This window comes from Hemitrygon akajei, chromosome 21, assembly GCF_048418815.1.
Source record: "Hemitrygon akajei chromosome 21, sHemAka1.3, whole genome shotgun sequence".
In the NCBI taxonomy this organism is placed as follows: domain Eukaryota; kingdom Metazoa; phylum Chordata; class Chondrichthyes; order Myliobatiformes; family Dasyatidae; genus Hemitrygon; species Hemitrygon akajei.
The window spans coordinates 37,779,699-37,901,594 of NC_133144.1; the positions used below are offsets into that span (position 1 = coordinate 37,779,699).

General features: G+C 42.1%; 1 protein-coding gene across 2 annotated transcripts; it reads left to right on the forward strand.

Annotated features, from left to right (window-relative positions):
• Nucleotides 1-37,768: 37,768 nt before the first annotated feature.
• LOC140714233 (transmembrane protein 150A-like) lies at nt 37,769-117,530 on the forward strand. Of its 2 annotated transcripts, XM_073025259.1 has the most exons (8): nt 37,769-37,880; nt 38,156-38,276; nt 54,034-54,081; nt 76,439-76,522; nt 82,528-82,595; nt 86,673-86,800; nt 114,242-114,419; nt 116,592-117,530. In XM_073025259.1, exons 2-8 carry the CDS (start codon nt 38,212-38,214, stop codon nt 116,834-116,836), a joined length of 816 nt encoding a protein of 271 aa, XP_072881360.1. In that variant the 5' UTR covers nt 37,769-37,880; nt 38,156-38,211; the 3' UTR covers nt 116,837-117,530. The 2 variants fall into 2 exon arrangements, with proteins under 2 accessions (XP_072881360.1, XP_072881359.1); XM_073025258.1 differs by having other exon boundaries at nt 37,809-38,276.
• Nucleotides 117,531-121,896: the final 4,366 nt, after the last annotated feature.

The window sequence follows — 121,896 nt, forward strand, 5'->3', positions numbered from 1 at the left end:
GAACATTAAGATAAATGCCTGGATGTTTGGTTGGGCAGAACGTGTGCCCTTGTACTTTTAGTTAATGATCTTAATATTCTAGTTTATGAGGCCGAGTAATGCGGTGTTTATGCCAGTGCAAGTGACATTGCAGGCAGAGATAAAACAAGACTGTGAGAATAGAATGGTAGAGTCATACAACACAGAAACAGGTTGTTCAGTCCAGCAAGCCGTACTCGCCAAGGTGCCTCCCTGAGCTATAAACACATGCTTTCAACTTTTAGTCTCCTCTACTGTGGGGAAAGGACTGTGACCATTCACCTTATCCATCGCCCTCCTGGTGATTTTACATCTATAATATCACTCCTGGAGTGATACGTCTCTACCAAAGAAGGTGTAAGATGCTCCATCCATCTGCTAGCCTGCAGGTCACCCTTGGGCAAAGTGTAGCACCTGCTTAGCCCTCCGAACAGGGTAACATGAAGGCATGGGGGCAGGTGGTGGATGGTTGTATGAGCACCTGGTGCATATCACAAGTCCTGGTTATGCGACCACTGACACCAGGCAGACAATCTCTTAAGATAATCGCCCGTCTTGTTAAGACTTTGCCCAGAAGATGCAATAGCAAACTACTTCTGTAGAAAAATTTGCCAAGAGCATTCATAGTAATGGCTAGAGTAAAGAATAAGCAGATTAAAGACAGATGGAAGACCACAATTGCTCATGTCATACACAAGGCACATAATGATGATGATGAAGATCACCCCTAAACCTCCCGGACTGAAGGGTAACAAGCCCTGACCTATGCAGTCTCTCTTCATTGCTCAAGCCCTCCAGTCCCAGGAACATCCTTGTGAATCTGTGGCAAAAGTAAGATGTTCCAGCACAAAGAAGAGAAGTGCTGTATTTACTGTGGTAAGGCTGGCCATTTTCGAGTTTCAGATCCTGTGTTGGCTGGAAACTCCCAGGGCCATCCAGTGAGGGGAAGAACTGTGACGGTTCCTAGTCTCTATCCCAGTTCAACAAATTCTGGAGTGGTGTTACTTTCCAGTTTGTATTGGGGGAACATCAGCATGTCTTTGGAGCCTTCATTGACCACAGTGCTGTGTGGAATTTCCTAGATCTTGGGGTGGCCAGATGACTTAAAGTGCCCTTTTACCATTTAGACCAGCCACTCTTTTCCATGACTCTGGATGGGAGACCATTTGTCCCAGGGCAAATCTGTACTCTTAAACTTACTGTTGGCTGGCACGTGGAATCTGTTCAATTTTATCTTATCTTCTCCCTTAAGATTTCACTAATTCTTGGTCATCCTTGGCTGGCTTTCCACAATGCTCTGATTAGTTGGTCTACTGGTGCCATCCAGGGTTGGTCAGTCTCATCTCTGGCCAATTTTTTACCTTTTGAGTTGTCCTCAGGACTTTGAGTTACTTCCTAGATCTCCCAAGTTGTCTACAGGATCTCCTGAGTTGTCTACAGGATCTTCTGAGTTGTCTACAGGATCTCCTGAGTTGCTGCCAGACTTCCCGAGCTGCCTACCTAAATGATCTCCCAAGTTGTTTCCGAGGTGCCAGCCTGTTTCCAAGATACCCATTGTGGATTATGCTGAGCTTTCGGTCATAAGTCCCGAGTTGCCTTCTGACTCATCGGAACAGGACTCCAAGTCAACTGAGTTGTTCTGAGTGCCTTCAGAATATTCAGACTTGCTGGAGGTACTTAGCAAAAGAGAGCCACGCTGCTTCCTCCACTTCCTCATATTATTGATGGACAACCGGTGTATATAGTTCGGTGACTGTTGGATTCCTGCATGGTACATGGCAAAGTGCAATATTTTGTGGACTTGGAAGTATATGATCTAGAGGAGAGGTGCTGCATTCCTTCTCGAGACATTCAAACCCAGAATTGATTTCACATCCACCATTCTGCTTGCCCTGGACTGTCAGGAGCCAGGCCATAGAGGGTGGTGGGGGGTTGTTCCATCATGAACCCTTTAGATCACCAGGAGACCCCCGCGAAATCCCAGACCTTGCACTCTACTTTGTTGTTAATTTACCTAATTGTGCCTTGTTTGCTTCCTGGATTTTTTTGTGCTGTTTATTGGCAACTACAGGTTGCTCATGTGACCTTGAACTATTTTAGTTACATGGGCTGAGCACTTGTCACTCAGTTTTGAACTAGCCTTTCCTTAGTGAGGTTTGTTCTGAGTGACCTGTGTAACTTTGTTGATTCTTCAGTGAATAAACCCTTGTTGGTGTTTTATACTTGACTGCCGCTAGCCTGAGTTCATCATTACACTCATGGGACATGCCTCCTGGGATATCCTCTCTAAGTACTGCTGTGATGTTTTCCCTGGTCTATAGTGCAAATCCCCCTCTTCTCTTACCTCCAGCTTGGTCACGCCAGAAGCATCGGTACTCCAGACGTTTGAGCTTCCGTCCTTGACCATAAATGTGCAATATCACAATCCCATGCAAAAATTCATCCCTCTTGTCCAGATCTCTTCTGCCTGAGAAAAGAACCCAATTTCCTAAGTGGCCAAAGCCCTTCCACCTGCCCCATTTCTTTAGCCACACGGTTGTCCTCCTGTTCATACCTTCACTATCATGCAGCTCAAGGAGTAATCCTGAGATTACAACTCCAGAGGTTCTGCTTTATGACTTTATGCCTAATTCCTTATATTTACTTTGCCGAATCTGATTACTCTTCCTTTCTATGTCATTGGTACAAATACAGACCACAACTGACTCTCCATGCTCAGAAATGTCATTCAGTCTGGCACCAGGGAGGCAACACATCATCCTGGAGCTCCCACTATCAGCCACAGAAATGGCAGCTTCTGCCCCTGACTATAGAGTCTCTATCACCACTGCTTGCCTACACTTTGACCCTCCCCATGCATAATGGAGCCAGTGGTGTCAGTGTCCTGGGTGCTAATGCATCCTTCTCCTGAAAAGCCATCCCTTCCACAGAATCCAGTGTCGCATTCTTCTTAGAGTTGGGAATAATTACTGGGGACTCCTGCAATACCTGCCTTCCTCTTCTGGTGGTCTCCTGTCTAAATGGCTGAGGTTGTTTTGTGCTCACTTCCCATCTCTAATATTTCCTGCCTCCTGTTTGACTCCGTGCCCAACTGTCTCTTCAACTGGTCTGAACAGAACTGCAGAACATGGATGTAAATGTCTGGCACCCACTGCAGTTACCCAGCCTTCCTCTGGAACTGCCCGTGAGCCTGTGAACATGTGGCGACATTTGTTTCCGGCACATAGAAACATAGAAAATAGGTGCAGGAGTAGGCCATTCAGCCCTTCGAGCCTGCACTGCCATTCAGTATGATCATGGCTGATCATCCAACTCAGAACCCTGTACCTGCTTTCTCTCCATACCCCCGATCCCTTTAGCCACAGGGGCCATATCTAACTTATGGCACACCCCCATCTGTGTGGTTGCTAATGCAAATGATGCGTTTCACTGATGTACATAATTTTTCCAAGTTCAAAGCTCAAAGTAAATTTATTACCAAGGTACACAAACATCACCAGATACAACGCTGAGATTTGTTTTCTTACAGTCATGCACAGTAAATCCAAGAATCACAATAGAATCGATGAAAAACTGCACACAACAAAGATGGACGGAAAACTAATGTGCAAAAGACAACAAATGGCGCAAATACAAAATAAAAAAGATAATAATAAATAAATAACCAATAAATATCGAGAACATGAGATGAGGAGTCCTTGAAAGTGAGTCCATAGGTTGTGGCCATAGTTCGGTGACTGAAGCTGAGTAAAGTTATCCCCTCTGGTTCGAGAGCCTGATGTTGAGGGGTAATAACTGTTCCTGATCCTGGTGGTGTGAGTCCTGAGGCTCTTGTGCCTTCTTCCTGATGGCAGCAGCAAGAAAAGAGAATGGGCTGGGCAGTGGGTGTTGTGTATCAATATTTCAGTAGTATTTGAGTAATATTATAAATCTATTGTTTGACTAAGCATTCTTGTTCATTTAATTAATTATGGATTACAGTACAGTATATGTAAAAATAAGTGAATTGCATATATCATGACCCTACCACGTCATACATGTGTGCCTCGTTTAAAGAAAAAACAGAAGTTATCTTGTGGGCTCCCATCTTTGTCTTGAAATTAGATTTATGTTTTGGAGGTACAAGACATAACAGGGGTGACAAAGTACTTTTAAAATGTACCTAAGGCACCTACCTAGCTGTTGAAGTGCAGCAAGATATTAGAGTTAAATAAAAAATCAGTGCAGTGCTCGTCTCTTTGGAAGGGGGAGAGACATTGTCAAGCTAAAAAAAAAAAGGTGAAAATGGACTAATTTATGGGTTCATAAATAGTGAGTACTGGGTGATAATAATCATAAAAAAGAGTAGAAATAGGTGGCTACCTTGGAAAGATTGACATGTTTGATTACATAAAAGAGAACTGGAATATGTATACTGAGTGGATTGTACAGTAAAGCCAATGAGAAACAAGTGCCAGTTTTGCTGAGTGCATGGGATTTAAAGGCAGACAGTTGGCTTAGAAATTTATCTGCTCTAACCAAAATAAGCTTGCTGATTTGTGAACATTTAGAACCTAAACCAAAGTTGACTGCAGAGCACTTTAGTTTTCACAAATGGAATCAAAAAGGAAGATGAGTCTATTTCAATGTCTGTAGCTAAATTGAATTGTTGTGAGTTGTCAGTTTGGTAATGGACTTAATGATCTTTTAACAAGGGAGCATTTGAAAATAGCGCCTAACAGAAGCACCTTACATTTAAAAGAGCAGTTGAAATATCTGTATCAATAGAAAAAGTAGCGGTCTGGCGGGCAGAGCTTAGTTAAAATGGCGCTAAACAGCAACTCCTTTGCTTGCATCTTCAGAAATAGCTCTATTTCCATCTTTAATATCTCTATTTTTCTCTTTCAGGGTTCTTTTGAAGACCCTGACCTGGAGTTACATTCTGACTTTGGTTCTTTGCGGGAATGGGACCGGCTCTCGGGGTTTCACAACCGGCGTTATCCGACACGCCAAGGGCGTGGTCTAAGAGCTTGGTTCGCCTTTGGAGGCCTAGGATCTTGAGGCTCTGGAGAGAGGTGGATCGAAGGTCGGTGTCCCAACAGGCTGGTGTCGTGGGAGTCGGAAGAGCGTTGGCTGTGTGCCCAGAGACCTGAGATCTTTGGGCACAGACCTCAGAAAAAGCGACGCAACGGACTTTTAACATCGTAAATCAGCGAGTTGTTTGTTATGTCTCCCCTCTCGCTGTGAAATGGATCCCAGAGAGAACCTGCGGTACGTCGAATACCAGGTGAACGAGTAGTCTTTGGGGTAACTGCAAGTCTGTGTCATTGCTGTTGCTTTGCTCACACTTGAGTGCTCGGTGGTGGGTGCTGATGCTTTTTTTTTGCTGGTGGCGGGAGGGGGGATTGTTGCTTGCTGCCTCTTACGCATGGGAGGGAGGGGTGCTGGGGGGGGACTTAACTGTCATTCATTCTTTGGGGCACTCCTCTGTTTTCATAGATGGTTGCAAAGAAAAAGCATTTCAGGGTGTACATTGTATACATTCCTCTGACATTAAATGTGCATTTGAAACCTTTGAAACGCATTTGAGTTGCAGTCAGGAATGAAAATGAGCATGACCAAATTTGCAGCGTCTAGACCGAGGCCAGCCTGGCCAAACAGATTGCATTACCGTTGTGGCGGGGGCTCACATACACCAGGCAAATGCAGATTTAAAGGCGAAACTTGCAGCAAATGCAACAAAGTAGGATATGTACAAAGAGCGTGTCAGGCAGACAAAATTAAATGGACTGCACAGGGTAGAGAAAATGATAGAAAGTCAAGTTGTAGCTTCCAAAAAAGTACAAAACTGCATGCTGTTGATGAAACATCTGATAATGATGAGAGTGACACTGGTCTGAGTAGCCTTGGGATTCATCTGTGAAAACTAACAACAAGCAAGCAATATGGCTTATACCAGAAGTGAACAACAAATTAATTAAAAATGGAATTGGACATTGGCTTGGCTGCTTCAGTCATTTCACAAAGTGAATTTGTGTGGTATTTCAAAGATACTGAACTGAAGCCACAGATATCCAACTAAGAATTTATACTGGAGTGAAGATAACTCCAGTGGGAATGACATTCACAACAGTGAAATACAACAAACAAGAAGCCATATTGGGCTGGGGGGGGGGGGTGCGGGCAGCATTGTGGGGCTGTGATTGGCTGAGACAAGTACAATTTGATGTAGATCCATCCATCATTTGCATACTACATGCCCTGCAAAAGAGCCACCTGAAAGTGAATTAAGAAAGGTACTGGATGATACCAGAGCATCATTCAGGGATGGCATTGGAAAACTCAACCATATCAAGGGTAAATTATGTTAAATGAAAACACTGCACCCAAGGATTACAAAATCTGTCCTGTTCCTTATACCATCCATGATAAAGTAGCCAGTGAGCTAGATCGCATGGAGGCTGAAGGAATTCTTTCCAGCGTTGAGTGGAGCCCATGGACAATGGCAGCGGTCCTAGTAGCCAAGATGAATGGGTCTGTCGGGATCTGTGGTGATTGTAAGGTCATCATCAACCCCGTACTGTAAGTAGATCAATACCTTCTGCCCTGATAGAGAATATGTGGCAAAGCTTTCTGGAGGGAAACACTTCAGCAAGGTGAACTTAGCTGAGGCCTACCTACAGACAGAGATGATGAAGAAGAGTCCAAAATGTTTCTCACCATACACACTCACAAAGGCCTTTGTTGCTATAATAGTCTTATTTTTGGAGAAGCATCTGCACCTGCACTCTGGCAGAGAGCTGCAAGGTTGCCCAGGCACACAGCGTTACCTGGATAACATCATTATTACTGGTAAGGATGACAAGGAACATAAGTGCGAATCCTTTAAGCCAAACATCACTTACTGTGGTCACACTATTGATGCACGCGGATTACACAAATATGGAGAAAATTCAAGCAGTGGTGGATATCCCAAGGACTACAGTTGCTGCCCATTTTAGGATTTGTCAATTACTACAACAAGTTCCTGCCAAACCTGACTAATGTGCTCCAACCCTTGAACTAATTTCTGCAGATTGGGAAGAGACTGCAATGGACAAAGCAGTGTGAGGTGGCCGTCCAAAAGGGAAAGGAAATGGTGATGTCAAACACAGCACTCACACATTATGATCCACATTGTCCAGTGAAGCTTGACATGCACTGTTCGGGATGCCAATTCATCCAGAAGAAAAGTGTCTAGAGCTGTCCAAACCACTTTGTGCAGACCCAGAGTCAACTCCTACAACCCGCACGGAGGAGGGCCCAGAACCTGCGATTGTTTCACAGCCTCAAGTCTCATCTGCCAAGCGAGTGACCCCTCCTCCTTTCCGGAAAGATGTTATGTATTTAATATTTCAGTAGTATTTGAGTAATATTGTGAATATATTGTTTGATTAAGCATTCTTGTTCATATAAAAATGTTTGATGGGTTACGGGTAAAAATAAGTGAATTGCATATGTCATGAAGCCACTGCATCTTACATGAGCGCCTCACTAAAAGTAAAATGAACATACATGAGTTATTTCCCGGGCTCTCGTCTTTTTCTTGCAATTAGATTTATGTTTTGGGGTTAGAAAGCATAGTAGTGGGGTCCTTGATGATGGAAGTTGCTTTCCTGTGACAGCACTTTGTGTAGATATGCTCAATGCTAGGGAGGGTTCTATCCATGATCGTCTGGGCTGTATCCGCTACTTTTTGCAGGATTTTCTGTTAAAGAACATTGGTGCTTCCATACCAGGCTGTGATGCAACCACCACACATCTACAGAAGTTTGCCAGAGTTTTAGATGTCATGCTGAATTTTCACAAATTTCTGATGAAGTAGAGGCGCTGCCATGCTTGCTTCATAATGAGTTATGTACCAGGTGCAGGACAGGTCCTCTGGACTGATAACACCAAGCAACATAAAGTTTCTGACCTTCTCCACCTTTGATCTCCCGATGAGGTCCTCTGGTTTCCTCCTCCTGAACTCAGTATCAGCTGCTTAGTCTTGCGGACATTGAGTGAGAGGTGGTTGTGGCACCGCTCACCCAGATTTTTCATCTCTTTCCTATATCAAAATCAGAATCAGGTTTAATATCACTGGAAAAGAGCTTTGAGCAGCAGCCAATCTGGCCATCGGAAGTTTCGAGAGGAGGGGACTTCAATCAGGTCCACCGCCTGAGTACAAAAGGGAAGCAGTGGGTCGCTGCGACGAAAAGGAGCTTTGACCAGTGACCAATTGGCATTTAGGATTGCTTAGCAAGAGTAAGTTAAAGGAAGTTAGGGGCAAGCACAGCGGTCATCGGTGCAGTGGCTGTCGTCTGAGTGGACAGAGTCAGAGTGGAGATCGTGAAGCTTTAGCTCTTCCAGGCTTCAGCAAAGAGGCATCAGTCAGAGAAAGCAAGAGAAAAGAAAAACTCAAGGTTAAGATTTTTTCCCTTTCCCTTCCTTATATCTGCTCAGCTGGGATAGAAGAGAGGCTGAGGGGGTGATAGATAGGACATATACAGAAGTAGTTACAACCAAGGTTCAGGACACAGAAAACTGGGTGACTGGAAGGGGAAAGGGGTTAAGTGTACCCCTGTGGCCATCCCCCTCAGCAACAGCTGTATCACTTTGGATACAGTAAGGGGGAAGGGGTGACCTAACAGAGGAGGGTCACAGTGGTCGGGTCTCTGGCACTGAGTTTGCCTCTGTGACTCAGAAGGGAAGGGCATGCTGTGGTGATAGGGGACTCATTAGGGGAACGGACAGAAGGTTCTGTGGGTGAGGATGAGATTCCCGGAGGGTGTGTTGCCTCCCAGGTGGCAGGGTCCGGGGCATCTTGGATTGTGTCCGGGATATCAGTATTCTTAAGTAGGAGGGTGAGCAGCCAGAAGTCGTGGTCCATGTAGGAACCAATGACATAGGTAGGATGAGTGACGAGGTTCTGCATAGGGAGTTCAGGAGTTAGGTGTTGAGTTTAAGGGCAGGACCTTCAGGGGTGTGATCTCAGGATTGTAACCTGTGCCACATGCTGGTGAGGCCAGAATTAGGAAGATTATACAGTTTAATATGTGGCTAAGGAGGGCGTAAGATTTTGGATTATTGGGCTCTCTTCCAGGAAAGGTGAGACCAGTACAGAAGGGACAGTTTGTACCTGAACTGGAGGGGGCTAATATCGTAGGAGGAAGGTTTGTTAGTGCTGCACAGTGGGGTTTAAACTAGAATTGCAGGGGGATTGGAACCAGAGTGCCAGAACAGTTAGTGGAGAGCTTGTGGAGGCAGATGTCGATAAGACCTCAGACAAAGTTAGGAATCAAACTGCACATGGTGTGACTCGTGTCCCAAGCTGCATATATTTCAATGCAAGAAGTATCATAGGAAAGGTGGATAATACTGCTGAAGATGAGGTAACTGGTTTACAAACAGAAACAACGTGTAGTGAGGAGAGGCTGTTGATAGGGCAAAATTGCAGTCAACAGGATGAGTTGCAAAGTAAAAACAAAAGACAATCGAAGAGGGTGAGTACAGGACTGAAGGTGCTGTATTGGAAAGCGGGCAGTATACGGAATAAGGTAAATGAACTTGTAGCACAGTTGCAGATTGGCAGCTATGATGTTGCAGCCATCACTGAGTCATGGCTGAAAGAAGATTATAGCTGAGAGCTTAATGTCCAAGGACACACATTGTATCAAAAGGACAGGCAGGAAGGCAGAGGGGGCGGCATTGCTCTGTTGGTAAAAAAAAGAAATCAAATCATTAGAAAGAGATGGCATGGAGTCGGATTGTGTTGAATCATTGTGATAGAGCTAAGGAACTGCAAAGATGCTGATGGGATTTGTATACAAACAGTAGTAAGTAGTGATGTGGCCTACAAATTACAATGGGAAATAGAAAATGCATGCCAAAAGGGCAATATTACAAGTCCCGGGAGACTTCAATATGCAGGTAGATTGGGAAAATCAGGTTGGTGCTGTATTCCAGGAGGGGGAATTTCTAGAGTGCCTACAAGGTAGCTTCCTAGAGCAGCTCGTGGGTGGAGGCCACTAGGGATCAGCTGTTCTGGATTGGGTGTTGTGCAATGAACCAGAATAGATTGGAGAGCTTAAGGTAAAAGAACCCTTGGAGGAAAGTGATCATAATATGAAGAAATTCACCCTGAAATTTGAAAAGGAGAAGCTAGAGTCAGATGTATCAGGATTACAGTGGAGTAAAGGAAATTACAGAGGCACGAGAGAGGAGTTGGCCAGAATTGATTGGGAAATGAACACTGGCAAGGATGTTGGCATAACAGCAATGGCTGGAATTTTTGGAAGCAATTTAAAAGGCACAGGACATATACATCCCAAAGAGGAAGAAATATTCCATAGAGAAGATGACACAACTGTGGTTAACAAGAGGAGTCAAAGCCAACATAAAAGCCAAAGAGAGGGCATATAATAGAGCTAATATTTGTGGGAAGTTGAAGGATTGGGAAGCTTTTAAAAAACAATCGAAGATAACTAAAGAAGTAATTAAGAAGGTATAGATGGAATACAAAAGTAAGCTAGCCAATAATATTAAAGAGGATACCAAAGGTTTCTTCAGATACATAAAATATAAAAGAGAGGCATTAGTGGATATCAGACCACTAGAAAATGATGCTGGAGGGGTAGTCATGGGGGACAATGAAATGGTGGATGAACTGATTAAGTATTTTGCATCAGCCTTCTCTGTGGAAGACACTAGCACTGTGGTGGATGTTCCAGGTGTCAGGGGTTATGAAGTGTGTGAAATTACCATAACTAGAAGGAAGGTTCTTGGGAAACTGAAAGGTCTGAAGATAGATAAGTCACCTGGACCAGATGAGTGTGCACCCCAGGGTTCTGAAGGCGGTGGCCATAGAGATTGCGTAGACATTAGTAATGATCTTTCAAAAATCACTAGATTCTGGAACGGTTTTGGAAGACTGGAAAATTGTAAATGTCCCTCCACTCTTCAAGAAGGGAGAGAGGCAGAAGAAAGGAAAATACAGGCTGGTTAGTTTGACCTCAGTGGTTGGAAAGATGTTGGAGTCAATTGTTAAGGATGAGGTCTCAGGACACTTGGAGACAGATGACAAAATAGGTCATAGTCGGCATGGTTTCCTCAAGAGAAAATCTTGCCTGATGAATCTGTTGGAATTCTTTGAAGAAATACTAGCAGGATAGGCAAAAGAGAATTGTTTGATGTTGTGTACTTGGATTTTTGGAAGGCTTTTGACAAGGTGCCACACATGAGGCTGCTTAACAAGCTACAAGCCCATGGTATTACAGGAAAGATTCTATCATGGATAAATAGTGGCTGATTGGCAGAAGGTAAAGAGTAGGAATAAAGGGACCATTTTCTGGTTGGCTTTTGGAGACTAGTGGTGTTCTACAGCTGTCTGTGTTGGGACTTTTTACATTATATGTCAGTGATTTGGATGATGGAATTGATGGCTTTGTTGCAAAGTTTGCAGATGATATGAAGATAGTTGGAAGGGCAAGTAGTTTTGATCAATTAGAGAGACTACAGAAGGACTCAGACAGATTAAGAAAATGGACAAAGGAATGTCAGATGGAATACAGTGTCAGGACATGTATGGTTATGCACTTTGGTAGAAGAAATGAAAGGGTTGACTATTTTCAAAATGGAGAGAAAATGCAAAAAAAAACTGAGGTGCAAAGGGACCTGGGAGTCATTGTGCAGGATTCCCTAAAGGTTAATTTGCAGGTTGAGTCTGTGGTGAGGAGGACAAATGCAAAGTTAGCATTCATTTCAAGAGGACTAGAATATAAAAGCAAGTATGTAATGTTTTTTTGTAATTCAAATTTTTATCATTATTTATTCTTATTTTACAAAGCAGCACAGCATATCATAGAGCAGATACAGTACAGCATATTTACACAGCCATCCCATGACAGGAAAACAAATAGAACTAAGAAACAGAAAGAAGTTCTAATTTAAGCTTAAATTAACATACAACCAAAATTGAGCCCATGCGTCTTGCACTTCTCCCTCACTGTTAATTCTTCCCAACATGTGTTCTTATGATGAAATCTTTATCTTTTCCTCAGTCCATTCCTTCACAGTAGGACATCTGGGTTTTTTCCAGTTTTGCAATTAATTCTTGCAGCTGTGATGAGAAGCACTAGTGAGGCCTTATTTGGAGTATTCTGAGCAGTTTTAGGCCCCTTATCTTTGAAAGGATATGCTGAAACTGGAGACAGTTCAAAGAAGGTTCACGAAAATGATTCCAGGATTCTCATATGAAGAGCGCTTGATGACTCTGAGCCTGTATTCACTGGAATTCAGAAGAATAAGAGGTGACCTCGTTGAAACCTAATGAAAGGTGAAAGGCCTTGAAAGAGTGGATATGGAGACGATGTTTCCTATGGTGGAAGAGCCTAAGACCAGCCATGATGAAGTGCAGGAACAGACTCAATGGGCCAAATGGCCCAATTCTGTTCCTATAGCTTATGGTCTTAGAGTCTTATATGTTGTGAAATTTGTTGTTATGCGGCAGTAATATGTTGCAATACATGGCAATAAAGAAAACTGCAAATTATACACACACACATATATAGTATACACACATAAACGTTTACATATATATGCATATATGTAATGCAAAAACAGAAAAAAAGTGAGGTAGTGTTCATGGGTTCATTGTCCATGCAGAAATCTGATGGCAGAGAGGAAGAAGCTGTTCCTGAATTGTTGGTGTGCCTTCAGGCTCCTGTACCTCCTCCCTGATGGTAGCAACGAGAAGAGGACATGTCCTGGGTGATGGTGGGGGGGGGGGGGGTTCCTTAATGAGGAATGCCACCTTTTTGAAGCATTGCTCCTTGAAGATGTCCTAGTTGCTGGGGAGACTAGTGCCCATGATGGAGCTGGCTGAGTTCACCGCTCTCTGTAACTTATTTTGATCCTGTGCTGTGATCTCCCCCTTACCACATGGTGATGCAGTTTCATTGCTCTCCATGGAACATCTGTAGAAATTTGAGATAGTCTTTGATGACATACAACATCTCCTCAAACTTCTACTGGCATATAGCCTTCCTTGTAACTGCACCAAAATGTTGGGCCCAGGATAGATCCTCAGAGATGTTGACACCCAGGAACTTGAAATTGCTCACCCTTTCCACCTCTGATCCCTTGATAAGTGTGTGTTCTCTCATCTTAACTTTTTGAACTCCACAATCAGTTCTTTGGTTTTACTAATGTTGGGTGCAAGGTTGCTCAGAGACAGGGCTCAACCAGCTGACCTGTCTGTCTGCACGCCTTCTCTGCCTCATCTGAAATTCTGGCGTCAGTAGTTGTGTTGTCGTCAAGTTTATAGATGCCGTTTGAGCTGTGCCTAGCCACACAGTCATGGGTGTAGAGAGAGTGGAGCAGTGGCTGAGCACACAGGCCAGTGTTGATTGTCAACGAGGTGGAGATGTTACTTCCGATCGGCACAGACTGTGGTCTTCAGGTTGTAGAGGGAGGTACAAAGGCCCAGGCTTTGGAGCTTTTCGATCAGAACTGTAGGAATGATTTAAACTTAAATATGGCTTTGGAGCTGTGCTTAGCCTCACAGTCATAAGTATAAATCGAGTAGAGCAGGGGGTCTTGAATCGATGTTTTAGACCAGGGGTGTCAAACTCATTTTAGGTCACGGGCCGGATTGAGCAAAATGCAGCTTCATGCCGGCCGGATCAGTTGGACGCGTGCGAACGCAGCTTTCGTTGCCTCCGTTTTTTCAGCCTGCTCTCATGTGTCTCAGTCTCTGCTATAACTACAAAGTGTTTCACTTTACAAATTCCGTTTCTTATGAAGAAGACTGCCGAGCAAGACTGCCGAATAAACACTAAAAACCCTGAAAACCTGGTACCTGAATAAACTCAGCATTAGCCATATCATACGCCATAGGCGCTTCGATTACTGGGGCCAGCTTTAATAGTAATTAGATATTATCTCGCGGGCCAAAGATAATTCCATTGAGTTTGACATATATGTTTTAGACAATGAATGATTTTTCATCTGAATTCACGAATTGTTTTGACATGAAAGATTAAACCTGCTTTTATCTTGCAGCTGCAGACTGGCCTGTGGCGTGTTTCCAGCATTTTCTGTTCTTCCGTTACAGTACAGACAGCTCTCCACTCCGGGCCGGGAGCGCAGGGCAGCCGTACCAGATGTAATGCTACGTACGGGCAGGCAGGCGCTCGACGCTTTTCCTGCCAATTGTTTGCCGAGAGCTCCCTCTTGTGGACTCTGCCAGTGCTGCCAACGTAAAAACCCTGCTGTTCACTGTCTGCGCTGGTCGATGTTTTTTTTACCGACTTGAATTTAAATATATCAGATGCTGTTGGAAGGATTCAAACCTATGTCTCTAAATCCTCTTGTGGATACAGTCAGGCTGTTACAAAGGAATAAGAACAGAGTAAATTAATTGGCAGAATTTTGTCTGAAAGACAAATCAAAATATCTCCTTACAGGAAGCAAAATGTAGAACAGTTAGGAGATAAGGACATCTGGGAATGATAGAGATAGGGAATGCTGGAGGAACTCAGCAGGTTAGGCAGTATTGTGGTGAACTACATATACCTGTCTCGACACGCCCCCCCCCTGCTGACTGCTCCTGTGGCTCCTCCCACGGACCCCGGTATAAAGGCGATTGGAGCCTGAGCCCTGGTCTCAGTCTCCAGGATGTAGTGTGGCGGTCAATTGCTGCTTGTTCTTTCTTCCAGCCAATAAAAGCCTTTATCTCACCTCATGTCTCAGAGAGTTATTGATGGTGCATCAATTTTATTGGCTGGAAGTTTAAAACATGAAAAGGCGCAGCTTATCAAGGCCACCCGCCCCTTTGAGCGAATGAGTGTTGACTTTAAGGGCCCCCTTCCCTCCACCGACCGCAATGTCTACTTTCTCAACATTATCGATGAGTACTCGCAGTTCCCCTTTGCCATCCCCTGCCCCGACACCACTGCCACGTCCGTCATAAAAGCCCTGCGCCAGCTCTTCTCTCTGTTCGGATATCCCTGCTATACCCACAGTGATAAAGGGTCCTCCTTTATGAGTGATGAGCTGTGCTAGTACCTGCTGGTTAGGGGCATTGCTACTAGTAGGACCACGAGCTATAATCCCTGGGGAAATGGACAGGTGGAGAGGGAGAATGCCACAGTGTGGAAGGCCACACTTTTAGCCCTTAAGTCAAAAGGGTTGCCGGTCTCTCGATAGCAGGAGGTCCTCCCCGAGGCACTCCACTCTATCCGCTCCCTGTTATGTACGTCCACCAATGCCACCCCTCACGAGCGCCTATTCTCTTTTCCCAGGAAGTCTGCCACTGGGACCACCTTACCGGCTTGGCTGACGTCCCCAGGGCCAGTGCTGCTCCGGAAACATGTGAGGAGTAATAAATACTCCCCGCTGCTCGAGAGGGTTCACCTTCTACATGCGAACCCCCAGTATGCCTACGTGGTCTTACCTGATGGGCGGGAGGACACGGTCTCCGTCTGCGACCTGACGCCCACAGGAGCAGCAGACCACTACCCCGAACACTCCACGGTAACTATGAACCCTGTACCCGAGGTGACACCGCGCACACCGAGCCCTACACAGACTCCTCACGACACTCCTATACCGGGCGTCTCGTACGCGCATATACCAAGTGCCTCGCACACGCATGAGGGATCACTGACGCCTAGTGGGCTGACACCTCCAGTTAGGCCGGAACCAGCACAACCACCATCTCCGGTGCAATCACCACTGGCACCTGTGCAATCACAGCTGGTGCTACGTAGATCGCAGCGACAGATTCGACCACCTGATAGACTTAACCTGTAAATATACTTGTAAGAAACTTCGCCCCATGGGGACCCTCTTTTAAAACAAAGGGGGGGGGGGTGAATGTGGTGAACTACATATACCTGTCTGGACACGCCCCCCCCGCTGACTGCTCCTGTGGCTCCTCCCACAGACCCCGGTATAAAGGCAATTGAGGCCTGAGCCCGGCCCTCAGTCTCCAGGATGTAGTGTGGTGGTCAATTGCTGCTTGTTCTTTCTTCCAACCAATAAAAGCCTATATCTCGCTTCACATCTCGGAGAGTTATTGATGGTGCATCAAGTATCTATGGAAATGAATAAACAGTCAACATTTCAGGCTGAGACCCTTCTTCAGGAGTGAGAAGGAAGGGGGACGATGCCAGAGAAAAAAGTGGAGGGAGGGGCAAGAGGATAGCTGGAAGGTGATAGGTGAAGTCAACTGAGTGGGAAAGGTTGGAGAAGGCTGGCTGGAGAAGAAGGAATCTGATAGGAGAGGAGAGTGGACCATAGGAGAAAGGGAGGAGGAGGAGGGGATGGTGGGGGAGAGTGATAGGTAGGAGAGAAGAGGTTAAATGTCAGCTTTGGGAAAGGAAGAATGGAGTGGAGGGGGGATTTTTTTTAAACCAGAGGGAGAAATTGATATTCATACCATTAGATTGGAGGCTACCTAGATGGAATATAAGGTGTTGCTCCTCCACCCTGAGGGTGTCCTCATCGTGGCACGAGAGGAGGCCATGAACCAACATGTCAGAATAGGAATGGAAATCGGAATTAAAATGGTTGGCCATCGGGAAGTTCTGCTTGTGGTGGGTGGAGTGGAGGTGCTCAACAAGCAGTCCCCAGTTCCTGATGGGTCTCACCAATGTAGAGGAGGCCACACTGGGAGCACCAGACATAATAGATGACTCCTTATATACACAAATCTTAAACATTGTAAATACGTGGAAAAAAGTTAAAGAAAATGTTGTTTTTTTTGTAAGCGTACTTATTTATTGTATGAATCTATTTCTACAGATGTACGTGGGGAATCATTCTATCTGGCTGCATCATCGTCTGGCATGTGGGCAGGGGTGGGGAGAGGTCACAGCATAGGATTGAAAGAAGCTGCAGAGAGTTGTAAACTCAGCCAGCTCCACCATGGGCACTAGCCTCCCCACCATCCGGGACATCTTCAAGGAGCAATTCCTCAAAAATGTGGCATCCATCATTACGGACCCCTATCACCCAGGATATGCCCTCTTCTCATTGTTACTGTCAGGGAGGAGGCACAGGAGCCCAAAGTCACACACTCAACATTTCAGGAATTGCTTCTTCCCCTCTGCTATCAGATTATTGAGTGGACATTGAACCCACGAACACTACTTCATTACTTTTCCCCCCCCTTTTTGCATTACTTATTTAATTTAACTTTTAAAATATATTCTCATTTTGATGGGGGCATCGAGGGCTGTCCATTGTGATCGAATCCCAAATGGTGCAGGTTAGACCAAATGCTGGCAAATACCATTTGGAGTAGGGAATTCAGTTTTGGGCGCTTCAGCTTGGGAACGGTATATTGTCTTCAAAAAAGATAAAATGCAAACTTCCATGAAATTATTTCAGAAGGATTGTGTTTTGAGGACAGGTTTATTAAGCCATTTTGAGACGTGATGGAAGACGCCAATCATGTTTTATTTCTCTTCACCATTCTACTCAATAGATTTAATGTGGGGAAATATCCCAGTGCCTTCAAAGTGACGAGAAAAAGAGATGTGACATTAAGTATATGAACAAATATTAGAACAGATGAACCAGGGGCATGGTTCCTGGAAAGCGGTGTCACAGTTAGACTGCGAGGTGTTCTTTGTCAGTCAGGGCACTGAGTTTAGAAGTTGAGACATTATTTTGCAGTTGTGAGTTACTGAGGCTGCGTTTGGAATATTGTGTTTGGTCACCCTGCTGCAGAAAAAAATGCCATTAAGTTGGAAAGATTGCAGAGGAGATGTATGAGGGTTTTGCTGGGACTTGAGGGACTGAGTTATGGAGAGAGGTTTTTCATTGGAGTTGAGAAGAATAAGGGGTGATCTCATGGAGGTATATAAAATTACGAGGAGCATTGATATGGGGAATGGGCACAGATTTTGGGAATTTTGGGATATGGGGAATCAAGAAGCAGAGGGCATAGATTTAAGGTAAGTGGAGAAAACTTAGTAGACACCCGAGAGGCAAATTTTTCTCCTAGAGAGTGTCCAGTATATGTACAGTGCCTATAAAATGTATTCACTCCCCCCCCAGAAGTTTTCATGTTTCATTGTTGTACAGCATTGAATCTCAGTAGATTTAATTTGTTTGTTTTGACACTGATCAACAGAAATAGACTCTTTAGTGTCAAATTGAAAACAGATCGCTACAAAGTGATCTAAGTTAATTACAAATATAAAACATAAAATAATTAATTGCATAAGATTTCAACCTCTTTAGTATGACATGAATCATCACTATTGTAGACAATTGGTTTTAGAAGTCACATAATTAGTTAAATGGAGATCTGTTTTTGGAGACCTGTGTGCAGTCAAGGTGCTTCATTTGATTATAGTAAAAATACACCTGTATCTGGAAGATCCAACTGCTGGTGAGTCAGTATCCTGGCAAAAACTACACCATGAAGACAAAAGAACACTCCAAGCAACTCTACTAAAAGCTTATTGAAAAGCATAAGTCAGGAGATGAATACCAGAAAATTTCCAAGTCACTGAATATCCCTTGGGCTACAGTTAAGTCAATCATCAAGGAATGGAAAGAATATGGCAGAGTTGTAAATCTGCCTAGAGCAGGGTGTCCTCAAAAACTGAGTGAATCGTGCAAGGAGGGGACTAGTGAGGGAGGCTCCCCCAAAGACCTACATTAATTCTTGAGGAGTTACAAGCTTTAATGGCTGAGATGGAAGAGATTGCACATACAACAACAGTTGCCCGGGTGCTTAATCAGTCACAGCTTTATGGGAAAATGCAAAGAGAAAGATGCTGTTGAAAAATCTCACATGAAATCTCAGCTAGACTCTTCCAGAAGGCACGTGGGAGACTCTGAAGTCAGTTGAAAGAGATTCTATGATCTGATTAAACTAAACATGAGTTTTTTGGCCATCAGACTAAGTGCCACGCTTGGCTTATGCATATCATCAAAAACACATCATCACTACTGTGAAGCATGGTGGTGGCTGCATCATGTTGTGACGATGGAAGGCTTGTGAAGGTAGAGGCTAAAATGAATGCAGCAAAATACAGGGAGATCCTGGAAGAAAACACTGATGCAGTCTTCAAGAGAACTGTGACTTGGGAGAAGATTTATTTTCCAGCAAGACAATGACCCCAAGCATAAAGCTAAAGCTGTACAGAAAGGGCTTAAAAACAATAAAGTTAATGTTCTGGACTAGCCAAGTCAGAGCCCAGACCTCAATCCAATTGTGAATTTGTGGCTGGACTTGAAAAGGGCTGTTCACTCATGATCCCCATGCCATCTGACAGTGCTTGAGCAATTTTGTAAAGAAGAATGGGGAAATATTGCAGTGTCCAGATGTGCAAAGCTGGTAGAAACTTATCCACACAGACTCAAGGCTGTAATTGCTGCCAAAAGTGCATCTTCTAAATACTGACTTGAAGGGGGCAAATTCTTATGCAATCAATTATTTTGTGTTTTATATTTGTAATTAATTTAGATCACTTAGTAGAGATCTGTTTTCACTTTGGCATGAAAGAGTCTTTCTTTGTTGATCAGTGTCAAAAAAAGCCAAATTAAATCCACTGTGATTTAATTTTGTAGAATAATAAAACATGAAAACTTCCAAGTGGGGATGAATACTTTTTATAGGCACTCTAATTAGCAGCTAGAGAAAGTGGTTGAGACAGGTACACTTGCAACATTTAGTAGGTACTTGGGCAGGTACATGGATAAGAAAAGTTTAGAAGGATTTAGGTTAAACACAGGCAAATGGGACTACCTTGGTTGAGTTTTGGTCAGCATGGACCAGATGGGCTGAAGGGCCTGTTTTTGTGCTATTTGAGAGCTGACCAAAGTAGTCAAAGTTTTAAGGGGTGTCTTAAAAAAAGAGTGAAAGATGCATGAAGAGTTTAGAGAAGGTATTTCTTGAGCTGAGCACTTCAGATTTTAGTTCCCAAAGTCATTTCTGCAGCCTTCATTACTGCCATCTCATATCAGATGGATTTGCAGGGCTCTGAGCTTGCAGCAAACATCTGGCTTCCTTTCCTGTGGAAAGAAGTTTTGCCAGGCTCAGAGGGAGCTGTGCACCATTAGCTGACAGAATGGACCGGGATCTTGAGGTATTGAAAACTTTTTTCCAAATAAGCTCAACATAAGTGTTGACAATATGCTGGGCAGATGGTTGCTAACTTAATGAAGTGTTTTTCTTCAATGAGCAATTGAAAAGATCAACAGAGTGTTCATGTTTAAAGCTCTTTTATTTCTGTGCCATTTCTTCTGTCATGCTAGTAACTATTTTCTTTTTGAATTTCTCACTGGAGATGTAACTAATCTTTTCTCCTTTCTAGTTTATCTTAATAATTTGCAGACTTTATTCATTTTCAAATGTTCTGTTATTGCTTTTTCCTTAATCTACCTCACTGTATGGATATGATGAAGTGATTTGTGTGAATAGCTTGCAAAATGAAGTCTTTCACTGTATCTTGGTACATGTGACAATAATAAACCAATTTAGCAACTTTCCAGATTCTTACTTCCTCATTTTCCATTCACTTCTATCTCTTTCATTTTGATTTTAAAGTTCTTGGCCTGATTGACACATCTGTCTGCAGCCTTGGCCCCTACTGAGCAACAATTTTCAAAGAACTCAGCGTTCTCCCATCACTGCCTACTGTGGTCCATCCCTGTTTTACTATTTTCCTGCCAAACCCTAACCTCTGTAATTCTCTCCCTAAAACATCCTTCTTCTGTTTCAATAACACTGTTTATGTTAAGACATTTCTTGACTAAGCTTTCAGTCTGATGTATTTCTTTCTTTTGCTTGCATTCATATTATGCCTGACTGTAAAATTGAGAATAATTTGAGATGCTTACCATGTTACGATGCTATAGAAATGTAATTTGTCAGACTCTCTCATGAGTGGGCAACTGGGACCAACAGGGAGGAAGCTGTGATCAATGGACCAGTTACCATATTGCATTACTCTATCACTCTATGTACATTTCCTTAACTATTATATATTCTGGATGTCTTGTACACTTTTCTGATCAATTAGCTAGCTCTGCCATTATCCCTTTTTCTTTCTCAGAATTTTATTCTCACCAATTCTCCCTGTACTTTATTGTACAGGACCCAGGAAACAGGAGGCATACCTGGGGTATGATAGATCTGCTGGTTGAGTAGTTTCATAACAATAACCTTGCACTCAGTGTCAGAATCAGAATCAGGGTTATTATCACCGGCATATGTTGTGAAATTTGTTAACTTAGCAGCAGCAGTTCAATGCAATACATAATATAAAGAAGAAAACAATAATAATAAATAAATGAATTACAGTATACATACATTGAATAGATTACAAATTGTGCAAAAAGCAGAAATAATATACATTAAAAAAGTGAGGTAGTGTTCACGGGTTCAATGTCCATTTAGGAATTGGATGGCAGAGGGGAAGAGGCTGTTCCTGAATCGCTGAGTGTGTGTCTTCAAATCCAAGGAACTGATTGTGGACTTCAGGAAGGGGAAGTCGAGAAAATACACGCCAGTGCACATTGAAGGAGGGGGGAGTGGGGGGGGAGGGTCAGCAGTGGAAAAGGGTGAGCAGTTTCACATTCCTGGGAGTCAACATATCTGAAGGTTTATCCTGGGCTCAACATGTCGGTGCAATTACAGCGGAATATTTCAATAGGATTATGAGGAGATCAGGTCTGTCATGAAAAGTTCAAGCAAATTTCCACTGGTGCTTGTGGAGAGCAGTCTAACTGGTTACATCACTGTCTAGTATGGCTGAGTTACTGCACAGGATCAGAAAAAAGCTACAGAGTTTTGTAAACTCAGCCAGCTCCATCATGGGTACTAGCCTCCCCACCACTGAGGACATCTTCAAAGGGAGCTGCATCAAAAAGGCAGCATCCATCATTAAGGACCCCCTGCCACCAAGGACATGCTCCTATCGTTGCTCTTTGCTGTCATCAAAGAAGAGGAGCAGGAGGTTGAAGACACACACATCAATGTTTTAGGAACAGCTGGTTCCCCTCCGTCAGAACGGACAATGAACCTGTGAACACTACCGCTCGTATACTTCTGTTTTGCACTGTACTGTTGCATCAAAATAACAAATTTCACAATGTATGTGAGTGATAATAACCCTGATCTGATTCTTTTTATTTAAGCTTTACACTGTGCCTTTGAATCCCCTGTGAACAGTGAATTATTTGACCTCTTTAAATCATTCTCAACTTGCCTTCCTCTTCTCCATATGAACTTCGTCTTGTTCTCAACTTTCTTTCACTATCTTTAATATTCTGCAGATTACAAAGAACATGCAACATGGAACCAAGTGACCTCATTCTAGCATCCCTTGCTGTTCTATTCTCCCATGCTTTGTTGACTAATCCTTTATTTCCTTCTGTCTCACTATGGTCTACACCTTCCCCTCAGTAAACTGTATGTTCTTGTTTGGCCTTTATTCCCAGACCCTTGTTTTGTGTGTTTTATGTTTTAAAATAACTAATTGAGACAGCAACAAAAAATAAATCAGCATATTCTCCAAATCTCAAAAGCTGAGCTGCCATGCAGATGATGTTTGCATCTGTATGTACCTGGAGACTTTGAGAGGGTGGCCATACAATAAAATCTGGCTCAGCTACCCTCCAATAACGGGGGCGCACCATGAGATCCTGAAAAAGGTAGACCACCTCCCACATTCAGGAGCCACCTGCTGGTGAAGGTAGACATCAGAGATGAAATTCAGTGGCAGCACAGCCTTTGGTCAGTTGAGGAAAAAATCTCTGGCAAAACTATATGGTTTACTGGGCAGTAGTGAATACTGCCCTCCTGTGTACTTCTGAAACCCAGAATACTTGCAGCAGGCACCGAAAAAGTACAATTCAAAACTTCAAATTTCACAGTTCAAAGTACGTACACTATAGACAGCCTGGAGATTTGTCTCCTTCCGGGCAGCCACAAAATGAAGAAACTCAATAGAACTTGATAAACTCAAGGAGTAAACACAAAACACTCTGCAGATGTTGGGGTCAAGACGAAGGGTCTCGGCCCGAAACGTTGATTGTTCGTTTCCTCGGATGCTGCCCAATCTGCTGAGTTCCTCCGGCATGTTGTGCGTGTTCCACTAAAAAGGAGATTGTCAATGGGAAAAACAAAACTAATTGTGTAAACAATAAAAAGTAAGCAAATAACATGCAGGACTAAAGTTCGCAGAGGTGAGTTCGCAGCCATAAAGCCAGTTATTACTGCAACCAATCCAGGAGCCCGCTTGTTCGGCACAGAGGTGAGTAAATCTCACCGAGGTGAGAGTCGAACACCAGCCTGGCCCTCAGCTCCGGCCCTGACACCCTGACATTTTCAGTCTGGCTCATTCCTCGCTCCTGGACCCAAGCCCTGCTGCTTCAATACTCTCTCGGGCCCAGGCCCAGCACCTCCGTTCAACTTATGTCCTACCTTTCCAATCTTTCCTTGTGCTTAAATCAGTCAAGAACCAGTGTGTTGCTTGCTGTCTCCACAAAACCCTCCAAAATCACTGGGAAGATAAACTATCCCCTCCTCCACTCGTTCCATCCACCCATAATCTCTCTATGTCACCCTCCTTGCCTTTTAGATTACAGCATCTGCAGCCTCCTATGTCTCCACTTATTAGCTTCCAACCTCTGCCTCCTCCCTCCCTCACCTCCACTTGCCCAGAAACCCCCTCCTCACCCAGTTCCAGCAATCGTCAGTCAGCCCATATCTCTCCCCCTCCCTCTCAATTCTTTATACTGGCTTTCACCCTTCCACACTCTCAGTCCTCACGTCCTCATACTCTTGTCCCAAAACATTGACCGACCTCTGACTCCACAGATGCTGCCTGACCCACCGAGTTCCTCCAGCAGTTTGTTTTGGCTCTGATGAAGAGTCTCTGATTTGAACCATTCATTCCATTGGGCTTTCTACAGATGCTGCCTGACCTGCTGGGCATTTTCAAAATTTTCTGTTGTTTTTTTCAGATTTCCAGTATTGGCTATTTTTCAGATTTTCATTTTGTATTTTGTTGATAATTGGAGCAGAATCAAAATGTCAGCATAACATATGAGAAGTCTTAACACCATCTTTATTTTCTGGGTACAAAACAATGGCATTGTGCTTCTTAGAGAAAAAAATCTTAACTTCCACGTAACATGAACTAATCTGGAGATATTCTGAGTGAAATTTTCATATGGCCATGTCATATGGAGAAACGGCTGTTGTTTTTGGATAACAAACTAGCCTAATTACAACTGGACATTCCTTTATAATGTAGTATGTTAAGAATATCAAGTTTTTCTTTTCGAAGTGATTTGCAAACTAACTTGTTTTAATATTCCACCTGGGTAAAGAAAACATACCGGTAATTGTACACTAGATCTAAGAACCATTGCATGAGAAGAGACACAGTTTCAGTTTTACTGGTGTTGAAGGCAGCATGGGCAACAGAAGTTTGCCCTTGAACAGTTTGGAAATCGTTGTTCGAAGATATGAGATACCAAATAAAATTTGCTCTTGCAGTATTTATGTGTAAAAATAAACACAACATTCAAAAGGCGCAGACAATTTTCAATTTTTACTTTAAGGCAATAGGATATGGGTTATATGTCACCACACTGCTTGGGATGGCAGTGACAACTGAGTTCCTCTCCAGTACAAGGACAAGTGAACAGGCGTCAGAGAGTGCAATGCTGCCTTGTTCTTTCATCTGTGAAGTATTTTCTTTGGAATGCTGAATTTAATAGAGCCACAGATACCATTATCAGTCATACATTGGCTCCTTAAAGTAATCTCTTGGCCTTTATTCTGCTTCCAGTAAGTCACAGGACTTTAACCCATTACTTTTTCCCATGAACTTCCATCCTCAAATCCCATCCTTTCCCCCTGATATTCTCACAACCTAAACTTTTTCTTAATCCACTGGCATTGATCATCCCCCAAATCTAAAGCTGGCTTCAGTTGTTGAACAACACTGGTGGGTTACTTTGTCATCACTGGCAATACAGCTTAATGTTAGAGAAAATAAAACATCGAAGGACTACATCTCCATTTGTAACATGGCAATATCCATTTATCACATTGCAATATGGATGGTTTCCAGGAAATGCAACCCCCTCCTTAATGCTGGAATTGCCATAATGAGTTTTGTGTTCCCTCTTGAGTGATTGCAAAAATCTCACCATACATTGTAATTAAGGATAGAGAGGTCACGCAGTGTCCTGGCAAACACTTCTCCTTTAACAACACTAAATTAGATGTAATTTCTTTATATTGTGATCAAATTGTATCTTGTGGGATCTTGCTGTATATGTTATATTTTATAATGTAAGATTTCCCAGTCTGGCACATTTTCTGTTTCTATTTGGACTTTCAGCATCAGCAGTTTCTTAAATATTTCAATTACTTCCTATAGCCCCTTCAAAATATCCCTTTGTTCCATTTCTCTTCATATTCTGATCTACTTCCCATCTAGTTCTCTCAGTTACTTCTTGTAGTAGCAGGATTTATTCGCACTCTGCTTAAACCTTCCAATAATTCCCAAGGTTCTTGGAATCTCATGATGTTTATGATATGAGAGGAGCTAAATGACTTGGTTTCATGGTACCCTGTTGTATGTTGTATGATTGACATTGTTCAGCACGTCAGTTATCTCATCCTCATCATGCCTACTCCAGCATTCATGGCACTGAGGGCCAGCACTTAACTTTCAATCTGCGATTCTCCACATTAAGTCAACTAGGACACAAATGAACCATTGAGGGAATGTAATATGTGCATGTGAACGACAGGCAGGACAGGACCTTTAGATTATGCTTGTATTCCCACTTGGGTCAGGAAATGTAGGAACTGAACCCAATTCCAAAAAGAGCAGATCCAGGTCTGAATCCTGACCTGATATCAGCACGATTCTTTTGGGCAAATGAAACAGGGGAGGAGATTGCTACTCATCACATGGATTGTTGGAGCCTGTAATACCCGAACTTTAATACCCTGGCTTGCATGAAGATGGGTCTGTCAAGGTGATGTTCACATTAAGTTGGAATCCTTTGACCATCCCCATTGCTGATTCAGACACACTGCCAAAGCATCTTCAAGGCTGGGCCTGTAGTTAATTCGGTGTTGTGGACTAGTTCCAAAACCCAAAATGACAGATTTGCATTCCCAGTACAGAGCACTCTAGTGCCAGTTTCCTGTTCGGAAGCTGAGCTCAAGATTGCTGGACTCTAGTTTGGATCTTTATTGTTAATTTGGAGTCAAAGAGTCATAGAGGAGTACAGCACAGAAACAGGCCCTTCAGCCCATCTAATCTGTGCCAAATCATTTGAACTGCCTACTCCCATTGACTGGCACTAGGACCATAGCCCTCAATACCCCTGCCATCATTGCACCTATCCAAGCTTCTCCTAAATGCTGAAATCGAACTTGCATCTCATTCCACACTCTCATGGCTTCTGAGTGAAGAAGTTTCCTCTCATGTTTCCCCTAAACTTTTCACTTTTCACCTTTAACCCATGACCTCCAGTTGTAATCCCACCCAACCTCAGCCTGCTTGCATTTACCGTATATGTACCCCTCATAATATTGTATACCTCTATCGAATCTCCCCCAATCTTCTATGTTCCAGGGAATAAAACCCTAACCTATTCAATCTTCCCTTGTAATTCAGGTCCTCCAGTCCCGATAATATCCTTATGAATTTTCTCTGTACTCTTTCAAGTCAAGTCAAGTCACTTTTATTGTCATTTCGACCATAACTGCTGGTACAGTACACAGTAAAAATGAGACAATGTTTTTCAGGCCCATGGTGTTACATGACACAGTACAAAAAACTAGACTGAACTACATTAAAAAACAACACAGAGAAAGCTACACCAGACTACAGACCTACACAGGACTACATAAAGTGCACAAAAACAGTGCAGGCATTACAATAAATAATAAACAGGACAATAGGACAAGGTGTCAGTCCAGGCTTCGGGTATTGAGGAGTCTGATAGCTTGGGGGAAGAAACTGTTACATAGTCTGGCCATGAGAGCCCGAATGCTTTGGAACCTTTTCCCAGACGGCAGGAGAGAGAAGAGATTGTATGAGGGGTGCATGGGGTCCTTCATAATGCTGTTTCCTTTGCAGATGCAGCGTGTAGTGTAAATGTCCGTGATGGCGGGAAGAGAGACCCCGACAATCTTCTCAGCTGACCTCACTATCCGCTGCAGGGTCTTGCGATCTGAGACGGTGCAATTTCCGAACCAAGCAGTGATACAGCTGCTCAGGATGTTCTCAATACAACCCTTGTAGAATGTGATGAGGATGGGGGGGTGGAAGATGGGCTTTCCTCAGCCTTCACAGAAAGTAGAGACGCTGCTGGGCTTTCTTTGCTATGGAGCAGGTGTTGCGGGACCAGGTGAGATTCTCCATCAGGTGAACACCAAGAAATTTGGTGCTCTTTACGATCTCTACTGAGGAGCCGTCGATGTTCAGCGGGGAGTGTTCGCTCTGTGCCCTCCTGAAGTCAACAACCATCTCTTTTGTTTTGTTCACATTAAGACCAGTCCATTAGCCGCTGCACCTCCTCTCTGTAAGCTGACTCATTGTTCTTGCTGATGAGACCCACCACGGTCACGTCATCGGCGAACTTGATGATATGGTTCGAGCTCTGTGTTGCAGCACAGTCAAGGGTCAGCAGAGTGAACAGCAGTGGACTGAGCACACAGCCCTGGGGAGCCCCCGTGCTCAGTGTGATGGTGTTGGAGATGCTGCTCCCAATCCGGACTGACTGGGTCTCCCAGTCAGGAAGTCTAGGATCCAGTTGCAGAGGGAGTGTTTAGGCCCAGTAGGCTCAGCTTTCCAATTAGTTTCTGAGGGATGATTGTGTTGAATGCTGAACTGAAGTCTATGAACAGCATCCGAACGTACGTGTCTTTTTTGTCCAGGTGGGTTAGGGCCAGGTGGAGGGTGATGGCAATGGCGTCATCTGTTGAGCGGTTGGGACAGTACACAAACTGCAGGGGGTCCAGTGAGGGGGGCAGCAGGGTCTTGATATGCCTCATGACGAGCCTCTCGAAACACTTCATGATGATGGATGTAAGTGCAACGGGACGGTAGTCACTTAGGCAGGACACTGAAACTTCTTTGGCATGGGGATGATGGTGGCGGCCGTGAAGCACGTTGGAATGGTGGCGCTGCTCAGGGAGATGTTGAAGATGTCAGTGAGAACATCTTCAAACTTATTTACATCTTTCCTGTAGGTAGGTGACCAAAACTGCACACAATACTCCAAATTATGCCCTGCAAACATCTTATACAATTTCAACATAACATCCCAACTCCAGTACTCAATACTTTGATCTATGAAGGCCAATGTACCAAAAGCTTTCTTTCTGACCCTATCTACCAGTACCGCCACTTTCAATGAATTATGGACCTGCAATCCCAGATCCGTTTGTTCTACCACACTCCTCAGTGCCCTACCGTTCACTGTGTAAGACGTTCTCTGGTTGGTTCTCCTGAAGTGCGACACCTCACACTTGTCTGCATTACATTCTATCTGGCAGTTTTCAGCCTGTTTTTCCAGCTCATCTAGATCCCCTAGAATCTCTGATAGTCTTCCTCGCTGCCCACTACACCCCCAATCTTGGTGTCATTCACAGACCTGCTGATCCAGCTAACCACATTAACATCCAGATCATTGATAGAGACAACAATGGGCCCAGCACTGATCCCTGCATCACTCCACTAATCAGAGAAGCAGCCATTTACTACCACTCTCTGGCTTTTCCCACAAATCCAATGTCTAATCCAATTTGCTACTCCATCTTGAATGCCAAGCGACTGAACCTTTTTGATCAACCTCCCATGGGGGACCTTGTCAAACGCCTTGCTGAAGTTCATGTAGACAACATTCCATGTCTTGCCTTCATCAACTTTCCTGGTAACTTCCTCGAAAAACACTATAAGATTGGTTAGACATGACCTACCATGTACAAAGCCATGCTGTCTATCCCTAATCAGCCCCTGTCTATCCAAATACTCATATGTCTAGTTCTTTAGAATACCTTCCAATAACTTTCCCACTACTAACGTCAGGCTCATCAGCCTATAATTCCCTGGTTTATTCTAGAACCTTTCTTAAACAGCAGAGCAACATTAGCCATCCTCCAATCCTTCGGAACCTCACCTGTCATTAAGGTTCATTTAAATGTCTTTGCTGGCACCCCAGCAATTTCTGCATTTACCTCTCACAGGGTCCGAGGGAAGACATTGTCAGGCCTTGGGGATTTATCCAGCCTAATTTGATTTGCCTGAAAAGCAATGGGCCTGTACGTTGTTGGAGAAACTGCTGATAATTAGTGCTGTTAACTTTTAATGTATTATTTGTGGTGATTTCTTTAAATCTTTAGTCCTGGAGTTTTAGAAACTAGGTGGACAACCTGAGAGTTCAGAGTAGACCTCACTTACCCACCACCTCCCATATTATCAACCTGATGTCGCAGAAATCCATTCTCATGATATTCCATTCGTGATTACGTTCCTAGCAGGTAAACTGCTTGTTAGGGAGGGTAGCTGGGAAGCAGGGGTGCTGGAGTAAAAGAGAGTGGGATAGTGGCAAGGATGCTGTGGGGTGATGTAGACTCCAACACAAGCAGTAGAACAGTCTAAACACACTAATACAATTAACTTCCTATTTTCCCATTAGTTATCAGTTGCTGTCTTTTGTGGCAGATACATCTCTGAGTCATTTGAGCTCAAAATACTCACCAGGGATTTCAAAAGACCTCAAATGACATTCCAGTACAGTTCACACAGACTTATGGTTTAGATATTTGAGAAAAAAAATAAACTGGCTTTGGAGGCGGTATGTATTGAGGAAGAGGTTCACTAGGCTGATTCTAAAGATGAGGGGGTTAGCCTATGAGGAGAGATTGAGTCACCTGGGCTATACTCACTGGGATTCAGAAGGTGGTGAGGGGATCTTATAAAAATGTATGAAATAATGATAGGGATAGATAAGACAGAGGCAGGAAAGTTGTTGCCACTGATATGCAGGCCTAGAACTAGGGGACATGGTCTCAAGATTTGAGGGAATAGATTTAGGATGAAGATGAGGAGAAATTGTTTTTCTCAGAGAGTAGTGAATCTGTGGAATTCTCTGCCCTGGGAAGCAGTAGAGGCTGTCTATTTAAGACACTGTTAGGTAGATCTTATCTTAGCAAAGGAATTAAGGGTTATGGGTAGAAGCCAGGTAGCTGGAACTGACTCCACAGGCAGATATTGAATGGCGGAGCAGGCTTGACAGGCTAGATGGCCGACTCTTGCTGCTATATCTTACGTTCTTATGCTGCATCATTCATTGGAGGTGACTTTTAGGTTTAAATGAGGTTCTGCTTTCCCTCTCAGGTAATTTAAAAATAACTCTTTGTGTGCACTATGAGGAGAAGCAGAGATCCTGGCTAACACTTATTCCTCAACCAACACCTAAACTTATGGCTGCAATTGAATTGTAAGATATTGCTGTGTCTATGAATTCAAAGTTCAAAGTAAATTTATTATCAAGTTATGTATATGCCACCGTATACTACTTTGAGATTCATTTTCTTGCAGACATCCACAGTAGAAGAAAGAAATACCATAACACCAATGAAAAATTAAACCGAAAGACTGACGAACAACCAATGTGCAAGAGAAGACAAACTATGCAAGTACAACGAATAAATAAATAAATAATACCGAGCACATGAGTTGTGGTGTCATTGAAAGTGAGACCATGGGTTGTAGAATGAGTTATGAGTTGAGGTGAGTCAAGTTATCCACGCTGGTTCAGGTGCCTGATGGTTGAAGGGTAATAACTGTTCCTGAGCGTGGTGGTATGGGACCTAGGGCTCCTGTATCTCCTTCCCGTTGGCAGGACCAAGAAGAGCACATGGCCTGGATGTGAGGATCCTTGGTGATGGATGTGTCTTTCTTGTGGCAGTGCTCCTTGTAGATGTGCTCATTGGTGGGGAGGGTGTTTCCTGTTATAGACTGGGCTGTATCCACCACCTTTCATAGGCTTTTCCATTTTTGGTCACTGGTGTTTCCAAATCAGATGGTGCAGGTGAAATATGGTGACGTTTTGCAGGCAGCTCAGGAAACTAATAGATATACATTTGATTTTGAATGGCCCAGAACATCTCATTCTGATAAATGCCTCCAGGGAGAAACCCAGCCCTTAGCTATGGCTATGAGTGAGTGAGTGAGGGCCTCCGTCGGTCAGAGTTGACCATAGATGTTCTGTCCTTGCCATCTAGATACACAAGCCTGGGCAGTATGATGCAGAGAGCAAGCTGTTGCCCAGGTAGCAAGCTCCCCCTCTCCACGCACCTGATGAACCCAAAGGAATGGCAGAGACCGATAGAGTTCGGTCCCAGCAGCATCTCAGGAGTTGCCAGTTAGCATTGACTCAATGTAGGACTACCTAGGGAATCCAGCTCTGGATTTTTTCCCTCTGGGTTTACTCCCGAAGCCTTTGTCCTTTCTTCTGTCAGTAGAAACGGTTCTGCCGGGCTTAGTGGCTTAGCCACATGTACAGGCCAGGAGCTGGACTTGGTTGTCAGAGGCTATTTGAGGCACACACCATTGGGAGCATTTAATAGGGAGTGGGAGCTTGGCTTTAGCTTAGTTAATAAATAGAGGCTCACTGAACTCCCTCCTCCCCGTCATTTAAGAATATTTCAGTTTAAGGCTCTTTAGTATAATCTGGTTAATCTGATTCACAGATAGTGAAGGCCTCACTGTAGAGCAATTCCCAGTGTTTATCAACATACTATTCTCACTTGGTTATTCCTCTGATCTGCATTACCCAATAAATGCTAGTGTATTTTTTCAAGTGGGAATCACATTTCCCAAATACATCCAAGAAATTGGATCCTTTCAGTTTCCTATACCATTCAGGAATACAGGAATATATATATAGGCTCACTTTGGTTGAATTAGGTGATATACAGAATGTTTGGTGACTTTTAGTCCAGAAAATGAGGTACTTTGCTGGTGATGTTATATATACATCACTACTCCCTCTGATCTGCAGCCACACAGTAACTGAAATGCTCCCGCGCACATGGCCTTTGTTACTGTACAGCTGGAATTTTCTTTTATATAATAATATAACTTTGACATTATGCAAATATAAATTTGCAATCTGTGTTAATATCATTATGAAATACCCTGTAATTAATTATGTGTTAATGAAGATAATCCATAATTTTTCTGAATAATTAACATACCACTACATTTACGTTGAAACATTTTAGAGCTTCAGTGTACTTACATTGTCCATGTTTCAAGTTACTGTACAACACTGTTACAAATTGTAACAACAAGCACAGAATGGCAGTCGATATACTGCCGGCTGGCTGAACGTATTATAAATCAAAAATATTTAAGTGCTGTGCAGTTTTCAGGCCATGAAAAAGTTTCCTGCTCAGATCAAAGGTTGGTGCGCGCAGCTGGTTGAAATAAATAGAGGAAGTGTTGATATTCACCATAATGAGGATGGATTTCTGGGAGTAGTAATGAGACTGGGACAAGGGATTACTCCAGTTTAAGGCTCTGCTGGTGAAGCACAGTGACGACTTACTGGCAGCCAACAAAACTACTATATTAATAACACTTTCTTTTCAAAAATGATCACTGCAATTAATTATCTGTAACTTCCCTTTTGGAGATGAGCTTTTGAACCACGTGAACTATCAGGCATTTTTACGATGTGAACTGAAGTCTGAAAGCTGCAGGACGGTTGTAGCGTAGTGTGTACAGGCTGATTCGAGGCAGCGCGGCCCGGGCCAGAGAGTGGGAAAAGAGCCAACGTTTGGCCATTGCTGGAGTGGACCTGCCTGTGATTTAAAGCAGCCAAACTGAAGAGTCAAGGCAGCGGGCCCTGGGCCTGAGAGTGAGGAACAAGCCAATGTTTGTCAGATTTAAGTGCTGGGCCAGATTGGAAAGGTCGGGTATGGGCTGAGTTGAGGTGGTGAATCCCAGGCCCGAAAGCGTATCAAAGCAGCAGCACTCAGGTGCAAGGTTGAGAGTTGACCCCCCCTGCCTGGCCAATTTAAGCACTGGGCCAGCTTGAAAAGGTTAGTGTGTCGGGGCTGGAGGAGAGGGACAGGCTAGTGTTCAGCTCATTGCTTATGAGGTTCACTCATCTCTGTGCTGAACTGAGGTTGTGGCCTGCAACTAATGGGCTGTTGGATCGGCTTTGACTGACTTAGTGGCCGTGGACTCACTTGCCTGAACTTCAGTTCTGAATGTTATTTTCTCATGTCTATTGTTTGCACATTAGCTGTTCTCTTTTTTAATGGGGTCTAATGAACTTCTTTGCTTTGTGGCTGTCTCTAAGAAGATAAATCTCAAGGTTGTGTATAGTATACATAATTTGATAATAAATGTACTTTGTACAAGTATAAGCTGACCAAAAAATAGTGTGAAGCTTTTGTTACGAAGGTTGAGCAACTCTGAGGGGCCAAAGGGTACAAAGTCGCCCCCTCCTTTTTGAGAATCGCAAAATCGCTATTATTTCGGGTCTGAGACCCAGGAAATGAGAGAGATACACATCATGAGAGAGAGAGAGAGAGAGACGCAGAATACACAAGGTTTGGAATGTCTCCTGACATAAGTGGAACAGAACCACTGACTACTGCTATTGTCGCTTGGAGAAGGAATTGTGTATTGAGTAACTGTACTATTCATTGAAACCCCTCAGGGGACAACCAGAGTGGTCTGGTTGAGGGATTGCATCATCCCAACCTGACTGACATCTGAGACCCTGAGAGTGAGGATAAAAGAGGGGTCTGGGGAACACCCCTTGAGACGCACCAGGAGAAACGCTAGAAATCCCGTGACAGCATTTTATAGCGAAAGCCGGTGGGAGCTCGTGTGTGTCCTCCCTTGCCTGGGTGGTGGGCTCATCACGGAAGAACGGTTTAGCTAAAGGAGAGGTCACAATTGAACGGCCACGACAACGAGACACCTGACAGATCGAAATCATAAAGGAAGGTTGGCAAAACCCGTAGCGGTAAATGTTCCCATTCTCTTTCCCTCTCTCTCTCTCCAACAATTGCAACACAGTGACAACCAAACGACGGCAGCTGGTGTGAACTGCAGCGAACTTTATATTTCCATCGGACAATTCATTATCCCCTAGACAATGATAGAGCTTATTTCTTATTGATTATTATTATACCCGCACTTTTAGGTTTAGTATTGACGACGTATATTATCTGTATATTTGCATTGATATTATTTTTGTATATTTTTGCTAATAAATACTGTTAAAATAGTATCATCAGACTCCAACGGACATCTCTATCTTTGCTGATAAGTAACCCAGTTACGGGGTTCGTAACACTTTACATTAAGAAGTTCTTATGGTAGGTAGAAACTCTCAGTGAAGCATTGTCAAGAAAGCAATTCAAATAAATGGAAGTAACATAGAGGAAAATAAAGTCTCTTTTAATGACTAGACTAAATAGAAGATTTGTATTTACGTCAAAAAGTAAACATCTGCCTATACTGGATATCTGAAATAAAAACAGGTCTCCCTTCTGAGAAAATGATTACCAGGGTTCTGCTACACGGCCTCATCTCAGTGACTGAAGAGGTACTTCCCAACATGCAGCATGGGCTTGATTCATCTAGGGGCATATTGACTCGATCTTCACTGGGTAGACAGCTTCAAGGGAGAGTCAAGAAGCACCAATGATTACTAGCCTTTCTCAACCTCGTTAAAGCTCACAAAATTGGATTGTGCATTAAACTCAACAGCCCACAGAAATGTTACATTATTTTATGTTTGCTACATGATCACATGCAGTCACAATCCCTAACTAACAAGCCTACAATGTGATCATTCTCAGTAAAGACCTGTGTCAGTGGCCCTGATAGTTTTCTCAGTATTTCTCAGCACAGTGTTGTACTTCACCTCCAACAACACTCGGGAGTGAAGGGTGGGGGTGAAGAATAATCTGCAGGGATCAAGGGGTACCGCTCAACTTACAGTGAAAATAATTCGTAACATAAGTCCCCCGAACTTGAGGTGTTGAGTAGCAGTATGTAAATGGCATGAACTTGCTGTCATTCATTATGTGCTGTGTTGTATGACGTAGACAATCATGCTCTTTCCATGAGCATGATAGTTCTTGGCAAATTTTTCTACAGAAGCGGTTTGCCATTGCCTTCTTCTGGGCAGTGTCTTACAAGACGGGTGACCCCAGTCATTGTCAATACTCTTCAGAGATTGTCTGCCTGGCATCAGTGGTTGCATAACCAGGACTTGTGATGTTCACCAGCTGCTCACATGAGCTGCACCTTGCCCAAGGGTGACCTGCAGGCTTGTGGAGGAAAGGAGTGTCTTTACACCTCCTTTGGTAGAGATGTACTGTATCTCCACCCTACCACCTTGAACTTATGTACAGTTGAAAACAAACTCCAAGCCATAACCATTTCACTTGATCGAGCATTCAAAGGGATGGGTCTTATTCTGAACACATGCAAACCAAAGGACCTTTACTCACCTGCTCCCCACTGCACCACCCCACTCTCCAACAACAGAGGTTGATGATATAACCACTGGAAAATGTACACCACTTCCAATGTGTAAGAAGTGAAGGAAGACATTGATGATAAAATACCACAGCCTTCAGTGGATAAGCATAGCCTTTAATCACACCCAGTGCTGTTTGCACGGGCATATATAATTCCATATCATTATCCTTCAAACATCCATTTTGGACCGAGTGTCCTCTCTTGGTTTTTACTAGAACATTGACTTCTCCAAGTGCATTTTGACTGACTGCATTTCTTCCTCCTCCAACTATTAGCCAGTTTCCAAACCCTCTACTCTTTATTCCATTGTGCACTGGTCGTCAGCCACATGATCAGCTTCTGACTGGCTACTTAAACTGTGATCTCCTTACTCACAGGGCATCATTGACAGGGAAGTGTCAATCTTGATCAAGCCTTTGGAGTGGGGTTTGAACTCAAAAGCTTCCAACTTAAAAGATGAATGCCACCACTGAGCCAATGCTAAAACTCACTGAGTAATCATGTTAGAGTTGCCCACCTGAAATTCTGCATTCCAGTTACACACACCTGCCAAGTTGTTGCTGGATTTCTCTATCTCGAAGTGAAAGTTTGTAAAATGTTCTACTTCTGTCACCAAAATACTCCCAGGACGGTGGGGGTCAGGAGTGTTTTTTATATCTCGGGGAGGGAGTAGGTTTGGAAATGAACGGTTCGTTAGGGGTAGGTCCCAAGAGTGGAAGTGCGATGCTGTTCCCCACTCTTCCCTGTGTCATTGCCCTGAAGTAGAGCTGGACTCTGTCTCTCCACATCTCAGTTAAAGTCTTTTTGCAAAAGTTTGCAAAAGAAATAGAAAAGCTATTTGCCTTAGCATTTAGCTATTAGCATTGAGACTGCCAACAAAATACTCTATATATATCATAAGGTGGGTGTTGGGAACAGACCCAAATGCAAGACACAGACACTGAAGTACTAGGGAAAGTGGGACCTGGTGTGTCAGAAAGCGAGGGAAGTGGGAGAGAAAGAACACTGGACAAGACTAGGATACAGGGCCTGGGCTAGGACTTGGCCTTGGACATGCACTGGAACCTCCTCGGAGCCTTGGACATGGACTGGACTTGGACACAGAATGACAAACAACAACAGTCCATTTGAGTAGCAGCAAACGGCCTGCCTACTGAGCTTTGGACTTGAGCACAGGAACACTGAACAGAACTGGGACCCCTTTGGGGACAGGATGTAGGGCCAGGACTCATGAAGAGACACAAAGAGACTAAACATGGGGACACAAAGAGACAGTTCCAAGCTCAACAATAGATAGTTCCTTCTGTTGGCGCGGCAAGGCTCTGGTCTCACTCCAGCGGCTAAACTTGACGGCAATGCAGGCAACGACACAGGCAAGGCTTCAGGCATGGGTTGCTGAAAGAAGGGAAAGGGAAGGGAACAGTCCAGACTCAGGGTAATGGCAAAGATGGCCTGACTTACCCAAACGGCGGCAAGGACGGGAAGGGGCAGATCCCACCATAAGGTAATAGCAAGGACAGGATACTGACAAGGCAAACCAACACCTACACTCGAATCCAGGGCCACTTATACAGTATTCCTGGCCCTAAGACGAGAATCAGGTGCCTATGATTAAGCCCAAATGAAACAAGGGACAGCAGGAAGACCCGGAGTCTGGAGTCCACGGACCGGACCGTGAACCGGAACGCGGACATCACGGACCGGACCATGACTCGTGTGTGTGTGTGTGTGTGTGTGTGTGTGTGTGTGTGTGTGTGTGTGTGTGTGTGTGTGTGTGTGTGTGTGTGTGTGTGTGTGTGTGTGTGTGTGTGTGTGTGTGTGTAAATAGTTTCAATACGTGATCAAATAAATTGTGTTCTTTATAATCAAATGTCCTGTATACATACACCCTTGGAGGTCGATCGGGGGTGGGGGGGATATGGGATTGCGGGGGTGGTGCTACCTCCCTGAAATGAGTTTTTGCAGGGTGGGATGTCTGGATTTTCTAAAATGCGCAAGACAATACGCCAGTTTCTCACTTTATTAGTATCTCCCTTTCACTGTTCTCCCACTTTGTTAGATTCTGTCTCTCTATCTCCATGTGTCTCTCCCATAAAAACATTTCTCCCTCTTTTTTCCCACATCCGATCGGGCTGCTTCTCTCAGGGGCGCCCTCTAGATCTCCCCGCCCATTGGGTTGTGGTTTGTGCGGCGCGGCGGCGCGGAGTTGCTGGAGTCCTGGGCGGTCTGGTGCTGAGCAGCGAGGGATCTCGCGGTCTCGGGGAAAGAGAGGGATCAGTAAGTGGAGGCGTGGAATGGGCTGAAGATTGGCGGGGAGGGAAAGGGGCTATATCATCCCCGGGATGAACTTCGGACCTCGAGCCCCTCCGGCAGTTAAACGGAGTTGAAACATTCCGGCTCCAGAAACCAGGCATTTGCGTGGAATGTTTCAGCTGAAGGAAAATAAACAAGCAGTTATGTGGGACTGTGGAGAGTTTAGGTCGATCTTACTGCTCCTGGATTTGTCTGCACGGGTGATTACTCACTGATCCTTGCTCGGGGTTCTGTTACAGTGACTGGCGGAGCTCGTTCACATGTATAGAAAACTACATACCATCTGCCTCCTGGAATGACAGCCTGGGTCATCCTTCCCGTTAGCCTGTCCGTCTCCACCATCACAGCATTGTGGGTCGTGTGAGTATCCGGCACGAACATAACCGGCTTCTATTAGCATTTCCTCGTAGCCACAACTGGATTTCTGCGTCAAGTTGTACGCGTGTCTTCTCTCTGCACAGCACCAACCCAAGGCTTCTACCGCGGCTGCACAGATACCTCTTTTGCCTCTTCTCCGAAACTTTTGATGGCTTCTTGTTTATAAAGTTTGTGCCATCGCAGACTCAGTTTAGATCGCACCATAGCCTCCTGTCGCTGCAATCACACACCACTCTCTGTTCTGGATATTCTCTCCGCGCTCATCCATTCCGTCCACCGTCCCTACTTGTCACCTACAATCTGCCTGGCTTGAACTGTCAACTGCCTGCAATGCTATCCACACCCAGCACTGTATGCATCGCTAATTCTTGATCATTCCAGCACTCTCGGTACCGAGTGCGGTTGACATTATCCAGCTGCCATCCGTTCCCGTTACTGTCGGTGTATTCAATCCTGGCAGTTCTGTTCCCTGCTCTCGCCACTGTCTATACCGCCAGCAAATCATGATGCCGCTGGGGTCCTAACCCCTCAGCCCAACAGCTACGTGGTTTGCACTATCAACCACTTCTAGATTCAATCCGTACTGTTCCCGACTCTTCATACTGTCAGCTTTGTCACTGCAAACTATTCTTGTCCTTTGTCTGCAACCCACTCTCAACACTGTTTATATTGGTACTGTCACTGACTCCCTGCAGGTCTGCACTCCCATTCCACTCTCCCTGAGGTCCGTACTCTCATGGACTCCTGATGCTGGTACCTTTATCTACGCTCAGTATGGTCCATTTTAGTATTCACTCTCAGTACTGTCGTTACCTTCAATGCTGTCACTGCTTACTGTAATCGGCTCCTTAGTCTCACTATCTCTCTGAAGTGTCATCTACATTGCCATCCATTCCTGAGTCAATCGCACTCATAGACTACTGTTGTCTGTTCTCAGGGTGGTCAACATTGTCGCTAGATACTCTCGTTCTCACCGCGGGCAAGATTACAATCTATTATCAGTAATGTCACTTATACTCCACTTGGTTTATACTATATCCTTTTTTGAAAGGTTCAGTACTGTCCATTCGAAGTTGTCTTTACTGCTGTCTACACCCGATAAGGTTGACATGGTCATCTGCTTTCAGTTTGGCTCTTTATTCTCGTCATTGGAACTGACGCTCAGTATAAGACATTCATCAGTCAGGCTTACACTATTAGTCACTCCCAATACTGTTAGTACTGTCACTATGATGTCACAGTGTGAACTACACCTGCTATTTACTGTCACATCTGTATGCTCACATCTGTGTGGCCATCTCTTTATGATATTGTTAACTACACTTAGCACAGCCTCCTGTCACCTGCTGTCAGTATGGATTATATTGCTATCTTCTCTTGATGCTGTGACCTACCATCTACTCTTGTAAATACTGGGACTGTCTATCACCCTCAGCATGAACTGTCGTGGCCTTTACTCTCAGCAGTGTCAGTGCTCTCACCTGCCTATTTGTACTGCCACTTACTCTTCAGGCAAGGGAGGAGATTGTTGGGTCCCAACAGAAGATATTTAAATCTTCACTGGCTACAGGTGAGGGGATGGATGACCAGAAGACAGCTAATGTAGTACTTTTGTCCATCAGGGACAAAGCAGATAATTATAGGACAAATATTCTCATGTGAGTGATAGAGAACTTAATAGGAAAAATTCTAAGGGGCAGGATTAACCTACACTCTCAGAACTGGGATTTATCAGGGATAGTCAGCACAGATTTATTGGGGGTGATCCTCTCTGACTAATGTAATTGAGATTTTTGAAGAGATAAATAAAGATGCGGGTGATGTGGTGGAGATATGTCTCTACCACAGGGGGTGTACGTTGCTCCTTCCTTCTGTTAGCCTGCAGGTCACCTTTGGGCAAGGTGTAGCACCTGCTTAGCCCCCCAATTCATGTCCCTTGAAGCCACGGGAGCAGATGGTCGTATGAGGATCTGGTGTATTTCACAAGTCCTGGTTGCACAACCACTGACGCCAGGCAGACATTCTCTGAAAAGTATTGATCATGGTTGGGGTCACCTGTTTCGTAAAGACACTGCCCAAAAGAAGGCAATGGCAAACCACTTCTGTAGAAAAAATTTGCTAAGAACGATCATGGTCAAGGACCATGATTGCCTTCATCATATGATATGGCACATAATGAACAAACAAAATAAAGATATCAACGAGGGCTGTGTGGTTGATGTGATTTACATGAACTTCAGGAAGGTTTGTCCAACATGTAAAACATGGAAGATTGAGGGGCCAGTTTCTGTACAAGTCCAAGATTCCCTAAAAGTGGCAGTTAAGTAGGGCAATTTGGAAAGGAGACAGGATACTCACCTTCATCATCTGGGGCATGGAATATACAGTAAAGCTGGAAAGATATACTCTGGTTTTATAAAGTATTGACTAGGACACAGCTGGATAACTGCATGCAGTTCCAGTCTCAACACTACAGAAGAGACAGGATTACAATGGAGAGGCTGTAGATGGAATTCACCCAGGATATTCCCTGGGCTCATCCTGGTGAATTCAGAGATAAAGGGAGACTGGATAGAGCTGAATAGACCCGAGGGTTTAGCTGATTGAAATCTTATGAGCAACTCAGGCAGGATAGATAACAAAAAACACTTTTTCCTCTAATAGAAATGTTAAAAACTATTGACTATAGGTTTAGAATAAGGGGAAGGAGGCTTAGAGATTCCTTGAGGAATTATTTTCTAGAGTAGCTGGAAACTGCAGTGTCTAAGTAGGTGGTGGAAGTAAGCATTCTCACAAAGTTTAAAAAGTATCTGGAAATTCATTTGAATTGCCAGAATCCTGAAGGCTGCAGATAAATGAGATGAGTGCAACTGGGTATCTAATGGTCACTGTGGGTATGGTGAGGTGAAGAGCCTCCCTCTGTGCTGTCAGAATTTGTGAGAAGGAATGTCATTGATGAAACAGTTGATTTGTTTGGGCCTAGATCCCTGCTGTTTCTACACGTCATGTGGGGTGAATTGAATTGATTGAAGACTAGCTTTTCTGGTGATGGGACCTGGCTGAGATAAATATTTGGATGGCACTTGTGGCTGACCATGGTCACAAATGAAATAGGATCTAGGGCTTTCCCAGTGTATATGACAAATGAACTCTTCTTGGGCTTCCAGCCGGGTACAAATATCGATTTTAACTGACATTTTCATGACAAACTTTGGCATCTTCATCAGGGATGATGCCTGGGTCTGGTGGTATTTATGCCCCCATCGTCCATCCCTCGTGATTGGTTAGTCCTCATCCAATCAGGTTTCTGCTGTCTCACCTCACTTACAATCAAATTCCAGTTCTTACATCGATCAAGACCTTCGTCTTTGTTAAAATTCTTTCCTTCTTGTTTTATTTCAATGGCTTCCTTCACTAGGTGATCCCAAAAGCTGCGTACTTAGCTGGAAGCGCGAGAAGAATTCATTCAGGGTCACAAATGCTTCGCTCCTTGTCTTTAGCATTGACATGCTGAACCCCATCATTGTTGAGATTCAGGATGTTAAATTGGTAGTTTAATTGTCCTCTACCATTCAGGTATGCTCAACCATAAGATCATGAGGCATAGGAACCGAATTAGACATTTTAGTGAATGCAGTGATTTTAAATCATCTTTATGTATAATTTAATCATTGCTTGGAAGAGACCTACCATAAAAACTAAATGAAAGAAGCATCAGCAGACCAGGCAGCATTTAACAGAGTGTAGTATAAAGATGCTAGAAAAACCATGAGACCATAAGACATAGGAGCAGAATTAGATTATTTGCCTCATCAAGTCTGCTCCATGGTCTATTATGGCCTGCTTATTTTCATTCTCAACCCTATTCTCTGCCTTCTCTCCATAACCTTTAACAACTTTGCTGATCAAGAACCTCTCAACCTCTCTTTTAAATATACCCAATTATTTGGCCTCCACAGCTGTCTGTGACAATGAATTACACAGATTAACCACCCTTCAGCTAAGGAAATTTCCCCTGTCCTCTGTTCTAAAGGGTGGTCCTTCTATTCTGAGGCTGTGCTCTCTGATCCTAGATTCAGCCGCTGTAGGAAACATCCTCCACATCCACTCTATCTAGACCTTTCAATGTTTCAAAGTGACCCCATCCTCATTTTTTAAAACTCTGGTGTGTGATATGTTATGACTGCACTGCTGCTCCTAGTAGTCCTTCTTCATTCCTGTGTGAACCATTGGTAATCCCCTGACTTTAATGGTAGAGTGAGGATTACACTAGATATTGAGACTATAAATTGCAATGGTGTACATTTTTGCTGCAGGTGATATTTCTTCATGGATGCACAGTTTTGAGCTGTCAGATCTCTTCTGAGTCTATCCAGTTTAGCATGATCATAGTCTGATGTGATCTTAAAGGTCACAGTCTTGTTTGTAGTGTAATTTTGTAATTTCATTTGAAATTGCTCCAGTAAAGTTTTATGAGTCATTTTTACTTTGTAAAAGATGTTTTATAAACACTGTCTGGTCTTTGCTGTATGCTTACAGTCAATGTTTTCTGTCCAATCATCCAATCTTGAATTCCAAAGATTCTGTAAGCAATTATCTTTATGGTCTGTGCCCTCACATACAGGAAATATTGCCTTTACAGTCATCAATAGACAGAACATTTTGAAATGCTAAGTTTTGACAATAAAATGTATTGTCAAGTACACTGGATTTATTCTAAATTGCAACATGGGCCTCAGTACAGTCTGCAATGTTATCTACAGTAATTTAGTTTGTAGACTTGCCCTTTCATCTCCATTTGATATGATCTGTACTATTGATCATTGTATGTACAGTCACCTTAATCTCAATACAGTCTATACTATCTCAAATTCTCTGTGGCTGCGTAGCCGTGGTGAGTCTTTCATCCACTCTTGATTTGATCTGTATTGTCACCCTTTCTTGATATGGTCAGAACTGCCAGGTGCATCATGAGAACGTTTGCACTTTTTCACAATCTATATTACCACCTAATCTTGCTATGATCTGCACTGTGTCAGTTTTTCAATGCACACTGTTACCTCCTCTTGATAACACAAGATACTGTTAGTTACTGTATTCTCATAATGAACTGTGGTGTCACAAACTGTTGCAATTTGCCCTGTATTCAATGTGATATGGATTACAACCCACTGTCAATTATCACTTCTGTCAATTACTGTCAGTGTGTACATTCATCTGCGGACGTTCACAGTGGATACAAAGAAACACAATGGAATCAAAGAAAAGCTGTACTCAAACAAAGAGGGACAAACAACCAACGTGGAAAGGAAGACAAACTCTGCAAATACAAATCAAAACAAGTAATAATAAGAAGTATCATCTAATATTGAGAACATGAGTTGCAGAGTCAGTTGTGGAATCAGTTCAGTGTTGAGCTGAGTGAAGTTATCCACAATGGTTCAGGAGCCTGATGGTTGTAGGGTATTAACTGCTTATGAACATGGTGGTGTGGGTCCTAAGGCTCCTGTACATTGTTTCTGATGGCAGCAATGGGAAGATACTGTGGCCTGGATGGTGGGGGTCCTTGATGATGGATGCTTCTTTCTTGTGCTCATTGGTGGAGAGGGATTTTCCTCTGATGGACTGGACTATCTCCACTACTTTTTATAGTTTTTTCCTCCCATTCTTGTGCATTGGTGTTTCCATAACAGGCCATGATGAATCTAGTCAGGATATTCTCCACTCTGCATCTGTAGAAGTTTGTCATAGTTTTAGATGGCATGATGAATCTGTGCAAACCTTGAAGAAAGTAGAGGTACACCATGCCTTCTTTGTAATGGCACTTACTTGGTGGTCCCAGGACAAATAGTCTGAAATAATAACACCAAGGAATTTAAAGTTGCTGACCCTCTCCACCTCTGGTCCTCTGTTGAGGTCTGGCTTATGGACCTCTGGTTTCTTCCTCCTGTAGTCAATAATCAGCTCTTTGACTTTGCTGACATTGAGTGAAAGGTTGTTGTTGTATCAACCATTCTGTGCTGATGGTGATTGTGGAGGAGATGTTGTTGCCAATCCATACTGACTGGCGTCTGCAAGTGAAGATGTTGAGGAACACACACAAAATGCTGGAGGAACTCAGCAAGCCAGGCAGCATCTATGGAGAAGAGTACAATTAACGCTTTGGGCCAAAACCCTTCAGCAGGATTGGAGAAGAAAAGAAGGGGAGAGAGAAACACAAGGTGATGGGTGAAACCTGAAAGGGGAGGGATGAAGTACAGAGCTGGGAAGTTGATTGGTGAGAGAGATAAAAGGCCAGGAAGAAAGAAAGGGGGAGGTGTACCAGAGGGAGGCAAAGGGTGGGCAAAGGGATAAGGTGAGAGAGGGAAAAGGTGAAGGGGGGAGGGGTGGGGGTCATACTGGAAGTTTGAGAAATTGATATTCATGCCATCAGGTTGGAGGCTAACCAAATGGAATATAAGGTGTTGTTCTTCCAACCTAAGTGTGGCCTCATCATGACAGTGGAGGAGGCCATGGCTGGACATATCGGAATGGGAACGGGAAGTGGAATTAAAATGAGTGGCCTCTGGGAGATCCCGCTTTTTCTGGCAGAGGGAGCGTAGGTGCCCAGTGAAATGGTCTCCCAATCTACATTGTTTCTCATCGACATATAGGAGGCCACACCAGGACACCAGACACAGTAGATGACCCCAATGGACTCACAAGTGAAGTGTCGCCTCACCTGGGAGGACTGTTTGGGGTCCTGAATGGTAGTGAGGGAGGTGGTATAGGGGCAGGTGTAGCATTTGTTCCGCTTCCAAGGATAAGTGCCAGGAGGGACAAATGGAAAAGGGAGTTGTGTAGGGAGCAATCTCTACGGAAAGAATAAAGCGGGTTAGAGTGGAAGATGTGCTTGGTGGTGGGAGATGGTGGAAGTTTCAGAGAATTATGTGCTTGACGCGGAGGCTGGTAGGATGCGGTTGGGGGCAGCATTGATGATGGAGGAAGGGAAGCTCTTTTCTTTGTTAAAAGGAGAACATCTCCTTCGTTCTAGAATGAAAAGCCTCATTCTGAGAGCAGATGCGGTGGAGTCGAAGGAACTGAGAGAAGGGGATGGCATTTTTACAAGTAACAGGCTGGGAAGAGATATAGTCCAGGTAGTGGTGAGAGTCCACGGGTTTATAATAGACATCAGTAGATAAGCTGTCTCCAGAGATAAAGACAGTAAGATCAAGAAAGGGAAGGGAGGTGTTGAAAATGGACCTGGTAAATTTGAGAGCAGGGTGGAAGTTGGAGGCAAGTGGATGAAGTTGACGAATTCAGCATGGGTGCAGGAAGCAGCACCAATGCAGTCATCGACGTAGCATAGGAAAAGTGCGGGATGGTCACCAGTGTAGGCTTGGAATATAGACTGTTCCTTGCAAGTGCCCAAGGCTACCCCTTTTGTTTGAAGGAAGTGGGAGGAGCCAAAGGAGAAATTACTTAGAGTAAAGACAAGTTCCACTAGGTGGAGGAGAGTGGTGGTGGAGGGGAACTGGTTAGGTCTGGTGTCCAGAAAAAAACAGAGAGCTTTGAGGCCTTCCTGGTGGGGTATGGAGGTGTAGAGGGACTGGACATCCATAGTAAAAATAAGATGATGAGGGCCATGGAACTTGAAATCATTGAAAAGATCCAGAGCATGTGAGGTGTCATGGATGTAGGTAGGAAAGGACTGTACTAAGGGGTTTAACAAATTTTGAGGATCCAGTTGCACAAGGAGGTATTGAGGTCTAGGTCTTGGAGCGTTTTATTGAGTTTTCATGCATGATAGTATTGAATGCAGAGCTGTAATCATTGAAGAGTAACCTGATGTATGCATCTTCACTATCCAGCTGTTCCATGGCTGAGTGAAGAGCCAGCGAAATGACATCTGTTGTTGACCTGTTGTGACAGTAGGCAAATTGGAGCAGATCTAAGACACTCCTCAGACAGGATCAGACAGGCATGATTAACCTTTCAAAGCACTTTATCACAGTGGATGAATATATCAGGTCAAGCAACCTCCTTTCTGTGCCTACATTTCTTGATACAAACTATATTGTCATTTAATCATGATGTAGGTTATACTGGTACGTATGTATTTTAGCTACAGTACATTAATGCAATTTGATTCATACATGGCCTCTAGAGACACCTACTTAAGACCATAAGATATAGGAGCAGAATTAGGCCTTTTGGCCCATCAAGTCTGCTCCACCACTTCATCATGGCTGATGCAATCCAATTTTATTGATCCAAAACTGCTGTCCGTGCTGCCACTGTTCACGACAGTACTGTTATCAATTATTACTATGATTTCTACTAACAGCCACTTGTGATATCACCTCTACTGCTACGTGTACTCAGTATGGACCATACAGTCCTATACAGTCACCAACTCTTAATGAGGCCTCGGTTGGTCGGTGTTGACCACAGTTGTTGCGTCCTATCTGTCTATGTACAGTTGATACACAAGCCAAGTTGCAAGCCAGGGCAGTACGAGATGGAGAGCAAGCTGTTGCCCATGCAGCAGCTCCCCCTCTCCATGCAGTTGAGGAACAGCAAAGACTGATACAGTTTTGCACCAGTGGCATCACAGGAGTTGCCGGCCATGTTGAACTCATTGTTGGACTGCCTTAGGCACTCCAGCTATGGGGTTTTCCTCAGGGTCTACTCCCGAAGCCTTCCCCATGAGTAGGTATGGCCACAAGGCAGAGGAGGTTTGAGACCAGAGTCTTCCTTCTTCTAGATGAGCTGCCAGCCATGACTGACGAGCCTTATCTGCCTGAAGTGACTGGTTTTAAGGGGCCAGTAGCTCACCTTTGCCCCTTCTCCTGTCAGTAGAAGTGGTTCTGCCAGGTTTAGTAGCTAAGAGACATGTGAAGACCAGGAGCTGAACCTGGTTGTAAAAGGCTATTTGAGAGGCACACCATTGGGAGCATTTAATAGGTAGTTGGGGATGATCCCCACTATTGTGACCCACAGCTATGACAAACTGAAGGAACCCTTAATGCCGTCAATTATCCGTTAACGCCATCTACATGTCACCTAGACCGTGACCTACTTTAAATTTGCCTTCATGAACTTCTGATGTGATGCTTAATTGCACACATTCAATTGTTTAAAATGGTTGGAGTTTCATCTGCTCATGACAGAATGTGTTTTGTACCCAGTGTGGATGAGAGATCGCACCCTATAATTGGAATTGCACTCAATGATTCTAAATGACTTCATGGAAAATTCTTTCACTTTTCTGCTGAAAGCTGATAAATGAAGTCTGGATGGGTTCAAGTGCATAGCTTACCTTTTGCTTAGTTGTTCAGTATTCATTTAAACTAATCACTTAATTGGTATCAGTCAGACTTATCATTTGCACTCATTTTAGAGCTGAGCTGAACTATATTTGATTCCTTCCTCCAAGTTGGTTTTGAGGCATGCCCAAAGAAACACACAGAAAGCAGTTTTCTTAACTAGAATTAGCAGATTTCCAAGTCCTTTAATTGTTGTTTGCATTGTTAATAACTTTTGTCAGATTTTAAATTTTTTTGAGACATTACTGTAAATTCAGGCACTTGTGACAGATTGTACCTATAATGTTTAACTGAGGGTTTGTTGATTAAATGTTTTCATGTCAGAACTTGTTGATGGATTCCAAGCTTGGATGAAATATTATATTTAGGTTGATTTGCCATAGTTCCAGCATCTTCTGATCATATCACTTGGGGTAACATGAGACCAGGACATAGCACAGGATTTTGTCAGCTTATTGTCCTCAGCCAAAATGTCTTTTTTTCATCATCAATGGAATTCCTTCCAATGGAAGATCACAAATAGGAATGTTTTTTGATAATAGTCCAATTTCAATTGGATCTCCTCAGAAGTTGACCATCTGTCATTGCTGATAAGTGGCAAGTAACATTGATCTCTAACAAGTGAGTAGCCACCTACTCTTGACATATATTACCCTGAGATTCATTTTCTTGCAGGCAATCACAGTAGAAGAAAGAAATGGCATAACATCATTGAAAAATTAAACACAAAGACTAACTAACAACCAGTGTGCAAAAGAAGGCAATCTGTGCAAGTACAAAATAACATCAATCATAATAATAAATAAAAATAATACTGAAAGCATGAGGTGTAGAGTCCATGGGTTGTGGTTTCAGTTTTGAGTTGAGGTGAGTGAAGTTATCCACACTAGTTCAGGAGCCTGATGGTTGAAGGGTAATAACTGTTCCTGAATAATGTTCATCCCTCCAACATGAGTGCACCATGGCTTCACCATGCACTATCTACAAAATATACTGCAGATAATTACTTATGATACACTGACCTCTCAAACCTTTGACTCCCATAATCAAGAGGAGGAGGCAGATGGTGACATTACCACATACAGGTTACCCTCCAAATCACAGTTCATTTAAATTTCAAAGATGAAAATAGATTTGTTATCAAAGTACATGTATGTCATCATATACAACCCTGAGATTCATTTTCTTACAGGTAATCACATTAAATACAAGAAGCACCATGGAATCAATGATAGACCACAACCACCAGGAGGGACAACAAACAATGAGAAAAAATAACAATAAGCTGTACAAATGCAAAAAAGGAAGAGAAATAAATGAAAGAAAGAATGAATGAATAAATAAACATTAAATATTGAGAACATGAGATGAGTCCTTGAAAGCCAGTCCATAGATTGTGGGAACAATTTGGTGATGGGGGTAAGTGAAGTTGAGTGAAGTTATCCCCTTTGGTTCAAGAGCCTGATAGTTCAGAGGTAATAACTGTTTCTGAACCTGGTGGTGCAAGTCTTGAGGCTCTTCTACCTCCTTCCTGATGGTAGCAGCAAGAAGAGAGCATGGCCTGCGGAGTGGGGGTCTTCAATGATGCATGCTGCTTTCCTGTGAAAGTGCTTCTTGCAGATGTGCCCAATAGTGGGGGTGGGTGGAATATGTTCCCTTTTCTCATTGAGTCTACAGCTTGGAAACCCAACTTGCTAACAGTGTTCAAATATCTCTATTAACCAGAACCGCAGCTGTATAAATAATGTGGCAATGTGGTGACAAAAGCTGTTCAGTGGCTGAGAATCCTGCAGTGAGTGATATAGTTCCTGACACCCCAAGACATTTCTAACGTTTACAAGGACCAAATCAGCAACACAATGGAGTAATTACCACTTGCCCGGATCATTGCAATGCCAATAACTTTCAAGAAATCTGCACTATTCAGGGTAACACAACCTGCTTAACTTGCACCCCAAAAAAACAATTTAAGCATTCATTCACAGTGCTGCAGCATGTACAGTTTACAAAATGCACCAGTTTCATAGCCAGACTATTCTAACAGTGCCTCACTGCTCACATCAAGATAAGGACAGCAGGTTAGTGGAGATAGGTCACTATCTACAGGTTTCCGTCTGATAAGGAAATACATTGTTATTGCTGGATATAATTCCTGGAACTCCAAGTTCAACTCCATGGAGTTTCAAGAAGTCAGCTGACCATCACTATCCCTAGGGCAATTAGAGATATGCAGTAAGTGTTGGCTTTGCTAGTGATGCCTAGATCCTGAAAATTAGAGTCATAGATTTATCAGCATCGAAACAGACCATTCAGTCCATCACATCTGTGCCAACCGTCATGCCTATTTATACAAATCCCTTTTGTCTGCATTAATTCCATACCCTTCTATACCTTGCCCTTTTAATTACCTGTCTGGAAACCTCTTACATGTTATTACTCATCTGGCAGCCCATTCTAGAGATCAACTATTCTTTCTGAGAAAAATTTACTCCTCAGATCCCCTTTAAGCCTCTTCCCTCTCACCCTAAACCTATGACCTCTTGGCTATCAACCAACTTTATCAATATTTCTCATAATTGTATTTACCTCTAACAAATAATCTCTCGACCTCCGTTGTTCCAGGGAAAAAGACCGGACTATCTAATCAATCTTTATAATTCAGGACCAACAATATAGGCAACGTCTGTGTGAATCTTTCCTGCACCCTTATTAGTTTTATCATATCTTGCTCATGATACTCATGGTGCAGTCTAACATGTACAACTGTGATGAGGTAGCCTAACTCTTACACTCAATTCTTTGGCTAATGAAAGTAAGAATAGCTTATGCCTTCTTCACCACTCTCCTTACCTGTGTTAAAACTTTCAACTACTATAAACTTGAACTTCCAAATCTCTCTTTTTAACAACACTCCAAGAGCACACCAGGTTAGGCCCTCAGAATTATAAACACATTTCTTTGCTAACTTTTTACTCCTAATATATTTATAGAATCTTATAGGATTCTACTTAATCTATCCACCAAGAAATATATCATGGCCCCTTTTTGTGCTATTAATTTCCTTTATCACCTGGACTTCTCAAGGGACCTATTCCTCCTTTTTCCTGAACAAACCTCAATATCTCTCTTGAAGCGAGATTCACTAATCTTGACAGCCTTGCCCTTCACTCCAACAGGCACATATGGTACTAATCCCACTTTTTAAATCTTTCCCACTTGCCAGAAATTCCCTTAACTCCCCCAATCAGCATTTGAGAGTTCCTGTCTACTGCAATTGAAATGAGCCTTTCCATCAATTTAGGATCTGAGGACCAGACTTCTTGTTTTTCATGACTATTTTGAAGTATTGCGCCAATTTGCCAACCCATGCTCTGAGCTCATCTCTCTTTTTGTATTACAGTCAATACACTTTAGTCCAGCCAAGCTCCCTGCCCTGTCCCTGCTTGTCCTTTCTACTGAACTCACTTGCTTGAACCACTATATTTGTTTCATGTTTCTCATCTACAACTTTAGGTCCTACCCTGCCTGCCAGACTAAAAGAAATCTTTGTTTTGCTTTACTTTTCCTTCAGCAGAGGCAATTCAGCAAAGAGGCTAAACACATTTGCAAAGACTGGAGACTTTCCAAAGGTATAGAAAGTGATAGATTGTGTTCATGTGGTTCCTGGGCTAACCTTTCAATGAGTTCTACATAAATCATTCTCTTAATTGACAGCTCTTGGTGGACATGAGAAGAAAGTTATCATGGTCAATGCCAGATATGCTCAGCGAAATAACATTTTCTTAGAGAGTACTTGCCTTATTTACCTGCTGAATTGCTTGAGGGATGGAGCTTCATGGAGAGAGTGAAACTCATTTTGCCTATTTGTTCATCTTTGTTCAACACTCATGAGAGGTATTACAAGCTCAGAAGCAGCTTTCTTCTCTTTAGCTGTTGCTGGTGATTGGCTCTTATAACACTTCTAATTACAGTTTCCCTCATGGAAAGTCCACTGTGTGAAGTCCTCTGCACACAGCTCTCCTGGCAATCATGCTGAAGTTGCCAGTGCTTTCTTTCAATCAGTTTAGAAATTAGTTTAGAAACCTGGCTTTTCCACTGATGAATTGAAAATTCTGAGGTGGAGAAACTTGGATAATATTTGTGCAGTAATTAGAAGTAGCTCGGAGAAAAATTGCCAACCTTCGGATTAAATAGTGCAGCGGGATGCTCCATTGTTTGCGAATCCGGCAACAATCTGCCCTTGAATGTGTGCTGCATCTTCGTCTTAAATCGTGGATGATCAGTGTAGGTGGATCAGTAATTTAAATTTGCTGGTGAGATGTTGCAAGAAAAATCATAAATGGTTAGGGCCATGCTTCCCCGGAATCAGCAAATCTGCCAGATGAATGAAACTGAGGAAGGTAAGCTATTTACAGCTGTGTTTGTGGGCAAAGACAGAGAACAAGCAATGCTTCTTCTTGTTCCCAGAGGCAAACTTGCTGTCTTTCCTAACTAGGATTGGCCTTAACAAACATCTTGCTCGTTCTACCTGATCGTGGAGTTACTGAATCTGCTCATTTTGTGGCTGCATTGAATCTACCCTCCACCCCTCTTCCAGTAAATATTGAGGAGAACATGTCCTCCAACTGAATGAGATTGGGAAGAATGGACAGGAGATCAAGATACCATCCATGAAGAATGTCTTGATGCATATTTCTGTTGGGATTGCCCAATGTAAACGTGTTTACCTTACATTCTTTTTAAATTTTACATTTCAAATATTGACAGAGCTTGTTCAGCATATTGAGTCTTTGTCAGCTTTCAGACCAAATTTATCAATCCCATGTCCATGCATTTCCCTGCAACCTATTCTCTCTCACAAGCCCATCAACATCACCCTGTGTGTCCACACATCCAATTACATTAAGGGCAATTTACAGAAGCCAATTAACTTACCAACCTGCATGTCTTTGAAAGATGGTAGGGGAAAAAATTATAGACTTTGCCCTGGTGTAATGCTCTTTCTTCATTTTTAGATTTTATTCTTAATGTGATGTGGATATGGTTAAACTGTGAAAATTTAACATAGTGGCTGAATCATTGGCAATCTATCTGTAAACAAGGCTCCAAAGGAACTAAGAGTGAAAAGTTTGTTTCGCTTTCGTTGTTTATGGTAACGGAACTTAAATAAAATGTGCCAATACTTTCATCTAAATCTATCTTTATTTTTCCCGCAATAGAAACAGAAACTGATAAAACTGCAGGTCAGACAGTATCTGTGGAATGCTCAACCCTCCACAGATATAGTTTGGCTTGTCGATACTTCCAGTAGTTTTTGCTTCCATTTCAGATTCCCAGCTTATGAAAGCTTTTCCTTTTGAGTTTTTTTGACTTCATTCCAGCTTGTTTTAAAAAAAAAGTTTCCATTTGAAGAAATATCGGATGGTGACAGACTTCTTAACTCATGAATGATCAGCTTCAGCCTGAAGTAGAACTTTAGCATGTCTCACTCCCAATGTACTAAATACATTATTACAGCAATTTCAATTTCAATTCTACTCACAGGCAGTGGAATACTTTGGCACATTCAGTGGCTTCATAATGCAGGTCTATCTTTCTTTTATTTTTAAAAGTAAAGTTGTGAAGTCAGCCAAAAAAAAATGGCAATCAATTTGCCATCATTCCCACGTAATAATGCATCCCCTTTCCCCCACTGCACTAAAGCATCAGCCATTATATTTGAACTTACAGCATTCTGACATTGAGGCATGTTCTGACATTGAGCTGAGTTGATATTGTGATATTGATAAGATAGGATACACTTTCTAGAGCAGAATGTTTTGTACAGAAAAATATGATTTAGCTATAAACTGAACTTATACAATCTAAATAATGTGTTTTTGTTACCTAACTGAATCACTGCCATAAGTTTGCAGACAAACTTCCATTACTGTTTTGATTAAAACACAGCTAGCCACGTGAGTGTTCATATCAAACAATGGAAGGATTCAACTTTGACTTGGTGGTGAAGACCAGAATAAGAGTCAGATGTAGACTATTTAGGGAAGCAGCTCCTTACGTAAAGGATGTGAATATCTGAAATTGTTCCTTACTTCCATCCTCTCACTGCCCTACACTTTCAGTTCTACATCTCTCTCCAATAAAATAAATGGTTGAGCCTTGAGATAAAGAAAACAGAATTAAATGGAGATTGGTAGATTTTTTTTATTAGGATATGGCAAGATAGGGAGGTGAAGTTAGATTGCAGGTGAAGTTAGTGTCTGGATCATGGAATAGGTTTGATGGGGTGAGCGGCTTTCTCCTGTCTGTGTACGAGCAAAGTGAAATGTTCTAATTCCCATTACCAACAGCCCTCAGCAGGTATTTCTGAACTACTTTTAGCACTGCTTTGATGAATTGATCAGTTGATCTCTGATTTCTCTTTTGCACAGGTATGCCGTGGCAGTGCGGAATCATCACGTTTGCCCTGTGGACAACTGGTACGGTAATCTGGCATTTCTTACTTTGCAGTGGAAAGATAGGGGTACAATATCTTAGAGTTTTCCAAAGGTCTATCTAATCTGAATATTCCAACAAATCTGATTTTCAACGTCTACTTAGTTGTCACTATTGTGTTAAAATATCACACTAGCAGATTTGGACTTGTGCCATTCATTGTCCTTTATTGGGTTTAAGAATAGAAGTATAAGTAGTTCATCATGGGATGGTCCTTAAAATGTTTCTGAAATTTATCAAATGCTCACTAAAATAGATTTCTAAGTTTTTGGAACAATGGCAACAACCTATGTTCATAGTATACCAAGTAGTGATATCAAACAATATTTGTCATCAAGCTACACATTGTGATACACAACCATCAAACATTTTAATGCTGGTGGAACGCAGCAGGCCAGGCAGCATCTATAGGGAAGGGTCTCGGCCCGAAAGGTCGACAGCGCTTCTCCCTATAGATGCTACCTGGCCTGCTGTGTTCCACCAGCATTTTGTGCGTGTTGCTTGAATTTCCAGCATCTGCAGATTTCCTCGTATTTGCATCAAACATTTTTAAAGGTGGCTAAGTGGAGGACCTGAGTTATATGGAAAGTTTGAATAGGTTAGGACTTTATTGCTTGGAATGTAGAAGATTGAGGGGAGATTTGATAGAGGTATACAAAATTATGTGGCCTAGTGGATAAGGCATCGGTCTAGTGATCTGAAGGTCACTGGTTCGAGCCTCAGCTGAAGCAGTGCGTTGTGTCCTTGAGCAAGGCACTTAACAACACATTGCTCTGCGACGACACTGGTGCCAAGCTGCTTGGGTCCTAGTGCCCTTCTCTTGGACAACATTGGTAGCGTGGAGAGGTGAAGGCTTGCAGCTTGGGCAACTGCCAGTCTCCCATACAACCCTGCCCAGGCCTGCGCCATGGAAACCTTTCAAGGCACAAATTCATGGTCTCACGAGACTGACGGATGCCTATTATTACAAAATTATGAGAGGTATAGATAGGGTAAGACAAGCAGGTTTTTCCTGCTGAGGTTGGGTGGGACTACAACTAGAGGTCATGGGTTAAGAGTGAAAGGTGTAAAGTCTAAGGGGAGCATGAGGGGAAACTTTTTCACTTAGAGCATCGTGAGAGTGTGGAACGAGCTGCCAGCACAAGTGGTGCATGTGAGCTTGATTTCAGTGTTCAAGAGAATTTTGGATGGGTGCATGGATGGTAGGGGTATGGAGGCCTATGGTCTCAGTGCGGGTTGATGGGAGTGGGAAGTTTAAATGGTTCAGCATGAACTTGATAGGCCAAAGGGCCTGTTTCTGTGCTGTACTTTTCTGTGACTTTGTGTCTCTTTGATTTAATTACTCTAAAGAAGAAATAATGTATAGGGAAGCAAAGAAGTGTAGGAAAGCAATTCCTTAACCATATAACTATATAACAATTACAGCACGGAAACAGGCCATCTCGGCCCTTCTAGTCCGTGCAGAACGCTTACTCTCACTTAGTCCCACCGACCTGCACTCAGCCCATAACCCTCCATTCCTTTTGCTGTCCATATACCTATCCAATTTTACTTTAAATGACAATACTGAACCTGCCTCTACCACTTCTACTGGAAGCTCGTTCCACACAGCTACCACTCTCTGAGTAAAGAAGTTCCCCCTCGTGTTACCCTTAAACTTTTGCCCCTTAATCTTCAACTCATGTCCTCTTGTTTGAATCTCCCCTACTCTCGATGGAAAAAGCCTATCCACGTCAACTCTATCTAACCCCTCATAATTTTAAATACCTCTCTCAAGTCCCCCCTCAACCTTCTACACTCCAAAGAATAAAGACCTAACTTGTTCAACCTTCCTCTGTAACTTAGGTGCTGAAACTCAGGTAACATTCTAGTAAATCTCCTCTGTACTCTCTCTATTTTGTTGACATCTTTCCTATAATTCGATGACCAGAACTGTACACAATACTCCAAATTTGGCCTCACCAATGCCTTGTACAATTTTAACATTACATCCCAACTCCTATACTCAATGCTCTGATTTATAAAGGCCAGCATACCAAAAGCTTTCTTCACCACCCTATCCACATGAGATTCCACCTTCAGGGAACTATGCACCATTATTCCTAGATCACTCTGTTCTACTGCATTCCTCAATGCCCTACCATTTACCATGTATGTCCTATTTTGATTAGTCCTACCAAAATGTAGCACCTCACACTTATCAGCATTAAACTCCATTTGCCATCTTTCAGCCCACTCTTCTAACTGGCCTAAAGCTCTCTATAAGCTTTGAAAACCTACTTCATTATCCACAACACCACTTATGTTAGTATCATCTGTATACTTACTAATCCAATTTACCACCCCATCATCCAGATCATTAATGTATATGACAAATAACATTGGACCCAGTACAGATCCCTGAAGCACACCACTAGTAACTAGCCTCCAACCTGACAAACAGTTATCCACCATTACTCTCTGGCATCTCCCACCCAGCCACTGTTGAATCCATTTTTCTACTTCAATATTAATACCTAACAATTGAACCTTCCTAACTAACCTTCCATGTGGAACCTTGTCAAAGGCCTTCCTGAAGTCTATATAGACAACATCCACTGCTTTACCCTCACCAACTTTCCTAGTAACCTCTTCAAAAAATTCAATAAGATTTGTCAAACATGACCCTCCATGCACAAATCTATGTTGACTGTTCCTAATCAGACCCTGTCTATCCAGATAATTATATATACCATCTCTAAGAATACTTTCCATTAATTTACCCACTACTGACGTCAAACTTACAGGCCGATAATTGCTAGGTTTACTCTTAGAGCCCTTTTTAAACGATGGAACCACATGAGCAATACACCAATCCTCTGGCACCATCCCCGTTTCTAATGACATTTGAAATATTTCTGTCAGAGCCCGTGCTATTTCTATACTAATTTCCCTCAAGGTCCTAGGGAATATCCTGTCAGGATCTGGAGACTTATCCACTTTTATATTCCTTAAAAGCGCCAGTACTTCCTCTTCTTTAATCATCATAGTTTCCATAACTACTACCCTACTTGTTTTCCTTACCTTACACAATTCAATATCCTTCTCCTTAGTGAATACCGAAGAAATGAAATTGTTCAAAATCTCCCCCATCACTCTTGGCTCATAGCTGTCCACTCTAATTCTGTAAAGGACCAATTTTATCCCTCACTATCCTTTTGCTATTAATATAACTGTAGAAACCCTTTGGATTTATTTTCACCTTACTTGCCAAAGCAACCTCTTATCTTCTTTTAGCTTTTCTAATTTCTTTCAAGATTCTTTTTACATTCTTTATATTCCTCGAGCACCTCATTTACTCAATGCTGCCTATATTTATTGTAGATCTCTCTCTTTTTCTGAACCAAGTTTCCAATATCCCTTGAAAACTATGGCTCGCTCAAACTTTTAACCTTTCGTTTCAACCTAACAGATTCTGTACCCTCAAAATTTCACCTTTAAATGACTTCCATTTCTCTATTACATCCTTCCCATAAAACAAATTGTCCCAATCCACTCCTTCTAAATCCTTTTGCATCTCCTCAAAGTTAGCCTTTCTCCAATCAAAAATCTCAACCCTGGGTCCAGTCCTATCCTTCTCCATAATTATATTGAAACTAATGGCATTGTGATCACTGGACCCAAAGTGCTCCCCAACACATACCTCCATCACCTGACCTATCTCATTCCCTAAAGGATTCTCTAGTTCATACCTCTATGTGTTGCTGCAAAAAACTATCTTGCACACATTTTACAAACTCCAAACCATCCAGCCCTTTTACAGAATGGGCTTCCCAGTCTATGTGTGGAAAATTATAATCTTGTGCTTACTACAAATATCTGCTATCTCCTTATAAATTTGCTCCTCCAATTCTCGCTCCCCATTAGGTGGTCTATAATACACCCCTATAAGTGTTACTACACCTTTCCCATTCCTCAATTCCACCCAAATAGCCTCCCTAGACAAGTTCTCTAATCTATCCTGCCAAAGCATCGCTGTAATATTTTCTCTGACAAGCAATGCAACACCTCCCCCTCTTTTCCTTCTGACTCTATCACACCTGAAGCAATGAAATCCAGGAATATTTAGTTGCCAATTACGCCCCTCCTGCAACCGTGTTTCACTAATAGCTATAACATCGTATTTCCAGGTATCAATCCATGCTCTAAGCTCATCCACCTTTTTTACAATGCTCCTAGCATTAAAATAGATGCGTTTAAGACATTCTCCACCTCTTACTCTCTGTTTATTCATAATGGTGCAACAACTTTATTATCTTTTACTTCCTTCTCCCCTACATCTTCGGTCTGAGCGCTCCCCTTCTCTATCACCTGTCTATCCTCCCTCACACACTGTCTACTAGCTTTCTCTATTTTTGAACTAACCTCCTCTCTCATCGTCTCTTCAACTTGATTCCCAACCCCCAACAATTCTAGTTTAAAGTCTCCCCAGTAGCGTTAGCAAATCTCCCTGCCAGGATATTGGTCTTCCTAGGATTCAAGTGCAACCCGTCCATTTTGCACACCTCCCCAAAAGAGGTCCCAATGATCCAGAAATTTGAATCTCTGCCCCCTGCTCCAATCCCTCAGCCATGCATTTATCCTCCACCTCATTCCATTCCTACTCTCACTGTCGTGTGGCACAGGCAGTAATCCCGAGATTACTACTTCTGCGGTCCTTCTTCTCAACTCCCTTCCTAACTCCCTATATTCTCCTTTCAGGACCTCTTCCCTTTTTCTACCTATGTCTTTGGTACCTATATGTACCATGACCTCTGGCTCCTCACCCTCCCACTTCAGGATATCTTGGACACAATCAGAAACATCCTGGATCCTTGCACCAAATGGACCAAACTACCATTTGGGTCTCCTGACTGCGTCCACAGAATCGCCTATCTGACCCCCTAACTATCGAGTCCCCCATTACTACTGCCTTCTTCTTCCTTTCCCTACCCTTCTGAGCTACAGGGCTAGACTCGGTGCCGGAGGTGCGGCCACTGTTGCTTCCCCCAGGTAGGCTGTTCCCCCCCCCCCCCCAACAGTACTCAAACATGAGTACTAATTGTCAAGAGGTACAGCCACTGGGGTACTCTCTAGTACTTGACTCTTCCCCTTCCTTCTCCTAACCGTGACCCACTTGTCTGTCTCCCGCGGCCCCGGTGTGACCACCTGCCTGTAACTCCTCTCTATCAACTCCTCACTCTCCTTGACCAGACGAAGGTCATCGAGCTGCAGCTCCAGTTCCCTAACACGGTCCCTTAGGAGCTGCAGCTCAGCGCACCTGGCGCAGATGTGGACGTCCGGGAGGCTAGGAGGCTCCAGGACCTCCCACATCCGACACGGAGAACAACAAGCTGCCCTCACACTCATACTTCCCCCTTTCCTCAAATAATAGAAAAAACTGAAACCTAAACGTACCTTGCCTCACCCGTTGCCACCTAAGCCCATTGAGCCAAAGCCCTTAAGCCTTCACTTTGTTCCCGGCTCACTCCGCTGCCCGCTGTATAAGGCTGTGTTCCTTTTAAATCTTGCGCGCTTCACTGCCCGACGTCACATGCCTGTGCAGTCCCACCTGTCTTAACCCCAATGAGAAGAAGAAAACATCAAAATGGCTCCTGCCGCACTCCCGTTCTGATCCTCAGACTTCCTTCTCCAAATTAACTTGGAAATAGGATTCTCCTTCTTAAAGCAGAAAAAGGTAATGGATGATTTAATAGTAGAAGAGTTCAGAAATAAAAGGGATTTTCACAAAATACTTTCATTGGCAGAGTTGTGAGCAAGAGGATGCAGTTTTAGAACTGGTAAAATAATAATAATAGCGATAAGGAGAAACTGCAATGCACTGCTTAAAGAGGCATTGAGGCAGATTCAAATGTAACTTCCAGAAAACATAGTTAACATACACAAACATAAGACGTCTGAAGGACTGTAGAAAGTTTAGAGGAGTGGAATTAATTGAATTACTATTCCAAAAAGCTGCACGGGCATGCTGGGTTGAATGGACTTGTTTTTTTATTATTTTCAGGGGAATTTTCAGCATGGGTTGGTTTTGGTCCAAGTAATACTTTAGCCTATGGCTCTCCAAATTGTTGGCAAGGATACCTGCAAAATCCCAGCTGTCTATATTTATCATGCATTATTTTCCCAAGTCACTCTAAAAACCCATACATGGGCAGAAATAAGGTTTTCTTTTGCACATCTGGTTAAAAAATTTAAATTCATATTTTTGAAAAATTGTGATACAGAAGCAGATCATTCTGTCCACTGTGTATGTAACAATCAAACAAGAGTTACACACCTTCCAGGCCGTGACTATGCAAGTGCACAGCCAGAGATTGTGTCCTTCTATTGCAATTCATGTTTCTGGTTTTCCATTTTGTTTTCAATCTCTTGACCATTCACTTACATTGTTTTAAATTCAATGGTTATAAATCTGATTTTCTATTAATCTGTTCTTTCCTAAAGCCCCACGTTTCTATTTGCCTTCTCCTCCAGATCCTGCCCATATTATCTTCTTCCTTCCCTGACTTCCACCCACCCACACCTTCATGTTAGCCCGTCATTCTAAATTTCCTTCTGCTCGACTTGCAGCAAGAACGTTGAATAGCAATTTAAGTCAGCCAAGTCATTCAATTCAGTCCATACCTTTCTAGATCTGGCCCAGGAGCATAGTACTCTGCCAGCATTCCTTTCAGGTCTAATCCTGAATCATTACCCTCTGGTTCACATTGTTTAAATTATTTCCTGATTTCTGGATTGCTAAATCAATGAATGCAATGATAATTATGACTTCATTCTCCATATTATTTGTGCTCAGTGGCTGCTGTTTGTATCATCAATAAAGTGCAATCCAGTTACACTCCTGTGGTATTTGGCGATACCTCACAAACCTCCATTTTTTAACAGTAAGAAGAGCAAAACCATCAAGAGCATCAGAACATGACTGCCTAATGATCCCTGTATTTTATCTGAAGGCAATTGGCATCATGGGGAAAATACTGTGATGCTTGGATGCACACCTTGACTATCAGAGGTCAATTATTCCTGTCCCAGCACATCCACATAGGAGTTTCTCAGTGCTATGTCAAAGGGGAATCTATCTTTGACTTGCAACATTAAATCTGTTGACTTAATAACTGTTTCCAGCATTTTCCCTTTCTTTTATTTCATACCATTGGTGCCTTCATGAAAGCAATAACTGCTGTGATGCTGAAGTGTCAACAGTGGCTAACACAGAAGCGTGCGTCATACCCTGGGTAGAACCAAGGCCGTTGGGTCCTTTGAACTTGCAGCAAGACAAGGGTCTTAGTCTCCTCCCTGTTCTGTGTCATCTTGCACATTCAGTCGACAAACTAGGCAATGCACTGAATATTTTGCTGTGCATCACCGCTTGCATTCTCATTTGGGGCATTTTTATAGTGTGGATGTGGTGAACTAGATATACCTGTCTGACTGCTCCTGTGGCTCCTCCCAAGACCCTGCTGACTGCCCCTGTGGCTCCTCCCACAGACCCCTGTATAAAGGCGACTGTGGCCTGCTGCTCTCCCTCATTTTCCCCAGGATGTAGTGTTGTTCTTCAGTCAATAAAAGCCGATATCTCACTTCCTAAGTCTCGGCGTGAGTTATTGATGGTGCATCAGTGGACTCACCTGTCTGTGAGCCGAAATAATAGATACCCTTCACCTGCTACTTCATGACAGCCAGGGGTCTCCCCTTGTGGGACATATTTAATGATTTTCTCCCTTTTTTGTGACACAATGAAGCTGATTGCCCTTTTCTCACCCTATCAGCCAGAGACTCGTTATCCTCTGAGTAATCCTACGGCTCCATTTGCTTCTCTCTCTCCTCAGGGATCCCATTGACATAGATGAAGAGTATCTCCCTGCTAAGTCAGCGATGCTAAAGATAAAGGCAATAATATGACTATAATGTATTCAGGATTCTTTAGTGCCCAGCCAATAATGGTGGAGGTAATCTGTAAGATACTTTCAAAGGTAATTCTGATACTAAATCTAGAGCATGGCTGTCCCATAGCCCATCAGGAGGAGAATCCTTCCTGCAAAGCCATCACTATTATAGACTAAGAGAGGGTCCCTCTCATGTCTGGGGTATATGTATGTATTGATAGATAGATAGATAGATGTGATATAGATATACTGTATACTGCTGTCCATGAGCGGACAGGTAAGGTGTAGTGAGAACTGTTAATGGCTGGCTGTTCACTGATTGACTAGTTTGGGGAAGGGAGGAATAGTGTAGGTTAAGGAGACAGCTGCCAATTAAAAAGGCAGAATGTAACAATTTCACCCTCACATACCTTGTTAGATTTTACACATCTTTAAGCATTGTTCCATATCTCAGGGTATGTTAGTTCTGGAGGTGAAATTTATTGTTATCTCCTACCAAGTATTTCTAATTGTTATTCTAGACCAGGGGTGGTGAACTCTTTGAGAGTGTGTGCCCAAACTGGTGATAAGATACTAAAAAGCTCTTTTGCTTGCCATGGTAATTCTGAGCCTATTGACTTGTTTATTATTTATTGTAATGCCTGCACTGTTTTGTGCACTTCATGCAGTCCTGGGTAGGTCTGTAGTCTAGTGTAGTTCTTGTGTTTTTTTTTACGTAGTTCAGTGTAGTTTTTGTATTGTTTCATGTAGCATCATGGGTCCTGAAAAATATTGTCTCGTTTTAACTGTGTACTGTATCAGTAGTTACGGTTGGAATGACAATAAAAAGTGACTTGACTTGACTTGAAAAAAAAAAGTATAACATAAACAGATTTAAATAAGTGAATTATTTTAGAAAACTTTTCTAAAATTGTTAATAATCTTTTAAAAAGACAATTGAAATCACGTGTTCTCACAATGGTCTAGCTGGTGCCAAGCTGGCATGAGGAATTTCCTATGAAAGTGTTTCACTGGTTTGGGTTGTAAAAGAGAATTTGTTGCTTAATTTGGCAGTAAAGATAACCGTTATGTATCTTTTTTATTATGGATAAGTTTAAAGGATTGAGGGGTGGCACTGCATGCTGTGTGTCAATAAAATTTTAGCATGTGCCATCTTGGGCACATGTGCCAGAAGTTTGCCACCCTTGGCTAGGATAGTCTTCTTAATGCACACTCACTCCACCAATTATAATCCTTTGTCCCCTTCCCACCCACAACTGCAGCACATTCCCCTCATCAAAAATGATCCCTCTGCCTTGTTCTTTGAATCTGGAATTTGCTCTGTGCTTTCTTCTCTGTACCACTTTTAATACAATCTCATTTTAATAAGTTGCAGCAGTGACATATGCACGTGGCATGGTTCACAATAAGGATTAAAGGCCAAAGACCACAGCTATAGGCCTACTGTAAACAACTATGTTAAATTGCATTGGATATTTTCATTAGGACAGATCTATTTTCAGCATTTTGAGAATAAAAAACACCTGGGCTACTGTAGTCATTATGCTTTGACATCATTTAAAACTAGCACAAGTCTATGAGAAATAATGTTTTACTGGTTTGGTTTCAAAGCAAATAAATTTCTTTGACAGTCAATGTATGATGCGAAACTGAAAAGATTTAACTGGAAACTGGACCTCGCATATTAGAAGAATTAGACTGGATTGCCATTGAATAAACTGGAGGGCTTTGTCCAGAGTATTGTGTGTAGTTCTGGTTACTGTATTACTGGAAGGATGTGAAGGCTTTGGAGACAGTGGTTACATCAAATACTAAAGGACATCGATTTAAGGTGGGGGGGGAGTTTAAAGGAGATTTGTGAGACACGTGTTTTACACAGAGTGATAGGTGCCTGGAACATGTTGCCAAGGGAGGTGGAAGAAGCAGACACGATAGTGGCATTTTACAGACACGTTAACAGGCGGGGAACAGAGAAATATAGACTATGTGCACACAGATGGGATGAGTGTAAATTGGCATCATGGTTGGTACAGACGTCATGAGCCAAAAGGTCTGTTCCTGTGCTGTACTGATTTATGTTCTAGAGCATTTATCCAGTGAATTGGCAGGATTCAGCTAGGATCTGTATGAAACGGAAGGATTAATCTGGCTTATATATTGCATTTCCTTATCCACAGGAAATATTGATGTGATTTTTTTTGTGCTCAAATTAGATTGTCCAACAGATCCCACTCAATTTTTGTTAATAAAAACGGATGATAATTGGAAATACTCAGCAGGTTAGGGGGCGTCGGAGAAAAGAGGAACAGTTAATGTTCTAGTTCCCAGTTAGCTTTCAGTAGCAGAGATGGTGGGGGAGGGTTAGTTAGTGCACTGCTTTCAACCCGGAGTATCGCACTCAATGCTCACAATCTAGTTTTGCCTTCACGGGAAAAATATGATCAGATCAGTGAGCACCTTTATAGGACAGAAAGTTGCTCGAACAAGTTTAAGTTGCAACCCTAGACATGTTACCTCTATTGTAAAGGATTGTTCAGCTGTATGTGGGCTTGTTTGTTATTGAAGTTTCAAAGACAACAGTCACTTCGCCATGCGGCATGACCACTTCAAAAATTTACTCAGAGTACCCACCAGAATAGTTAATGTTAAATGAATGTTATGCATTTATTTTCTAAGAAGTACCATGTCAGCGTTCTCAATCCAGCAAACAGCAATAGCATAAAGACTTCGCAAAAGTTTGGATGTCATTTATAGAGTTCCAATTATCAAAAAAAATCAAAGTGAACAGAAGGTGTTGGAAATGTTAAATCAGAACAAAAATGTTGGAAAATACTCAATCCTGATCCTCTCTTTCTTGTTCACTTATCTCTTCTCTGGATTGACCTTTCCAATACATATTAGATCCTTCTACTCCTGATTCCCTCTCTTGATCGTACACCCTCCTCTGATCACTATACTCATTCACATTTATGTTCTTCTGCACAAATTCACTCTTATTTTTTCCTATTGGCAATTTTCCCCAGGAAATCTTTCCATTTTCTAAATTATCTCTTCCTTTTCTCCAAATTTTCCTTCACCTGATATCTCTGTCAAACCTCAGTAATTCTCCTTCATCTACCCAATGACTATTCCCTTTCAAGGCCTTCCTGCAGGTCACTTCTAGTGACCCAGCAGCCCAAAATCCAAAGCATCATTGCCCTAAACTGTTGATGCCCATGGCTTATCAGTGTCATTTAAATTAGGTACTTTAAACAATAAGGTTGGGTTGTGACCCTAACAATTGTATCCAGATTAGCAAGCCTTGTACAGTGCTGTCTGAGACTAAAATATTCAGTACCCAGCGCTGACAATATTGTAAATGAAAAATGTTTAACTTTTATAATTTTTGAGTCATTACTTGCCCAAAGAAGCAGTGCACTAACTAGCCCTCTGTTCCTTACTCTGTAGAACTTGCCCGAACTGCTGAATATCCCGGTATTTTATGTTTTTTCTACAATGAGGATAATGACAGGTGAAGTGAATGAGCAAAATCTTGGCAAATGTGAGAAAATATGATATTTTTGGCAATAAAATAATCTAACTGGTGATGTTTTGCAGAGTTCTAAGATACAGAGGGATCTGTATGTTCATGGTCATGCAGGTGAAGCAAGTGACCAAGAAACCTAACAGAATATTGTTGTTTGTGGTAGGGGAATACTTTACAAATGTAGGAGGTCTTGCTTCGGTTATCCTTGAGCTGGGTGAACTCTGAACCATTCGAGAGGCTGAGGGGTTGATTGACAGGGACATAGTTACACCCAAGGTGCAGGACACAGGTAACTGGATGATCGTGAGGAGGGGGAAAGGGGATAGGCAGCCTGTGTGGACTTCCTACACAACGACAGGTTGGGGGTTGGATACCATTGGGGGTTGGGGGGTGGGGGATGACCTAGCAGAGGAAAGGTACAGCGGTCAGGTCTCTGGCACTGAGTCTGGCTCTGTGGCTCAGAAGAGGAGGTGGGGTGGGGGAGGAGTGCAGTAGAAATAGGGGATTCCATAGTTAGAGAAGCAGACAGCAAATTCTGTGGAGATGAAAGAGACACACAGATGGTACGTTGCCTCCCAGGGGCCAGGGTCAGGAATGTTTCAGAATGAGTTCACAGCATTCTAAAAATGGAGAGTGGGTAGCCAGAAATCATGGTACATGTTGGTACAATGACATAGGTAGGAAAAAGGAAGAAGCCCTGAAGAGAGCATACAGGGAGTTAAGCAGAACAGTGAAAAGCAGGACCTCCAGGGTAGTAATCTGTGGATTGATATCCGTGCCACTTGTCAGTGACGGTAACAGTAGAGTGATTTGGCAGATGAATGAGTGTTTGAGGAATTGGTGCAGGGGGCAACGTTTTGGATTTCTGGATTATTGGGATCTCTTCTGGAGAAGGTATAATTTGTATGAAAAGGACAGGTTACACCTGAATCCGAGGCAGACCAGTATCTTTGCGGGGAGGTTTGCTGGAGCTATTTGGGAGGGTTTAAACTCATTTAGCAGGGGTATGGGACTAAGGATAGGGGATGTTGGTTTTGAAGTCGATGCAATGTGTAGTGAGACAATGAAGGAGTCATGATGATAGGGCAAAATTGTAGGCAGTGGGATGAGTTGAAGTGTAAAATGCAGCAAAATCGAAAAGGTTATGAATACAGGACTGAAGATATTATATTTGAATGCACGTAGAATACAGAATAAAGTAGATGATCTTGTAGCTCAGTTAGAGATTGGCAGGTATGACATTGTGGGCATCACTGAGACGTGGCTGAAGTAAGGTCATAGTTGAGAGCTTAACATCCAAGGATACACATTGTATTGAAAGCACAGGCAGGTAAGCAGAGGAGGTGGGATGGCTCTGTTGGTAAAAAATGAAATCAAATCCTTTGAAAGAGGTGACATAGTATCAGAAGATGTAGAATCCTAGTGGATAGAGTTAAGAAACTGCAAGGGTAAAAAAGACCTTCGATAGGAATTGTATCCAGGCCGCTGAATAGTAGCCAAGATGTGGGTACAAATTACAGCAGGAGATAGAAAAGGAATGCAGAAAGGACAATGTTATGATAGTCATGGGGATTTCAATATGCAGGTAGATTGAGAAAATCAGGTTGGTGCTGGATTCCATAAGAAGGAACTTGTAAAATGCCTATGAAGTCACTTTTTAGAGTAACTTGTGCTTGACCCCATAAGAGGAAAGGCAATTCTGGATTGGGTGTTGTGTAGTAAATTAGGTTTGAGTAAGGAGCTTAAGGTAAAGGAACCCTTAGGAGACAGAGATCAATGATCATTATATGATAGAATTCACCCTGCAATTTGAGTGGGAGAAGCAAAAGTTAGATGTATCAGTGTAACTGTGGAGTAAAGGGAATTACAGACTCACAAAAGAGGAGCTGCAGTTTCTGCGAGCAATACCTTACCAAGTACGGTACATCATCAGTGCCCGACGCTTTGAGAGAGTTCACCTTCTTAAAAGATGTCGGCCTTTGAGACAAGATCACAGGGCCACCAGATGTTGCAGGAATTTGCACAGGTTTAGTTTTATTCTCCCTTTCAAAGTGTGCGTAAAAGACATTGAGCTTCTCTGTCATCTGGGAGTGAAGCATCACAGCCACTTGTGGCTTTGTAGGATGCAAACCCTGCCAGAGTTGACGTACATCCGATTCCATCTCTAATGTCATTTGGAACTGATTTTTCACTCTTAAAATAGCTTTCTGCAGGTTGTACCTGGACTTCTTGCATAGTTCTAGTTCACTGGTCTCAAGAATCAGACGTGCAAGGGGACTTAGGAGTCCTTGTGCAGGATTCCTTAAAGGTTAACTTGCAGGTTGAGTCCGTGGTAAGGAATGTTAGCATGCATTCCAAGAGTAGGATGTAATACCAAGGCTTTATAAGGCATTGGTCAGACCACATTTGGAGTATTGTGAGCAGCTTCGGGCTTCTTTTCTAATAAAAAATATGCCAGCATTGGAGAGGGTTCAGAAGAAGTTCACAAGAATGATTTTGGGAATGAAATGGTTAACATATGAGGAGTGTTTGATGGCTCTGGACCTATATTCACTGGAGTTTACAGGAATGAGGGAGGATACCATTGAACTTAACAAATATTGAAAGGTTTAGATAGAGTGGATGTGGAGAGAATGCTTCTTACAGCGGGGGAGTCTAGGACCAGAGGGCACAGCTTCTGAATAGAGAGGTGTCAATTTAGAACAGAGATGAAGAGGGTAGTGAATCAGTTGAATCCTTTGCCATAGGCTGCCGTGGCGGTCAAGTCATTGGGTATATTTAATGTAGAAGTTGAAGCATTCTTGATTAGTCAAGGCATCAAAGGTAACGGGAAGAAGGCAGGAGAATAGGGTTGAGACTGGTAATATATCAGCCATGATGGAATGGAACACTGTAAACTCATCTTCAACTAACCTATTATTACCATATCTAAAGTACATTTCCACTGGATTATTTCTAAATTTTATCTTGGGGTTGGATCAATTTGTATAGAAGAGACAAGGGCAAGAAATAAGCTCCCATGTGAAAGGCTGAATATATTTTCACTTTCAAATTCTGTTTTCCTGTGAGGTTCTGTGTCATCCTTGAATCTGGCAGAGAGCACTGACTGGATAACTGCTGGGAATCGGGCTCTGCATGACGGCTAGCAATTTGTAAAGTGACGGCGCAGGGTGGGATTGGCGGATATGGTGTCTAAATGTGATTCTGACATCAGGTTTGGGAAATACTTGGAGTTAGGGAGTCCCAAGGTTTTCTTGCAGAGCCCCAGGAGAATATCTGCACCTTCTTGCTCCCAATTTATAAAGATGAACTTTATTTGTACATATACATCAAAACATTAAAACACATGGCAAAATGTGTTATCTGTGTCAACGACCTTGGATGTGCTGGGGCCCCTGTTACTTGGGCTTCAGTTTAAATTATACTTTATGAGGGTACCCTGGAAACTCAATCTTTTTACACAGTATGTAAGTGAATATTAAGTAAAGCATTTACATTTGGTGCTACTTTCATGAGGTCTGTGTGCCCACACGTAAGACCATAAGACAAAGGAGCAGAAGTTGGCCATTCGGCCCATCAAGTCTGCTCTGCCATTTTATCATGAGCTGATCCAATCCCCCGCCTTCTCACCATAACCTTTTATGCCCTGGCTACTCAGATACCTATCAATCTCTGCCTTAAATACACCCAATGACTTGGCCTCCACTGCCCCCCGTGGCAACAAATTCCACAGATTCACCACCCTCTGGCTAAAAAAATTTCTTTGCATCTCTGTTCTGAATGGGCGCCCTTCAATCCTTAAGTCATGACCTCTTGTGCTAGACTCCCCCACCATGGGAAACAACTTTGCCACATCCACTCTGTCCATGCCTTTCAACATTCGAAATGTTTCTATGAGGTCCCCCCTCATTCTTCTAAGCTCCAAGGAGTACAGTCCAAGAGCGGTCAAACATTCCTCATATATTAACCCTCTCATTCCTGGAATCATTCTAGTGAATCTTCTCTGAACCCTCTCCAATGTCAGCACATCCTTTCTTAAATAAGGAGCCCAAAACTGCACACAGTATTCCAAGTGAGGTCTTACCAGTGCCTTATTGAGCCTCAACATCACATCCCTGCTCCTATACTCTATTCCTCTAGAAATGAATGCCAACATTGCATTTGCCTTCTTCACCACCAACTCAACCTGGAGGTTAACCTTAAGGGTATCCTGCATGAGGACTCCCAAGTCCCGTTGCATCTCAGAACTTTGAATTCTCTTCCCATTTAAATAATAGTCTGCCCGTTTATTTCTTCTACCAAAGTGCATGACGGTACACTTTCCGACATTGTAATTCATTTGCCACTTCTTTGTCCATTCCCCCAATCTATCCAAGTCTCTCTGCAGACTCTCTGTTTCCTCAGCACTACCGGCTCCTCCACCTATCTTTGTATCATCAGCAAACTTAGCCACAATGCCATCTATTCCATAATCCAAATCGTTGATATACAACGTAAAAAGAAGTGGCCCCAACACGGACCACTGGTAACCGGCAGCCAACCAGAATGGGATCCCTTTATTCTCACTCTCTGTTTCTTGCCAATCAGCCAACGCCCTATCCACGTATGTAACTTTCCCGTAATTCCATGGGCTCTTATTTAGCAGCCTCATTTGTGGCACCTTGTCAAAGGCCTTCTGAAAATCCAAATACACAACATCCAATGCATCTCCCTTGTCTAGCCTATTTGTAATTTCATCGAAAAATTGGTCCTGATGAAGGGTCTTGGCCCAAAACGTCGACAGTGCTTCTCCTTCTAGATGCTGTCTGGCCTGCTGTGTTCCACCAGCATTTTGTGTGTGTTGTTTGAATTTCCAGCATCTGCAGATCTCCTCGTGTTTGCACTAGGTTTGTCAGGCAGGATTTTCCTTTAAGGAAACCATGCTGAGTTCTGCCTGTCTTGTCATATGCCTCCAGGTACTCCGTAACCTCATCCTTGACAATCGACTCCAACAACTTCCCAACCACCGATGTCAAGCTAACAGGTCTATAATTTCCTTTTTGCTTCCTTGCCCCTTTCTTAAATAGTGGAGTGACATTTGCAATCTTCCAGTCCTCTAGAACCAGGCCAGAATCTATCGACTTTTGAAAGATCATTGCTAATGGCTCCGCAATCTCCACAGCTACTTCCTTCAGAACATGAGGGTGCATTCCATCTTGTCCAGGAGATTTATCTACCCTTAGACTATTCAGCTTCCTGAGTACTTTCTCTGTCATAATTGTGACTGAGCATATTTCTCTTCCCTGACACCCTTGAGTGTCCGGTATATTGCTGATGTCTTCCTCAGTGAAGACTGATGCAAAATACTCGTTCAGTTCCTCCACCATCTCCTTATCTCCCATTACAATTTCTCCAGCATCATTTTCTATCGGTCCTATATCTACTCTCATCTTTGATATTATTTGCTAGCTTCCTTTCATAGTTCATCTTTTCCCTCTTAATGACCTTCTTAGTTTCCTTTTGTAAGCTTTTAAAAACTTCCCAATCCTCTGTCTTCCCACTAATTTTTGCTTCCTTGTATGCCCTCTCCTTTGCTTTTACTTTGGCTTTGACTTCTCTTGTCAGCCATGGTTGCATCCTTTTTCCATTCGAAAATTTCTTCTTTTTTGGAACATATCTGTTTTGCACCTTCCTCACTTCTCGCATAAACTCCAGCCACTGCTGCTCTGCTGTCCTTCCCGCTAGTGTCCCTTTTCCAGTCAACTTTGGCCAGTTCCTCTCTCATGCCATTGTAATTTCCTTTACTCCACTGAAATACCGACACATCGGATTTCGGCTTCTCTTTCTCAAATTTCACAGTGAACTCGATCATGTTATGATCACTGTCTCCTAATGGTTCCTTCACCTCCATCTCTCTAATCACCTCTGGTTCATTACACAATACCCAATCCAGTATAGCCGATCCCCTAGTGGGTTTAGCATCAAGCTGTTCTAAAAAGCCATCTCGCAGACATTCTACAAACTCTCTCTCTTGAGATCCAGTGCCGACCTGACTTTCCCAATCCACTCACATATTAAAATCCCCCACAATTATCATAACACTGCCCTTTTGGCAAGCCTTTTCTATTCATGAGTGATGTAAATTCCAGACAATGTGTATTTAGTCTGTACACAATGAAATTAAATCATACAATATGTTTCTGATTAAGATCCTCTTTATAAGCATTCCCTGAAATCAAGAATGGAATGTTTCCACTCTAGTTCTGAGAACTCTGTGCTGACTGAGCGTGGGATCCAGAGGCTTCAGTGAGGCAGGAAGTGCTTGAAGTGGTGGGCGGTGAGTAATTTGTGAGCTAGTGGGCTCCTCTCGGTCTCTATTCTGGGTTTCCATGTGCTCCCAATGCCTGGATTCAAGGTTCTCTGCACCAAACTTAATGTTTCTACTCTTTGAGTGGACATGCCAAAGAGTTCCAGTAGTCAGTAGGGATGCTGCACTTTCTTGAGAGAGCCAATGGAATTTTCTTGAAGGAATCAAAGGTTATGGGCTTAACACAAAGGTAGAAGATTAGCCATAGTCTCATTGACTGGAGCAGCAAGCACAAAGGGCCAAACTCCTGCTTCTTTCTTTTGTGTTATTATGATTATTTTCCTCTATTCTCTTCACACTCTTGTGCTATGACATAGTTCAGTACAGAGGAATTCAGAGTTCTGGTGCAGGGCAGGTTCATGCCATAGTCTTCCCAAAAATCACTAAGCGATAAGTGAGCGGGGGCATTCAGCATAGTTTGCGCACCAAAGTCCCCATGGAGACATTAGACTGGATGGAGAAAGAGCTTAAAAGAAGCAAGCTGGAACAGTTAGCTTATTTTGTGTGCTGCAGTTCCTTAGGTGACACTGGATTACATAGAGGGAGATCGAGTTTAACAGAAATAAGCTGGGTCAGTTGGCACATTTTGCGCCGTAATTTCTGAGGAGGCATTGGATTGTGTAGAATCAGAGAGAGTTTAAAAGAAGTGAACAGGGGCAGTTGGCACATTGTGTATGCCATAGTTCCCAAGGAGACTTTGAATTGTGCACAATTAGGCACTTGACAAGGTCTTATAAAAAGAAGTTAGGCTTACGTGGAACAGCCATTGTGTGAGTGGGCAAGTGTTAAGAGTGGGAGTTGAGGCTTTGGAAAAGAGAGGTGTCGGCCGTAGGTAGAATATTTTTCATCATTTATTCTTTCTGTCTTCTTTTGCACATTTAGAGCTGTGGGGATGCCAGGCAGGATAGTGGAATAGTCCTCTTGTGGGGTGTGGGAAGGCATGGGGATCTCCAGTGTCCCTGATGACTATATCTACAAGAAGTGCATTCAGCCGCAGCTTCTAACAGTAAGAAGTTGGAGCTGGAACTGGATGAATCTGGATCATTCGGGAGTTGAGGGGTTGATGGACAGGACATACAGGGAGATAATTCCATTCAAGGTGCAGGACGCAGGTAACTGGGTTTCCGTCAAGAGGGGATAGGCAGTCAGTGCAGGGTGCTCTGTAGCCAATCCCCTCAACAGTAGATATACTTTGGACACTGCTTTAATACGGTTGGGGTGGGGGATGACCTAGCAGAGGAAAGCCACAGCAGTCAGGTCTCTCGCGCTGAGTCTGGCTCTGTGGCTCAGAGGGGAAGGGAGGAGGGAAGAAAAGGCAAGCTGTAGTGACAGGGGATTCGTTGGTTAGGGGAACTGAAAGGAAGGTCCATGGATGAGAAGGAGATTCCCAGATTGTAGGTTGCCTCCTGGGTGCCAGGGTCAGAGACTTCTTGAATCAAGTCCATAGCATTTTTAAGTGGGAGGGTGACTAGCCAGTCGTACCAATGACTTGGGCAGGAGGGGTGATGAGGCCCTGTAAAGTGAGCTCAGGGAGTTAGGTGCGAAGTTAAAGGACAGGACCTCTAGGGTTGCGATCTCAGGATTGCTACCCCTGCTATGTGCTAGTGAGGCCAGAAGTAGGAAGATTCTACAGTTTATGTGGCTAAGGAGATGGTGCAGGAGGAAAGTCTTCAGATTTTTGAATCATTGGGCTCTTTTTCAGAGAAGGTGGGACCATACAGAAGGGACAGTTTGCACCTGAACTGGACGAGGACTAATATCCTAGTGGGAAGGTTTGCTGATGCTGCATGGGGGTGGGCAAGGGGGGGGGTTAGAGGAGGGTTAAACTAGAGTTGCAGGCGGATGGGAACCAGACTGTCAGATCACACTTTGCATGTAGTGACCATGACGTCTTTAGTTTCAAGGTAATTATGGAAAAGGATAGATCTGGTCCTTGGGCTGGGATTTTAAATTGGAGAAAGACCAACTTTGATGGTATCAGAAAGGATCTGGCAAGTGTGGATTGGGACAGGCTGTTTTCCGGCAAAGTTGTACTTGGTAAGTGGGAAGCCTTCAAAAGTGAAATTTTGAGAGTACAGTTTGTATGTTCCTTTCAGAATAAAAGGCCAGGATATCAGGTTTAGGGAGCTTGGTTTTCAAGAGATCTTGAGGCCCTGGTTAAGAAAAAGAAGGAGGTGCAGAGCAGGTATGTGAAGGTAGGAACAAATGAGGTACTTAGGGGAAAAGAACTGCAAGTCCAACTCCTGGCCTTCATGTGTGGCTTAGCTACTAAGCCTGGTGGAACCGTTTCTACTGACAGAAGAAGGGGCAAAGGTGGGTTACTGGTGCCTTAAAATCAGTGGCTTCAGGCAGATAGGGATCGTCAGCTGTGGTTAGCTGTGGAGAAGGAAAACTCTGAACTCAAACCTCGGCTCTCTTGTGACTATATCCATTCATGGGGAAGGCTTCTGGGGTAAACCCCGAGGAAAAATCCGGAGCTGCAGTTCTTCATACAGTTCTATGTTAAGTTCAACACTGACTGGCAATAGATGCCACCTGTGCCAAAGTGTATTGGTCTCTGCCATTCCTTTGGATTCATCAGCTTCTTGGGCAATATTTGCTCTCCATATTGTACTGTCCTGGACTGTGTATCAGCTAGGACACAACCTCCGACCAATGGAGGGCCTCAGTGTTCAGCCTGTCCTTTAAGACCATGATTCAGGTGTTCTCTATGGAGAAGTGATCTATATGAGATTGGGTATCAATTAGAATTTAATTAATATTGACATATTTGTGATCGTTATTATTCAAATTAGGAAAAAAGCCAAGATTTCCTAAAATTAGTATTGTGTGCAGTTTTGGTCACTGAATTACAGAAAGGATATTAATAAGGTTAAAAGAGTGCAGAGAAGGTTTACAAGGTGTTGCCAGGACTTGAGAAACTGAGTTACAGAGAAAGGTTGAATAGGTTAGGACTTTATTCCCTGGAGTGTAGAAGAATGAGAGGAGACTTGATAGAGGTATATAAAATAATGATGGGCATAGGTAGAATGAATGCAAGCAGGCTTTTTTTCACTGAGGCTAGGGGAGAAAAAAACCAGAGGACATGGGTTAAGGGTGAAGGGGGAAAAGTTTAAAGGGAACATTAGGGGGGGCTTCTTCACACAGAGAGTGGTGGGAGTGTGGAATGAGCTGCCAGATGAAGTGGCAAATGTGGGCTCACTTATAACATTTAAGAAAAACTTGGACAGGTACATGGATGAGAGATGTATGGAGGGATATGGGCTGGTTGCAGTTCAGTGGGACTAGGCAGAAAAATGGTTTGGCACAGCCAAGAAGGGCCAAAAGGCCTGTTTCTGTGCTGTAATGTTCTATGGTTCTAGTATGCATGCATTCTGAACTACTTAAGATAATGTAAAATGTTCATCTTTTTGAATGCCACTTTATTTCTCTTAAACCATAAGACCATGATGTAGGAGCAGAATTCAGCTATTCGGCCCATTGAGTCTGCTCTGGCATTCCGTCATGGCTGATAATAGCTCTTAAAGGAATACATCTGGAATGAAGATCAATGAAAATATAACTGATGTTAAAATGCTTCCTGGTTTAACTTTTGTGTCAATATTTGATCTAGAATCTTAAAATTTTGCTTTTATGAGAGCAGAGTATTAGTTTTAGAGTCATAGAGTTATATACCACAGAAGCAGGTCCTTTAGGCTCAACCCTGTGCCGACCAAGTTGCCTAATTGATCGAGTCCTATTTGCCTGTATTGGCCTATATCCCTCTAAGTCTTTCCTATCTATGAAATTTTCCAGGTGTCTGGTATATTTCATAATTTTACCCACCTCTACAACTCATTCCATATACTCACCACCCTCTGTTTGAAAAAGTTGCCCCTCAGGTCCCCTTTAAATCTTCCCCATCTCACTTTAAGATTTTGGCTATTCAGCCAATCTAAAGAGATTATCTTTATTAGATTTATACCTTTATTTGTAACTTGTGCATTGAAACGTCAAAATATACAGCGAAATGCGTTATTTGCATCAGGAGCCCACAAGTGTCACCACAGTTCTGGTACCGACATAGCATGCCCATAACTTATCAACCCTAACTCGTACATCTTTGGAATGTGGGAGGAAACTGGAGCATGGGAGGAAAGCCATGCAGTCACAAGGAGAACTTACGGCCAATGGCAGGAATTGAACCCAATCTTGCAGCTGTAGCTGTAAACCATTGCACTAACCTCTATCCTATCAACCCCAACTGACTCCAATGTCTGTCATTCCCTCCCCCTTCCTCACCTTGTTCCACCTATCACCTACCCACCTGCATATCACCCTTCCTCTCACATATGTTTATACACTGAAAGAGATTAGCTCAGTGTGTAGAAGTGAGGTGGTGGAATGAGACAGGGTAGATGATAGATGGATCAAGGTGGAGGTGGGGGTGGTGGGTAGATGACAAGCAATGGATGCCTGAGAAGGTGAAAAAGAAGTATTTTCTTTCTGTGCGGTGGTGAAATAGAAATGATTTTCTTATTAATATATTTTGATTCACCCTATAGGACCTACAATGACTCATGTGATGAGAAATTTGACCAAGATGAACCTAAAATCTGCTGTACATTAGATGACATCCCATTGGTCAGGTAAGGTAGCACCTAACGCTGCTCTCTGAAGTTAATATTAATAAAAACATCAGTTCATACAGAGTAGGAGGAGACAATCCATTTTGCCAGTGCTGGCGATTTGATTGAATGATGCAAGTATTCCCATTCTGCTTCTCTTTTGCCAAATTCTAGTAAATTTCTTCTTTGTAGCTATTCTCTCAGAAAAAGAAATGTTGCTTTGATACATTCCTTTCTAGGTTAAACACCGACAAAGAAACTATCCGATTAACACCTACTTGTTTGGAACAAGTACCAAAGGCATTGACTGTCCTCTGTGTGGTGGACATGAGGAATGGATTGTTAGTACCAGTACTGACTGATCAGTCTGGGCTCTGAAGGACAATTTCAGCAGGTGGTGAGCAACATGAGAAATAAATTGACTTGACCCCATCTCATCAACCTGCTCATGATATCATTAGTAGGAAACGCCATCCTTCTGGAGACAAAGTCCCATCTTCACGACAAGAACATTCATCATGCTGTGTGGCACTGACGTTGTGCTGAATGGGGGAAGAGATAGGGCAGGTCTGGCAGCTCAAAACTGTGTTCTGTGAATCACCCGTAGCAACAGAAATATAATTCATTGCAATTTGCAACCTCAGAGTTGGGAACATACTTTACTCCAGATTCTAATCAGTTCAGGGGTTGAACCTGGTTCTATAAGGAGCAGTACCCAGCATACCGAAAATGAACTACCAACCCAATGAAGATGCAGCACAACAGTCAATTCACAATCAAGTTTATTATCACTGGCATATGTTGTGAAATTTGTTGTTTTGAGCCAATATGGTGCAAAACATAAAAAGAGGAATAGTGAGGTAGTGTTCGGAAATCTGATGATGACAGAGGACAAGAAGCTGTTAGTGAACGTTGAGTCTGGGTCTTCAGTGCTCCTGTACCTCCTCACTGACAGTCATAATGAGGAGGAGCATATCCCAGATCGTAAGTGTCTTTACTGACGAATGCTGCCTTCTTGAGGTACCTCCTTTTGAAGATGTCCTTAATCTTTGAAATTGGAGGGCTGTCTCGTGATGGAGTTGACTGAGTCTACAGCTCTCTGCAGCCTCTTTCAATCTTGTGTATTGGGGACTCCATTCTAGTCAGAATACTCTCCACTGTACATCTGGAGAAATCGACAAGTATCTTTGGTGGGACAACAAATCTCCTCAATCTCCTAATGAAATATAGTCACTGTTATGCCTTTTTCATGATTGCATCAAAGTACTGGTCCCAGGATAGATCATGCTAAATAGCAAAAGCAGCAAGTAACAAAGCCAGGTAATCTCACAACAAGCAAAGTAGTTCAAAGATCTGCTGCCCTACCATATCTAATGACAAACAGCAGTGGTCAACTAATCATCTATTAGGACTAGGTAGACCCAAAATCAAGTCCATCCTCAACTTCAGCGAATAACTCACATCCTGCCACCCCTTTCCAACAGTGCAAGGTGTAAGTTAGGAGTGTAATAGAGGACTCTCCATTTACCTGAATGAGCTCAACTTCAACAACTGAAGATCATGTTCAACTACGTTCCAAATGGATAATCTATCTCAGCTACCACATGAGATCTCCTCCATTACAAAAGCCAGCCTTCAGTCAATTTAATTCAGTTTGTATGCCTATAGTTTATACATTGTATTTCTTCAGTCCATACATTGATTGAACAAAAATTTGGAGGCAATCAAAATCCTATCTCTAATATTTGAGACTTCAAAGTTCAAAGTAAATTTATCAACGAAGTACATATATGTCACCATATACGACCCTGAGATTCATCTTCTTGCAGACATTCATGGTAAATACAAAACACACAATAGAATCAGTGAAAGACCACACCCAACAGAACAGACAAACAACCAATGTGCAAATGACAGCAAATTGTACAAGTACAAAAAAAGTAATAATCATAATAATAATGATAAATAAGTAAGCAATAAATATGGAGAACATGAGATGAAGAGTCTTTGAAGGTGAAGCTGAGTGAAGTTATCCCCTCTGGTTCAAGGGCCTGATGGCTGAGGGGTAATAGCTGTTCTTGAACCTGGTGGTGTGGGTCCTGTACCTTCTTCCGGATGCAGCAGTGAGAGTCTAGCCTGGATAGTGAGGGTCCTTGGTGATGCATGCTGCTTTCCTGTGACAGCACTCTGTGCAGATGTGCCCAGTGATGAGGAGGGCTTTATCCGTGATGGGACTGGGCTGTATCCACTACTTTTTGTAGGCTTTTCCATTCAGAGGCATTTGTGTTTCTATATCAGGTCATGATGCAACCAGTCAATATACTCTCCACCACACATCCATAGAAGTTCGTCTGACTTTTAGATGACCTACCAAATCTACTCAAACTTCTAAGAAAGCAGAGGCACTGCTGTGCTTTCTTCATAGTTTCTGATGATCTCACCCAGTCCCTGAACTACTCCATCCTGATCAAAAAGGCACAACAGCGCACTTATTTCCTGTGAAGCATCAAGAAAGCTCACCTCTGTCCCAGGATACTGATGGACTTTTACCGCTGTACCATACTCACCAACTGCATCTCAGTGTGGTATGGCAATTGTCTCATATCAGACCACAAAGCACTCCAGCAGGTGGTGAAAACTGCCCAGTGGATTATCAGTTCCCAATTGCCCACCATTGAGAACATCTATCATAATCGCTTCATGGGCAGGGTGAAAAGCATTATCAAGGATGCATCTCATCCTAACCATGGACTTTTTACTCTCCTCCCATCCAGTAGGCGCTTCAGGAGCCTCTGCTCCTGCACCAGCAGGCTCAGGAAGAGCTTCTTCCCTAAGGCTGTGACCCTGCTGAACCTCACATCACAGCACTAAGCAGTATTGCACCCATATTGTACTGTCTCAGTACTTTTATAATTGTGTGCTGTAGCACTCACTTTTTATTCACAATTATTTTGTAAATAACACTATTCTTTTGCACTTCTGGTTGGATGCTAACTGCATTTCATTGGCTTTGAATCTGTACTCGGCACAATGACAATAAGGTTGTATCTAATCTAATCTACAAACGTAATTGCACATATGTGCTGAGCACATGGCAGATCCTCTGAAATGATGACACTGAAGGATTCAAAGTTGCTGACTCTCTCCATCTCAGATTCGCCTGGCTCAAGGGACCTCCAGTTTCCTCTTCCTGAAGTCAATAAACAGGTCCTTCGTCGTGCTGACATTGAGCGAGAGGTTGTTGTTGTGGCATCACTCAGACAGTTCTTCAATTTCCTCCTGCGTGCTGACTTGTCATCACCTTTGATTCAGACGACGACAGTAGTGTCATCAGCAGACTTAAATATGGGTTGGAGCTGTGCTTATCCTCACAGTTATGAGTATAAAGTGTGTAGCCGTGTGCTGATGCAGATTGGTTTTGCCAATCTGAACTGACTGGGGTCTGCAAGTGAGGAAATCAAAGATAAAGTTGCACAAGGAGGTATTGAAGCCAAGGTCTTGAAGCTTATTGATTAGCTTTGAGGGGGTGATGGTATTGAATGCCAAGCTGTAGTCAATGAAGAGCATCTTCCAGATGTTGCAGAAATGAGTGAAGAGCCAATTAAATGGCATCTGCTGTTGACCTGTTGTGACGGAGGGAAAATTGGAGTGGATCCAAGTCATTTCTCAGGCAGGAATTAATACGTTTCATCATCAACCTATCAAAACACTTCATCACTGTGGATATAAGTGTTACTGAATGATAGTCATTGAGACAGGTTACCACGTTCTTCTTAAGCACCGATATCATTAAAGCCTTTGAAGCAGGTGGCTGTCTCAGACTGGAGATGAGAGAGGGTAAAGCTTTCAGTGAACTCTCAAGCCAGTCGATCAGCATAGGTCTTTAGTACTCGGCCAGGTTCCCCGTTTGGGCTGGATGCTTTCCATGGTTCCCCCCCCCCTCACCCTGAAGAATCCTCTCACATCTGCCTCAGAGACTGAAATCACAGGATTATCAGGGGGTTGTGGGAGTTCCTGAAGGTTCCTCCATTTTACGATGGTCAAAGTGAGCATAGAAGACATTGAGCTCATCTGGGAGCAAAACACTGTTGTCACCCATGTTGCTTGCTTTCACTTTGTAGGAGGTGATAGTATTCAAGCTCTGCCACAGCTGTCGAGCATCCTTTAGTGATTCAAGATTGGTCTGGAATTGCCACATCGTACTTGAGATGAATTTCTGGAGATCGTACCTGGACCTCTTGTATTTTACGTGGTCACCAGACCTGAATGCCTCTGATTGGCTGTCAACAGCTTGTGGATCTCGTGGTTCATCCAGGGCTTCTGGTTGGGGAAGACTGAATGATTTTATGGGAGCATAAAACTGTCTACAACTGTTTTTATATAGACTTTCAGTCTACAGTAGAACTGGCCGAGTCTCCAGTGCAGTTACAACATGGGCATTTATCTTGTTCTGTCCACAGTATGTGGGATAAAATGCATTCCAGCTAATCATTGCATTCTCAGTCATCAACAAAATAATAAAGGTGTTTTTGATAGTGTAATAAACTGGTATGATCTTGCTTCTAACTTGCTGGCTGGCATACAATGTGGATTTGACAAGGCTCAATTGCTCTTCACCACCTCCTTAGTTTAATCATAGACCAAGGACCCGAATTCAAAAGTGGGTCGAGAGTGACAGCCAATGACGTCATGGCTGTGTTATACCAACTGTGACCTCAAAGTTCAGAACAAAGTCAATGGGAATCAAGAGTGGAAGACTGTAATTGTTGCAGTTATACCTTGCATTAATGAAGAAATTGGGGTTGCTGGAGATAAACTGAGTTCACCCCGTGAATCAATGGACAATTCACATTTAACCCTTTGCTTGAAGTGGATTACAATTGTGCCACTGGAGCAGAGAGGCTGAGCTCTAAACCATCACTGACTTGTTTACTGAAGCACATCAGAGTGTGGGCATTAGCTCACACCGCCAACGCAAGCTCCACTAATAACCCTTCCAATGCTCTCCAATGGTAAAGATTTATGGCAGCCCCAGGATACGGGATCCATTTCATATAACAAGTTATTAATGACAGGTGCTGTTATTAAAAATTTTGATGAAGCAGTTGGGTAATTAAATCTTATTAAAAAAGACTTTCATTTACATATGAGACACCAGGATGTGATAAAAGTAAGTAATAATGCTTGATACTGAAGGCTGGGTCCTGTGTGATGTGTCATGATATAGATTTTAAATATCTAACTACATTCACAAAATTTACTGCGGCAGAACTTAATAGTTTGGAAATTTTGTTCCCACATTTCTTAATAATATAGGAAATTGAGGTATTTGCATTGCCTGTCCAATGGGTAAACATATTTTTTGGGATGTGCCTTTAAAACTATCAGTAACAGTGCCCATGAGGTTGGAAATATGACTCCACTCCAGCTGATGAGACCAATGCCACAATCTGTGTGATGCACCGTCAATAACTCTCCGAGACGTGAGGCGAGAAATAGGCTTTTATTGGCTGGAAGAAAGAACAAGCAGCAATTGACCACCACACTACATCCTGGAGGCTGAGGGCAGGGCTCAGGCTCCAATCGCCTTTATACTGGGGTCTGTGGTAGGAGCCACAGGAGCAGTCAGCGGGGGGGGGGGGGGTGTCCAGACAGGTATATGTAGTTCACCACACTGTGAATGGCAAGATGACTGGAGGCCATCAAGAATTTGGTGATCGATGAGGCTTTACTGAGTGGCTCACTGCGGTATGCATTACAGTTGTTACTGCCAGATAAAAAGCTGCTGATTGGAAGCTGAGACATTCAGTAATACTAGATGATTCCAACTGTAGTGCCAAGGACTTGTAATTGAAAAATAAGCCGCACTTCTAGTCAGGCTGTAATTCTGGCATCTTTCTGAGAACGCACAAAATTCCTCGTGCTTTTTGCCTTGAGCAATTCAGTTAAAAGTTCATGTGGCTGCTTTTATATGCACAATGTTCAAGCCTTTTCTCCCTTTCTCCCTCCTTCCTCTCCCCCTACAGTAAATGTGGCACCCTCCCTCCCGAGAGCTGCCTCTTCAGTTTGATCTGCAACACTGGTTCTTTTATGGGTAAGTCCTGCACTAAAATACAGTGGAAGGAGGGTGAGTGACTACAATTTGCTCAACTTATTTTCCATGTGAAAATGATGCTCATTAGCTTATTGATTAAAATCAGATATATAACCACTGACATTTGCTGTGAATTTTGTGCTTTTGCAGCAGTACATACAAAGCATAAAACATTACTGTAAGTCACAATAAATATATATATAAACAATAGTACAACAGGAGAGCAAAATAGTGAGGTAGAGTTCATTGTTCATGGGTTCATGGACCATTTGGAAATCTCATGGCAAAGTGGAAGAAGCTGTTCCTGAAACATTGAGTTTGCATCTTCAGGCTCCTACACTTCCTCCCTGATGATAGCGATGAGAAGAGTGCATGTCCTGGATGGTGATGGTCCTTGAAAATGGACGTTGTCTTCCATTGGCTTTTGAGGATGCTCCCAGTGCCAGTGAGATTGAAGTATCGTCTCACTGGTTGTGATGCCTAAAGGGGTGTTACAGTACATGCAGCTGTCGCACGGCTCCAGCGACCCACTCCGTCCGTGAACCCCAGTGCGGTATGCATATTTTCTCCCAGATGCTCCTATTTCCTGCCATATCCCACACGGCCATGATTCCAGGTTACAATGGCTCTCCTAGTCTCTCCCTCCCCTGCAGTGGTGCCACGAACTTGGCTCCTGCTGATTTCCTCTGGGAGACCAATCCCCCTCAATGGCATTCAGAGTGGTATATCTGTTTGCGAGGGGGATAGCTACAGGGAATTCCTACGTTACCTGCATGAACCTGCTGCATTGTCTAATGGGTCACCCATGGCTTATTAATCCTTCATTATTGCACAGTATCCAGACTAGAATTTCTCAACATACTGTTCCAAAAAGCACTTGCACTGTAGAATGCTCTGAATCAGAATTGCTGATCTGGTTTGCCCTGTTTTCATGTTGATTCAAGTCACTTATAATTAGAGTTGTATCCATTTTGCATATGTCTCAAATCTCATGTGCAATACCATTCCAGACATAACCACTATCGTTTGGGGGTCTTTATAAAATCCCCATTACCTCTCCTAGTCTGCCTATTAGTGCTCCTTATCTCCACCCATATAGATTTCAAATCCATATTCCTCTAGCTAATATCCTTCCTCATTATTGTACTGTTTCCCTTTTTTTAACTAAAAAGTAGTAGCATTGTTACAAAACCAAAGTTACCCATTCAGATTTAATCTGCCAGCTCCCCCATTTCAGAGTCAGTGGAGAAATGCAATTAGCCGACAATCATTGCCAGGAGGTAAATTGTGGCTAAGAGACTTGCCCACACAGGGAGTGGATTTGGAATTTCATCAACAGATAAAGGGAACTCTGGAGGCAGGGTTGGTTGGATGGGTGCTTTGTAATTATTGGAATATAATTGTATGCAATTGGACTGGAGTTCAACGGTTAGAAGTGGGGAGGAGACCCAAGAATAACACACAAAATTTGCAGTGCAAAAACAGTATATTTAGTTCTACAGCTCCATTTTTAAAAAAAGTATTATTAATTGGAATGTGAGTGTTACTGTCAAGGAAAATTACCTTCTTGAATGATTCTGTCTGGTGAATATACTCTCACAAGGGTGTTGTGTGGAGAATTCCAGGATTTAGACCCAGCAACCACAAAGGAACCACAATATCTGTCCAATTCAGAACGATGTGCCATTTGTAGAGAAACCTGTTCCAACATACCTGCTGCCTTTGTTCTTTTTGTGGGAAAGTTTGCTAGTTTGGGTCTCAAATTCAGCGAAGATTAATAAGTGCTTCCATCACAGATCACAGGTGGAAGAGGGAATGGTTGCTTATGGAGGCCTGTCACGTGGAATGTGCTTTCTCCATTCTGATGACACTCAGCATGTTGTAGAACTGCTGACTGTCCAATGGAAAAAAAACACAACATTGAAACAAATGTTGCTTACCAACCCATAAATGTTCTGGAAAATTTAGAGGAAATTTTGGCCGTGTTTCTGGTGCTTTTTCTGTGGAAATCTATGGATGTTGTTTCATGTAATATTTGCAGCTTCTTCCCTTTTTATACTTGTCATGGTCTAGTTCAGGAATCCATGGACCCCTTGCTTAATGGTATTGGTCCATGGCATAAAAAAGGTTGGCAACCCCTGCTCTAGTTTAACAAACATTCTTTATGTAAATGAATTTTCCTACTCAGCCAAATGTTATTCCCACTGTGATATCATTAACTTCTCTAAGCTAGACTTCTAACTTGCAAGGGGTTTACAGTCTTCAGTGAATGCTAAATTAGTAGTTTAGTGTGTATTTTTCAGCTAGTTTTGAGAATTCAAGAGTATTATTTCTATATTATAAAGGAAGTCTATGCCCATTATCCCAATAAGAAGCAGTTCACAGAAACTGCGGGATTGATCGTGGGTTCAGAATTATGCAGACAAGATAAAAAAAGAACATTTAGGTATTTTACAGCACAAGCCACATATATTAAGAGAATGATTCTGTGGACTTTTGGGTCACCACTGCCAACCAGTTGATAAATAGGACTGTGGAACCATTCCTGCTCTGTGTTTCTTAACTCCAGTCAATGCTGCTGAGAAATCTGTTTCTCGTAATCTTTTCCACCTTTCTGTAGCAATCATTAGACTGGATGTAACACCAAATTATCAACCTCTCCTTGTTACAATGTAACCCATCATTTACCAAGATTCCAGCTGTGGCTCAGTTACTGGCACTGTGACATCACGGTCTGAAGGCTGGGTTAAAATCCGACTTGAGGGATTTGAAATTAATGCAGTAGTACTATACTGTCAGAAATGCCACCTTATGGATGAAATGGGAATTCAAAGCTTTACCTGCTGTGTGAAGAGATATTTTAGAAATGTATACATTTTTCACAAAGCTGGAATAATCCATAGATACTGTATATCATTCATCAACACCTAAACAAATTATCTAGTCTTTTTATTCAATTCTATTTATCAGAGTACAAATTGGCTGCCACAGTCTCTACATCGCAGTAGAGAGCACATTTTTAAAATAAAAGCAAATCAAAAGTAACTGTTATTCTGCATAACTGCCGGTGCACAATCTTTTGCAGACGATGGCAATTCAGCGTTAAGAACAATTCTCAAAGAACAATCATCCTCATGTTCATTGTTTCCTCATATCTTAACACCTACTGAACTTGAAAATACTTTTACTTGACGTCAGTGTAGTTTGCCGAACTGAGATCATAAGAAATGCTAAGTTTGTTAACCAAGTTTTTGTATATGGCTTCTGAACATCACATTACGAGGGGTGATTGATAAGTTCATGGCCTAAGGTAGAAGGCGATGAGTTATTAACAAATTTTCTGCATAATCACTCAGAGTTGAACTGTACGTGCCTGTAACGAGAGCTGTATAACTCATCGCCTTCTACCTTAAGCCACAAACTTATCAATCACCCATCTGTGGACACTTTCTGGAGGGCCAAGATCCGTATGCTCCATGACCGCTGGACTAAGTGTGTAAATGTAGGAGGGGACTATATCGAAAAATAAATGTGCTAGGTTTTCTAAAATTGACTCCTTCTACCTTAGGCCATGAATTTATCAATCACCCTCGTATTTTAAAAAGTAATTTAAGACCCATTTTATTTATTTTTTAATCTTATGTTGCTGTGGCCACTTATGTGAGTCAGTACTTTTGAGATCAGATGTAGAAAGTCTGTCACATCATTTCCCCAACAAATAGATGCAGGCAATGAATGAAACTTGGCCTTTGAGAATGGATCCATGAATATAAAATATACAGTATTTGAATAAGTTCTCAGGGTGTAGTGTTTAAAAAGGAAATAAGTTATAACCGAACTTATCCAATATTGCCCAAGAGATTAAAGGAGTACCTGTGAGTGTTTGAAAATGTTTTTTTGGGTAAACGATCTTTTTGTGAACTGCTGCAAAGTTAGTAAACCCTGAGTGTTGTCTGAGTGGATGAGTAGACTGCAGTAATTCCATGGTGTATGGCAAGAGGTTTCCTCTTTAATCCTGCCTTATTTAAAATATTGCAGATTAATCAGCCAGTGTGTCACACTGTCCTTGTGTTTCAGTGATGTTGCTCGGTTTACTACGCTATGCACATGTGAAGGAGAGACACCAGAAGTCCGTACTGAATACTGCAGCGCTGGTCACGTGTTGGAGCTGTGCTGCAGGCCTCATCGTTGTGGGAAACTTCCAGGTAAAAACATCAAGAAACTTTAGGTGGAGAAGAGACTTTTGCCTACCTGTTAGTCCTTTTGATGAAATTGTTTTTCTCTATTAGTTAAGAACTTCATTGAAACAGCTAACTCCACCTCTACACTGCAACATGAATTGCATTTCAAAATAATTCTACAACAAGAAGTAAACCAAGACCAGTAGAGAGTCACTTTACAAGATTTCAGGATATCTCAGCTATCGAAATACTCCGTAGCATTAGTCTTTTTTTAGTATAGTATAGTTGTCAGGGCAGGAAAAAGGAAGCTGTTATTTTTTGTAACTCCAAAAACTAATCAAAAGGAAAACAAGGGAGTCCAGGGAAACGTGTCTACTTTGTTTTACTTTTAGTGAGGCACTCACACGTGACGTGGTGGCGTAATGACGTATGCCATTCACGTACTTTTACATATAACTCATAATGAATTATGTAAACAATGAAGAATATTTAATTAAAAAGTATATTTACAATATTACTCAAATTTTACTGAAATATTAAATACCCTACAGAAACCTAACTCTAAATGTGCCCACCACCTCATAAAATGCTCAGAGCATGTTCTTGTCGTAACCAATACTCTGTCAGAAAGGCAAACGTTAAACCTTATGGCAACACCTCCAGTTAAGGGACTGGCACCATTTTAGATACTATTAAGTTCAAATTCAAGTTCAAATTTAATTGTCTTTCAACCATACACATGTATACAGTTAAATGAAATAGCGTTCCTCTGGGGCCAAGGTGCATACAGTTGCAGTACATACATTACACAGTACATATGATTACGATAGCACATACAGTCACAAAATTAATATTAACATGTTCCTGAGTGGCATGGCCTGTAGATTGATGATGCATGGGTTGTTGTCCAGGAGCCACGTTTCTGCAAGAACAAGCATATAGCAGTTCTTCATCTCGTGTCGTGCTGGGTCAGCCACAGATTAAAGCAATCTAATGTCCTCCAATAAGTGAACACTGGAGAGCAGCACCAACAGGAGAGCCAACCTCAAACCTCAGCAAGGGCTTCAGCACGTCCACCACACCTCAGTTCTCTCCCACACCTCCTTTGGTGCCTCCTTCCCTTGAAGGCTATAACATGCTGCAGCTTAAGGGCTGGTCTGGGCAACAGCCAAGGACATTTAGCTCTGATGCTGTCAGTCTCGCCAATAAACCAATGAATTGAAATTACAGTATTTTGTATTACCAATATCCATCATGATCTTGCGATCACAAGAAAAATATTTGTACATTTGTCAGACCATTGCAACCAAGCGTGCCACCATTTTACTGGAAACTGTTTCAAATATCATCATTTGAATGGCATATGGCAAAGATACTGTATTACAAACACCATGGCAGGTACTCAGGACCATTGGAAAGACCAATGCCTGTATCACTCTATCATTTCCACCAACTTGGCCTTGAAAACATCAACCTCAACAGAAATCTTGCAGCAAGGAAATTAATGTCATGGTAGGTAACTCAAGGACTCCTCTTAGATCCTCATAAAACCAGTCCAATCTCAGCCAACAGGAGCCTCAGTCATCTACAACATATGAACTCATGTGTAATTCACTTTAATTAGTCCTTGAAGAGACTATTGGCTTGGCTTCCAAGAGGATGCAGTGGCAATAACTAGGGGTATTCAGGAACTCATTCATCAAAGACTCAAGGTGTTCTGGGATTACAGGCTCCACCCAACCTCAAGAGAAAAGAAACAGGTATCTGAAGACTGAGCAGAAAGCCAGTGACCTAAAGGATAGAGGGAGGCAGAAAGAGCACCAGAGGGCCAACAAATTGCTGACTGCCATGATATACACAGGATTTTCATTTCTGTCAAGGCACTATCCCACTGACAGTCAAGTATGTTGGCATTCATTTCAAGAGGACAGAAGTATAAAAGCAAGGACATAATGCTCAGAATTTATAAGGCATTAGTCAGACCAGGTTTGGATTATTGTGAGCATTTCTGGGTCGCATATCTAAGAAAGGATGTGTTGGCATTGGAGACGGATCAGAGGATGTTTATGAGAATGACCCCAAGAATGAAAAGGATTAATCTGTGAGGAGCATTTGACTGTTTTGGGCCTATAGTCACTGGGGTTCAGAAGAATGGAGAGGGTGTTTCAAATAGCAAGAGTGTCTAGGATCAGAGAGCACAGCTTCAGAATAGAAGGACATCCCTTTAGGACAGAGTTGAGCAACTTCTTTAGCCAGAGGATGGTGAATTCTGTTCTTGTGTCTTATAATCTTATGGAATCTGGGGAATTGCCACAGATGGCTGTGGAGGACAAATAGATGGGTATATCTGGGTATATTGGAGTGGCATGGTAGGATAGCATCGGAATAGTTCCTTACAGCACCAATGACCTGGGTTCCATTCCTGTTGTTGCCTGTAAGGAGTTTGCACGTTTCCTCCATGACTGCATGGGTTTCCTCCAGGTGCTCCAGTTTCTTCCCAAAATTCCAAAGGCATATGGATTAGAATTAGAAAGTTATGGGCAAGCTATGTTGACAGCAGAAGCATGGTGACTCTTGTGGACTGCCCCCAGCATATCTTCGGATTGTTGATGCAAACAAACTGTATGTTTTGATGTGACAATAAAGCTAATCTTTATCTTTAAATCATTAAGGCAAAGAATGATAGGTTCATAATTATTGAGGTTGTCAAAGGTTGTTGAGAGAAGGCAGGAGAATGGGAGGAGAGGGATAATAATTCAGCCATGATCAAATGACGATGCAGACTCACCCTAACCCTAAACCTAATCCTGCTCCTATGTCTTATGGTCTTATGAATTTATTAAGGTCAAAGGAGCACTCAGTGCCTGCTGAATGAAACTCTTTGAAGATGAGCTTAATCATGCCTCTTTCATTGACATAAGTACCCTTTGATTTATTTGGTATTTGGTGTTGCTCTGACTAAGACATCCAAAGGGCTATGTGCCAAATGAAACACAACAAAGATTTGGAAGGCGATTATGCATATCGCTGCTGAAGTCATAAATTCACAGCCTGATCATTTGCACGTGAGAAGGGGATAGTATGCAAGGGAATACTCTAGATATCATAGACATGATCATATTTATGAAAGGACTGTGGTACCTCATAGGACTCTTTGCCACACAGAAAGTCATTGTCGAGATCATCCCAACCATCTCCTCCACTGGCCTCAGGGCTGCTCACAGGATGCTGTTGATTTTCAGAACAGTGGATATGATCTTCATTGCCAAGCAATTCCAAGAGAAATTCAGCAGCACGAATCTCTGTATAAGATATTTTTACTCCAACTGCAAGAAATTGTGCGAACCTTCCTCAAATTCAGCTGGCCAAAGCATTTGCTGCCATCTTATATTTGTTCACGAACTTAACTGACCTACCCTTGGCTGATCCAATTTCAGTGCACCAGTAAATCTGCATCAATGCCCCAACAAGTCTTTCAATCTTTGGCAAAGACAAGAGATTCTGCAGATGCTGGAAACCCAAAGTAATAATGCTGGAGGAACTCAACAGGTCAGGCAGCATCTAGGGAAAGGAAGAAAGAGTCGATACTTCAGGCCAAGACCCTTCATCAGGACTGGAAAGGAAGGGGGAAGATGCCAGAATAAGAAGGCAGATGGAGGAGAAAGAGTACAACCTGGTAGATGATAGGTGAAGCCATGTGAGGTTTAAGGTACATGGGGGGCAGGTGGAGAGAGGAATAAAGCGAGAAGGTTGAAAGGTAAAGGGCCGACAAGGAAGCTGCTAGGAGAGGAAAGGGGTCCATTTAAGAAAGGTAAGGAGGATGGGCACCAGAGGAAGGTGAAAGGTAGGTGAGGAGAAGAGAAGAGTTAAGAGGGGAGCCAGAAAGGGGATTGGAAAAAGAGAGGAGAGGGAGGGGGAAAAATTACCAACAGTTAGAGAAATCATTCATGTTGTCAACTGGAGGCTACCCAGACAGAATATGAGGTGTTGCTCCCTCAGCTTGAGAGTGGCCTCATTGTGGCAGTAAGGGAGGCCATTGACCGACAAGTCGGATTGTTTATGGGGATTGGAATTAAAATGGTTGGTACAGAGTGAAGGTGTTCAGCAAAGCAGTGCTCCAGTCTACACTATGTCTCGGCGATGTAGAGGATACAGTAGATGACCATGACAGTCTTGCAGGTGAAGTGTTGCCTCACCTGGAAGGACTGTTGGTAGCTCTGAATGGAGCTGAGGGAGCAGAGATAGAAACAGAAAGATCGAGACAAGGAAGAGAGGTATCAGAAATGGACTAAGTGAATTTAAGGACAAGGTGGACATTGGAAGCAAAGTTGAAGAAATTGACAAGCTCACCTTGAATGCCTGAATAGCACCAATGCAGTCATCAACGGAGCACAGAAAGATTTGGGGAGCGTTACCAGTGAAGGCTTGGAACATGGACTGTTCCACATAGCCAATGAAAAGGCAGGGATAGCTGGGGCCCATGCAAGTTCCCATGTCTACTCATTAGGACTGGAGGAAGTGGGAGGAGCTGTAAGAGAAACTGGAAGATAATCTTTTTCCCTGCACTGATGCATGTCACCTCCAGCATGTTTCCTCCTGCTGTGCAAATTACCTGCAGGATAAATAGGAAACTGTTCAATGCATGTTGGATCCTCTCTGAAACTGAGGTCACTCCCACTGCAGTACTTGAGCTGTAGTACACAATGACACTTGGACACACTCTGAGTCATTGCTGATTTGTTCACTAAAGTATTAGAGAGGCCAGGCAATGTGCTCAACATTCGTGAACACTAACATATTCTTTCTACTATACAACCATATCCTTCAACAGATTGGAGGAGGAGCAGTCAACCTGTCCTGTCCTGCCGTTAATGTGGTCATGGCTGATCTACCCCAGGCTCAGCTCCTCTTCTGTGCTAGGGACCCAGAGATCTCAATCCCCCTATTTTTCAAATAAGTATCTACCTTCTTTAAACATCTCCTGTGACTTACCTTTTACAAACCTCTGGAATAAACAATTCAAGAAATCAAGAGATTCCCAATCCTTCCCACATCCCAGTTACCATCTCTCAGCAAAGTCAGATGAAATTCACCTCGGCCTGCAGTGGCCAGCGCAGCCTTTGTCCAACAGAGGAAAAGGCTGTTTGAAGATCACTACCTCAAACCTTACTGCTGAATGGGAGCAATGATCCCTGCCCTCTTCTCTTCAACTGAGACTTGGATAACTCATAGCCTCTGCAAGGCAATGGAGAGATGTCTCCTCAACCTCCTCCAAATCCCCTGGACAGTTGAAAGAATCAATGCCAGCATCTTCTTCCAGGCTAACATCTCTAGCACTGAATGCCCTATTTGGACTCAGTCAGCTACAGGCGGCACTAAATTCCTGATCTCTATTTTGAGTTTTGTCATGGCAAGAGATTATAGAATAGGAGATTGAAGGTAAAAGGTGTAAGGATGTCTTTAAGAACAATGGCACAAAGGGCTTCATATTCGTACATCACAGAGCACAAGGGAGCTAAGTGTAAATGGCAGGTGGCATGTTACACCTCATAAGCTATCCACCTCCGGGTCCGATAAAATGCCTCCTGCAACATTGGGGCAGAGTAAGGTGGTCCTGCATTGGCCTCAGAACTTGCAGAATTGGCACGTTATCCTCAAGTCTAAGAAGAGTAGTGAGAATGCAACTTGTGGTTGCATTAATAATTCCAATGTTGTGGTGGGAAAGGACAAAAACAGAGCAAAACAGGAAGTTTTAATTTGGAATAAGGCCAAATTTCCCTTTTACTTTGAGTCAATAAAAACAGATACAGCTGAAAATACTCAGCAGGCCAGGCAGCATCTGTGGAAGAGCAATTATGAAACAATTGCATTTCAATTCTGGGACCGTCCGTCAGAGTGAAGGAAAGCAAATTGGTTTTCAGTGGCAGAAAAGGGAATGGACAGAGCAAAGAGACTATCTCAGGTAGGGTGACACCAAAAGCCTTTAATAGCAGGATTGTACGATATGCCCAGCAAAAAGAAAATAGAAAAACTGAGCTAAAATTATGACAGTCATAACTGACTGGTTCTTATATAAACAGAAAGAAAGGGTGAATTATCTAAAACTGGAAAAGAGTTCGTGTTCCCAGAGGAGTGGTTGTTCCTTAAGCTTGATCTGGGCCTCATATCAGGACAGGAAGCCAGAGGCATAAAGACTGGAGTGGGAGTGGAAAGTTGAATTAAGGTGATAAACAACTGAAAGAGCAGGAAGTCTGTGTTGTTGAGTATTTGAATTTCTGGAAGTTATTTGCCAAGGTGCCTAACTAAAACCTGCTTTACAAGATAAATGTTCGTGGGTTTGACAGTAGTATAATAGAATTGATAACAGACAGTGGCCGGTGTAGGTGGTCACTTTCACATTGACAGGTAGTGACTAGTGGGATGCTTTAGAGATCAGTGCTCAATCTCAAAGGTTTACAGAGTCTCTTTGCCCAAACAATTCCACAGTCATCACTGAGCATCTGGCACACTGCTTACTTACTGCATGTTACGTCCTGGTGTTCAGGCAGCAAAGAAGGTCCTCCATCTATGTCTGGGAAGGATTCCTCATTTCTGTTTCCATAACAATTTTGTTAGACCAGTCAGGATTGTTAGCCCTGGGCCGAACCCCTAAACCTGGTGGACTGGTGGACCACTCCTAGCCTCTACCCTTTTACCTTTTTGGGATGGGTGATCCTGCCAAGAGCCATGACTCCAGCCAGCATAGCTCTCTGGGTCATTGGGGCACAGAAGCCTCCAGGTCCTCTTGGAGGAGCTGTCACATATTAAACTCATTTTATTTGCTTTAGAGGTGGTGCAATGAAGTTTCATTGATTTCCAAAAGATTTTCTGATGTGAAAGTAGTCTATACTCTCTAGAATGTAAAGAAATAAGAGGTGAGTGCATTGAAACATTTGAGATTCTGAGAGAACTTGACCATACAGACGCTGAAAGCTTCTTTTCCTTAGTGGAGAGTCTAGAATTGGGGGAATAATCTTAAAATAAGGAAATGGCTGTATAGGTTTGAGGTTAGGAAATATTTCTTCCCTCTTTTGGTTGTAAGTTTTCAACCTAATAGCTGGAGCTGCCTTGGTGTTTTATAGTGACAATCTGCTAATTCAGTCCAGAAAATGCTACAGATAGCTCTCCTACTTGGGGTATCCTAAGGTAATAAAAATACTTATGAAGTCAAGTAGACCAACCAATGTCAACAGTAGCTCAACAACCACATGAAAGAAATTTAGACACCACATGTATTGAATGGAGGGAGAGCATAATAGCTAAACTGTAGCTGAGTGGATATGAGTCTTAAATTTATTGACAAAGGTATTGAATAAAATAGAACCAAACTCTTAGTAGACAAAGTGCAATGGTAACCATGAAATTGTGCTGTACTCTGTTTAGTTTGTACTTTCAATATTGCACACAGTTTTGGTCAGGTAATGGGGGCAGTACAGCAAATAGCAGTGAGGTGCATCTCCAATGTCAGAGAATTTACTAATGATAAAAGAGGAGAAAAGTTTGGGCCCAGGAATTGATTAGCACCAGGCCTGTGAGGAAGCAGAAGTCTGTCATATACAGAATGCCAGGCCTTCTTTACAACAAATTTGAATTTGTTGTTGGCAACAGATGGATGTGATAGGTCCTTGGAGAAGAGATGGGTAACTGAAGAGCTGATAGCTGAACGTGAATTTCAGGGGGATGAAGAATTTCATTAAGGAATGCTGAGGTGACTCTGTGGATATATCTCTCACCATAATGAGTTTCAAGCCCATTTAGAGCCAATAAATTTGTTACATTTCTAAATGTTTAGCCCTTGAGTAGTGGCTTCTGAATGGTGAGTATAGGAATTATAAACTAACACCTCTATAGAAAAAGTTAATATTTCTTTCCATGGGCTCTATAAATTATTTTCTATAGACTATACAGAAAATGTATGTTAAGATACACTGATAGAGTAAACTTAGGAGACGTAGCTTCAAATTGATAATTTCAGAAAATACTTCTTCACAAGAAGAGTGTCTTTAACTGCAGGGCACCTATTGAGGGTATTTGGACCTCTAATACGCACTTGACTATCTGACATCTCAGGGAACAAAGCCTAGGACTTCCCAGACATGCAGCTCACATTTTCAGTTCTAACAAAAATCCCAGTGGAATGTTAAACCTCTTTTAGGATGCTCACCTAACACTGATTTACCCATTTTTTTCTCCTCTTCTAGTAAACACTTTATGATATCCTAGTGTTATCAAATCTGTGCAAGTATACATTCCAGCTTTTTCTTAAATCTGGAACACATTGGGGAAAAATAGCATTTCTTAGTTCAATTCCATGCACTTGAATGATATTAGTATGCCATGCTGGTTCGTCAACAATAAGTGTAGTCCTACAGCATTTTGCACTAGTTGGTGCAGATACAAGACAATGTGAGATACAAACTTAGAACTCATCTCCAGGAAAGACTTACCTCACAAGTTTGACCCACTCATCCATGTGATATTACCTGTCAAAACACACTGGAGTAATAAGCAATTAGCAGTAATGCTGGCCTTCAGAGAGCATTTTAATGCTATGAAAAGTGAATCTTTGAGGTTTCAAGTCCCAGCTCAAATCAGGATATAATGGAGCTCTGCAGAAAGTCTAATTTCAATCTTGAATACAAAATACACAAAGATAAAGCATATGTTAAAACATCAATTTTAGCTATAAGTGTAAAATGAGATTTAAATGTTAGAGAAGGAAAGTTAAAAGAATGGTCTGGTGAATAAATGACCACCAAGGAGAGACGTTACAAACCTGTCCTTAATTTTATTGTAAACTATATTAAATTAAGATTGTATAAATCTTAATTTAGGATTTGTACATCTTATATTAATGTGCATTTACGATGCCTTTAATGGCACCTGATATCATTAAAACAGCTCATTGCATGGAAAACTCAAGACTTGGAATAGGGGGTGGGGCTGGTAGGATGGTGTTGTGCTCAGACACAGTGGCCTCTCTGGGTCCAGTCAACAGTGTATTTGTTCGTCTTGTATATCGTTTTTATGATCGCAAGTCACTGCTGGATACTGAGAACATCAAGTACTACAGGAGCACTCGATAACTGAGTTGCTTGATAATTGATGGAGTTGGACTTATTGCGTACCATTGCTGTGTTGTTGCCTGGACTTGTTGTGTACTGTTGGACAGTGAGCAGTACGAGTGATTGTCTCGGACATTTTTATTGTGATTGCAAGACCCTGTTGGACAATGGCAACTTAGAACACTGCAAGTCTGATTCACTGGTTTGTTAGCGAGACCGATGGCAGGAGAGCTGTGTTGCCTCGGTTGTGACAAGGATGAGGCCCTCGTGACACAGTGCTGGCCGTTGCAGCCATCCGGGGGGGGGGGGGGGGGGGTGGTGGTGGGGGATGGGGGAGATACCAAGGCGGTGTGGCAGAAATCAAGGGCTTTGTGGGGACGCTGGAATCTGCACTGGTTTGGGGGCTGGTCCCTCCTATCAATGCTGCCCTCCAGTGTTCACTCAGTGGAAGAACAAGCTGAATCTGGACAATTTACCATCAATCTATAGTAGTGCCACTCAGGGACTTGGGCTATGTTATTTTTTTCTTTATGACTGTATTTTTTTTCTGAAATTGTAACCATATTTGTGCCATTTTTCTGAAATCATAACTATTTATGCTATGCGCTATGTACAGTGTGCTCTGTGCTGTTGGTAATGTGTTTTGCACCTTGGCCCTGAAGGAGTGCTGTTTCATTTGGCTGTATTCATGTATGGTTGAATAATAATTTCACTTGAACTTGGAGGGATTGCAGATGACAGAGCAAATGATTCTGCTCAAATACAATTTTACCTTATCACATAAGCATTCTCATGGTGAGATTGGATTGAATTACTTTTTCAGATGAGTTTTTATATCTATAGACTTTAAATTGTTGACAGTGGAATCATAATATTGTAATTTCTTCCTCAAAATTGACCATGTCGGCCATATCTCACCTGACTCAGCAGGTTTTGGTGTCAGATACAAAAATGTAATGTTTTGAAAACTACTTTTCTCCATCTCAGGCTTTACATCTGATGGTCATCCTTGAAATGTAGCAACAAGGTATTTACAGTAGATCCCAAAACAACAATGAAATAATTGATTAAATCTTCTGTTTTTGATGTTGCTCTGGGTGTCACAATCGACCAGGACACCAAGAGGACCTCTCTCCTCTTCTTTGAATTGTGTATGGAATCTCTTGCAACCCAAGAGTGCAGGCAAGGCCTTGGCTTAATGTCTCATTCTAGAGCAACACACACAAAATGCTGGAGGAACTCAGCAGGTCAGGCAGCATCTATGGAGAAGAATGAACTGTCGATGTTTTGGGCCGAGACCCTTCGTCAGGACTGGAAAGGAAGGGGAAGGATACCAAATAAAAATGTGGAGGGAGGGGAAAGAGCTGGAAGATAATAGGTGAAGTCAAGGGCTGATGAAGAAAGAATTTGATAAGAGAGGAGGGTGGACAATTGGAGGAAGGGAAGGAGGAGGGGACCAAGGAGGAAGTTATAGGCAGGTGAGAAGAAGTAAAAGGTCAGAGTGGGGAATAGAGGAAGCAGTGTTGGGAATTATTCACTGGAAGAAGAAATCAATATTCATGCCAACAGGTTGGAGGCTACCCAGACGTTGCTCCTAAGGTGTTGCTCCTCCACGCTGAGGGTGGCTTCACCTTGGCACAAGAGGAGGTCATAGATTGACTCGTTGGAATGGGAATGGGATTTAAAATGGTTGGCCACTGGGAAGTCACACTTGTGATGGATGGTGCGGACGTTCTCGATGAAATGCTCCCCCAATTTACAGCGGGTCTCAACAATGTAGAGGAGGCCACATCAGGAATACCAGACACAATTTGCAGGTGAAGTGTTGCCTCACCTGGAAGGACTGTTTGGAGCTCTGAACTGAGGTGAGGGAGGAGGTGTATGGTCTGTTGGCAGGGATAAGAAGCATCCTAGAGGCCTGTCTTAAACAAGGCTATGTGTATTGCTGCCTTAGACTTGATTATGATCATGTCTCTAGAATATAACTTGGTACTGCAATCTCAGATATGCTAGGATAACCTTATTAAAAACCATGGGTTATTCAGTCAGGTCCTGGCAAAACTTTAACTGAGGACATAAACAACATGAGATTCTACAGATGCTGAAAATCTAGAGTAGCATACACAAAATGCTGGAGAAACTCAGCAAGTCGGGCAGCATCTATGGAGAGGAGTAAGGAACCAACATTATATTCCGAGACCCTTCACGAGGACTTGAAAGGAAGGGGGTGGGGATAAAGACAGAATAAGAAGGTGGGGGAGACATAGGAGTACAAGTAGAAGGTGACGGAGACAAAGGAGTACAAGTAGAAGGTGACAGATGAGGGGTTGAACTGACCTGCTGAGTTCCTCCAGCATTTCATGTGTGGTGCTCTTTAACATGAGGAGAAAATGAATGGGATGGGACATATATTCTGGAGCTTAAGAGAATGAGGGATTGATTTTAGAAATGCATGAAAATCCTTAGAAATCCTTAGGGTTGCTACTATGAGACTATATCCCCGACACATCATTATTGTGTGCTGTGTTGTATGACCTGGGTGATCATGGTTTATGACCATGATTGTTCTTGGCAAATTTTTCTACAGAAATAGTTGCTAATGCCTTCTTCTAAGCAGAGTCTTTACAAGATGGGTGACCCCAGCCATTATCAATACTCTTCAGAGGTTTTCTGCCTGGCATCAGTGGTCACATAACCAGGACTTGTGATATTCACCAGCTGCTCACATGACCATTCACCACCAGCTCCCATGGCTTCACATGACCCTAATTGGGTGGTTAAACAGGTGCTACACCTTGCTCAAAGATGACCTGCGGGCTAGTGTAGGGAAGGAATGTCTTACACCTCCTTTGGTCTAGACATATCTCCACCACATCACCCTACCTGCCATAACTAGATAGTCTAAAATAGGACATAATTGCCTAAGCATTTCATTCAATTGTGTGTCTTTGAAATTCTCTGCTCTGGGAGCTGCAGTTGCTCAATCATTCTCAGGATTTACAGAATAAATTCTCAGCTTCCAAGGGGCATGGGAAGGTAGAAATGAAGCAAGCCACAATATTGAATGGCAGACCAGGTCTAAAAGGGCCATTTTATCTATTTCTTCTATTATTGTTAGAAATAACTGAAAGTTTGCTTATTTTCATAGAAGCACAGAAATCATTTATTCTGAAATCAACTGCCATTGATTATTAAAATAGGGCAGCTAGCTTAATAATATTCATTTTTGACTAAAATCATCAAGAAATGAATGTACCAGTCATTTAATTCCTTTACTTTTTGGGTAATTGCTGTAATCGACTGCTGTGTTTTCTTACTTAATAGCAGTGACTGTACTTTGGCATGAATTGATTAGCTGTGCAACAATGTCTTGATTCATAAAGCAGTCTAGAAATTTATCTGTTTCTTTAATGACACCAGATGGTATTAATTATCCACGACAAGCATTCCTTTATGCTGTGAAAGTAAACACAGCAAGACAGGGACCTGATGTGGCGTTACAGAGATCAATAGGTCCTATATAAATATAAATTCCTTTTTTGAAATCAATGTAGTGACAACCAAATTTAAATAAGTCATTTTTCCATGTGTTTAGTACAAAGTTTACAAGCAGTTGATTTCAGAATCACTGTATTTTCCCAGCAGTGACAACGTCAGATACAGTATGTTTCAGTTGTTTCTCTGAGTCAGAAAGTTGTGGGGTCAATTGCAAAGAATGGATTACTGAAATAACTCAGCCAGCTGAAAAGTATTGAAGGATATTGAAATAAGTTAAATAAATGTGAGAAACACATATAAAATGCTGGAGGAATTTGGCAGGTCAGGCAGCATCAGGACTAATGAAGGGTCTCAGCCCAAAACATTGAATGGTCATTTCCCTTCATAGATGCTGCCTAACTGCTCCTCCAGCATTTTGTGTGTGTTGCTTAAGATCTGCATCTGCAGTATCTTTTGTGTCTCATAAATAAATGTGAGTTTTTAAAAATGTTCCCGCCCCCATACCCTTTGATCCAAGGACAGTTTTGGGGACCAGTGATCTCTCCGTGATTTTAGCAATTCTACAAGACATGGCAATTCTGTAGCCCAGCATATATTCCTCATAGTTCTCAGTGATTTGAACAAACAGGAAATCTTTTCACAAGCCAACTAGGCAAGCATGTGTTTGAAAAGTGCTTAGTCATATTGAAAGGGCAGCTGGTAAGCATAGCTCTGATTGAGAGAAATCGGGAATTTTCCATCAGACTTATGTACTTCCAAGCTCTTTATGGCAATTGGAACTACGCTATCTCCTATTTCACTAAACACTGCATTTCCTAATTACTGCAAATTAAAAAACTTGATTGTGGTTGCTTGATTTGGATGAACTAATGCACACTGGATATTTCCGCTTGTGGTCACGTTGGCATCCATAAGCTCCGTAATGGTCTGTTTAAATGCAACTTTAGTTAAACAACTGAGTGTAAACATTGCCTCTGAAAAAGAAGTTTTTTTTTCAATGAATCTAGTCCAAGCTGTAGCCTTGTCAAATTGAAGTCAGTGAATAGTTCCAACATTAAGTGATCCAGTCTGGGTAAGGTTGGTGAACAATGCTGGAACTGTATACTTCAGCAACAACTAGCCACAAAAAAATTAACTTCATCCTGCACTACATACTGCTTTTGCAATGATTTGTTCAATGTATCCAAATTCCTCTGCGATATTGAGAAAGAGGTCAGCTTTGTGTATGGTTGAATAATAATTTCACTTGAACTTGGAGGGATTGCAGATGACAGAGCAGTTGATTGGCTATTCAAATATGCAGCAAATGTACCACATAGTTCTGACATTTCTTTCCCTCCCATCCTATTTCATCTTCTTCTATTTACAAACCCTCAGGACAGATGAGCTATGATTCACCACGCCATTCAGCCAACACTCCTAGAATTTTCGTCATATCAACTCTCTTGGTATACCCCTTACCATAGACTTTGTTCTCTCTGAGAGAACTTCAAATGCTGTACAAAGCAATGACTTTTGGAATTTGTGATGAAATCTTCCCAGTATTATTGGCAGAGTTTTTGCCTTTGCAACACTGCATCTGCCAGTGAGTTTGATTTAGACTGGGATGTATCATCAGAGTAAACAATCTCGCAGTGAACAGTTCAGCAGGAAAAGTTAATGTATTCAGTAAATAATTCAAGGGAAGGAAAACACTGTAAGTTCTTTCATTGAAAAGGGGTAAATTTCTCTTGGAAAATGCGAGAAACGAAGGATAGTTGTGCATGAAATCAATCACGGTTACTTACAGCACTAAGCTTGGTCAACACCCTGGCTGATTATTGTGTTGCCAGAGATGGTGATGATTCTCTTGTTCCAATTAATGCTTCTATTAGGTTCAAAGTAACAATAAATTGCTCGAACCCTTGACAGTTCAGGCAGCATCTTTGGAAAGAGATGAGATCATTATTAATCCTTTACATCGTGTCTGTATATCTTTTCTTGTTCCATGGCCACAACCTCACACCTTCCACCATTATCCTTTGTGTTATGTAACGTCCCATGGCCTTTACTTATTTGCAGACCTTCTCCCTTGTTCTTTCATTCTCTCCCTCTTTCCCTGCTAATGCACTTACAAAATATTAGCTGGAAATATTTTGCACTGGGCTGCTGGCATTAACCACTATAAATATCAGGAATGCTGAATTCCCGAAGAATGCAGAAGAATTGCACTCCCAAACCCTTCCTGCACTACATTAATGACTGCACCCATGCTAAGTTCGTTAATTTAATCAACTTTGCCTTCAACTTCCACCCTGCCCTTAAATTTATTTGGTCCATTTCTGACACCTGCCTCCCCTTTCTTGATTGCTCTGTCTCCATCTCTGGAGAAAAACTGTCTACTGACATATTTTTATAAACCTACCGATTCCCATGGTTAGCTTGACTATATCTCTTCCCACCCTGTCTCCTGAAAAAATGCTATACCATTTTCTCCGTTCCTTTGTTTCCACCACATCTGTTCCCAGGATGAGATTTTCCTTTCCAGGACATTAGAGATGTCCTCCTTCTTCAAAGAACAGGATTTTCCTTCGTCCACCTCACCCGCATCTTCACCATTTCCAATTCATCCACGGTCACACTATCTTCCAGCCAGCTTAACAGGGAGAGAGTTCCTCTTGTCCTCACCTACCATACCATGAGCCTTCGGATCCAACACATCATTCTCTGCAACTCCTTCAAAGGGATCCCACCTCTAAACGCATCTTTACTTCCCTGCATTCCCCACTGATCCACAGGGATCACTCTCTCCATGATTCCCGTGTCCACTCGTCCCTCTGCACTAATCTCCTTCCTGGCTTATATCCCTGCAAACAACAGAAATGATACACCTGCCCATTCACTTCCTCCCTGACCTCCATTCAGGGCCACAAACAGTCCTTCCAGGTTAGGCAACACTTCATCGGCAGATTTTTTGGGGTCGTCTATTGTATCCCAGAGAGGCCTCCTCTACGTTGGTCAGACCCGACATAAATAGGGGCCCGCTTTGCTGAGAACCTCCACTCCATCCTCCAAAAGCAGAATTTCCTGGTGGCCAGCCATCTTAATTCCAATCTCCATTCCTGTTTTGACATGTCGGTCCACGGCCTTCTCTTGTGCCAAGATGAAGCCACCCTTAGTGTGGAGGAGCAACACCTCATAATCCGATTTGGTAGCCTCCAACCTGATGGCATACACATAAATTTCTCCTTCTGGTAATCCTTTCCTATCAGATTCCTTCTTCACCAGCTCTTTACCTTTCTCACCCTCCTGGCTTCACATATCCTCTTCTAGCTAGCCTCCTTCCCCTCCCTCCATCTTTTTATTCTGGCATCTTTCCCCCCTTCCTTTCCAGTCCTGAAGAAGGGTGTTGGCACAGAACATCGACTGCTTATTCTTTTCTATAGATGCTGCCCACCTGCTGAGTTCCTCCAGCATTTTGTGTGTGTTAACCTGTTGGCTTTTTTCTTGTTGGTGTTTCCATTGACAATCCATCTGATGGAAAGAGAAAGTTGTTAATTTACATTTACAAAATTAATTTTGGCTAAAATATCTATAAATGTTTTAAATATTTGAGTTTTTGAAATGTTTTAATATGACAAACAGCAAATTCTGATTAAGTTGTTTAGCCGGTTGTCAGTGTTCTTTCCAGTGGTTTAAAATCAAAGAATCATTCTTGTGATCACATTATATTGCTCAATGCTTTCCTGCTGTATTATGTTGTTGAGTGACCTGGAAAGATAAGTTTATACTTGTCCATTTAGCTGACTCATGGCTGGTAGCAGGTTTCTGGAGATCAAAATTAGCTTTATTTGTTACATGCTCTTTGAAACGTACAGTGAAGTGTGCCATTGGTATCAAATCAATCAGCGCGGATTGTGCTGGGGCAGTCTGGTTTATAAAAATATGTCAGTAGACAGTTTTTTCTCCAGAGATGGAGACAGAGCAAACAAGAAAGGGGAGTCACTACACTTTCAGTGCCAGGGTATCATGCCCATGACTTACTGAATTGTGGGAGGAACCCAGAGCTCCCGGAGGAAACCCAGGGATAAAGTACAAACTCCTTACAGAGACTAGTAGGAATTGAATCCCTGCCACTAAAAACAAACCGCTATCCTACCATGCTACCCGCATGGTTTTAGCTTTATATTACAGTTCTGATTCTGACAAAAGATCAGTGACTTTAAATGTTTCTCTCTCCACAACTACTGTCTGACTTACTGCATTTCCACCATTTGCTATTTTTATTTCACACTTGCACCATCTGCACAAGTTTAGTTTAGGACGGCTGTTTGCCGCTCTAAGCAGCTCAAGTACTTTCCTGAAACAGAACATTCTTAAGTGTATTAGCTGGGGAATAAAAATTAATAGCTGCTTTTCTGTTGAAATTGCAAAATAAAATTATATTGGCAGACAAAGGAATTACAGTTCAAACATAGAGTATTCATATCTGTTGGCTCGATATTTGAGAACAGGGTGTTGCTCTGACGGTTTACATAAGATCAAAGCATTAATCCTAAAGATAAAATGGAGTTTTTATTTGATAATGGCTAAACAACTGTGAAATTTACTCTTCCTTGTAAAGTGCATTAAGCATGAAGATATTTATACATCACAAATTGAAATATTTTAAACCTGTTTCAGAAAGGTAGCCTTTGATAAAGATATTTTGATTGCAAGCATTTCACACAATCTCACTGAATACCATACAGCTGCCATAATTCAGTAACTGATGGTCCTGTTGGAGCACAGGATTGAACATGCTGTTGTGGCACAGTATTAGAAGGTAATTCTTCCCTCATGCTGGGCTCCTGAGGATAATAATTAGAGTATCATTAAATTATATCATTATAAAATGAAATTTTAGCTTTCAGATTCCTGACAATTCTAGCCTGGGGACTTGTTCTGAATTAATACTTCACCCCAGAATCCTTTGACTCATGTATGTGCTGACGCTTGGAAACATCACGTACATGGAAAGGATCCATTTTAACACATACCCAAAGAATACCTGTTCAATCTCAACAGCACCAATCCACGTTTCTATACTGCTGTCAAATTTCTTGCTGTTTGTGTGAAAACAATTGGTAGCTGGTTCTAGGCCTGATGTGCTTTGTACACTTTAGTCTGTTTTTGAGCTGTGTAGGGAGTTTGTATTCATTTTGTAGATTATAAATATTACTTGTTTCACTTTTTATCTATAAACTAGATGCACTTCCTGTTGATAGTACAGTAGTAATCAGTGACCTTGATGAGACTGTTGTAGAACTTTGAATTTTCACAAGGTTGCTATTTCACTCTGTGTTCTGCTGTTAAAAGATTACTATGCAATGACCTCCACCCCCTGCCCCAACCTTTATCAGCCTCCAGCCTCCAATTCTAAATTCCTGTCATCCCAGCAGAGAAACTTTAAAAAATCTCACTGGCTTCATCATTTTTCTTTTTAAAAAAATGTTATATCCCCTCAGATTTGGTCTGGCAATTCAATGTTCCAAGGTTGAGTAGATCATAGAGAAAACTAAATATAGTGTAAAGTAGTGAGATTAGTAGCAAGGAGAAGCTGTTGATAGGGCAAAATTGTAGTCAATGGGATGAGTTGCAACATAAAGGGTGGACAAAATCAAAGAGGGTGAATATAGAACTGAGGGTGTTGCATTTGAATGCACACAGTTTACAGAATAAGGTAGATGAACTTGCAGCACAGTTACAGATTGCCAGCATGTATAATGTTGTGTGCGTCATTGAATCATGACTGAAAGAAGATTATAGGTGGGAGCTTGACATCCAAGGATGCACATTTTATCAAAAGGACAGGCAGATCGGCAGAGGAGGGTGGCATGGCCCCGTTGGTAAAAAATGAAATCAGATCATTAGAAAGAGGTAACATAGAATCAGAAGGTGTTGAATCATTGTGGCTAGAGCTGAGGAACTGCAGGGGTCAAAAGACCCTGATGGGAGTTATATACAGACCCCTAAACGGTAGTATAGATGTGGTCTACAAATTATAATGGAAGATAGAAAATGCTTACCAAAAGGGCAATGTTACAATAGTCATGGGGGATTTCAATATGCAGGTAGATTGAGAAAATCTCAAGAGAGGGAATTTATATAATGCCTGCGAGATGTTTTTCCAGAGCAGCTCATGGTAAATAGGAGATAGAGATCATAATATGATCAAATTAACCCTGCACTTTGAGAAGGAGAAGCTAAAGTCAGATATATCAGTATTACAGTGGCGTAAAGGGAATTACAGAGGCATGAGAGAGGAGTTGACCAGAACTGATTGGAAAAAAACTCTAGCAGGGATGATGGCAAAGCAGCAATGGCTGGAATTTATGACACCAATTCCGAAGCTGCAGGATATATACATCCCAAAGAGGAAGAAGTATTCGAAAGGCAGGATGACACAACCGTGGCTGACAAGAGAAGTCAAAGACAACATAAAAGTCAAAGTGAGGGCATATAATAGAGCAAAAATTAGTAGGAAGTTAGAAGATAGGGAAGCTTTTAAAAACCAACAGATGGCAATTAAAGAAGTCATGAAGAAGGAAAAGATCAAATATGAAGGTAAGCTCGTCAATAATATTAAAGAAGATACCAAAAGTTTCTTCAGATATATAAAGTGTAAAAGAGAGATAAGAGTAAGTATTGAATCACTGGAAAACAATGCTGGAGAGGTAGTAATGGGGGATAACAAAAAGGCAGACAAACTGAATAAGTACTTTGCTTCACTCTTCACTGTGGAAGACACTAGCAGTGTGCTGGAAGTTCAAGTGTATCAAGGGGCAGAGATGTGTGAAGTTGTTAATACTAGGGAAAAGGGTCTTAGGAAACTGAGAGGTCTGAAGGTAGATAAGTTACCTGGAACAGATGGTATACACTATGGCTGAAGAGATTATGGCAGCATTAATAATGAGAAGTGAGGAGATTGGGGCTGAGAGGGAAAAAGGATCAGCCATGATGGAATGGTGGAGCAGACTCATCAGACCAAATGGCCTAAGTCTGCTCCTGCGTCTTTTGGTCTTAAGGTCCAAGACTGGAGGCTTCGCGTTGTTGATTATGAAGACTCTTGGTTGCAGTAACAAAGAAGGATGTTTGAGAAGCTTCTACCAATAAGGCCCAATGTGTAAAGATTAAAAATAAAAATGTAATTAGTCTGCTGGGTTTATACCACAGACATCCTTATAGTCAAGGAGATACAGGACACATGGAGTCAGAGGCTGGCTTAGTGTGAAAGGATTAGAGCATGTGGTATGTTTAGAAGTGTAGCAGGAGAACTTCTGAGCAAGTCAAGACTTGCTTCTGTTGGATCTAACCTGAAGGAATATATCCAGGCAAGTGGTTAATCATAAACATGAGAAAGTCTGCAGATACTGGAATTCCAAACAACACATAAAATGCTGGAGGAACTCAGCCGGTAAGGCAGATCTATGGAAATGAATAAGCAGTCGATGTTCATTCTTGAGGAGGGGACCTGGGAGAAGTATTAGGAAGGTGAGAAGAGGTAAAGGGTCAGAGTCGGGAATAGAGGAGGGAGGAGGGAAATTTTTTCACTGAAAGGAGAAATCGATATTCATGCCATCGGGAGGAGATGCAGGTATGGACAGCATCAATAGCAGAGGGAGGGAAACTCTCTTCTTTAAAGAAGGAGGACATTTCTGATGTCCTGGAATGCAAAGCTGCATCCTGGAACAGATGCGGTGGAGGTGACAGAACTGAGAAAAGGGAATAGATTTTTAAAAAAAAACATTTTTAAATTATTTTTTAAATTAGTTTTTCTATACATTTTACAAATTAAAACCCCAAATCCCAATGAGGAACATTAATACAGTGCAAAATTAAGCATACAATGACAATATGCTACAAAGGAAGAGAATTTGACAAAAAAACACCTAAATTGAAGACAAGTAAACTTAGTATCCTCCCCAAGCCCCACAACACAAGGAAAAACAACAACAACTCCAGACCAACCACAACACAATATAGAGAGTATAAATCAGGACAATCAAACTCCCAGACTGTGAATACACTTAGCAACAGAGGATAATAATGCCTACTACCAGAAAAAAAGGGAGCTGAAAGCAAGGGACCAAAAAGAAAAAAAAACCCTAGTCAAGAGGAAGGTTATGAAAGTACTCGATAAAAGGTCCCCAGACCTTATGGAACTTTAGATCTGAATTAAGAACTGAATAATGAATTTTTTCGAGGTCCAAGCAGGCCATAATGTCGTTAAGCCATTGCGCATGAATAGGCGGGGCAACATCTCTCCATCTAAGGAGGATCAAGCGTCTAGCCAGGAGAGAGGCAAAGGATAATATTCGGCATTTGGTCGGACCCAGACGTAAATCTGTCTCACCCCAAAAACCGAACAAAGCAATTAAGGGGTTTGGTTCTAGGTGCTGATTCAGAATACACGATAACGTAGTGAAGACATCTTTCCAAAATTTCTCCAAGCTAGGACAGAACCAGTACATATGGATGAGAGAGGCCACGCCCCTCTTGCATTTATCACAGAGTGGACTAATGTTAGGGTAGAATCGAGATATTTTAGATTTAGACATATGGGCTCTATGAACAATCTTAAACTGTAAAAGGCAATGGCGAGCACAAAGAGAGGTTGAGTTAACCGATTTGAGAATTGAGTCCCAGCTCTCATCGGATAAGGAGGTATTTAAATCCTGCTCCCAGGCCATTTTAATTTTATCCACAGGGGCCTGTCGTAAGGCTGCTAATTTATCTTGAATAGTTGATATTAAACCTTTACCTAGTGGATTAATGGAAAGAAATAGGTCCATAGCATTTTTCGCAGGCATTTCAGGAAAGTTAGGAATTAAAGGAGCAATAAAGTGTCTGATTTGGAGATAACTAAAAAAATGAGCGTTGGGCAGATTGAACTTAACAGAGAGCTGCTGAAAAGAAGCAAAGCGATTATCAATGAAAAGATCTTCAAAATGTCTAATGCCCTTCCTATACCAAACATGGAATGCTGAATCGTACGTAGTAGGTAAAAAAAGGTGATTATGTGCAACAGGGCTGGAAACGGAAAACCCATGGAAACCATAGCATTTCCTAAACTGAGCCCATATACGCAAAGTGTGTCTAACAAGAGGATTAGCTATTGATCTGGACAGACTACTAGGGAGTGCAGAGCCAAGAAGTGCAGAGATAGATAATTCTTTTGTGGAGCTCAACTCCATTGCCACCCAATTAGGGCACTCGGGTTGACCGTGGAAGAAAGACCAAAAGGCAGCACAGTGTATATTAGCTGCCCAATAATATAAACAAAAGTTAGGTAAAGCCATGCCACCCTCTTTTTTAGATTTTTGGAGATGGATTTTATTAATTCTAGAGCGCTTATTCTTCCACAGATATGACAAAATAATAGAGTCTAAGGAATCAAAAAAAGATTTAGGAATAAAAATTGGGATAGATTGAAATAAGTATAAAAATTTGGGGAGAACATACATTTTAACAACATTAATATGACCTACCAAAGACATAGATAGAGGTGACCATTGTACCAGACTCTGTTTTATAGTATATGAAGGAATAGAATTTTTGAAGGAGATAGGATGCGAAGAGGTAGAGTCGAGATACCTGTGGGAATCAGTATGTTTATAAAAGATGTCAGTTGGCATTTTGTCTCCAGATACGAAGACAGAGAGATCAAGAAAGGGGAGGGAGGTGTCAGAGATGGACCAAGTGAATTTAACATTAGGGTGGAAGTTGGAGGCAAAGTTGATGAAATTGATGAGCTCAGCATGGGTGTATGAAGCAAGACCAATGCAGTCTTCAATGTAGTGGAGGAAGAGTTGGGGTGCATTAGCAGGGAAAGCTTTGAACATGGACTGTTCTACACAGCCAACAAAGACACAAGCATAGCTGGGGCTTATGCAGGTTGCAGTGTCTGTGGGTCAGCAATTTGGGAATGTTGACTGGGACTCTGTTAAGTTTCAAATAAGTTATAGAAAGGGATAAGGGTGGTTTGAAGGTAAAGTTCTGAATTGGGGAAAGGCTGATATCAACATGATAAGACAGGATCTGGCAAGGGTTTGCCAGGCACAAAAAGCTGTGGAGATACTAGAAATCTTGAGTGACATACACAAAATGCTGGAGAAACTCAGGTCAGGCAGCATCTATGTGAGGAATAAGCAGTTGAAGTTTATCATGAAAATAAACTAGGAGCAAATATTTACAGGTAAATTGACATCAGACAGAATAGATTCATTTAAAAGTGAAATTGTGAGAACTCAGGGGCAACTTCTTAAGTTCAAAGAGATCAAGTCCAGGTAAGCAGAAAGTTTGATTAGGAAAGGAAGTGTATGGTAGAATGGAGCACCGAAATATAATGTGTAGGACAGTACTTAAAAAAGTAATTAGAAAGGTAAAGAGGTCACAAAATATCTAAGGCAGACAAGATTAAGGAAATTCTCAAGTCATTTTTATTAAGAACAAGAAGGTAACATTAGTGAGCAGAGAGACAAACTGTGCATAGAGCTTGAGAACATAGATGAGGTTTTAAATTAATACAAAGATTCATAGAAACAGGCCTTCAGCCCACAATGTCTGTGTTGACCATCATGCCTATTTATGTTAATAACACTTGGCTGCATTGGTTCTGCATCCCTCTGTGTCCTGCTCATTCAGGTACCTGTTCACCGGCCTCTTAAATGCCGTTACTGTCCTTTCCTCCACCATCTCCTCAGGCAGCTCATTCTAGAAGCCATCTACTCTTTGTGTGAAATATGTTCCCCTCAGAGCCCCTTTAGGCCTCCTCCCTCTCGCCTTAAACCTATGCCGTCTAGCTTTAGACACCCCTACCATGGGAAATTAATGCCTATCGTGTCAACCCTCCTTCACTCCTACAACAACACACTTAGCCTTATAACTCAAGCCTCTTAATCCATGCAACACCTTTGTGAATCTTCTTCCTATCTCAATCACACCTTTTGGTGGTGCGGTGATCAGAACTGCACAAAATACACCAACAGTTTGCATAACTGTACCATGATGCCCAAACTCTTGCGCTCAATGCATTAGCTGATGAAGGCCATATGTGTGTTAACTAAGGAGAATATCATTGTAGTTGGATATTTCATTTGGAACAATGAAATTGTTGTGCGCATTAAGATTAAAAAGGAGTTATTAGATACCTCAGTGGGCATTATTGAGCTAGATGAGATGTACTCCAGGCTGTTAGCAAGAGGGAAGATCACTAGGTCCTTGATGGAGATTGTTCAATTCTCACTGCCCACAACTAAGGTGCCAGATGATAGAAAATGTGATCCATTTGATTGGAAAGGCAGTAGGGATAAACCAGGAAGTTAGAGGCCAGTGTGTCTAATATTAGTGTTGAGAATTTATTAGAAAACCTTCTGAAGGGTGATACGAATCTACAATATGAAAAATGGGAATATACCAATGATCATCAGCATGATTTTGTTGGCAAAGGATCCTGTCTAACTGATCGAAGTTTATGAAGTGACAAAATATGCGGATGTGAGCGGTGGAGTTAATGTAGACATGTTTCAGTTAAAGACTGTATAGGGGTTACTTTCCTTGTAATAAATGAGAATGGGGGTAATTATGAAAGGTATAGATAGGGCAGAAAGTAGATATTTTCTCCATTACAGAGGGTATAATTTCAGAGTGTGAGGGAAGAGGTTTAGATGGACTTAAATGTATTATTTTCATGTAGGCAATAGCTGGAATCTGGACTACTCTGCCTGGGTGACTGGTGGAGCAGGGACCCTCACGAATGAGCACTTGAATTGTCATGTATAAGTTATGGATCACATTTTGGTAATATGATTGGTATAGATGGTGGTTGGCCTGGTCATGCTGGGCCAAAGAGACAGTTTCTGTGCTGTTTGACTCTATGGCTCAGGAAATCTGAAATAAAAATAGAAATGCTGGAAATACTCAGCTTTTCAGACTGTATCCGTGGAAAGAGAAATAGAATCAACGTAGACTCTGTTGGCTGTTTGCCCTAAAACATCAAATCTGTTTCTACTTCCACAGATGCTGCCTGACTTCGAGGTTTAATCATTTCTCGATATAGCTGACTAGGCCGTAAAGACTGTAATACTCTCCCTGAGCCTGTCTACCTCTTGTCACTCTGTTAAAGATGCTTCATGAAAACATGGTGACCTGTCCTAATTGCTCCTTACAGGTCTCAGTCTGAAAATCATTTAAAATTATCTTAAAGGCAAGATTTTATTAAAATGGTATAAAAGAATGTGAGACTGAGAGTGATCTGACCCTCTTGGCAGAGGGAGCCATGAGGGGAGGGCATAGACTTGAGGACCATAAAACACAGGTAATTCAATGCAAGTCAGGCCTTTGATAGCACTTGACTGACAGACTTTCTGAGCTATTGGAAATTATTTTTATAACAACCCATGCATATTTTTAATTAAAATTTTTTCAGATGTTACACAGTATCCAGTGAACCAGGTAAGTTTACAAGGAGCACAGTGACTGAGATCGCTGTGAGGGGCAGGGACATGTGGGAGCTGGGTCCCTGGCATGCAGGAGTGGGCATTGCTGTGAGTGGTAATGCTGATTGGGAACTAGGGCTCTAGTGATGGGAAAGGAGTGCAGGAACAGGAGATGCAGTAAATAAGAAAGAAACACAAGTAGTGGGACCCCAGTGAGTGAGAGAGGAACATGAAAAATGGGAGCTGAGGCTTTGAGAGCAATAGTCATGCACAGAAACACAGGCACCAATGAGTGGAAGGGTGTGTGTGATCAAAGTCTCAGTGATGGGAAAGTACTGGGTGAACAAGATGTCAAACCCTTGGGATTTCCAAATTATCTGATTTTGGGTGATTGAAAGTTTACTGTGATGTGTTAGAGGAGTGTTGTCAACCAGTAATGAAGGTGTGAAATTCACTGCCTGAAAGGGTAGTGGAGGCAGAAACTCTCAGCCATAACTTCCAAGTCTATGAACCAAGAACTGGGAACGGGATTCATTTGGTCCAATTTTAACAAGTGTGGACATAACGGGCCAAGTTATCACCTCACATTCTGTAAATTTAAATGATTCTGTGAACCTTAACCTCTGTCTCCATTCTCAATAACATGGAGCAATTTCATAGATGCTTCTTTCTTCCAGCCTATGAGAAAAGTTAATTCTGTGGTTCACTCCTGTCCTATTCTTTCTGTAGCTCCCCTCTAATGAATGAACTTTTACCATTTGTAAAACTGTCTCAAGCACAATTAGAGTTGATTATAAATTCAGGCCATGCCAATAATACTTTAATACTTGCTTTTTAAATTTAACTTAAAACCGTACATATTAGAATTCTTAACCATCTGTCTCTGTAATATCCCCTTGCACTGTAACCTTCCAAGAGCTCTAACATTTTGCCATTTCACATCTTTTCTTCAGTTTTAATGATCCATCATTGAGACCAATATCTTTTGTAGTCTAGAACATTCGGTGAGCAATTTCCTTTTCCTACCTCTCACCTTCTTAGCTCCAAACTTCTCAACCTTTCTTCCACCTTCTTCTCTAAAGTACTTCTTAATACCCAAAACTTTGCCTCAGCTTTTGCTCGGCTATCTTAATTTATTCATTGAATTTTCTTTAATCATGCTTTGGTTTAAAAATAGAAAAAGGTATTTGTAAATTCCATCCAAGATAATTAACAAAAGATGGGAGAAAAATGGGTAATTACCATTGCAAGCTGAGGGAATCACAAAATAAATACAAAAATATGCTATTGGCGTATACTGATGTTCAATTGGAAACTCCATGCCAAGATCCTCCTTAAAGACCCTACGGAAAAACCCTTTTACTCTGATCATGGCAACTTGGAGTTCTTGATAAATGCAAGCTCCTTTTGGTCTCTATCTAAGTCACCTTGGTCCAGATGAAGGGTCTGAACTTGAAACATCATCTGTCCATTTCAATCTATAGAAGTTGCTTGACACACTAAGTTCCTTCAGTGCTTTGTGTGTTGCTTGGAATTTTTGTTGTGATTGAAAGTGAAATGAATTATATGATACTGATCCAGTTTATCCTATTGCTGCTAACATACTTCTGTGGTACTTCATCACACTACACCTTCATACATTCAAATTATTTAGCTCTTTTATTCAATTCAATTTAAGCTTAATTGTCACTCAACCATAAATGAGTACTCATGAATGCAGCCAAATGAAACCGCATTACGCTGGGATCAATGTGCAAGATACAGTACCAACAGTCACACACAGCACAAAGCACACACAAGATAGCATGTACAAATGGCATCCCATTCATGCAAAAAAGAGACCAAAACTTGCACCATCAATCCACTGTAAACCACAATGGAGCCTTTCTCCTACCGATCGAACACTTGGGGGGTAGCACTGACTCTAGACTGGGCACTGCGCCACGCTGACCCCAGTAGAGTACACTGGCCCCGATGCCACACACCACCCCCGCAACACCCTGGGTTGAAGCCCAGTCCTCGCACATACAAGACAACAAGCCAGTATAGAATATCAGTAAAATCAAACCACACAAACATAGTCCAAACCCAGACCCCTCCAGCCTATCGAAATGTTCATTCAACCACAATAGAGCTTCTGTTCTGCTGAGCGAACACTGGGGGCACCGGTCCAGCCTGGAACCGGTGCCACACCACCACTGGTGAAGTGCACCGGCCCCGACGCCAATAGGTCCACAAAATAATCTTGAAGTAGTAACTTAGGCTATATGACTTTATAAAAGGATGTGTCAGTGTCAGTTGGTAGGAAGGTAAGCACATGTTGCTTTCATCAGAGGTGACATTCTGATTAAAAAAATAACTGAAAGAAAATTGTATTTAACAGCTGTATTTTCTTGTGCCTGCAGGTTGGCAATGCTAAAGTGCTACACTACATTGGTGCTGGGATGGGATTTCCCAATAGTATGTTGTTCATCTTTTTCCAAACCATCCTCACCTACAAGATTGCAAAGAATCCGCTGGACTATCGGATAGGTCACTGCCGAGCCCTTCTTACCGTTCTGGCTTTCATCAACCTTACCCTTAGTATCCTTTTCTTTGAACATCTCTTTAAAGCAGCATGAAGAATCAGCAGTATAAATTCTGCAGATCATTGACACTTTCTTCTCAGCTACTCTCAAATCAATCTGTACTCCAACAATCCTCTGATTTGAGTTTACTGCAACCCAATATCATCTGTTCTCTTACCTTTCAGCAACATTGCCTCACTCCTGACTTTCAATACAACATCTTTATGTTTTGCTGCTCTTTAGTTCTTCCTTTTAAGTGTCAATAACAGCCATTTTCAACAGCTCTTTTCCACTGACATCCTACTCATCCTTCTTCCTTTACAATTTCTTCATCCTCTTTTCCTGCTTCAGATCTAGCCTTCCATTGATCAGATGTTGTTTTTCCACTTAACAGTTTCTCCGAATCTACTTTCACCTTATACTGTTGAAATCAGCTTATCCCACCATTTAAGACCATAACTCAAGAACCTAACTTTCAAAACTTTCTGAACCATGGTTGCTGACTCCAGAGGGTTCCTCGACAGGTACTTCCACCGCTTGCCCTTCCTCATTCCCTCACATAAGATCGAATATAGTCCTTCCCCAGTGGGACTCTCTCTTTCAAATACGTTTTCTGAGTTCCACCCCATCTAGGCTCTTTACACAATGACAATCAAAATTGGGAAAGTTAAAATCCTCCATTGTTACAACCCTACTCTTTTTACTCCCTACTGCAACTTGGTGGCATATCTTTTAAACTTCTTTTTGCATTAAGATCTATACATGCTGATCATATCCTTCTGAATTTTCCTAGGTGCTAACACAAGTAAACTGCAGAAAATTACGGAGCCTTAAACTAAGCTGTTCTTCTCTTTTATTTTTGCCTATTTTGTTTATGAGTCATTAAAAATTGAGGATTAGACCTTAGAAAATTAGAGTCAATTTTACTATAGAGCATATGAAACTCTAGGAATGATGCAGAATTGACAACATCCTCTTTTGCACAACTAGTTTGTGAGCTCATGGAATTACCAGTAGCATTCTGGACTTGTCTCAATACAACCTGATTAATGTTTGTGTGCTTCAGAGAGCACAGTAAGTTATCATTTTCTCTACAGACTGTGGAAATTAGGACTAATGCTGAAATATTTCTGGTTTCCATTGAGAGCTACCAAGATTGCAATCCAAAGTAATAATTGGAATTTAATCTGGAGCATAAAGAATTATCTTGATAGCTGAAGTCAGCAACTCTGACTGCAGCTGTCAATATTCAGGCATTGACATTTCAGAGAGCCTAAGATTTCCATGCATCTTCCACCGCACCTTCTGATTCACATGAAATTCAGTGGAAGGGTTGCACCCTCCTGGGTTTCCCAGTGTTATGCTGGAAGACCACCGCTTGGATTCTATGCCAAGTCAGTCCAGGTACTGTATCTTAAATCATATTGACTTCAGTGGGGCCACCAGGCCAGTACTTAGTAGGAAGAGTAAGTCTTAAAAATAGTTTGTTTTAATTTGAGGTTTACTGCATTTTATTTAACTTTACGGTATTTCTATCAGTCACTTCAACTTTAAAGGACTTATTAATTCAACTTCCTCAACGGTTTTGACATGAACTTTGCATTATGTTGAAACCTGTCAGAAGCATTTTAGAGGTGGAACCTCAGCATCATACGACCAGAGGTCTTGTTGGTGTTTTGCCATCTTAAGAATGTGGAGGAAGCACACAAAATGCTGGAGGAACTCAGCAGGCCAGGCAGCATCTGTGGAAAAGAGTAAACAGTCAAGGTTTCAGGCCAAGACCCTTCATCAGGACTGTCTCGGCCTGAAACTTCGACTGTTTACTCTTTTCCAAAGATGCAGCCTGGCCTGCTGAGTTCCTCCAGCATCTTGTGTGTGTTGCTTGGATTTCCAGCATCAGCAGATTTTCTTGTGTTTAAGAATGTGGAGGCCAGCAAGTTTGGCTCTTTGTACAGCACCTGGTACACATATACAGTATGGCGACCATGGTCCACGACCCTATTTACTCAGTGCAACGTGATGCAGCTCAACAGAATCTAGCTCAATCATCTGAAATATTAAGCAGATCAAATCTTTACAAAAAAAACCTGGTATAAATTATACCCAGAATACAATGTCGAACTTCAGTATGAAGGCAATACCCTTATCCAATTTAACCTCTCGTATAGTTCCTTAACAGCCTTATTAGGTGGGGTCTTCTTCATTCAGCACAGCTCAGATCTTCAGCATGCAGCAGCTATTTGTGAATGGATTTTCACTATTATTATCCTCGTTTTCTATGGGACCTTCGCAGTGGAGTTTGGCTCTATTACTCAAAACACCCTTCTGGAAATGTTGACAAAGGAAAATCAACAGACCCACTGTAAATCAGACAACAGCAGAGTTCCCAGCACACATGGCAACTGCACACAAGAGGCTGTGGCTATGATCTAGACTTTGAAATATCAACAGGCAGGTTGATCTGTAGTTTTTGCCTTAAAGCACCATAAAAATCGAAATGATCAGGATATCTCTGTGGCATTCCTGTTTGAAGTAAAATGGCAAAGAGATTCTCGACGTAATCAAAACACTACAGTTGAAGCCATCTTGAGAAGACAAGCTTGTCTATTTCCATTGGTATTTTTGAAACATTTATCTTTAATTTTTTAATAAAGGTTTGATTTTTATAATAGAATGAATTATATATTTTTGGCAGCAATTGAAATGTTTCTAGCACTGGCCAATGTAAATGGATGGCTAAACGGCCATATTTTAGTTACAATGATAACTTTTTAAAAAGGGTATTACATTTGGTATTGATTCTGTATTCTCCGTGATGATAAAACATCCTCATTATCCATATCACTCATTTATATCTCTATAGCCTCTTTGTTTCCATAACTCCATATTCTTTTCTGATCCCCAGTTTAATTTGTCTTGTTTCTGGCTATCATGCCTTCAAGATTTGGAATTCCTTTAATAAACTTATCTTCTGCTGTCCCTCTCCCCTGTTATTTTAAGCATCCATTCAATTACATCCTTTGTAGTATTGTATAAGAATATAATGTCCCAATATATACTGTTGTGTACACATGTTATATACACGGTCTGAGAACAACCTTGAATAAACCAAATATACTTTTTGAAACTTGCTGTGGTGCCTGCTTATTACTCCGCACGCAATTCACCCTGTTCCACCAGACACTTGGAAACTTAGATACCCAGAGTAATAAAGTTATCAAATTCATCTACTGATTGTGTACTAGTGGTGGTAGGGTTAGTTACAGAAATTTTTGAAGTACAGTCTTGAAATGACAGACCTCAAATTCAGACTTGAATACAGCAGAAATGCGTGCGGAATGCAATGGGATCAACCTCCTAATCTGTTTAATTGGGAAGGTGACAACTCAAATCTAATACAACTCCATCAAGAATCTAAAACAATGAACCTTGCATTTCTTATGTAGAATTGATGGAGGTGTGCTTTAGAGCAAACAATGTATTTGAAGTTGTGGGTGAAAGTGATAGTGTACCTGTTCATAATGTGGCCCTTCAAAGCGATAAGAAACCAAACATGCTCAGATACTTGTGGGTGTTCAGCTGGAAAAGATCTTCTGACATTATGCATAATAAAAAAATAAAAAATAATTCCATGAGGTTATTGTTTTTGCAGAGATTATGGGAAGATATATGAAAGTAAAGGTCAGCAGAGACCATTAGTGATTAATGGACAGTAATTATATCTTGACCCCAATTTTAGTGGCTTCCTGAATTAACTGCTATGGGGCAAGTTTCTGTGTGATTTAACAAAGAAATTCAATGTAAATTGTTGGATGAACAGGAGTTAGCATTTCAATGTTCATGTAACATTGCCACTTGGATGGAAATTCCAAAAATGTTAAAAGAATTTGGCAACTGCATAATGTTAACATTGTATGTTGGCAAACACCAGTAGCAATGAAGAGGTTCCCGTATTAAACCAGAGTCACATGAGGGAATTGTGGTGAGAAGTGGGAGATGGGAAAAGCTGGATTGGTGTAGAGCAGGGATCAGCCATTACGGGTATGCCAAATCAGAGAAGCAAAATGTTTCAAAGTGCAAGAAAAGGCACATGGCCTCGACTTGTAAGGCTAGATCTAGCTTGGAAAGCCCGAAATTTATCAGTTAATCAAATTCTCAGTGTAAGGATAAAATTGATTGTGCAAAGCCACAAGGGGAGAAATGGAAAAACAATTAAAAATGATGTGTGAAGGTTTGAGGTTAGGAGCATGAAAATGGCTTTCTCTTTGTGCAAACCTTATGTGGAAATGAATTTGTACCAAATAGAACCTTGAAATTAAGTTATTGTTTATCTGAGATAAAACTCTAGGTCTGGTAGACTTGATAATTATTAGAAAATGTTAAGCTTGATTTCCTGCTACACAATATCATTGCTGGATCACAGGGTAGTAGCAATATTCAGGGCTTATTGTTTACTTAATACCTTCTCGCAGATCATCAATGGTGGTGAAGATTAGCCAATAATAAGGAAATTTTGTTTGTAGAAATGTGCAGCCTGAATGTGTCAAAACTTCAAAAGATTTTGTGACATTTTCTCCAAAGATTAACAAAAAAGTCATTAACCTGGTTAGGGAAATGGGCTAAAAATGGTGGAAGAGCTGATATGATGTGTTTGAATCCCACTGAGATGAACTGTCAAATCATTTAACAACTCAATGAAGAAAGACAAACTGGTGCAACATCAAAATGATTGCCAAAGGATATTTACCTGATTGAAATCTTTACCAAGGACAAGCTGATCAGAGAGTACAGTTTCAAAGTGAAGAGATCAATCAGCAATGTGAGTTGAGACCAAGATCACATAAGCCATGACCTTACTGAATTTTGGAGCACTACTCTTGTTTGTTGCTATTGTATTTTTACTGAGATGGTGGAAGAACTGAAGTGGCTGAGATACATGATACCAAAAGCCCTTCTACCTTATTTCCTCACTATTCATATAATGCAATAGTAGCTGTGGATCTAACTTTATATTGTATTTAGATGTATATTTACATTGAAAGCCAATATGAAATAAACTATCAATACCAACAAGGTGCGAAGTCATAGAGTCATAGAATATTACAGCATGGAAATAGGACCTTCGGCCCAGCCAGCAAATACTAACCCAATCTTCTTTAGAGTCCCATCTACCTGCTTCCAGATCTTATTCCTCCAAACCTACCCATCCATGTAAGCTATCCAAACTTCTCTGTCTTACAGTTGAACCCATACAGCTTGCTCCACACTTGCATCACTCTCTGACTGGAAAGTTTCCCTCTTGATTCCCTTTCACCTAAACCTATGACCTCCAGTTCTAGTCTCATCCAAACTGAAGGGGGACAAAAACCCTGCATTCAGCCTATCTATATCCTTCAAACTGCATATACTTGTATAAGATCTTCCCTCATTCTTCTGCGTTCCACGGAATAAAGTCCTAACCTATTCAGTCTTTCCCTATAACTCAGGTCCTCAACCCCCAGCAACATTCTTGTAAATTTTCTTTGCAATCTTTCAAGCTTATTGATATTTTTACTATAGGTAGATGACCAGAAATGCATGCAATACTCTAAATTTGGCCTCTCCAGCATCTTGTTCGACTTCAACATAAAATCCCAACTCCTGTACTCAATGTCCTGATTTATGAAGGTCTATGTGCCTAAAGCTCTTTACAAATCCTTCTACTTGTGATGCCACTTTCAAGGAATTGTGGGTCCATACTCCCATGTCCTTTTGTTCTACCACACACATCACTGCCTTACCGTTCACATGTAAATCCAATCCTGGTTTGTCCTCCTAAAGTACAATACCTCACACTTGCCTGGATGTAATTGCACCTGCCACTTTTCAGCCCATCTTCCCAGCTGTTCGAGATCATGCTGCAAGCTTTGTTAGCTTTCCTCACTATATACTACTTCCCCAATCTTGATGTTATCTGCAAATTTGCTGATCCATCTTGCCACGTTGTATCAAGGAATTTCTTTAAGGTATAATTGGCAAGATAACGGACAAGGGTTGGGAGAGCTGTCTTGGTGTACGTTATGTATACTCACAAAGCTGGAGGAACTGTGCTAGCATAGAAAAGGGAGACATAGTCATCATGTTTGGTATCACAGCTGGCTCTATTAAGTCGACTATTCACAATGGCAACTGACCACAAGTCCTTTCAGACTATCCTTGGATCCAGATCTGCAATCCTCTGAATCCTCTCCAATATAAGAGTGACATTGAATACTGAACATCCAAGCAATGCCACTGTGAATGCATTATCAAAGCTATAATGATACTGATACACACATTATCGAATACACCTTGTAAGAAGTGGAATTCGGCAGATGCTGCAAATTTTGAGCAACGCACAAGAAGTGATGGAGCAACTCAGCAGGTCAGGTAGTATTTAAGTGAATAAGCTGCCAATGTTTCAAACGCAGACCCTTTTTCAGGATTGGAAAGGAATGGGGAAGAAGCCATAATAAGAAGCAGGGGGAGGAGAAGGAGTACAAACTGGCAGGTGATAGGCGAGACCAGGTGAAGGGGAAGTTAGGTGGGTGGTGGAGGGGGAATGACTTGAGAAGCTGGGAAGTGATAGGTGAAAGAGGTATAGGGCTGAAAAAGAAATCTGAGAGGAGATGATAGTGGACCATAGAATAAAAGGGAAAAAGATTCAAGATTTCCTGAACACAACTGTAAAGGTGAATAAAATAATTGAGACTCTGGATCTGATGCAGTACAAAAATCCCCCACAAAAGATGAAGAGTGCAATAATAATAATAAAAAACACAATAGATATACTGTAAATACATAAGATAGCTTCTATACATAGATTGTGTGTCCATAAAGTAACACTAAGTTGTACATAAGGTGACTGACAGGAAATAATAAAGCAAAAAACGGACAGTGTTAGACTTGCTTCCTAATTACTTGCTGTGCCTACATACAAGGATCTCTGTGAATGTTCCTGAAGCTTGGACTACAGCAAGGTCTTCAAAGGAAGGAAGAGATATGCTGTCTCTGCAAAGTCTATCAAATCCACCAGGAGGGTATCTGAACTGAAGTTAGCATCCTCTCCCAAGTCAACATCCCCAGTATGGATGTCCTAATTTCAGTAATTTGCTTCCTTTGGATTTTCCATGGTATTTCCATTCCAAATGTACACTCCCAAAACTGGCACTCTATCAGAGTTCTGAGAATGTTCCAGAATGTTCTCAAAATCTACTTTAACAGCTGATTTATGGAATTCCTAAACCTTGACCTCTCAAAATGGAGATGCAGCTTTTCATATAGAACTGTAATCCTCAGGTCCAAGTGACATAAGTATGCCACCTCTTCAACTATCCATCTACTCTACCAAATACAGCCTGCCCCATCTGTTGGTCCCATATTGGTCTGATCAGTCACCTCAGAATCTAAAAACTGAAGATGAGGTAAATTATCGTGGAATCTGGTGGATTAGGTAAGAACATAAAAAACATAAG

What these genes read in the sequence shown, in the direction of transcription:
- LOC140714233 (XM_073025259.1), top strand. Translation starts at nt 38,212, where the DNA reads ATGACAGCCTGGGTCATCCTTCCCGTTAGCCTGTCCGTCTCCACCATC. An exon ending in GTTTGCCCTGTGGACAACTG is followed by an intron (nt 54,082 to 76,438) that starts GTACGGTAATCT and finishes TTCACCCTATAG; the next exon opens with GACCTACAATGACTCATGTG. An exon ending in CAACACTGGTTCTTTTATGG is followed by an intron (nt 82,596 to 86,672) that starts GTAAGTCCTGCA and finishes CTTGTGTTTCAG; the next exon opens with TGATGTTGCTCGGTTTACTA.